Source organism: Rhinoderma darwinii, chromosome 1, assembly GCF_050947455.1.
Source record: "Rhinoderma darwinii isolate aRhiDar2 chromosome 1, aRhiDar2.hap1, whole genome shotgun sequence".
Lineage (NCBI taxonomy): Eukaryota > Metazoa > Chordata > Amphibia > Anura > Rhinodermatidae > Rhinoderma > Rhinoderma darwinii.
Window position 1 is genome coordinate 324,698,219 of NC_134687.1, and position 144,179 is coordinate 324,842,397.

At 42.8% G+C, this 144,179-nt stretch overlaps 1 protein-coding gene across 2 annotated transcripts; it reads right to left on the minus strand.

The window, feature by feature from the left end:
• Nucleotides 1-15,785: 15,785 nt before the first annotated feature.
• Nucleotides 15,786-92,904, minus strand: LOC142650788 (stimulated by retinoic acid gene 6 protein-like). Of its 2 annotated transcripts, XM_075825639.1 has the most exons (18): nt 92,723-92,904; nt 74,316-74,391; nt 72,577-72,677; nt 71,109-71,239; nt 64,389-64,509; nt 63,615-63,660; nt 52,814-52,942; nt 52,565-52,632; nt 48,565-48,673; nt 37,976-38,126; nt 37,279-37,354; nt 35,340-35,421; nt 30,854-30,902; nt 30,663-30,780; nt 29,581-29,700; nt 24,579-24,742; nt 22,224-22,370; nt 15,786-19,277 (listed from the first exon to the last, which is right to left on the minus strand). In XM_075825639.1, the coding sequence occupies exons 1-18, from the start codon at nt 92,731-92,733 to the stop codon at nt 19,051-19,053; spliced, it is 1,926 nt and encodes a 641-aa protein (XP_075681754.1). In that variant the 5' UTR covers nt 92,734-92,904; the 3' UTR covers nt 15,786-19,050. The 2 variants fall into 2 exon arrangements, with proteins under 2 accessions (XP_075681754.1, XP_075681755.1); XM_075825640.1 differs by lacking the exon at nt 29,581-29,700.
• Between the last annotated feature and the right edge of the window lie 51,275 nt (nt 92,905-144,179).

Sequence of the window (144,179 nt, forward strand, 5' to 3'; positions counted from 1 at the left end):
CTTCAATGACGGCGTTTTTTTTATTCTCAATAAAATGGATAATGAGGGTTGTTTTTTTATTTCAATAAAATATTTTTTTCTATGTGCTTGTATCTTTTTAAACTTTATTATCACCGCCTTAGTAATGGCCGCTGGCTGATTGACAACCTCCATTACTAAGGCGAGGCTTAATGTTAGCCGGTGCAGAGGCTACACTAATCCACATTATTACCCCGGTACCCACCGCCACCAGGGGTACTGGGAAGAGCAGGGTACGAAACAGTACTCTTCCATCTGTAGTGACGGGCAGGCACCGGGGTGGGCACAGGCTGGTAATATTAGGCTGGGGAAGGCCAAAAACAGTGGCCCTTCCCACCCTGGTAATGCTGCCCGCTGCTGCTGTGTTGCATCTGGCTGGTTATGAAAATTGGGGGTGGACCCCACATCGTTCTTTCCAATTATTTTTTATTTAATTTTTTTTTAAATGACGTGGGGTCCCCCCCATTTTTCATAACCAGCCAGATACAATAAAGCAGCAGCAGCCTAGCATCACCAGGGTGGGAAGGGCCACTGTTTTTGGCCTTTCCCCTCCTGATAATACCAGCCTGCGGCCACCCCAGTTGCCGACCATCACTACAGATGGTCAGGTACTGGATCGTACCCGGCTCTTCCCAGCACCCCTGGGGGTGATTGGTACCGGGGTAATAATGGGGGTTAGTAAGAAGGGAAGAAATAGGATCCAGCGCTGGGTAGAATTAAAATGGATTTTCTGTTCCAAGTTTAATGGATTGGATTAAAAGGAAGTCCAGTTGTATATGGTCCTGGGTGTGTGAGAAGTGGAGGTAAGTGTCCTCGGGGCCTACGCGTTTCGGACGACTGCCGCGTCCTTAAACTTGGCTGTACAAGTTTAAGGACGCGGCAGTCGTCCGAAACGCGTAGGCCCCGAGGACACTTACCTCCACTTCTCACACACCCAGGACCATATACAACTGGACTTCCTTTTAATCCAATCCATTAAACTTGGAACAGAAAATCCATTTTAATTCTACCCAGCGCTGGATCCTATTTCTTCCCTTCTTGCTAGCCTGCCGTGTGCCGACACGAGGATCCGAGTGCTATCTACAACACACTGGAGTGTGTAAGGTGAGCTGGAGGTTTCCTCCCCAGTTTCTAATGGGGGTTAGTGTTAGCCTCTGCATCGGCTAACACTAAGCCCCGCCTTAGCAATGGACGTCGTCAATCAGCCGGCGGCCATTACTAAGGTGGTAGTAATATAGTTAAAAAAAAACCACAAAGACATAGAAAAAATATTTTATTGAAATAAAAAAAAAAAACACACAGCCCTCATTAACCATTTTATTGATAATAAAAAAAAGCCATCATCGAAGTATTCCTGGAATCCGACGTAGTCCAACGACCGAACCTGTAAGAAAGCACACAAAAAATGATTAGTAACACATGCGTTATGCTTAGATACAGGGCCCATGTGTGATACTCTCTGTGGGACCCTGTATCTAAGCCTACCACAACGTAGGCTTAGATAGAGGGTCAAGCAGACAGTAATCTTATACAGTATAAGATTACTGTGTGCTGGGGCCCTGTATCTAAACCTATAGTGTGGTAGGCTTAGATACAGGGCCCAGCAAACAGGATCACACATGGGCCCTGTATCTAAGCCTACCATGTGATTGGCTTAGATACAGGGCCCAGCAGACAGGATCACGCATGGACCATGTATCTAAGCCTACAGTGTGGTTGGATTAGATACGGGGCCCAGCAGACAGGATAACGCATGGGCCATGTATCTAAGCCTACCATGTGATTGGCTTAGATACAGGGCCCAGCAGACAGGATCACACATGGGCCATGTATCTAAGCCTACCATGTGATTGGCTTAGATACAGGGCCCAGCAGACAGGATCACACAATCTGTGATCCTGTCTCATGGGCCCCCTAAGCCTGATACATCGTAGGCTTAGGGGTTGTGCAGTCCCTGAACATTGATGGCCTATCCACAGGATAGGCCATCAATAGCTGATGTGTCGCCCGGGACCCGCAAATCAGCTGTTTTGAAGGGGCCGCAGCACTCGTACGAGAGCTGCTTCCCCTTCATTTCAATACTTGCTCACACTGTGAATCGCCGACACCGATTCACAGTGTCACCGGAATGACGTGACAGGAATGAAGGGGAGCAGCTCTCGTACGAGTGCTGTGGCCCCTTCAAAACAGCTGATTGGCGGGTCCCGGGAGTCGGTCCCCGCCAGTCAGGACTAAGCTTACCTTCCTCTTCGGCCGTGGCGTGAGTTCTGTCGTCTCGATGCTGTGCGCGGTGCATAGCGCTGTGACGTCATGCGCTGCACACAGCGCTTGACGTCAGGACCTCTGCTGCCATCCGGAACCAGGAAGGTAAGTCAAGTATGTTACTATAGTAACAGGGGCCCGCGGCCCGAGTTACTATAGTAACTTTTTATTGATGTGGTGCGGGGGGCCGTGGGCCCCCCTGGCTTCGGGGCCCGGTCGCAATTGCGACCGCTGCGACCCCTATAGCTACGCCAGTGACTAGGAGATAAATTTAGAGGAGTGACGTAATCTCCTGAAAAAAAGATTTGCCGTGTTGGATACTTCCTCAGGTGGAATCTTACTCTTAGTATTAGATGTTTTGGAAGTGGCCTTGTCAAGTTTGGCCTGCAACTTTTGGTCATTTTTAGTGGCGTGGTGATTTCCGTTCCCGATCGTTGATCAGCTCGCAGCTGTCTACCAGACTATGTTGTAGTAAGAAATTTGTCCATAGCAAGGACTGTTTCAAATGCAAGGGAGATGCGAAGTTAGAAATACAAAATAGGTTACATCAAGAGAGCACAGTCCCCATATACACATCCCTATCGCCTCATTTGAGAAATAGGCGTCCTCTATTTGTGAGCATCCAGTTAGGGAATATAACGGAGGAGGGCGGATTTCCGAACATCTGGGTTGCAAAAGGGAGCGTAACGATCCAAACGGCGGTTCTTACCAGAGGTAGCACTGTATCCTGTACATATAATAGTATTCTCAATATAAACAGTGAAGGGATGTCAGTCGGCACATAAAAGTATAGGGCACTCTAATGTCTAGAGGTTCCAGGTTACATGGATGTGATGCAATTCACAAATCGGCCACAAGATGGCATCTGACACTGCTGTGTCTGCAGTACGCGGTAAATTGTAACTAAGGATTTCCAGCTCACACGCAGGGAACTTTTTTTTTTTGTTTACATTTTTTTTTGCCGGAGCCTCTACTGCCTTAAACTATACAGAAAAGGTAACTTCTATTAGCGCAAACCACATCCATATGAGGTCATGCAATGAGGCAAACCGGGTAGCAGTGCAGAGTACTTATCTGTATCCAGGCAATGATTCAGTGTCCGTTACCAGTGAGGTGTCTCTCACTGTCTGCAGGCAATATCCAGCCGGGTCAGTCCTGTGGAAGTCTGTGAGCTGACGTCTGCGGGTAAGCACTGCAGATCCTCCTATTATACTCGGGAGCCGTGCTGCAAGGGATCCCCACCACTCACCGCTCTATCTCCGGCGGACTTCTGCTTCACCTCCCCTCTAGCATGTCGGGGAAGAAGGCCCGAGGTCTCGCGGCCTAGCGCTCAAGATGGCGGGTGGCGGCTCCGCCGCCCCCCAGAGCGGTTTTGCGCCCACCTGTTGCGCTGACTTTGGCGGTCGATATGGTTCTCCTGCAGCAGAGTAAAGCTGTCACCGGGATATCGTGTCGTCTCAGGTCACGAAAACCCGGGATGCCCGGACCGGAGACTAGATTCTGCAGCTGGGTGCAGGAGCTGATTTAAAATTCGACCCTCTGTGTGTTTTTTACTTTTTACCAACTGGGCATTGCAAAGAGAAGTGTATGACGCTGACCAATTGGTGACCAATCAGCGTCATACACCGTGTTCCAAATTATTATGCACATTGGATTTTAGTGTCATAAACATTTAACCCGTTAGTGACCGGCCCATAGTCTTTTTACGTCGGTCACTAACGGGCTTTATTCCGATGCCATAGACTTTTTACGTCTCGGCATCGGAATAAGTAAACAGAGCAGGGAGCTGTCAAATCTCCCTGCTCTCAGCTGCTAGAGGCAGCTGAGGTCTGGGAGCGTCCCTGCTCTGCCGGGTGAGATCGATATTCGTATCGATCTCACCCGTTTAACCCCTCAGATGCGGTGCTAAATAGCGAGCACTGCATCTGAGTGGTTTTGGAGAGAGCTCCCTCTCATCCCACCGACAGCCAGCGATAAGATCGCCGAGTGTCTGTGTCTCCCATGGCAGTCTGGGGCCTAATAAAGGCCCCCAGGTCTTTCTGTAATGAATGCCTGCTAGATCATGCCGCAGGCATGACCTAGCAGATGCCTGTCCGTTTTAAACGGACAGGCAGTAATACACTGCAATACAAAAGTATTGCAGTGTATTATAATAGCGATCGGAGGATCACATAGTGAAGTCCCCTAATGGGACTCGTAAAAAAGTAAAAAAAAAAGTTTAATAAAGTTAATTAAGAAAAAATGTGAAAAAAAATGAAAAACCCACTTTTTCCCCTTACAAAATTCTTTACTATTAAAAAAACCAAAATAAAGTTAAAAAGTTAGACATATTTGGTATCGCCGCGTCCGTAACGACCCCTGACTATAAAGCTATAAGGTGTGCACGTGCTATACCCTTAGTAACCACTTTAAACATTAAAAACACATTAGTCTTAAATTGGCAAGTAAATTGTGGCATGCGCCACGATTTATTAAAAAACAGTAACCATAGGCAATACAGCGCAAGAGGAGCCTGACTTCAATCGCGACACGGCACTCCCTGAGCTGGGGCCCGCGTGCCCCCAGCTCGCATCTTGTAAACCAGGACAGCCGTGCCCCGTCGTCGGGCTTTCGTGACTGCCCAGGCCCAAAACATCCTGGGGACCTGCCGTATAACTAGTGTCCCCCCACGAGCGAGTTCACCCCGCCGTATAGCTAGTGGTAACTTCGCTGTGGTCCACCACCGAAACCGCTCTTAGCAGGAGTGCAGTGCCACGATCAGCCCCGGCTTTACATCACATAGCATAACATAGCATAGCATAACATAGCCTAACATAACATAACATTCCATTATTTCTAACAAGGGAGGGTAGGGTGGGTCTTTTCTTCTCGTGGTAAGTAATGCCTTGCCTCCCTCTGTTCTCTGGTCTTATAAACCCTTATCCTGCTCCCCCTCCCCTATCCTCATTACCTATGCGCTCCTCTAGCTCTTCCCACTATCACTACCCTTTCTTACACTTATCTCACAGTGAACAAAGAGTTCACCTCCCCCGCCCCCCCCAGCCATGCTGGTGCCACTGGCCATGCGGCCAGCTCCATTTTATAAACCTTGCTTCATCAAACCACCATTATCAGGGACGCCCTGGCCCACCTTATGCTTCCTCGGGCCTAGTCGTCCCTCGTCCTAAATTACATTACTTAACCCGCACGGTGTACGCCGTAAAAAATTGAAGGAAAAACTACGGAAAAATTGCTGTTTTCTGTGAATCCTGACTTTAAAAAAATGTGATTAAAAAGTGATCAAAAAGTTGCATCTACTCCAAAATGGTACCAATAAAAACTACAAGTCTTCCCGCAAAAAAAAGCCCTCATACAATTGCATCGGCGAAAAAATAAAAACGTTACAGCTCTTCAAATATGGAGACCCAAAAACAAATAATTTTGAAAAGTAGTAAAACATACAAAATCTATACAAATTTGGTATCGTTGCAATCGTAACAACCCGCTGAATAAACTTATTGTGTTATTTATACCACACGGTAAACGGCGTAGATTTAGGAAGCAAAAAAGAGAGGTGGAATTTAAAAAAAAATTCTATCCCCCCCCCCAAAAAAGTTAATAAAAGTTAATCAATAAATAATATGTTCCTCAAAATGGTGCTATAAAAAAATACAACTTGTCCCGCAAAAAGCAAGACCTTATACAGCTATGTCGACGCATAAGTTATAGCTATAGAATGCGACGATGGAAAAACGTTAAAAAATAGCCTGGTCATTAAGGTCTAAAATAGGCTGGTCATTAAGGGGTTAATTATTAGTTTTTCAATTAAACTCATGGATGGTATTGTGTCTTAGGGCTCTTTGGAACCGTAATTGACGGACGTGTTTCGGCCGCAAGTCCCGGACCGAACACAGTGCAGGAAGCTGGGCTCCTAGCATCATACTTATGTACGACGCTAGGAGTCCCTGCCTCGCTGCCGGACAACTGTCCCGTACTGTAATCATGTTTTCAGTACGGGACAGTTGTCCAGCAGCGAGGCAGGGACTCTTAGTGTCGTACATAAGTATGATGCTAGGAGCCCGGCTCCCTGCACTGTGTTCGGTCCGGGACTTGCGGCCGAAATACGTCCGTCAATTACGGACGTAATGACCTTGTGTGAATCCAGCCAAAGGGTGTCTCTGCTGCCGAAAAGGGTGAAATAGTGCAATACCTTGGACAAGGTATGAAAACATTGGATATTTCAAGAAAACGTAAGCCTGATCATCGTACTGTGAAAAGATTTGTGGCTGATTCAGAGCACAGACGGGTTAGTTCAGATAAAGGCATAATGAGGAAGGTTTCTGCCAGACAAATTAATAGGATTAGGAGAACAGCTGCTAAAATGCCATTGCAAAGCAGCAAACAGGTATTTGAAGCCGCTGGTGCCTCTGGAGTCCCGCGAACCTCAAGGTGTAGAATCCTCCAGAGGTTTGCAAGTGTGCATAAAGCTATTATTCAGCCACCCTTAAACAATGCTCACAAGCAGAAACGGTTGTAGTGGGCTCAGAAATACATGAAGACTAATTTTCAAAGCGTGTTGTTTACTGATGAGTGCCGTGCAACCCTGGATGGTCCAGATGGATGGAGTAGTGGATGGTTGGTGAATGGCCACCATGTCCCAACAAGGCTGAGACGTCTGCAAGGAGGTGGCGGAGTCCTGTTTTGGGCTGGAATCATGGGGAGAGAGCTGGTAGGCCCCTTTTAGGGTCCCTGACTGTGTGAAAATGACCTCTGCAAATTACGTAGAGATTATGACTGACCACTTTCTTCCGTGGTAGAAAAAGAAGAACCGTGCCTTCCGTAGCAAAATTATCTTCATGCATGGCAATGCACCTTCTCATGCTGCAAAGAATACCTCTGTGTCATTGGCTGCTATGGGCATAAAAGTAGAGAAACTCATGGTGTGGTCCCGATGTTCCCCTGACCTCAACCCTATTGAGAACCTTTGGAGCATCCTCAAGCAAAATATCTGAGGGTGGGAGGCACTTCACATCAAAACAGAAGCTGTGGGAGGCTATTCTGAAATCCTGCAAAGATATTCAAGCAGAAACTGTCCAAATACTCACAAATTCAATGGATGCAAGAATTGTGAAGGTGATATCAAAGAAGGGGTCCTATGTTAACATGTAACTTGGCCTGTTACGTTTTTTTTTTTATTGAAAGAGCTTTTCATTTCTGTAAATATGACCTGCTGATGCTGCAAATTCAACAAATTACCATTTTAGTTCTCTTTACAAACTTTAAAATGTTTTGATCTCTGTTGTGCATAATAATTTGAAAGCGTGCATTTTGAGTTTTTTACTGCTAAAAAAAAAATCTTATCATTAAGAGATTTGTTCAATATAATTTGCATTATACACCAACGGTTGATGGCTTGAAGATTATACTGATTTTCCTAAATAGTTGATGCAAATGACAATCGGCGAAAAATTACATTTGCATAATAATTTGGAACGCGGTGTAGGTGCAGCAGAGGATACAACATGACTCCAACTCTTGACGGCACGGGATACAGGGTACAGGCAGCAGGAATGGGTAACAATGGGAACTGGAAAACACTAGGAGACCATATGCAAAGACAAACTTTAGGTAACACAACAACGCTCAGGCAATGATCAAGAGGGCAGAGCCCCTTTTATAGTCCAGCAGCATTCTGGGCTAATTGCAGATACTCTGCAACTGTGCGTGCACTGGCTCTTTTAAGTTTCTGAACCAGGAAGTGAGTGCCGGCGTCTCTCAAGAGAGAGATGCCGCCGAGAACTCACTCGTCCATGGCCGCGGCCATCAGAGGGTAAGTCAGAACAAGGTCCGCGGCCATAGACGTTACAGTAGGCTTCGTTCATATCTGCATCAGGGCTCCGTTCAGGTTTTGCAACAGAGCTTTCTGTCAGAACGGAAACCATAGGTTTCCGTTTGTCTCCATTGTGCAAGGGTTCCGTAGTTTTGACGGAAGCAATACCGTAGTCAAGTGGAGACAGTATGCATTTACGGAGAAGTTAGTTTAAAAAAAGTGTGGATACTCCAAGATATTTTTGAGGTTTTGGGGTATGTGCACACAACCTATTTTCAGACGTAATTCAGGCGTTTACGCCTCGAATTACGCCTGAAAAGAAGGCTCCACTACGTCTGCAAACATCTGCCCATTGCTTGCAATGGGTTTTACGATGTTCTGTTCAGACGAGGTGTAATTTTACGCGTCGCTGTCAAAAGACGGCGCGTCGAAGAAGTGCAGGACACTTCTTGGGACGTTTTTGGAGCAGTTTTTCATTGATTCCAATGAAAAACAGCTCCAATTACGTCCGTAAAAGACGCAGCGAAAAACACGAGTACTTGCAAAAAACGTCTGAAATTCAGGAGCTGTTTTCGCCTGAAAACGGCTCCGTATTTTCAGACGTATTTTGCGTTCGCGTGTGAACATACCCTTAGAGTCCAGTCAGCTGAGAACAGCATTGTATGAGGATTGTCCTACATTGGACCTGATGTCTAAGCTTTGGGGAAGGATATGTCTCATATATATATATATATATATATATATATATATATATATATATTATTAAAGCTGCACTACAGTTCACCCCTCTTTTTTTATTTTTTATTTATTTATTTTTATTCTAATTTAATAGCGATAAATAAATTCACAGATTGGGTTAAGATTGATAACTACATTTTTTCACGATTGTAAAGCTGAGACCGTTTGAATCATTATCTAGTGAATATAATGTTTTATAAATATGTTCAACTACAATATGCAGCGGTAGCTATGGATGATAACGTTTTTATTCAGGTAGAGAACTGTCACAACGCAGGAGTTATTACAAATAACTAGTCAAAAAGGTCTGTCATCTGGAATATAAAAAATATGGAGAAATACGAATTGTGATGGACTGTTGCACTGTTAGAGAAAAATGGGAAAGGGAATTTGGCACATTAAATAATTTAGAATGGTATTGGATTAATAATCGTTTTAATAATTTATTGTGCAATAGAGCACACAGTATTTCATATTGAATTGGGTGCGTCTTACCCCAAAGAAGCTAAGCCGTTCTTATAAAAAAAAGAGTATAGAGACTGTCCTACATATGTGTGGGAGCCTGTAAGGAGTGATTCTACATACGTACTACAGATATCCAACTGTTTATCAATTCTGGAATCAGGTCTCACTCCAAGTGGAGAGTGACCTGAAGATAACGGTCCGAAATGCTCCCTCTATTTGGTTATTAGGGAACCAAAGCCGAATTCATGCACCCTCTTCTTTAAAAAACTTTAATATGTAAATTATTTTATTTTTTTGTGAGACTGGCAGTTGCCAGGAAATAGAGGAGTAGAGCAAGGCCATTTATGGCCAAAGTGGAAAGACTGGCAATTAGAAATATTGATATGGAGTATGGTCACTATAATAATAATAATCTTTATTTTATATAGCGCCAACATATTACGCAGCACTTTACAATTTAGAGGGAACATGAAACAAACAATATCAGACATTACATAGTGACAAAGTTATTTTACACTTCAAACCAGAGGAGTGAGGACCCCGCTTGCATGAGCTTACAATCTATGGTATTAAAAGTTTAATTTTGGCAGGTATGAGGCCCCCCCCTGTATCAGGTCTATGTCTAGTGAGGACAAGAGTCTATTGAACAGTAAAATAATATCTTGAGAGAGGGAGGAAAAAAAATTCTGTTTAAAGTCTGTTGTATAATAATGATTGGGAGCATTGTAGTAACTTCGCATTTTATACCACGTAACTTTAAGGCCCCATGCACATGCAGGTGACACTCCGCGGCCGGCCGACCCAAAAATCACGGCCATGCAAATGGCCTCCAGCCACTGCAGATTTTGATAAACGTCCTGGCACGGCTGGAGGCGATGTCTGGTGACTCTTCCATCGCTCCGGTGAAGGACCTGTTTTTCAATGGTGACTGATCCGGTGCCAATGCTTACCGTTTGTCTCAGTAGCGTAGTCGACTATGCTATTCAAAACGGCGGAACCCTTGCACAACTGAGACAAACGGAAACCATTGGCACCGGATGCGTCACCATTTCCGTTTGCTTCAGTCGGGACTCCATTCTGACGGAAAGCTCAGTTGGAACGTCAGAAAAGAGCCCTGACGGATATGCGTGAACGAGGCCTAAGCCTGGGTTCACACGACCATGTTACATCCGTAATGGAAGGAACGTATTTCAGCCGGAAGTCCCGGACCGAACACCGTGCAGGGAGCCGGGCTCCTAACATCATAGTTATGTACGATGCTAGGAGTCCCTGCCTCGCTGCAGGACAACTATCCCGTACTGTAATCATGTTTTCAGTGCGGGACAGTTGTCCTGCAGCGAGTCAGGGACTCCTAGCATCGTACATAACTATGATGCTAGGAGCCCGGCTCCCTGCACTGTGTTCGGTCCGGGACATCCGGCCGAAATACGTTCCGTCCATTACGGACGTAACATGGTCGTGTGAACCCAGCCTAATGCTGTCACAATATTTAGTCCAGTGTTTAATCCAAGGCTGTGTTTTAGGCCTCATTTACACGAGCGTGTGCGTTTTGCGCACGCAAAAAAACGCTGCGTTTTGCGTGCGCAAAAGGCAATTGACAGCTCCGTGTGTCATCCGTGTATGATGCGCGGCTGCGTGATTTTCGCGCAGCCGCCATCATAGAGATGAGGTAGTCGACGCCCGTCACTGTCCAAGGTGCTGAAAGAGCTAACTGATCGGCAGTAACTCTTTCAGCACCCTCGACAGTGAGTTCCGATCACAATATACACCAACCTGTGAATAAAAAAAGACGTTCACACTTACCATGAACTGCCTGCTTCCTCCAGTCCGGTCTCCCGTCCGTTGCCTTGGTGACGCATCCCTCTCTTGTCATCCGGCCCCACCTCCCAGGATGACGCGGCAGGCCATGAGACCGCTGCAGCCTGTGATTGGCTGCAGCCTGTGCTTGGCCTGTGATTGGCTGCAGCTGTCACTTGGCCTGAATCGTCATCCCGGGAGGTCGGACTGGAGGAAGGAGCAGGGACTTATCGGTAAGTCAGAACTTCGTTTTTTTTTTACACGTATATGTATATTGTGATCGAAAGTCACTGTCCATGGTGCTGAAACAGTTTAAGTCTTTCAGCACAGTGGGCAGTGACTGTCTCCTGACGTCGCGTACCCGAACATTTTTTGCCGGGTTCGGTTAAAACGAGTTCGGCCGAACCCGGTGAAGTTCGGTGCGCTCATCTCTAATTTGACACTCCGTTTGGATGTTTGTAACCAGAAAAGCACGTGGTGCTTTTCTGTTTACATTCATCCTTTTGACAGCTCTTGCGTGATTTTCGCGCATGCAACGCAGGACCGTCAGTGTGGCATGCGTTGTTTTCACGCACCCATTGAAGTCAATGGGTGCGTGTTGCGTGAAAAACGCAAGAATATAGAACATGTCGTGAGTTTTACGCAACGCACTCACGCAGCGCAAAATTCACGCATCGTCTAAACAGCCCCATAGACTATTATAGGTGCGTACGACACGCGTGAAAAGCACGCGCGTCGCACGCGCGTATAATACGCTCGTGTAAATGAGGCCTTAGAGTGATAATATCACAATAGCATACATCTCTTTATTTATAAACTGTTATATTGTGATGATGACATAATAGTGATTTGTCTGTTTCTAGACCAGGGGTCTCAAACTTGGCCGGGTATGTGGGCCGCATATAGAAAAAATGGGAAGTTGACGGGCCGCATTACTTTCAAATTTGATACAATTCAAAATTATTATTAATCAGTTATTTGAACTACAATAATACTATTACTATAATAATAATACTACACTACTACAATACTATAATAATACCGCTAGGTTTAAAATTTTAGATATTTCTCCACGCGCTTATTTCAACAATCCAGCTTTCCAGTTTAAGTGTCGATAAATGCAGTCCGGCGGCTCAGTTAGCAGCGTTTGGCAGACACCCGTCAAGATTGGGCAGCCCCTTTTTAGATAGTGCCGCAGTGCCCTCGGTGGATGCTGCCGCAGTGCCCTCGGTGGATGCTGCCGCAGTGCCCTCGGTGGATGCTGCCGCAGTGCCCTCGGTGGATGCTGCCGCTGTGCCCTCGGTGGATGCTGCCGCTGTGCCCTCGGTGGATGCTGCCACAGTTCCCTCTGTAGATAATGCAACACACCCCTAGATAAGGCCACAGTGCCCTCCGCAGATGCTACCACAGTGATGTCAGGGTCTTGCCCAGAGCTGGAGTCCCGGAGCAGAGCCGCTTCTAGCACTCGAACTACAGTAGATTTGTGACTGCAGCTCTGGATTTGTTTGGAGTATGGGACCTGATGTTACAGTACAGTTGTGACTGCAGCACTGGATGTGACTGGAGTATAGGACATGATGTTACAGTAGAGTTGTGACTGCAGCTCTGGATGTGACTGGAGTATAGCACATTATATAATAGTAGAGTTGTGACTGGAGCTCTGGATTTGTTTGGAGTATAAGACAAGATGTTTGCATCTGCATCTACTGATCTTGCAGTAGAGTTGTGAGTGTAGCTGTGGATGTCTCTGGAGTATAGTACATGATGTTACAGTAGAGTTGTGAGTGCAGCTCTGGATGTGACTGGAGTAAATTACATAATATAATAGTAGAGTTGTGAGTGCAGCCTGGGACTCCAGCTCTGCTTCTGACATCACTGTCCATATATGGACAGAGATGTCAGGGGCAACCCCAGAGCTGGAGTCCCGGGCAGAGCGCTAGTAGGCTCTTCCTGGGACTCCAGCTGTGCTCCTGACATCACTGGGACTCCTGCTCTGGGGAAGCCCCTGACATCATTGTTGATGTATGGACAGCGATGTCAGACGCTTCCCCAGAGCAGAGCCGATACTAGCGCTCTGCCCGGGACTCCTCTCTGGGGAAGACCCTGACACACTGTCCATATATGGGCAGCGATGTCAGGGAATTCCACAGAGTCGCGGAGCAGAGCCGATACTAGCGCTCTGCCCGGTACTCCGCTCTGGGGAAGACCCTGACACACTGTCCATATATGGGCAGCGATGTCAGGGAATTCCACAGAGTCCCGGAGCAGAGCCTGTACTAGCGCTCTGCCCGGGACTCCGCTCTGGGGAATACCCTGACACACTGTCCATATATGGGCAGCGATGTCAGGGAATTCCACAGAGTCCCGGAGCAGAGGCTGTACTAGCTCTCTGCCCGGGACTCTGGCTCTGGGGAAGCCCCAGACATCGCTGTTCATATGTGTACAGCGATGTCAGGGAATTCCAGAGTCTCGGAGCAGAGCCGATACTAGCGGCTCTGTGTCCCGCGGGCCGCAGATGACAGCCCCAGGGGCCGCATGCGGCCCGCGGGCCGCGTGCTTGAAACCCCTGTTCTAGACCGTGCACTATTGTAATAATGTCACAAGTGTTGTCTTTAATCCTTGTTTGTGTTCTATTGTGATGTCACAACAGTCTGTGTCCTTTTTTTTAAAATCTTCATTTTATTCTGTTTCAATGCTGTCACAATAGACTGTCTTCATTCATAAGCAGTATTATATTGTGATAATGTCAAAATAGTGTTTGTCTTTATTTGTATCTAAAGCAGAAAATTACCACAGCACTGGACCACAAGTGGGTGCACGCCTCAATAGGACCAGATCCGCGGTCCCCGATATCAGATAGACAAAATAGATGAGGAGACAGCACTTCCAACATATGTCAGCTTGCTTGAGAAAGGTCCTGTTGGACTGAAACGTCGCACGGGTGATTAAAAAGCTGACATATGTTGGAAGTGCTGTCTCCTCGTCTATTTTGTTTATTTGTATCTAGTCCGTATACTATTGTGACAATGTCACAATAGTGTGTGTCTTCATTTATAAGGTGTGTTCTATTGTTATAAGGTCAAATAGTGTTTGTATTTGGCTATATTGTATTGTGGTGTTGTCACAATATTTTTTTTGTTTAACCTTAGGCTGTGTTCTTCTTTAATAATCGTCTGTGTCTTTATTTATAGACTATGCTTTATTATGATATAGTGTTTTATTGTACAGGGTGGGCCATTTATATGGATACACCTAAATAAAATGGGAATGGTTGGTGATATTAACTTCCTGTTTGTGGCACATTAGTATATGGGAGGGGGGAAACTTTTCAAGCTGGGTGTTGACCATGGCGGCCATTTTGAAGTCGGCCATTTTGTATCCAACTTTAGTTTTTTCAATGGGAATCCAACTAGTGATTGTCTTTGTTAGTCTGTGTTCTATTGTGGTCATGTAATGACGGGGTAGGGAGACAGACAGGTGAGCCCTAATCTACCCGCCACTCAGTCCCTGCCTACTTGCAACGGCCCGTCCTAGGCGACGGCGTACAACTGGGCGACGGTCCCTACGCTCAATAAGTGCATGACAGACAAACAGACAAGGGTACACAGAAGCTAAGGGAAATGGGGCAGTTGCCCACGGCAAAACAGTGAGCAACAAGTGTAGTGAACGAGCCGAGTCAAACCAGGAGTGCACAAGGTACAAATCACAGAGCAGGAGCGTAGTCAGTAAAGCCAGGGTCAAAATGAAGCAAGGTCTATAATCATAGCAGGAGCAGCAGAGCCAGGAAACAGGAAAGAATCACAGGCACTGGAGGAGCAGGAAATGCAGGTATAAATAGACAGAGGGCGGGAGCTAGCTCCGTCTGGCCAGGCTGTGATAGGCTCTCCCACTCCTCAGCCTCCCAGCCTGACTGGTAGAAGATCGTGTCACTCTCTCAGACTTAGGAGCAGGTGCAGACTGATTACCCACGGGCGTCGACACAGAACCTGTGTCTGGCAGATCCTTTACAGGTCATGTTCACAATATGCTGTGTTCTAATTTATAAACTATGTGCTATTATGATTATGTCACAATGGCCTGTGCCTTCTTTTATAACCTGTGTTGCATTGTCAGATATAAAAATGGCTTTCTATTCATTCCTGGGCTGTATTCTATTGTGGTGATTTAACAATTTTTGGGTTTTATTCTAGGCTGTGTTTTATAGTAATGATGTCACAATACACTATGTCTTCATTTATATGAAGTTTTACATTGTGATAATATCACAGTAGATTTTATCCTTTTCTTTAACTTATTTTCTATTCTAATGATGTGACAATAGTGTTTGTCTTTATTCCTAGCTCTATTGTAATGTTACAAAAATCTGTGCAAGCTTGGATTGGTAAGGCCAGGCTCTGACACCATTATCGCCCCCTAATACAACAGAACCCAAAGGTCCAACAGAAGACAACCTCATTTGGAGCTGACTTTGAAGCGAGTGATTTGCCATTGGAGTCTATTCTTTATACAGTAAGTTAATTCACAAAAAAAAACTAATAGACATTATTCATAATATGTTGTTGATGCAACCATGGCCAAAATATATACTGAATATAGACTAAAATTTTTGATAGGCATGTCAACCAATACACACCCAGTAAACTTATCCAAATCCAAAAGTCATATCAATATATCGGAGAGAAGTAAGAGACACTGCTTTGTATACTCAAATATCCTTCAATGGGTTTATTACCAAAATCTCATTACAATAATATATTTTAAAAGGGGAATAGGCTTGAGGTTATCCAATCACAGGCAAGAATGGCATGTTCTGGGAACTTACTGTACAAGGTCAATATGTACTTTCTTATAACAGACTCCGATAAGGAACAGAGAAACATATATTTATTCAAACAATTCCAGCATAAATGTTACTTAAAGAAACAGGTGCCTCTTCAAAATCCAAAATGGATTCTTTAAAATATAAAATGGAGACTCCATGCAAGATGAAGTCACATAACCATACTTACAGAAATGGCACGCATAAACCTCACTTTCACATATGTCCTGTGTGTGCTTGATAACAACATAGATAATGATGAAATTAAAAGTGGATGAGCACATGTTCTGTATAGCTGGACAGTGGGCTCTCTCACCATTTCTTTTGGTGGAATAAAGGAAGCTCAGTCCCACGCTGTGTCTGTGTCTTAATTCCTCGGTGCAGAGTTCTATTGATAATATGTCACAACAGTGTTTGCCTTTATTCTTAAGGTGGCAATACACTTTCAATAGCGGTCAGCCAACAGCTATTCCTGAAGAACTCCCCATACACACGAACGCTCGGTTTGGCCAAGCGTGCATGTGTTTTTACATAGTGGATTATTATCTCTACTGGGAACAAAAGGATCGGGTGTTGAAATTCAGCATGCCGATCATTTTTCCACCAGCATCATCTGTTGGGGAGAGTCAGGGCGTCCCCATACCCATGAGATAGTTGTCCCTGCCAAAATCGTCAGTTTGGCCAACATTAATCTAACGTGTATCGCGGTCTTAAGACACTGTTTTTAATGTGGTGCCACAATAGTTTGTCTTTATTTATTAGAATTATTCTGTTTTGATGATGTTACAATAAACTGTCTATTCATAATTAGTTTTACGTTCTGATGTCACAATAGCGTTTATCTTTATTCCTGGACTGTGTTCTATTTTGAAGATGTCACAATAGCTTGTGTTTTACCTTTTTATAATCTGTTTTTTTTGTTAAGGATGTCGCATTTCACTGCACCTTAATTTAAAAACCATGTTTTATTTTTTTGTGATGATGTCACAATAGATACAAAGCTTACAGTGTGAAAAAAGTGTACATGCACACAGGGGAGTAATTAGAAAAGTCTGAGCTTCATAGCAAACGTTTGAATGCCCCCCCCCCCTCCTCGATCATAAACATTTATCAGCCTTATTCTCTGGTTCAGTACGATTATGGAAAATATGTATTTTTTGATGTTTTCAACTTTTTGGGAAAAAAAATGTTTATATAACTTTTTTATTTGTCTGTCGATGGAGCCGTATGTGGGCTTGTTTTTTGTGGGCTTATTTGTTAATGGAACCATATAAATTATTGATGAACTTTTATTACTTTGATTATTCCACCAATGTTTTCTGCATTTTTTTCCAATGTCGTTCACCTTGCCATTTAAATAACATGTTAACTTTATTAAAAACAGCGTTAAAGTTGCTGCGATACCATATATCTATTTGGGTTTTTTTTAACACTTTTGCTAAATATGATTTGTTGGCAAAAAATGGGTTATTTTTTTTTACTCTGCACCTTTCTTTAATTTTTATTTTTTTTGTCCCACTAAGGGACTTCACAATGCGATTGTTTGTTTGCTTCTACAATGCTTTGGTATACTCAATATACTAAAGCATTATTGCCGGTCAGTAACAAACTGACAAGCTATCTGTCTAACCGCCTAGCGTTTGCGGCATCTAAGGGTTTAACAGCCATCATCCGTCAACTGCAATCCTGGCCATTACAGTGGGATGTTGGCTGTATACTACAGCCAGTACATGCTGCAAAAGGTGCGGGCACAGCTCCTGCCATCCACTGGATGCAACTGTACATCGGTTTGCGGGAACACACTGCTTAAATTGATTTGTGGGAAAGGGTTAAAGTGTATTAAAATATATACAATATGGAGTATTGTTTATATGGCCGGTAACTGAATGCTATGAAAACTGAAATTGTTTACTGCTTTAAGGACAAACTTACGCAGATGTTATACATCTCGGATAAAACTTTGTCATCCAAGCCCTGAAGCACATCTGTCATTTTTCAGTGGACTGGTGGGTTGTACTTCCACTGAGACAGAGTGTGACTGTCTTGTGTGCTTCGCTCAAGATGGCCTCAGGTTCTACAGGTGTGTATACTGTACTCCTTTCTCTTACTGGCTCTGCTGCCATGCCAGGCTAGGCTCTGCAGAGAATGCCCTGAGCTGGCCAGCAGCAGGATGTTTGTGCAGCCACACACAATGTCCTGTTACTGATTAGTTGGGGAAAGCCCAGACCCCTTAAACCACAGGTCCAAGAGCAGTGGTTCCGCCACTACATGCACATGGTTTTTGTATAAATAGACAGTGGGTTCTCAGAATCATTTGCTCTGATGTGCCCACTGTTGGAGGCCTGTGACGTCATTGCGATGTCACAAGTTCCCAAGGTGACAGTGTCACCCCAATCTTTATAATGGCAACCACACATATATTCTGATCTGCTATCAAATACAACCACGCACATTTTCATTGTAGCTGCACGGGGCATTGGCAGTTGGAATCTAGATATATATACTGTAAATGTCTAAGGGTCAAATGTTTTTTTTTAGCCAATAACAATAATCACCTATCCAGTGGATAGGTGATAAATGTTAGGCCAGGGTGCATCTGATTGCTGGGACCCCCACTGAATGAGAGACCTTAGTAGCATATCGGCAGTTACATGGAGCGGCGGTGAAGGTATGGAAACAGATGAGCACCCTCACCAACCTGTCGGTGCTTTGCTGCAAAGGGCTATGGTCTCCGATTTTTGCATACCTGGTGGAATTGCGCTATTTTTTGTATTTATATGTAAGTTATTATAAAAATAAAATATTTTAGTATAGTTAAAGGGAATATATCACCTATATTTTATATTAATTAAAACTATATACTGAAACGTATTATTTTTCTCTTATCTGTTTTTACTTCTGATTTCATATTTTTGTTCTATTTTCTGTGTATGATTATCGGGGCAGCTCTTTTGCCTGAGCTGCTGCCACTTGGTCACAAGAAACCTAATGACCTATTGATTTCTATGTGAGTTTTCTAGGCATTCTTTGTGACATATGCAGAGTTGTGCGGAGTTCACTGTGTGTTGAGGAGGTGAGCTGTGCCCATCGCCTATTGTTAATGACGTGATCCTGTGCAGTCCAAGACCTATGTAAATAAATATCATCTTTCCCATATATCCACGCTGTTAGTATCCAGGGGGCTTTCCTGAATATTTCTGATTACAGCCTCTAGAACAGAGGCCTGCACAAGTCGGGTCTGCATCAAAATATTTCTCTCATCCATGTCTTCCACTTCTTTTTGTTTTCTTTGTATTATAAGTCTTGGATTATGCAAAAGAGTGTAAAATAAAAGCCACCTTGTTCTTGCTTTGACTGATGTACGAGGTCCTGCAAAATTAGTTGATTTTAGATTTCTATAGAAAATGTATTACCATATTATAATATACAACTTTGTTGACAAGATTGCATCATTCCGGAAATCTTCGTATCCACCACATCAAATGTTCCTGTGCCCTAGATATCCTTTGAATGGGTTTTCCATTCCCTAAAAATTAATGGCCTATCCTCAGGATAGGCCATCAATAGCTAATCGGTCAGGGTTCGACTCCTGTGACCCACGCTGATTCTCCTGTTTTGAAGGGGGTGCAGCGCTTGTACGATCGCTGCTTCCCCCTCATCGCTCACTGTGAATCCTCGACACACATTGATCAGCCATTCACAGGTATTGTAGCCGCCTTTTCCCATTCACTTCAATGGGAGAAGAAGGTTTCAATACCTGTGAATCGCCGCAACATGTATGTCGACGATTCCCAGTGAGGAGTTAGAAGTGAAGGGGAAGTAGGGCTCGTACAAGCGCTGCACCTCCTTCAAAACAGCTGATCAGCAAGGGGTCCCAGGAGTCGGACCCAGACCGTTTAGCCATTGATGGCCTATGCTGAGGATAGGCCATAAATTTTTATGGACTGGAAAACCACTTTAAGATTAAAAAGGACATGAGATAAGGAAATTATTCTAATACTAACACAATAAAACAGCTTCTGACTTACTTAAGGTTTCGTTCACATCTGCGCTAGGGTCCCGTTTCAAAGTGCCATCTGAGCTTTCCGTCGTAACGGGACCCTGACTGACACAAGCGAAAACCAAAGGTTTCCATTTCCATCACCATTGATTTCAATATTGACGGATCCGGTGCCATTGGTTTCAGTTTGTCTCAGTTGTGCAAGGGTTCCGTCGTTTTGACGGAATCCGTAGCGTAGTCATAGTAATTCAATTATTTTTTTTGAAACCGCATCTCCCAGCATATACTTACCATTATTCAGGCCATGCTGGAAGATGTAGTTTTACGCCGTACAAACATATACGGCAGGGGTTGCACTAAATTGAGCTGTATTTGTTCTGGTGCTGTATATATGTACTGAGCTTTGTTCTGGTGCTGTATATATGTATGAGCTTGGTTCTGATGCTGTATATATGCACTGAGCTTGGTTCCGGGGCTGTATTTATGTACTGAGGTGTATTCTGGTGCTGTATATGTGCATTGAGCTTGGCTCTCGTGCCGTATATATGTATGAGCTTGGTTCTAGTGCTGTATTTATGTACTGAGCTTGGTTCTGGTGCTGTATATATGTATGAGCTTGGTTCTGGAGCTGTAATTATATAGGATATATTTATAATAACAAAATTGCAGGGCAGATGGAATTGTTTTCAATTCATTGTATATTTAATGGGGACCTGTCTGGTAGTTTTAACCCCTTGAACTGCCACCATGCAGTAATACATGACCTGACAATATTTCCAAATGTATGTTTTTTTTGAGATGCAGCAAAATCTATAAAATCCACTTTTAGACTGCGCACACCATATGCTAATTACTCATTAAAAGGTCATGGGGCGGTGGCCCTATTCTGAAGAGTCACATAGTCCTGCCTCCAAACCCACCTTTCCTTGTTTGATTGACATCCCCCTGGCTGATACAACTTTCTCGGATGCGCCGTTGCCTTGTACTACTTGGGCGGCTGTGTGGCACTATACACATGGGGGAACTGTGTGGCACTATACACATGGGGGAGCTGTGTGGTGCTATATACAAGGGGCTGTGTGGCACTACTAAGGGGGGCTGTGTGGCACTATCTACTAGGGGGGCTGTATGACACTATTTACAAGGGGAGGGCTGTAGTTCTATCTACAGGGGGCTGTGTGTGGTGCAATCTACAGGGTTCTGTGTAGGGCGCTATCTTCTAAGGGGGGCTGTGTGGCACTGTATACAAGGGCAGGGGCTTTGTGGCACTATATACAGGGGGAGCTGTATGTCGCTATATACAGGGGGGCTTTATGGAGATATCTACAGGGGGGCTGTTTGGCACGATCTACAAGGGGGAGGTGGGGGCACTATCTACAAGTGGGGTGTGGCACTGTCTACAGTGGGGCTGTATGGAACAATCCACAGGGGCCACTATCTATAAGGGGGGCTGCATGTGGCAACTGGGGGGGCCCAGTCAAGAGTTTGCTATGGGGCCCAGTCTCTCCTAGTTACACCCCTACCCTTAAGGTTCCCTTTTATGATGTTCTACTGAAATTGATATCAGGCAGTAATATATGGGAGTTTAGAGTCTGCCAAAGCAGAAGCCACTCTTGCAGAGCTGCTCTACATTCTGGCTCACAGAGGGGGCTCCTGTATGAGGGCCCCCTCTATGACATCCATATGCTCTAATAGGGCATATGGGCAGTGGTGGTTTTCATGAGACAATTCCTATAAGTCACATGTGACACAAGTGCGTTATTTTCTTCTCTCTAAAAGTGGGCATGGTTTTGCAGGATGTACTTTGCTTACATAGTAATGACTTGCATATCCAACTATAGTACAACACGTAGCAATTCTATAACAGTAAAATGCAACCAACAATCTGTGCAATGTGGCCTTACCGGAAGCCACCTGATCATCACCAGTTCTATTTCAGCCTATTAGTGCTATTAATAGATGAACTCCTTTTTCAGTGGCGCATGAGAGAATCATTGGCAGGAATGAGGAATTAGGTTTTTCAGCGGCATACAACCTGCAGTTGCTTGACTTGCTTCAACTATTAAATGTTACAACATTTGCGTTTCCCAATTCAAACAGATCAGGAGAAGAATTACAGCACAGAAATCATGAGTCTAGAATTCGCATGGGATTGTGGTTTGGATCACTGAGGATACCTGACTTCTACAATCTGACAATGAATGGCATAACCATAGAATCCTCAATTAAGATATACAGAATGCTTCAATCGTCTGACTAAGGACATAACAAATAATGGGAAGTTCAAAATAGATGTGCAGAATTGCTTTACTTACCCCCTGAATTACTAAACCCATTATATGCAGGCAACTCTTTTAATCTTTTTTCAGCTCTCACTGTCAGTAGAATGTTGCAAAAACTCACAAGCACTGGGTTAGTGTGATAGTGATCCACATATATCATTCCAATCCATGTATTGTAGCCTTGGGGAAAAAAACTGGTTTGTTAGCAATAACGTACACACTGCTGTATATCCCAATTCACCAAACTGTGGGTTTCTATTCTATGGACGTCTAGGGCACCATAAAATCGATGGGTGGGCAATTTATGGATTTAACCTTAACTATGTGTGACGTAACTGCATATGATGGCCGCAAAGGGGAAATATGGAGAGGGCTCACGGGCTCCAGCCAACACTTCAATGCAGCGGGCAGGATCCAAGATATTTCCGATCCTGTTTAACCACTTAGATGCCACAGTCAATAGCGACCGCGGCATCTAAGCCGTTAGAAAGAGGGGGAGGCTTATTAGGGCCTAATAGGTGCTGCTAAAAATGAGTATACACTGCAATATATGAGTAATGCGGTGTCTACTAGCGATAAAATGATTTCCTGTTCAAGTCCTCAAGGGAACAAAAAAACACAAAAAAAACTGTTCAACTCTTTTTATTATACAAAAAATATCTTAAATAAAGAAAAACTTTCCCCCCTAAAAGTTATGTAAAAAATACACATAATTGGTATCACCGCATCCATGTTAGTCCAAACTATCATATAATGTTATTACACCTGCATGGTAAGCACTGTAAAAAATACAGAATTGCTTTTCTCCAGTCACAAAATAACACTAATGAAAACTACAGCTCACCCTGCAAAAAGCAAGTCCTCACACTTTTCCATCAATGGAAAAATAAAGTTATGGTTCTCAGAATAAGGCGACCCAAAATATTTCCTTTTTTTAACAAAGTTTTTTCTTTGCAAAAATAGTATAACCTAAAAAGGACTATATACATTTGGTATCGCCATAATCGCATTCACCCGCAGAATAAAGTTAATGGATGTCTAGGTGCAAGGGTACGATTAGCGCTTCCCTTGAGTTAATTGGTGTAATGGTGCCTGTCACACTGATATGTAGTAGGCTGGTCAGCATGTGCAAAGGAATGGAGGAAAATAGGGACTGGGTATTAGGGCTTATTCAGACGAACGTTGCGTTTTTGTGCGCGCAAAAACCACTTGACAGCTCCGTGTGTCATCCGTGTATGATGCGCGGATGCGTGATTTTCGCGCAGCCGCCATCATAGAGATGAGTCTAGTCGACGTCAGTCACTGTCCAGGGTGCTGAAAGAGTTAACTGATCGGCAGTTAACTCTTTCAGCACCCTCGACAGTGAATGCCGATCACAATATCGAGAAACCTGTTAAAAAAAAAGAAAGTTCGTACTTACCGAGAACTTCCCTCCCGGCCGTTGCCTTGGTGACGCGCCTCTCTTGACATCTGGCCCCACCTCCCTGGATGACGCCGCAGTCCATGTGACCGCTGCAGCCTGTGCTTGGCCTGTGATTGGCTGGTGCTGTCACTTGGACTGAATTGTCATCCCGGGAGGTCAGACTGGAGGAAGAAGCCGGGAGTTATCGGTAAGTCAGAACTTCTTTTTTTTTTTACACGTTCATGTATATTGGGATCGGAAATCACTGTCCAGTGTGCTGAAACAGTTTAACTCTTTCAGCACCCTGGACAATGACTATCTCCTGACGTCGCGTACCGGAATTTTTTTTGCTGGGTTCGGCCAAAATGAGTTCGGCCGAACCCGGTGAAGTTCGGTTCGGTTGTCCGGGTTCGCTCATCTCAAAGACACTCCGTTTGGATGTTTGTAAACAGAAAAGCACGTGGTGCTTTTCTGTTTACATTCATTCTTTTGACAGCTGGTGCGCGAAACAGGCAGTTCGCACGGAAGTGCTTCCGTGCGACCTGCGTGGTTTTCACGCACCCATTGACTTCAATGGGTGCGTGATGCGCGAAATACGCGGAGATATTGAACATGTCGCGCTTTTTGAGCAGCGGACAAACGCTGCGCAAAAAGCACGGACTGTCTGTACTGCCCCATAGACTTGTATTGGTCTGTGCGTGGCGCGTGAAAACCATGCGGCCCGCACAGACCCAATACACGTTCGTGTGAATCCCCCCTTATAAATAAGAAGGCTAAGGCTTGATGGGAGGGGGGGGGGGTGTTGGGCAATTAAATTAATGAATGTCTGTCCAACAGCTTTCATGCATTTCTTCATGGACCGAGGATGGGGGAACATTCTATAACCCCTGACTTGAGCACCAAGAAAGCATGTCCCACCCCTGCTCACTTTTGTTTTGAATACAACATATTGATATAAGGTCAACTACCCACATTAAATGTCTTACCCATGTCTGCTGACTCATATCCACGTTGTAATATTGTCCTATCAATCCTTGCAATTAACCAACTTCCCAAAATCAGACTGGAAAAAAGTCGAAATAGGCAGGCTCCCAAACCGAGAATCACATTGTAGAAGAAGAAGAAGTAATTGAAATTATGAAAAGCCTTCCTAAAAAGAAAAGATAGTGAAAAGAAAGGGAAAAAGATAACGCTAGAAAATCAATGTTCTAATTATATCAGTCATTTATTTACAGTCTGTTAAAGGTTATGTTTTGTAAATCTGTACAGAGACCAGTGCTTTTTTTAAAACCTATTTGTATTTTCTGATTGTTTCTTTTTGCAGCTGGAGAGATTAACTTTATGGCAGCCACCTGGTCAATAAATGACTTATATAGTAGTATGTTAACAGTAAGCATGCAATATGACTGGTGTAGTAGTTACTGTGCAAGGAGAAGGCTGTCCTCATCGCCTATTGTCAATGATGTGCCCCTGGTTATCTTTCGCCAGCTTTAAAATAGAGGTTGTATCTTTCATTGTACTCCTACCCTCCATAGACTATGTAGACCATTTAGATAGGTCGTGCGCCATGGTAAGGATGGTTTGGACCGCACAGCACGCAACAATACAGATTTTGTTGCTGTTGACTTTGCTTCCTAAATACATAGGTAAAGCGCAAATATATGGAAACCGATAGAACAGTCTGCATGGATAGAGAGAAAGAACTAAGCTTAGTGGATAGATACAGTAGTAGACCCAAGCTTACTGAATAGATCGGATAACAGAACCAATTTTACTATATAGATATGATAATGGAGCCACTTTTACTACATAGATTCGATTACACTTTGGTCTCTTTCACATGGCAGGATTTTGGACCCTATTTTGCATTAGTATTTGTTAGTCAAAACTAGGAGTGAAACCTTTACAGAAATAGTATAATGAAAAGATATGCACTACGTTTTGGATCTTCAAAACCACATAAAAGGCCATACTTAGTGGGTGGGTGAAAACCTGTTCCCAACCACCCTCTTAGTAAGTATGGCCTTTTTTGTGGTTTTGAAGTTATCTATGTCCCATTTTTTTCTGCTACGTTTTGGATCCTCTCCTGGTTTTGGCTTTTAAATACTGATGCACAATACTGACCTAAATAACGGCGTTTGAAACCCTTATATTGTCGAGTGTAAAGAACTCTGCCATCAGTGCATAAATAATAGTTAAAGAGTGCAGAGTTAAACAATATCTTCAAAAGTCCACTTTCACATGACCGTATTTAGGTCAGTATTTTGCTTCAGTATTTGTAAGCCAAACTACACTATGACTACACAAATGAGTTGTCTTATTTCCTACATCGAAAAAAATGACATGCCAATAACATTGCAAATTGCATGCAATTTGTGTGCAAATTCTTCCTTATAAGTAATAATAGAAATCACATATAACTTGTGCAGGGCTGGCCCCAGGTTTATACCGGCCCTTGGGCGATAGAGGCGCAGTGGGCCTTCCTATGCCTCAACTTCTTTCCACCACTCGGTATATGATACAACAATAATGGCGTCAGTGACGTTTTTATTAAGGTTTATGCTTCATTTTTTTTGCGGCAAAAAAATAATAATGCCACGTGTAAACATATGGCAGGTGTATGCCACAAAGTATGTCATTTAACCCTTCTACTGCTGGAAAATGTGGGTTCTCTACTTTTTTTTTTTTTGGCCTTTCAGCATTCATAGCTTAACCAGCCATAAAGTCCTTATTTTTATATAGGCGTAGCTGTGTATGGTCTTCTTATTTGCAATGCGATTTGTCGTTTTCTTAGGCTTCGTTTTACCATATACGTAAGACCGCGTTTAATTTGAGAACTTTTGTTATGGGTTAAATGCAGAATAAAAAGCAATTGCTTTTTTTCTATTTACGACATTTCCTGATTACCATGAATAAAGTGTTGACTGTATTTTATTATCGGAATACCAAATGTTATTAACTGTTTTGAGATGCTTATTAAATAAAGTGTATTCAAGAAATATTTATAGTAATAGTTTTTCAGCTGTTATTTTTTTAGTAACTTTACTAAAAAAAGATTAACTTTTTACATTTGATATTTTTTCCACCTAAAATGTACTAACCCATATAGAGATATATATTTTTATATACCAGTACATTATGGCTGTGAAGAATACTATTAAAAAATTAAAATGATTTATTATTTTTCTTTCCTGAAATGAATAAACTTTGTAATATACGTTATTTTCCAAACCTGCATGGATCGCAGGTTTTCCGTTCCCGTCGCGTGGACCTGGAAGTTCAGAACGGCCGTTCTTCTGATAAAGTGCCGACACAGGCTCTGGGGGAATTGAGCGCCCCCCTCCTCTTTGTGTGTGTGGATGAAGGGGTTGGCTGCCTGGCTCAGCGAAGCTAGCCCCCTTCTCGGTCTCTGAATCAGCCGTTCAGGTGCTCTGAACTTTTCGTCTGACAAGCTTTTTAAGGTATTTAGGCAGAGAAAATCCTCTCATAGATAACAGTACAGTCTGGCTCATTGTTAGGCCTCAAGCACACATCCGTGGCCTTTTATACGGCCACAAAGCACAGAACCGCAAAACACAGACCGCACACATGGCTTCCGTGTGCGGTGTGTAATCTTAATGGACCAATGAATAGAATGACCGAGACTGATCAGCAAAAACGAACAGGAATAGGACCTGTTCTATAATTTGCTGAACAGTCACACAAATCCGCAAAAACAACAACAAAACGGATGTGTGCATGGCCCTAAAGAAATGAATGGGTCAGTGTGCTATCCATTTAAAAAAACAGATTGCACACTGAAGCATTTCACTGAAGTGTGTTTGAGGCCTCAAGCTGGCCATAGACATTAGATGTTTGTTGGCCGACCATCTGATGTGTAAGGCGGCATCCCGACTTCCCCCGACATCTGCCTGAATTTCAACATGCTGATCCTTTTGTCCATTTGGAGATATGCCGCCAGAGACGTCTGGCAGCGGTTTTCTCCACACGCCAAGCCGAGCGTGCGTGTGTATGGAGGAGTCGTTAGGAATAACGGTCGGCCGATCGTTTGGCCGACAGTTATCTAAAGTGTTTCTGCCTCCAATACGACAGGACCTGGCAAAAACCTGGTAAAAGAAAAAGCAGAATAATAGTTAAAGAGGCTTTGTCACCACATTATAAGTGCCCTATATTGTACATGATGTGATCGGCGCTGTAATGTAGATTACAGCAGTGTTTTTTATGACCTATATTAGCTTTATGCTAATGTGTTTCTCAATGGACAACTGGGCGTGATTTACTTTTTGATCAAGTGGGCGTTGTGGAGAGAAGTGTATGACGCTGACCAATCAGCGTCATACACTTCTCTCCATTCATTTACACTGCAGATAGCGATATAGCTATTTCGCTATGTGCAGCCACATAAACACACTATAACGTTACTGCAGTGTCCTGACAATGAATATACATTACCTCCAGCCAGGACGTGATGTGTATTCATTCTCCTGACCACTTCTCTGCAAGTCTCTGTGATTTACAGCATAGCAGGCGTAGTCTTGCGAGATTACGCTGTAAGCTGTCATTGAGATCTCGCTGTGCTTTAAATCACAGAGACGTGCAGAGAAGTGGTCAGGATTCTGAATACCCATCCCGTCCTGGCTGGAGGTAATGTATATTTATTGTCCGGACACTGCAGTAACATTATAGTGTGTTTATGTGGCTGCACATAACGATATAGCTATATCGCTATGTGCTGTGTAAAAGAATGGGGAGAAGTGTATGACGCTGATTGGTCAGCGCCATACACTCCTGTACAACGCCCATTTGGCCATATAGTAAAACACGCCTAATTGTTCATTAAGAAACTCATTAGCATAAAGCTAATATAGGTCATAACTACGTAAAAAATGATAGTTTTTCTAAATAAAAAACACTGCTGTAATCTACTTTACAGCGCCGATCACATCATGTACAATGTAGGCCACTTATAATGTGGTGACAGAGCCTCTTTAAATATAGAGAGGGATCACGAGCATTGTCCGAATGCATCAGTGTGCTGTATAGTCTCCACTTATTGTCCTGTACACAGGACGTACATTCAAAATAGAGAGCAGCAGTAAGCAATCCCCCTCCAGTGGGCCCCGGGTGCTGATGCTGGCCCTGAACACTAGCAAAACTTTTAGCGTCTCTGCATTCAAGTGAATATAACGGAGTTGTAATATCCGACAAAGCTCATGCACAATAGCAGTGTTACTGGATAAAAATCAGTTTATTGTTTTTTTTTAAACCTCATACCACGCCTTTAATTGCTTAGACCAACTACATTAAATTACAAAGGGAAAAAAAGAAAAATTGCACTTTTTTCCTACATAAAATTTCCAAAATTAAAAAATTGGTTTCATATCATTCTCACATTAATTTCGATCATCTCAGATAGCCTTTTAAAGTGTAGCTAAACGTTTGACAAACTTTTGACATGTCATAGTGACATGTCAGAAGTTTGGACTGGTGAGGGTCCGAGCACTGAGACCCCAACCAATCGCTAGAACAAAGCCGCTGAAGTTCTCGTGTGAGCGCTCAGGCACTTCGTTTTTGTTTGGCTTTTTCCAGAAAGCCGATGTATCGGAGTACGGGCTCATAGACTTTCTATTGAGTCCGTACACAGATACATTTATTTCCGGAAAAAGCCGAACAGACACGAAGCGGCTCACACGAGCGCTTCAGCTGCTTAGTTCCAGCGATTGGTTGGGGTCTCAGTGCTCGGACCCCCACCAATCCAAACTTCTGACATGTCTCTATGACGTCAAACGTCTAGCTACACTTTAAGATCTGCATTTTTCCATAACCAACGCAACTTTTGGCTATGGGCTGTGTCTGGTATTGCCCAATTCACTTGAACGAACAAGACTGGTGCTGTTTCCGGGAAATATTGGTCAACCCCCAAGTCTAATATGTGTGAAAAACAAAAAATGGGAAAACTACAAAATTAAAATAATCAACTAGTATTACCTGTTGTTTAGAGCTAAGGGTTTCTGCTTTTCCTCAGGAGATATTTTCTTCTGCAGAAAGAATTTACTGGCTAACAGGACTTGCAATACCATCAGCAAAATAACAATTGCAATTGTAAGTCTTAAAAGAATAGATGAAAAGAAAGACAAATTATAACAAAACTAAACTAAATATACCATGATACGGTATATTGATTTTCACCTTGTTCAGGATCTGCCTATTGTTATCACTGTCTGTGGGCTAAAAAAGAATTTCTAATGATTCACGGTTTGTTTATTTAGTATGCAACTCTATGTAATGTTACAAGAGTCCATGGAAGACATATCCCTTGTAGTCATCAAGCTAACTAATTTATCTATTAACCCCTTGAAGAGGTTGTGTTGTTTTACAAAAACATGGCTGCTTTCTTCCAAAAACAGCGCCATACCTGTCCACAGCTTGTGTCTGTTATTGCATCTCAGTACCATATTTTTTAATTGAGCTGAGCTGCAATACCAAACACAATCCAGGGACAGGTGTGGAGCTGTTTCTGGAAGAATGCAGCCATGATTTTCTAATCCCGGACAACACCTTAAGGACCTGTACACACGGCAGAATTTCCACCCCTCGTTCATTTCAACGGGAGGCGAATGCTTCTTTTTTCCGCTAGTTGATTTTTTTTTCAGCTAGCGGACAAAAGAAGCGATCTGCCCAATCTTCCCATTGCTGCTGTGGATGGCCACACCGTACATTTATGGAGCTTAGTGCGAATAACATAGCACCAGCGCCGTAAATGTATAATTGAAAATCTTTCAGGAAATCTGGTCTGGATAAAGTGATGGTCTTTTGGAGAGGTTTCACTGTATATACACACACATACATGTATTTCCTGGTGGGTAAGGTGGCAATGATGAATTCACATTGCACTGGCATTTTGATGTTCTCTTGCACAATGAATTAACTAATGAATGTCATTTATATCTTAATAAAAACAGTGTGAATAATATAAACTTAACAAAATATGTAAATGTAAGTATATATTATATGTTCAATCACAGTGTTTTGTGATAAAACTGAAAAATTAGTAAGTACGCCATACTTACATGGAAATTCCTAAGCCTTTCAGAAATTCTAAAGCTTGGCCATGTTTTATCGGAAACACAAAGGCATACACAAAAGCTAGGCCAAACAAGCATTGTACTATGTGCATTATCAAATAGCCTGCAACAAAAGAAGAGAATTTCAGTAAATTGAAAAACAGGTTATAAGGTTCTTTTCATAGTTATTGACATACCCCATAAAATGTATGCAACTTGCCAGCCGGAGTATCTTGCTATTGCAGCCTAGGTGTGACAGAGAAAGATATGCATATATTATGTTTATCATTAAAATATTAGCTTTTTTAGTGTATATACACCTGGAGTGATCACAGAAACATGCTGAGATTTATGGGCTCATATTGAATCTACACAAAAGGGTGCACTGGAGTCTGAAATAGTTTGGTTGCTCATAGTGTCGTAACTAGCGCTGTAGCGGTTGCTACGGGGCTAGTGGCATGAGGGGGCCCGAGCCGACCTCCAACACGGCCCCCCCATGCCCGGTGACGCCGCTAGCAGCCGTTATAACCGCTACAGCGGTAGCGACGCTACTACGGGGCCCGCACCACCCGGCACCTAACATTTATGGGCTGGGCAGCACGGGCCCCCCTCATGTCTGGTGGCATCGCTAGCACTATATACAAGAGGGAGCAGGGTGGCACTATATACAAGGGGGGCTGTGTGGCCCTATACACAAGCGGGAGCAGGGGGGCACTATATACAAGGGAGGCTGTGTGGCCCTATACACAAGGGGGAGCAGGGGGGCAATATATACAAGGGGGGCTGTGTGGCATTATATGCAAAGGAGATTGTGTGGCACTATACACAAGGGGGGAGCTGTGTGGCACTACTTAGGGTGGCTGTGTGGCACTATCTACTAGCTGGGCTGTATGGCACTATTTACAAGGGGAGCTTTGTGGAACAATACGGGGTGTACTGAGTGGCACTACTAAGCGGGGCTGTATGGCACTACTAAGGTGGGCTGTGTGGCACTATCTACTAGGGGGGATGTATGGCACTATTTACAAGGGCTGTGTGGCGCAATCTACAGGGTCTGTGTGGCACTATATATAAGAAAGGGGGCTGTGTGGCACTATATACAGGGGGAGCTGTATGGCACTATCTACCGTGGAGTTTTATGGCGATATCTACAGGGGGACTGTAAGGCACTATGTACAAGGGGGAGGTGGGTGCGCTATCTACAAGTGGGGAGTTTACACTGTCTACAGGGGGGGACTTAATAGCACTGTCTACAGTGGGCACTATAAGGGGGGCTGCGTGTGGCACCTAGGGGGGAGGCCAAGTCAAAAGTTTGCTATGGGGCCCAGTCTTTCCTAGTTACCTGGTTCCTGGTTGCTCAGCCAGAGGGGTGCCTATACATATAACAATGGCTATGATAAAAATGCTTAACTATATGTCAGATGACCACCCCTTTCCATACTCCTTATTAGGGTTCTATGAATGTCATAAAGAGGGTCCTCCACTCCAATAAATGTGGCTGGCTGACTGCTATCTCAAGTCTATGGCCGTCTTTAGTTTGCATGTGCCTTCTTATGGGGGAGATACAGAAGACATATGCAAAACAAGGTATACTGGACCAGATGTGGGGCTGGTGAAATATGCTAGTAGTTGGTATAATTTATTTGATTGTTTCTAGTCAAGGATTGTCTTATAAGGCAGGGGCGTATCTAGGGGGAGCAGGTGGGGCATGTGCTCCGGGCGCAACTAGGTGGTAGGGAAAGGGGGGGGGGCCGTGCAGAGCAGCTGAATGCTGCTGATTGACGCCCTGTATGTCGGACACCTGCAGCAGCGATCAGCTTTAAGATGAGCCAGGAGATCACACAGCGGCGTTCTGACTCTGGTCCACTCCCGTGCTGCACCCTCCCAGCATGTAGGGGGCGCCACTGGGCTCTGCATCTACTCTGTGCTCTGCACACACACGGAGTAAATAACAGTCGAGAAGCAGAGGAGGAAGCTCCGCCCACGGCCCATCCTGCAAGAAACCTGTTATCCTGTCAGCAAGGATACATGGTGAGTGTGTCTGTCTGTATATGTGTGTGTATACAGTATGTGTCTCTGTGTTTGTATGTGTGTAGTGTGTGTATACAGTAGGTGTCTCTGTGTATACAGTTTGTTTCTCTGTGTGTATAGGTGTATATGTTACAGAGTGTGTTTGTGTGTGTGTCTGTTTGTGTGTGTGTAGTGTCTATACAGTATGTTTCTCTGTGTTTGTATGGGTATATGTTTGTGTGTGTGTGTGTGTGTGTGTGTATATATATGTCTCTGCATGTGTTTGTGTGTGTTCAATATTAAAGTAGAACAGATAAAATGCATTTATCTGTGCTGCCTCTATATACCCTGTTGCCCCCTATATACCCTGATGCCCCTATATAGCCCGCTATATATCCTACTGCCCCTTATATAACATGCTGCCCTTCATATACCCTGCTGCCCCTTATACACGCTGCTGCCCCTATATACCCTGCTATTCCTTATATACCCTGCTGACCCCTATATACTCTGCTGCCCTTATATATATGCCTCTGTGAGTGTGTGTGTGTGTGTGTGTGTGTGTGTTTATATGTGTCTGTGGGTATAGTTATCATCTACTACATTATTTGTACTCAGAGTTATCACTGTGTTATCAGCGGTGTTACATAGGACTGCAGGTAACATCTACTACATTATCTGTACTCCGTTATCTGTGGTGTTACATAGGGCTGCACGTGAAATTTACAACTATAACTGTACTGGGTATATATGGGTCTGTTTGTGAATGTCTCTTTGTGCTTCTATATATGTGCCTTTTATGTATTTGCATATGTTCCCGTCTGTGTACTTATCTGCCCGTGTGTGTGTGTGTGTGTGTGTGTGTGTGTGTATATGTGTCTGTACGTCTATATATTTACCTGTATGTATTTATATATTCCAGAGGTGTGTATGTATATTTGCCTGTATGTCTAAATATCTGTCTTTATGTATGTACAGTATATATGTTCCAATATGTGCGTCTCTATATATGTGGTTAATTTTAGTTTTTTGTAGGGGGCGGCAATGGAGAGTCCCGCACAGGGTGCCATCCAACCTAAGGCGGGCCCTGGCTGTCACCGACCCTAGTCAGAAAGAATTCCACCGCTGCTTGTGCCGCATGACCTCCTCGGCTCCTCCAGTAAGTCACGACAGGCATAGCAAAGAGTGGTAGCGGTAGGCTACCACTCACCGCTCTGTTTACAGTGTGGCACTAAGTACAAAGGGGGAGTGTGGCGCTATTTACAAGGGGGGAGGGAAGAGTGTGCCGCTATTTACAAGGGGTGGAGTGTGCCGCTATCTACAAGGGGGGAAGCGGGCTGTGTGTGGCACTATCTACAAGAGAGGGGCTGTATGTCGCAGTATCTACAAGGGGCTGTGTGTGACACCTCATTGATTAGTAGTGAAAGCAAACATGGCGAGGGGGAAGGAGATGTCGGGAAATAATTTTGGGGGGCCAATCTGAATCTTTGCCCCGGGTGCAGGAGAACCTAGCTACGCCTCTGTGTAAGGGTAGAAATATGGCTTGAAAAACATAGATTTATGCACTGTATATATACTTACGTGGTTGAGAGTGCTTTTAGAATAGAAAAGCTATTCTTGGCTGAAAGATTAATTAAATCCTACACCCCACCAGCCAGAGCAGAGGGATGCTGCTTTCATTCTTGAGAACTTGGCATATATATGTATTACATGGTGACCTGCTGATTTCAAGAAGTTCCACCATAGAACATTGGTCTAATATCTGTGCGACTGTAAGGTAAGTTCGGTTCTTATAGAAAATACAGCCTGACTCTATTATTCATAACCAATTCTTACTGTTTTTCCCGCAGATAAGGTCACAAAGCATTGGCAGATTTGACAGCCAAATACTCCTGTGGCCTCCAAACACTCCATACTCAAGCTGAATTTACAAGCTAAAAAAGGGCCTTAGGTGTTAAATGCTGGCTGAAGATTAAAGCTATGACTAGTGTACGTGACCACTGCTGCCATGTTGGATATGGCGTTGGTGCAGTGTTTGCCAAATGCTTTTTTGAAACATCCAATGTTTATCTGGGATTCTTTTTTGGAACCATTGGCAATTCTCTGGCATGATGCATAGGGTTTTTGCTGGGTCTGCATGGAGGTCTTAGTATAGTCAGTTACTTAATTTTGTCTAAGGGTATGTTCACACGGCTTAGCAAAATCCGTCTGAAAATATGGAGCTGTTTTCAGGCGAAAACAGCTCCTGATTTTCAGACGTTTTTGTAGCATTTCTTGTTTTTCACGGCGTATTTTATGGACGTTATTGGAGCGGTTTTTCAATGGAGTCAATGAAACACGGCTCCAAAAACGTCCCAAGAAGTGACATGCACATCTTTTTCGAGGGCGTCTTTTTACGCGCCGTCTTTTGACAGCGACTCGTAAAATAACACCTCGTGGGAACAGAACATCGTAAAACCCATTGAATGCAATGGGCAGATGTTTGCAGGTGTAATGGAGCCGTTTTTTCAGGCGTAATTCGAGGTGTAAAACGCCCGAATTACGTCTGAAAACAGTGCATGTGAACATACCCTAAGAATAATTTTAGACACTAAATTAACTAGTTGGAAAACATTTATTTAAAGTAAACATTCAAAAATCAAAAAATATTCAGTGCTATTTAAACAAGCTTACCACACACTGAGAGGAAGAAGGGGTTTGAAATTTTATAGGAAGGAAACCTCTTTCTCCAACCCAAAGTCTCTTCATGTGTTTTCTACAGAAAAAAAACAAAAGGTTACCAACATTACCTATTCGATATATATATATATATATATATATATATATATATATATATATATATATAAAACGATCGGTGTGTGTATAGTGGCCGTACAAATTAAATAACTTACTCCCCTAGGCTACTAGACCCAGTTGTCTCAGATATGAGCTATATGTGATGAGTAATAAGAGACACCCATTGAAGTGGCTGTCTAGGATCGAGTATAATTTCTTGGCACTTGACCAAAGATAAACCTTCAATCCCAGGAAGGTCCCATTTCTGTGCTGGGTCAGCGGCTAGGTTAAGGTCATATTGCCCTTTCATGGGAGAATGATGTTCTGACGGAACCCCATTTTTATTTCTCATTCATAAAATAGTGATCTGTATACAGAACAAATAAATCAGGGGACCTTCTGACAGACCCCCTGATACCTTTTAGGCTATGTTCCCACCATGTTTTTATGCCGTATGAATACTTCAGATCTATAAATTAAGAAAAAATTGGGATGTGTAATGTGTACAGTTAATGGGTCTGTAAAATAACAAGTATACCCGTGGCAACTATTTGAGAGGTATGTTTTCTTTTTTTTATTTTATAAGAGGAAAATACAGCCAGATCTAAGCATATACCCATACATTTGGTTGTGTCTGTCACTGGGGTTATAAAACTGTCAACCGCAGAATATAAATTGCCCTGAATGCCAGTTTTCTTAGGCCCCATGCACATGAACGTGCTTTTGCGGCCGCAATTCCCCCGAAAATCCACGGGAGAATTGCGGCCCCATTCATTTTCTATGATCCCATGCATATGACCGTAGTTCTCACGGTCCGTGCATGGCCCAGGAGCCTGGACCGCAGAAAGAACGGACATGTCTTATTACGGCCGTGTTCCTTAGTCCAGGCTCATAGAAAATAATGGACGCGGTCATGTGCACGGCCTGCAATTTGTGGGAGCCTCGCGGGTGACACTCCGCGGCCGGCCGACCCGAAAATCACAGCCGTGCACATGGCTACGGTCGTGTGCATGAGGCCTTAGTCTTACTGGATTTTCAAAGATAACAAGAGCTAATGCATAGCCCACATGATATGTTAACCAGCTTTTCTCAAAACCTGTATAGTATATTTTGCTGTTTAAATGTTGAGTTTCAGATTGGTGACCACCCCTATGAGCTTCGTAATGGCCACTGTTAGTGGTAGGCATCTGGAGACTCTGATAACTCAATGGACTTTATTTTTGGGAGCTTACTATCTAATATTTCAGAAAAGGATGTGTTCCTTCATTTGTAAACTTGCCTGAAGGAGTCTGTGTGCTCTGAAAGCTTGCAAACATAATTTTTCTGGTTAACCAATAAAAGTATCATACGTATAATACTATTGTTTGTTTTTTACACAAAAGTATTTAACATTGCAAGAAAAGGATATGGAGAGGAGATTTAAAGGGGTTGAGCGGTTTCAGCATATTAATGTTATTTTTTTTGTATAATTAAAGTTATACAATTTTCCAATATACTTTCTGTATTAATTCCTCACATTTTTCAAGATCTTTGCATGTTGGAACATTCATTGTTTACTTCCAGTGGATAAAATTCTGTCCATTATCATGTGATGAACACAAAGGTGCACGGCTCGTTACAGTATTTGTATCAGAGCTCTGTCTTGTAATGATCCCAGCACCTGTGTGTCCATCACATGATCATGGGCAGAATTTGCGAAAACCATGGCAAAAAAACACAAATTGACCTTGATGATGTGTAAAAAAAACGAATCTAATAATGTTTTAGGTTTTAATATTTCACAACAGAATGTGAACATTGGTCTTATCATGGGAGTGCACATTCAGCAGCATCTTACCTGTAGCAGACCAATATGTGAAAAATATAGGATACTGTGACTGCACTTGCTAAGAAGGTAGTAAAAAACCAAGAACCTGAAAAATATTAAACAAGCAAATCAAAATAGTTTATATATATATATCTTCATATGTGCAAATGTGTTCACCCCTTTTAATCCTTACCCGCACTTTGAAATAAAAGTATATCAAAGGGGCCTGAGGTAGTTTGGGCAACTTGACCTTTCATTATGTCAATGTGATCACTCAGGCATGGTCACAATGGTCAGTATCGGAGAAAATTCACATCCTGGCAGTTAACTCCTTCTGTGCCATGATCGAACCTGATTGCAGCACTGTAAAATTTTGCCGGGGCTGGCATCATTATTGACACAACTTGGCTTTCAATCTTTGGATTTCCAAGTGTGTTATCAGAAATCTCCCACTCCCATTTCAACTGGCAATGACAGACTAGGAGATCTCAAAATCTGGAGACAAAGGGGCACAACATTCAGAGGAGTGTGGTGGCTTCTTCATTCTAGTGATCAATGGAAGTTACAGGGAACTTACTGGTATGGCATACCAGTTAACAAAACAAAATCGTTTTTTTATTCAGAATAATTTTAATAACATATGCCCAGTAGATAAACTTCGATCAAAATTTTTTATTTGAGTTATCTTGAAATTTTAGTTTGTAGAGATCACTAAATAGTTGCCTACCAAGTAATGCTTCATTGAACTCCTTTAGTGAAACAACTGTATGATTGTATATTTCCCATGATACATCTGGTGCTACCTGTTCCATCTGTTCTTCCCAACTGTGTAGCAAACTTGCGATATTGCTGTATGCACTGTATTCCAAAGAAACAAACTGTTGAAGAAAGGATAACAATATTATTAAAAAAAATTCTACATAAGAATACGGCTATGGTCGCATTTGTGTTGTGGCTTCTATCCACAATGGAAGCCACAACGCTTTGCCGGATCCATTGCATGACGGATACCACCTGCACCAGACGGACCCAATTGTCTTACAAGGGGATCTGTCGTTTTCTGGCGTGGTGTTCGTAGTTCTGATGGTAAGAAAAGTGCTACTTCAAATTTGCCAGGGCTGCCGAAAGAGGCTCTTTGTGAACCTAATACTGAAAAAATCCACTACCCAATCATATGATGTTGCAATGTTTTAACAGTCAGTAGTACTGTAAGACAATACATGCAACATTTTTTCATAAGATCAGAGGATGAATCAATGAACATTTAATAATAATAATAATATTACAAGTTCATGATTAAAAAATATAATTATGAAATTGTCAAAATAATTAATTGAACTAAATTATTTCCAGTGACAGCAAGTCCAGAAAAATGACTACTTTATCTAAAACATGCTGTTAGTAGAAAACATCAAGAAACATTTACATACGTATGTGTAACTAATAGTAGCTCTCATATGCAACATTATTTGCTGTAAAAGATGACGCCATCTTTCACAGCAGCTGATGTTGAGAAAACACTGTCTCATACGCAAGCATATGCTACTCAAGAAATATTCTTATTTTACCTAGCAGCACCAAGGCTATCCGAATTATCTGATGAAGGTCTTGCCAGACCGAAAAATGTATAAAATACTGTGGATTGCAAAATAAATAATTCGAGTTTTTCAACCATTGATTTACTGAGTTTTATAAAAACCCTTTCAGGACCAATGGTCATCGATGCCTCCATGATCAGACCTAAATTTAAAGTATTGCCTACATATTTTTTTACACAGGCATAACTTTTTAACTACTTTGGATAACACGACTCCAACAGGTTAAGGCACAGATACAGATAGCAGGGCACGGGAATAACGGGAACCGGATAACACTAAGGGACCATTTGCTAACACTAACATGGGTAAACACAACAACGCTCAGGCAATGAATGAAAGGGCAGGGTGATCATGGACTAATTACAGATTTTACTCATGTCTGTGCACTGGCCCTTTGAGGCTGGGCGCGAGCACCTTACGGGAACTAGTGCAGCGATGTGGAAGTGAGTGCCTGCGTCTCTCAGGAGGGAGATGCCACCCGGCACTCGCTTGTCCATGGCCGTGGGGGGGGGGGGCAGGTAAGCACGACTGTCCGTGGCTGTAGACTTAAGGCTGGATTCACACGAGCATGTTCGGTCCGTAAGGGATGGAACGTATTTCGGCCGCAAGTCCCGGACCGAACACACTGCAGGGAGCCGGGCTCCTAGCATCATAGTTATGTACGACGCTAGGAGTCCCTGCCTCTCCATGGAACTACTGTCCCGTACTGAAAACATGATTACAGTACGGGACAGTTGTCCCGTAGCGAGGCAGGGACTCCTAGCGTCGTACATAACTATGATGCTAGGAGCCCGGCTCCCTGCAGTGTGTTCGGTCCGGGACTTGCGGTCGAATTACGTTCCGTCCTTTACTGACCGAACATGCTCGTGTGAATCCAGCCTTACAGTATCCCCCCCCTTATGCCCCCTCTTCTTGGGACCAGCGTGAGAGAGGAACTTTTTAATGAGGGCAGAAGCATTGAGGTTCTCTTCTGGCTCCCAGGATCTCTCCTCTGGAGCAAACCCCTTCCAATACACCAAATAAAACGTTCTTCCTCCTACTTTTTTGAAGTCCAGGATCTCCTTAACCTCGAATACATCGGAAAAAATGCTGGGAGCAACTGCAGGGCTAGGCGTTTCTGTGTAGCGGTTCAGGACCACAAGCTTCAGGAGGGACGCATGAAAGGAGTTGGGGATCCTGGGGGTAGGAGGCAGCCGAAGCTGGTAAGAGACCGGGTAGATTTGCTGTAGGATCTCAAAGGGTCCGAGGAACCTGGGAGCAAACTTGTATGACGGCACCCTTTAGTCGGATATTCCTTGAGGATAGCCAGACTTTAGTACCTGGAAGATACAGAGGTGGCTCTCTTTTCTCTTAGCATCTGCTTTTCACTTCATGTGATCGACTGCCTGCAGAATAAAGGACCAGGTTTGCTGCCAGACCTGTAGAAAATCTCCAAATGCAAAGTCAGCTGCGGGTACCCGGGACGTAGTCGGAATAGGATGAGGAATTCGTGGATGTTGGCAGTAGACAATGACAAAGGTGTAGAAACAGTGTACTCACTTTTGTGGTTGTTGTACGAGAACTTGGCCCATGGAAGAAGCTGTACCCAGTCATCATTCTGCATGGAGATGAAGTGGCGAAGATAATTCTCCATGATTTGGTTAATCCTCTCGACTTGGCCATTAGACTGGGGATGATAGGCTGAAGAAAAGTCCAACTTCATGTCTAGAAGTTTACAGAGGGCTCTCCATAATTTCGAGGTGAACTGAACCCCCCGATCAGACACAATATGAAGAGGCAAGCCATGCAAACGGAACATGTGCTGAATGAAGAGATTCGCCAGTCGAGAGCAGAAGGAAGGCCAGTGAGCGGGATAAAATGAGCCATCTTCGAGAACCGGTCCACCACCACCCAGACCGTATTGCATCCTGCAGAGGAAGGAAGGTCGGTGACAAAGTCCATTGCTATATGCTGCTAGGGAGCATTGGGCAAAGGCAGAGGTTGGAGCAGACCGGCAGGCTTGGAGTGAGCAACTTTGTCTCATTCTGTACTGTGTGTGCTTCCAACAAAGTCCACAATATCTTTGGGCAGTGTGAGCCACCAGAAATGGTGGGCAATCAGATCTCGGGTTTTACTAGCACCCGCGTGCCCAGCCAGTTTGGAGCTGTGCCCTCAGCGAAGGATTCTCCTCCTGTCTGCCAACCGCACAAAAGTTCTCCCTGGAGGGCTGTCACTAACTTGCAGAGGATTCGCAGAAATAATACAGGATGGGTCAATGATACTTTGCGGAGCCTCCACGGTGTCCTCTGTTTCAAATTACCTGAACAGGGCATCAGCCCTCACATTTTTGTCCGCGGGCCGGTAGTGGAGCTCAAACTGGAACCGTTCAAAGAACCGCGACCACCTGGCTTGACGGGGGTTCAGCCGCTGGGCCAACTGGAGGTAGGCGAGATTCTTGTGGTCGGTATATATCAGGATGGGATGAGCTGCGCCCTCTAGTACATGTCTCCACTCCTCCAGACCCAATTTGGTGGCCAGCAACTCCCGATCCCCAATAGAGTAATTGCACTCTGCGGGAGAAAAAAGTCTAGAGTAATAACCACAGACCACTGCCCTCCCTTTGGAACCTCTCTGGAACAGAAGTGCATCTGCACCAACAGAGGAGGCGTCCACCTGCAACGAAAACTGTCGAGACATGTCAGGATGATGGAGGGTTGACGCTGACTTGAAGGCCCTCTTAATGCTATTGAATGCAGATTCTGCCTCTGGGGTACACCTTGGCGTTCATACCTTTCTTGGTGAGAGTAGAGATGGGAGCCATCAGTGAAAAGAAGTTTGGGATAAACTGATGGTAGATGTTGGCGAATCCCAAAGAAATGCTGTTGGGCATCAGGCCTTGAGGGCGTGGCCATTCCAGGATGGACTTTACTTTCTCAGGATCCATCTTGAGGCCGTGATCCGAGATGATGTAGCCCAGGAAGGGTAGAGAGTTCTTCTCAAACAGTCATTTCTCCAGCTTTGCATACATACGATTCTCCCTTAATCGCAGCAGAACTTGACGGACATGCCTCCGATGCATCGTCTGATCTGGAGAGAAAATCGAAAGATCATCAAGATAGACCACAACACAGACATAGAGGAGTTCTTGGAAGATATCATTGACGAATTCTTTGAAGATCGCGGGAGCGTTATACAGACCGAAGGGCATTACCAAGTATTCATAGTGCCCGTCTCGAGTCTTGAATGGCGTCTTCCATTCGTCAACCCGGCGAATCCGGATCAAGTTGTAAGCCCCACGCAGGTCTAGTTTTAGAAAAAATCTTGGCTCCTCGTATGCGGTCAAATAGTTCGGAAATTAGTGGCAACAGATATTTGTTCTTGACCGTGATGTGATTGAGACCACGGTAGTTGATGAAAGGCCGAAGAGATCCGTCTTTTTTTCTTGACACAGAGGAACCCGGCCCCGGCCGGGGAGGGGGATTTTTGTATGAAACCCCTCTCCAGATTCTCCTTGATATAGGCCGACATGGACTGAGTCTCTGGCAAGAAGAGAGGGTATACCCGTCCACGGGGAAGGGACGCATTTGGAATCCATTCAATGGGGCAGTCATAAGCACGGTGTGGTGGCAGCGTCACAGCCTCCCTCTTGCTGAAGACATCCACAAACTGAGCAAAATGAGGGGGTAATCATGCCAATGACTGATGCAGAGGAGGCTGGACAGGATGGATCTGCAACAGACAGCGATTGAGACATTTGAAGCCCCATTGGAGAACCTCTCGATTTCCAGTCCAGGACTGGGGCATGTAGTCGAAGCCAAGGCAGACCTAGCAGAACAGGATTGACTGCTTTGGGCAAAACAAGAAACGAAGTTCGTTCCGAATGAAGGGCTCCAACTTGGAGCTTCAGCGGCTTGGTCTCAGATACAATCGGATCGGGCAGAGGCAGTCCATTCACAGAGGCAGCAGCCAAACACGTCTCCAGAGGAACTGTGGGCAACTGGAGATGATCCACTAGGTCTTTTTGGATGAAGTTTTCCGCGGACCCAGAGTCCAGATAGGCAGAGACCCGGTGTGTCTTCTTGCCGAACAGAGAATCTTTTGTTTAGCCCCGTTTTACCTAGTGTCTCTCCAATCAATCCTAGGTACTGGAGTTTTTTGGCTTCTGAGGGCACAAATGCACAACATGACCTCTGAGGGCGCAATACAGACAAAGTTCCGAAGTGCGTCTGCGTCGTTTCTCCTGGGCTGACAATTGCAGCCGATCTACTTGCATAGGCTCCTCTGGTGGAACAACTGGTGAGGACGACAGGGATTGCTGGAAAGTATGCGCCAGCCTGGGAAATCTTCTCTCCCAACGAACCTCTTGGGTTCGCTCCCAGATCCTCATGTCAATCCGGGTAGCAAGCAGAATGAGGTCATCCAGGGTAGGTGGCAGATCACGAGCAGCAAGTTCATCTTTAATCTTGGATTACAAGCCTTGCCAGAATGTAGCCACCAAGGCCTCGTTATTCCAGCACAGCTCTGCCGCTAGGGTGCAGAACTGAATGGCCTACTCGCCCATGGAGATGTCTCCCTGGCGAAGCATCAGCAGAGATGCAGCTGCTGACAAAACTCGTCAAGTTTCCTCAAATACCGTGCGAAAAGTCCGTAGGAAACACTGGAAGTCACGGGTCTCTGGTCCCTGGCGTTCCCAGAGAAGATTCGCCCACGCTAGGGCCTTGCCAGTAAGGGTATGTTCACACGAGGGCGTCCGTAACGGCTGAAATTACGGGGATGTTTCAGCCTGAAAACATCCCCGTAATTTCAGCCGTACCGGCATGTGCAGGCGCTTGAACGCCGCGTCCATTACGGCCGTAATTAGCGCTGCTATTCATTGGAGTCAATGAATAACGGCTCCAATTACGGCCAAAGAAGTGACAGGTCACTTCTTTGACGCGGGCGTCTATTTACGCGCCGTCATTTGACAGCGGCGCGTAAATATACGCCTCGTGTGAACAGACAAACGTCTGCCCATTGCTTTCAATGGGCAGATGTTTGTCAGCGCTATTGAGGCGCTATTTTCAGACGTAATTCGGGGCAAAAACGCCCGAAATACGTCCGTAAATAGGCCGTGTGAACATACCCTAAAGAGCGAGATGATGAAAGTGATCCTTGCTCCATAGGTGGAGAATACTCTGGCATGTAGACTACAGTGGATCTGGCACTGGTTCAGAAATCCCCTGAAGGTACTCGCGTCTCTGTCGTAGCGAGGAGGTAGTGGCAGCGAGAATCGAGAGTCCATACAGATACTGACAGGAGGTGTAGTAGGAGGAACAGCTGGAGGAACAGGTGCTGTGATGACTGCAGCTTGCGCATCCAGTGGCTGTGCAATGGAGTTCACTGCCAGGAGGAGTTGGTCTTGTCGTGACCGAAGCTCTCGCAGGTCTGCCTGCATGGCTTGTGACATCATCATAGTCTTGGGTTGACCAGCGGGGTCCATGGCCTGACCCACGATTCGTGGGTATGTGGACCCACTTGGCCGCACCTCCGTAGCGGAGTAGCAGCTGGCCAAACAGTCCTAGTACAAAATTACCTTTTAATAGTCCAGACCGTAATGAAGGCTCGGCACAGATGAACTTGTAGACACCAAATGTGGTGTATATCAGCAGGCGTGACCGGTGGCACAACACAACTCCAACAGGTTAAAGCACAGGAACAAATATGGCACGGTAACAACGGGAACAGGAGAACACTAAGGGACCATTTGCTAAGGCTAACATGGGTAAACACAACAACGCTGAGGCAATGAATGAAAGGGCAGAGCTCTTTTTATAGTCCAGGGTGATGATGGGCTAATTACAGATTTTCCTCATGTGTGTGCACTGGCCCTTTAGGGCTGGGTGCGAGCGCGCACACTCTATGGGAACTAGTGCAGAGAAGCTGGAAGTGAGTGTCGGCATCTCTCAGGATGGAGATGCCACCTTGCACTCGTCCATGGCCGCGGCCGTCCGGGGGCAGGTAAGCACGACGGTCCGCAGCTGTGGACGTTACATATACTTTGTAATTGTTTGTGTGTGTGTGTATATGTATGTGTGTATATATATATATATATATATATATATATATACAGTGTGTGTGTGTGTGTGTGTGTATATATATATATATATATATATACATACACACACACAATTTGTCTGCAATGTTCATTGTGTAACAGTTTTTTTTTTTCACTCTTCTACTGCCGTTCGCTCAGTCTCCTTCTCTCTGGAACACCTGTGACAGGGGGAAGGAGGCCAAGAAGAGAGGACAAGCGTGAAAAGTTTTGTTTTACAAACAAACTTTTCAGAGATCATCATAATTCGTTAATCATGGTAATCACATGCTCCGAAACCGAACCAATTGGTTCGGCTATCAGTGAGCAGGTTGCTGGGGTGCCAGGGACACTGAAAGTGCCAGTGTCAGAGTGCTAGCTCAGCTCTATGCTAGCACAAACACAGGATGCACAGGGCATATGCAGCTAGTACGGGAATCTACATGTTAGCGGCGGGAAGGGGTTAATGTTATTACGGAGTGGAGTCCTACTCGAGCACCAGTTCTGTCTGGAGTGCCGTATATTCTCTATACATAACTTCAGGTCTGATAATTAGATACATTTTATATACACCGCGTTCCAAATTATTATTATGCAAATGTTATTTTTCGCCGATTTTCCTAAATAGTCGATGCAAATGAGAGTCTTCAAGCCATCAACCGTTGGAGTATAATGCGAATTTTATTGAACAAATCTAATGATAAGATTTTTTTTTTAGAAGTAAAAAACTCAAAATGCACTGTTTCAAATTATTATGCACAACAGAGATGAAAACATTTTAAAGGTTGTAAAGAGAACTAAAATGGTAATTTGTTGAATTTGCAGCATCAGGAGGTCATATTTACAGAAATGAAAAGCTCTTTCAATAAAAAAAAACGTAACGGGCCAAGTTACATGTTAAAATAGGACCCCTTCTTTGATATCACCTTCACAATTCTTGCATCCATTGAATTTGTGAGTATTTGGACAGTTTCTGCTTGAATATCTTTGCAGGATGTCAGAATAGCCTCCCAGAGCTTCTGTTTTGATGTGAACTGCCTCCCACCCTCATAGATATTTTGCTTGAGGATGCTCCAAAGGTTCTCAATAGGGTTGAGGTCAGGGGAACATGGGGGCCACACCATGAGTTTCTCTCCTTTTTTATGCTCATAGCAGAAAAATGACACAGAGGTATTCTTTGCAGCATGAGATGGTGCATTGTCATGCATGAGATAAGTTTGCTACGGAAGGCACGGTTCTTTTTGTACCACGGAAGAAAGTGGTCAGTCATAAACTCCACGTACTTTGCAGAGGTCATTTTCACACCATCAGGGACCCTAAAGGGGCCTACCAGCTCTCTCCCCATGATTCCAGCCCAAAACATGACTCCGCCACCTCCTTGCTGACTTCGCAGCCTTGTTGGGACATGGTGGCCATTCACCAACCATACACTACTCCATCCATCTGGACCATCCAGGGTTGCACGGCACTCATCAGTAAACAACGCGGTTTGAAAATTGGTCTTCATGTATTTCTGAGCCCACTACAACCGTTTCTGCTTGTGAGCATTGTTTAGGGGTGGCCGAATAATAGCTTTATGCACACTTGCAAACCTCTGGAGGATCCTACACCTTGAGGTTCGCGGGATTCCAGAGGCACCAGCGGCTTCAAATACCTGTTTGCTGCTTTGCAATGGCATCTTAGCAGCTGTTCTCCTAATCCTATTAATTTGTCTGGCAGAAACCTTCCTCATTATGCCTTTATCTGAACGAACCCGTCTGTGCTCTGAATCAGCCACAAATATTTTCACAGTACGATGATCACGCTTAGGTTTTGTTGAAATATCCAATGTTTTCATACCTAGTGCAATACCTTGGACAATTTCACGCTTTTCAGCAGCAGAGAGATCCTTTTTCTTTCCCATATTGCTTTTAACCTGTGGCCTGCTTAATAATGTGGAACGTCCTTCTTAAAGGACGGGTGTCGCGAATAAAAAAATTTTTATATCCATTTGCTTTTAGTGTTTTATTAAAAGAAATTTTATTTATTTGTGTGTTTTGTGTTTGACTTTTTTTTTTTCTAACTTTTACTTCACTATGGGGGCTACCATTTTTTTTTTCATGCACCGCTCCCACACAGTCCAAATGGAAGGTCTTCGGCCGAGCGACATCCGGCGCCATTTTCTTGTGGACCGGAAGCCGCGGCCGGACAGTAAGATGGCGGCTTCCGGACATGTGTTCAGAAGCGAGCGGAGGGAGCGGCGGCGGCAGGAGCAGGTAAGGTATGTCTGTGTATGTACGTGTTTTAGTGTGTGATTACCACTGTATGTAAGCCTACTACACTGTGTATTCGCTCAAAAAATGGCGGCACACAGTGTAGGAGGTTTGAACATGCAATCCCCTCCTTTCTCCTGGCACTAGCCAGGATAAAGGAGGGAGGATTGTTTGAGGCAGCTAGAGCGAGTGTGTCTTCTCAAATTTTGCAGCATAAAGCAATGTGATTGCTTTACCACATGCCAATTCTGCAATTTTTGGAATTGCTTCTTCTAGTGACCAGCACAGGGAAATGTTATAAATTAGAATCTAATTTATAATATTTCTTGACCTGTTGAAAAAATGAAAAAAATTAGAACAATGTGTAATCATGTATTTACTAACTGTTTAACAAAAAAAAAATTTTTTTTCCCTTTAAGTCGTTTTCCTTTGATTGGGCACACCTGGCAAACTAATTATCACAGGTGTCTGAGATTGATTACAAAGATCCAAAGAGCCCTAAGACACAATACCATACATGAGTTTCATTGAAAAACTAATAATTAAATGTTTATGACACTTAAATAAAATGTGCATAATAATTTGGAACACGGTGTATGTGTGAACGATATTAGCTGGATTTTTTTTTATAACTATTTCATTACAATTTTATAAGCTTTGTACTTGTTTAGTCATTCTTTAAAGGGGATGTCCAAAATTTTCCCCCGGGATTGTGCCTTTTTTATAAAAATAAAACTGCTACCAAAATACATTAATAAAAACTTCAGCTGTTGTCCCGTGTATGCGCCCAAATTTGACCCACAAATTCATAGAAAGCCAGTGCAGTGCTTTTTATTTAAAAAAAACGATCTCTTTTTACCACTTTATTAGCCATTTTAGATTTATGCTAATGAGTTGCTTAATGCCCAAGTGGGCGTTGTACAGGGGAGTGTATGACGCTGACCAATCAGCGTCATGCACTCCTCTCCATTCATTTAGGCAGCGCATAGGGATCCTTTTAGATCGCTATGTGCTGTCTTATACGAACACATTAACGATACTGAAGTGTTTAGACAGTGAATAGACATTCCACGGGATGTCTATTCACAATCTCTGCACTTCGTTACTGTTTCTGTGGTAGTTACAGCAGAGCAAAGCGTAATCTCGCTGTAACCTGTCATTTACAGCGTAATCTCGCGGGATTACGCTTTGCTCTGCTGTAACTACCACAGAATGAAGGGGCCCGAAGCTCTAGTGAGGCCGCTCCCTTCTCTGTTTACACAGACACAACAGTGTACATATGGGTGTGGGTCGAGAATTGGCCATCAATATTTGACTTCTTGATAACCCGTTTAAGTAGATTATAACAGATGCATGCAGCATAGTCCTGAACATAAAAGAAGCAGATAACTAATTTTAGCATTTTTCTGTGACTTACAATATACAGGCAGAACAATGACAGGACAGTAGTTCCAATCATCCGGCTGGGGAACTTAAAACACGGGTCCCATGTATATATCTCCCTTTCAAACCAGCTTTTCTGTTCTCTGAAATAAAGATGCTGTATTAGCTTCAAATAGATTTATTAGAATGTATCAGAGAGTATACAATGCATTCGGAAAGTCTTCAGACCCTTTAAGTTTTTTTTCAAATTTTATGTTAAGGCCTTGTGCTAAAATAATAAAGAAAAATCAAGCTTTTCCCCATCATTCTGCACTCAATACCCCATAATGACGTACAAGCTGCAGCGCAAAATGTTTGTGCATTTTGCATAATGCCGTGATAATGCCTTATATTATTAAACATAACAAAAAAAAAGGAAGAACATAGTGGGGCCATACAATGTGGGGGAAACTGGGTGGTAGGGGGAGAGGAAATCTTCAGTGGGATAAACATGTATGGGTTACCAATGTTTGGGACAGGTCAGAAAGTTATTAAAAGAAGCAGGAGGGCCAAAATGAAAAGTCAACAGATTATAAAAATTGTGGAAAGGGCACTCTGAAGGGCATAATCGCCTATATAGATTACCCAAGGCTGCCAGACATTATTATAAAGCTCCCTGAAATAAGACGTGACGTCTTCAATTTTCTTGAAATTCATTCTAAAAATACATTTTACAACCTGAAATGAGAGTGTAGACTTTAGATTTTAGTTTCAATGGCAATATATTGTACCAGTTTGTGCTTTTTAACCCCTTCAGGACGAAGCCGATTTTTCAAATCTGACGTCAATTTATGTGGTAATAACTTTGGAATGCTTTTACCTATCCAAGTGATTCTGAGATTGTTTTCTCGTGACATATTGTACTTTATGTCAGTGGAAAAATTTGGTCGATTAAATCCAAGATTTGGAGAAAATGTGCAAACATTATCATTTTTCTAAATTTAAATGTATCTGTTTGTAAAACAGATAGTAATACCACACAAGATAGTTACTAGTTTACATAGCCCATATGTCTACTTTATGTTTGCATCAGGTTTTGAACATGCACTCAATATTTATTGCCCAGATTCTGTAGATTTTAAAAATATCCCACATGTGGCCCTTGTGTGCTAATGGACTGAAACACAGGCCTAAGAAGCAAAAGAGCACCTAGTGGGTTTTGGAGCCTCCTTTTTTTAGAATATATTTTAGGCACAATGTCAGGTTTGAAGAGGTCTTGTGGTGCCAAAACAGTAAAGACCGCCAAAAAGTGACCCCATTTTGGAAACTACACCCCTCAGGGAATTTATCTAGGGGTTTAGTTAGCATTTTGAACCCACAGTTTATTTGCTAAATTTATTTAAATTCGCATGTGAAGATGAAAATCTACTTTTTTTTTCTTAAAAAACTTAAATGTTTTTAATTTTTCACAAGGAATAAAGGAGAAAAAACACCCCAACATATGTAAAGCAATTTCTCCCGATTATAGCAATACCCCATATATGGTAATAAACTGCTGTTTGGACCCACAGCGGGGCTCAGAAGAGAAGGAGCACCATTTGTATTTTGTATTTCTGATTTTGCTGGAATAGTTTTCAGTGCCGTGTCACGTTTGCAATGCACTGGAGGGACCAAAACAGTGGAAACCCCCCAAAAGTGACCCCATTTTGGAAACTACACCCCTCAAGGAATTTTTCTAGTGGTAAAGTTAGCATTTTGACTCCACAGTTGTTTTGCTGAATTCATTGGAATTAGTCTGAATAAACGTAAATGTTTTAAATTTTTACAAGGAATAAAGGAGAAAAAGCACCCCAACATCTGTAAAACAATTTCTCCCGATTTTACGTAAATACGTCATATGTGGTAATAAACTGCTGTTTGGACCCACAGCGGGGCTTAGAAGGGAAGGAGCGCTATTTGCTTTTGGAGCTCAAATTTAGCTGAAATAGTTTTCGGGTGCCATGTAGAACTTGCAAAGCCCCTGAGAGACCAAAACAGTGGAAACCACACAAAAGTGACCCATTTGGGAAACTACACCACTTAAGGAATCTATCTAGGGGTATAATGAGCATTTAGACCCCACAGGTCTTTTGCAGAATTTATTCTAATTAGGCCGTGGAAATGAACATCAACATTATTTCCACTAAAATGATGAATATTATCAATTTCATAAAGGAGCAAAAAGCACACCAACGTTTGTAAAGCAATTTCTCCTGAGTACGGCAATACCCCAAAGTGGTCAGAAATGTTTTTTCATTAGAAAGTAATTAACCCTTTCCGGACTGATCCCTTTTTTCTTTTTTCTTTTTCCCTCCCCGCTTTCCAAGAGCCATAACTTTTTTATTTTTCTGTCAATAGAGTGGTATGAGGGCTTTTTTTTGGACTTTAAATATTTATTAAATTTTTTTCACTAATAATAATTTACTTTTGGTTTTTACACATTTTATTAGTCCCCCTAGGGGACTTGAACTGGCAATCAGTAGATAGCTGGTACAATACACTGCAATACTAATGTACTGCAGTGAAGTGTCATTTTTACAGGCTCCTGTAACCGCGCGATCGCTGTTCCTGTCCGTTAGTCCTGGGCGTCAAATGTAATATACAGCTGACACCCGCAGCATATGAGCGTGCGTGAGCTCGCTCCATATATAACCCCCCGCACAACGACATGCTATTAAGTCTTGGTCTGCAAAGGGGTTAATGCGCAGCGGATGGTGCAGAGTGAAAATTAAAATTTTTCCACTGATCTGCCATTTTAGTGCACTATATGTTATGCCCAGTTTGTGCCACTGAAGACAAATACCTCATAAAACATTAACCGAGTTCTCCCGGATATGGCGATGCCATATCTGTGGACGTAAACTGCTGTTTGGGCACGCTGTAGGGTTCAGAAGGGAGGGAGCGCCATTTGGCTTTTGGAGTGCAGATTTAGCTTGGTACTAGTTCTGTTTGAAATGCCAGCAAAACGCCAGTTTATAATGTGGAGGCATATGTAAACTGTGCGGAGAACATCAGGGCATAATAAGAGGTTATAATAATGGGGTAAATAAATAATAATCCGCAGCTATGTGGCCAGTGTCGCTTTTGGAACACTACAGATTTTGCATCCCCATATTCTGAGAGCCAGAACGTCTTTATTTTTTCTCCACCGGAGCCGTGTGAGGGCTTATTTGTTGCAGGACAATCTGAATTTTCATTGGTACCATTTTGGGGTACATGCAATTTTTTTGATCACTTTTTATTCCATTTTTTGGCAAGCAAGGTGACCAAAAACTATCAATTCTGACAATGTTTTTTATCATTGTTTTTTTACGGCGTTCACCCTAGGCTATAAATGACCATTTTACGTTATTCTGCAGGTCGGTGCGATTACGGCGATACCATATGTATATAGTTTTTTTTTAATGTTTTGCAGCGCTTGCGCAATAAAATTACTTATTTATAAAATTATTTTTTTGTGTCACCATATTCTGAGAGCCATAAGCTTTTTATTTTTCAGTCAAAAAAGCTGTGTAATGGCTTGTTTTTTTCGTGACGGGTTGTAGTTTTTATTGGTACTATTTTGGCATACATGCAACTTTTTGATCACTTTTCATTGTATATTTTGAGAGGGGTAGTGACCAAAAAATAGTGATTCTAGCATTGTTTTTTTGTGGTGTTCATCGTGCGGGAAAAATAATATTATAATTTTATAGTTTGGGTTGTTACGAACGCGGTAAAATCAGAGCACTCCCTAAAACAGCAAGGGGAAACATTGCGATAAAATATATGTAGTTCTGGAATTAAATAAAGATATGTAAAATAAATACACTGCTAGAGTTGGATGGGTTATACTTGTATAGCATGAGGGTCAAATCAAGTAACTTTTTATGACTTTCTCAGTTTGAAAAATATAATCATCAATGTATAAATGATTTATTTATTAATTTATATATTTAGTATCCTGTTTTTAAATAACAATAATTATAATAAAAAATGTATACCTTATGCAGTACATGTTAATAAATGAAACTTACTGTACATGTTTTCGAAGGAGTCTCTTGACATGCTCAGCTTGATGTATTGGTAGGAAACATTTTTCTTCCTAATAACACATATTCAAATATGAAGCTTTGTATACTCTAAGACAAAAATGTATCTGGCACATTAATCAAATAATATTATTGGCTACATCATTATCGAGAGGAAATAAACTTTTATTATTAGTTAATCTCTGAAATGGAAGAATTGGGGGAATTTGCTACTGAGAGTCAGTTAATGCTTACATTTCGAATGTCAGCTCCCATGTAAATTCTGATGTATTTTATAAATATATGAACAAAACGCCCCATCAGGAAGACTAAACACAACAGCGATGGCCATTCAAAAATAACGCTTTCAAAATAACCGATGGTCTGTAAAAAAAACAAAAACAAAGAAGATATAAATGAAAGATCAATCATAGTAATTATATCATACATAGTATATAGCAGCCATAAAACTCATAGATATTGACCATACCTACACAAACATGTGTATAATTAAGGCCGGATTCACACAAGCGTGTCCGTTTTTTGCGCGCGCAAAAGGTCCGTGTGGCATCAGCATATGGTGCGCGGCTGCGTGATTTTCGCGCAGCTGGCATCATGATGACACTCTGTTTTTATGTTTGCAAACAGAAAAGCACGTGGTGCTTTTCTGTTTTCATTCATAGTTTTGACTACTGTAGCGCGCATCACGCGCGGCACCCGGAAGTGCTTCCGTGTGGCGTGCGTGAGTTTCACGCACCCATTGACTTCAATGGGTGGGTGATGCGTTAGAAACGCACAAATATAGGACATGTCGTGAGTTTTATGCAGCGGACATACGCTGCTTGAAAATGACGGACTGTCTGAACGGCCCCATTGACTAACACAGGTCCGTGCGACGCGCGTGAAAAATCACGCGAGTAGCACGGACGTATTATACGTTCGTCTGAATAAGCCCTAATACATATGTTCTAAGCAGAAACAAATTGGAGAATGATTAGGCAAATTAGCGATTTATATAATTAACAAGCTAGGGTTAGGAAAAGAAGACTTAAAGCTATATCAATAAAAGCTAGGCAAAGCCTGGTATGATGACCGCATCTATGCAATGATAAAATGGAATGAACTACAATGGGAATTATGGGCTCATTTTATAACCACAAAACACATCCATATCCAAAGTATTCTTATAATAATCTTATGTAATATTTTATTAATGGTTCTACTACTTCTGCTGTCTTGTAGTTGATGTTCTTAAACTGAATTGCGTTACTGATTTTATCTAATGTTATCTTGTTAGGGATCATTAGCCTGTATATTGCTTGCAAAAACATTATTACTTTATATCAGTATATTCCACAAAGAACTCGAATGTAACAAAATGGAGCCTGCATCAGGAACACGCCTATGGAGACACCGCCCCTGGAATGCAAGAGGAGCGTACAGATGAACTCACAGCTGAATAGAGCTAATAGGGCTTAAGTACGTCCCACATCTCTAGGGAGGAGATTTGTAACTCTTTGTTCAATAAAATTTAATCTTACTTCCTGCTTCACTGAGGGAGGATGTCTACCAACATGTCTGCCTGGTGTTTCTCTTCCATGCATGCTCTCAGTTTCCAATTTACAGAGGTGGCTATTCGGTCTAAAATAACAGGGAAAAGGAAGTTACTCTGACAATTGGCGCCCAACTTGGGGCTACACTCGAGGGGATCTCGGAATTCGGACAACCGACAATCACAGGGTGAAACAGACGACCCAGGACTGCCCACTGAAGGAGCCTGATCACCACCACAATAACACGGTAAGTCAGTTGATTTTATAAATCTTTGACTTATCTGTGTTAGTGGACGGTCTTGTGGGAATCTGTATAACCCTTGTCGGTTGGCTGGATTAGCTCAGGCGACAGGAGCGACATTCCCGCTGTGTGGTCACGAACCCATAAGAAATTAGTTGCGCCCGACTAACCATCCTCTGGGTAATTAGGGACTAGATAGAAAATATAACCTGTCTTATACAGGGGCACGCGTGCACAATAAATGTGTGATAATACTTTGTGGGTAGTATTATAACCTGTCTTATATGCGGGCACGATACGATGTGGGACAGGTGCACGCGGGGTGTGTATAAAGCACTGATAAATCGTGTGATAAGTTGTGAGTAAAACGAAGAAATTGATGGAAGTGTGCGCAATGCATAGGGGGGGGGCGGCTCTTCTATTCTAGATTCCGTCCCAGGGGTGCAGGACGCAGTGCACTGGTGAAAAGTCACGTCATCATAATATAGAGATAGTGGCCGACAGATTGGACACTGTTACAGATTATGTGTTTGATGTTTTGAACGTAGATAATTCCTATACAATAGTGTGATGAATGATTGCAGATCTTGAGTGGTTGTACAGATGTGTGACTCTTGGAGGTTCATTGTATGGGAGAATTTTTGCCGGCATTGAAATTTTTAAGCTTGTGAAGAACAGAAGCTGTGAGGAGTGAGTGTGTGACCCCCTCCTGTAGAATTTGATTTAACGTGTGTGATAGAGTGTGACGGGGAGGGGGGCTGTGTGATGTAACAGCTGTGTGATGTGTGCAGTGTGAAGTCTGAAAAGCAGACTGGTATAAGCTTGTATATAGAGCGTGGACTGAGGAGACAAGGGCTTACAATATTGCACTGATTTTAGATGTATATTGTATGCTCTTATTTTTAACAGCAGTAAAGTCTAAAATATTCTTAGTGTTTTGTGTATGGGGTTAAAATCAGTTTTTTTTTTCTGTGTAAAGGAAAGTTTCTTATCTTTGCGCATGTGCTGTTGTCCATAACTACACCAAGCGAGAAAAATATTACAGACCGCTGGATATGTCTGCAAAACGATAAAAGTTACGCTGCATATTTATGTGTCATGATGTGATAAGATTTAATGTTGGAATGTTTTGATGTTAATTCAAATAAATTAAAATACAGATATTGTGAGACACTGGGTCTTGAAAATGTATGTACCACCACTGTTCCCTATTTTTATATACAGTTTATTGGTTTGCAGTAATTAATATTACCATATATATTATTTTCTGTTTTATTGAATAACTAATTACAATTTTTTTGTTTTTACACATGAGGCACGTGCTATAGTGCGGCCTAAATGTTATTTTGGAAAATGTGAGATGTTTTACAGGTTAATGATTGCAAGTCATTTTAAAGATAAAATGTATTTTTGTCAGGAGAAAGTCATTTTTGTTCCAGGCTGTTGTGTATTACAGGGGGCCAAACTAGTGCCCCCCAGATAGAGTGCCCAGCCTTATTAAGTTGAGATGTAGTTTTGAACCCTGCTACATTATTTTCGCAGAGTCCAAAAAGGGGGGAGTAGTGAGGGACTAATCAGGTACAATTTTGGTTTATTTTGAATTAATGAATTTGGTTCCAGGAGATCTACAAAATTTATATGACAGTAACCTAAATGTTGAGGTTTTTTCTGTGTAGATCCTTCCAGAACAGTAATTATGGCACTGGGTATGCTATGCTGTAGTCTCCACCCAATATGAGGTATTGTGAAGAGACCATTCCCCTCCAGCAAATTTACACAAGAGGCCGAGGTCACTCACAGATGAGTCTTTACAGATTTAGTAGGGAAGGACGTGAAAATTATCTGAACATTGTTAATTTTATGTAAAGATTTTAGTAATTTTTATTTGTTTTTGTATTAATCAAGTATTTACAGAACCTGATAAAAGTGAGTTTCTCAAAGTGTTCTGGATTATCAGATGAGTGTGGAGAAGTGTATAACATTTGGTTTTATTTTAGAGGATGAAATGCCATCCCTTTGAAATGTTCTTGAAATGTTCTATCTATATGTGACATGGGTTTTAATGTAAATTTGTAATGTAGAGATACTTCATCATACACAGCATGTACAAGACAGGATACGAGGCACCAGGTAAATTATCCAGAAACAACTCTCACCTTCTTCTTCATCTCAAGGAGCGGAGCTGGAGGTGCTCGCTGAGACTTGTAACCTGGCGAAATTAAGCCGGCCGACATTTATACTAACTCTAGGTACGCTTTTGGCATCGCCCACAATTATGGGCCCATTGGTAGTAGGAACTTTATTGGATTATCGGGTAAGCCAATTGAGAGCGCAAGAGAAGACAGAACTGACAACAAGGGTATGTGCAGCCTTGTGACAGTAAATTGGCTTGTCCCTGGATTCAATAATGCCACCACTAGGTTTGTAGCAGCCTGCATGATGTGCGCACGGCATGACATAGGTAAAACAGCAAAGGTACCTGTGAAAAGTGCAGCCTGGCCAGATTACCCGTCCCAGCGACTGCAGAACATACAACTACCCGAGGTAGAAGTGTATGATGCGGTGCTCGTGTGTGTAGACCTGTTCCCAGGGTGGCCTGAAGCCCGGCCGGTATCTTCCCCACTGCAGACGTTGTGTGTAGTGACAGGGGAACAGTGCTTATCCCAAGCATTGAACTGGTGTTTGTACAATGATAAGATGTCAGCAGTTCTCCAGATGTTATTCCAAAGTTAGTTTGTTTAACCCCTTCCCCCTGCTGGCATTCTGGGCCCTAATGTCCAAGCCATTTTTTAGATTTTTCCATTGTCACATTCGAAGAGCTGTAACTTTTTTATTTTTGCGTCGGCATAGCTGTATAAGGTCTTGTTTTTTGCGGGACGACTTGCAGTTTTTATTGGTACCATTTGAGAGTAGATGCGACTTTTTGATCACTTTCTATCACATTTTTTTTAAGTCAGGATTAACAGAAAACAGCAATTTTTCCATTGTTTTTTATTTTATTTTTTACGGCGTTCACAGTGCGGGTTAAATAATGTAACAGCTTTATAGTCGGGGTCGTTACGGACGCGGCAATACCAAATATGTGTAACTTTTTTGCTTTATTGTAGTTTTTTTTAATAGTAAAGCATTTTGTAAGGGGAAAAGCTGGGTTTTTCATTTATTTTTTTTCACTTTTTTTTTTTATTAACTTTATTAAACTTTTTTTACTTTTTTACTAGTCCCACTAGGGGACTTCCCTATCCTCCGATCGCTATTATAATACACTGCAATACTTTCGTATTGCAGTGTATTACTGCCTGTCCGTTTAAAACGGACAGGCATCTGCTAGGTCATGCCTGCGGCATGATCTAGCAGGCATTCGCTGCAGGCAGACCTGGGGGTCTTTATTAGACCCCCGGCTGCCATAGAAGACACAGACACTCGGCGATTTTATCGCCGGGTGTCAGTGAGATGAGAGGGAGCTCCCTCCCTCTCTCCAAAACCATTCAGATGCGGTGCTCGCTATTGTGCACCGCATCTGAAGGGTTAAACGGGTGAGATCGATACTAATATCGATCTCACCCGGCAGAGCAGGGACGCCCCCAGCCCTCAGCTGCTTCTGGCAGTTGAGAGCAGGGAGATTTCACGGCTCCCTGCTCTGTTTACTTTATTCTACAGCAGCGACGTAGTTTGGCGGCGCTCTAGAATAAAGCCCACTAATGACCGCCGTAAAAAGACGTATCGGCGGTCATTAAGGGGTTAATAACGATATTCAAAAAGTGTTGTGGGAATATTAAATACTGAGGTTAAGTTTTATGTAAAGTTCTGGACCAGCCTTAGCATTGGACTATTGGAGGCGTCAGTATTATGTTTGTGTAAATGATAACTTCTCAGTGCAAGTAGATTCCCATTTGAAAATATTTTTGTTGTGAAAGGAAAATTTTAGAGCAGAGAATTCTGTGCAGTGTATATGTGTATATGTGTGTGTGTGTGTGTATATATATATATATATATATATATATATATATATATATATATATATGTGTATATATATATATATATATATATATATATATAAAAAGAAGAAGAATCAGTTTGTATATATCCGTTTTAGTTGCTGCCCAGTGTGAACGTTTAACATAAATCTGTCATTGTTAATGCTTTTCTTCAACTCGATTATCTGATTAAGATCAATTACTGATTATGTGATGAAAAGCTTGTTCTCCACAGGAATTGTCCAACTGGGAGCGGAAGCGTGAGAACCAGATTCTAACAGAATGTGGAAGGATAAAGGAAGGTAAAACGGTAGCACACACGGCACTCTTGATAGCTACGTGCATTGATGGTGTATGACCTCACATATGCCCCAAGACTGTAAGGATCGATGTGGTAAGATCTAATAGGTATGTCCCAGGCTTTACAGCTGTTGCTGCTAAATTCTGTTAGAGCTGTTTGATTTGCCTACAGAACAGTCCTGGCAGACCGGTGCCAACCTTATCATACCCGCCTCCCACGAAGAGAACAGACCTTGAGAGGCCTTCCCAGGTAGAACGAACCAGAGTAGGGGGAGAAAAATTGGTTTGAGACACTTGTCAGATAAACATGTGGAATCTGTGTATATTTCTGTGAATAGGAGATGTTCCAGGTAATCAGCTGAGAATAAGATCTAAATCCTGCTGGAAAGTGTGACACCAAGTGCAAATACAATGTACCCAGTAATTACACATCTTCTAGGTGCCCTGTCCAGTGGAACAGATTAGTTTTTCTTATATAAAGGTGTTTGATGTAGTTTAAGGACCTGTCATTATTATTGTATGTACTTAGAACAACGTTTATAGTGTATGCGGATGATGTTATCACCAGATTAGCATTTATTTTAACAATTGACAAGAGTTGGGGGTCCCCCAGCAAGTGCCAGTAAACAGTAACTAGAAGACTTTTAATATGATGAACTCCATCACTGAGATGCGGCATGCGCAGCCGGAGCCAGTACAACGCGTTTATCATGAACTGACGGCAGTGTCACAATTCTAAGCAGCCGTGCGGACAAGTAACTTGCCAGAGGAAGAGGACAGTTGCGGAGGGTTTGTGGTAGTCTCAATAAAACTCCACTACTCCGTCTACGTGCGATCTCACCCCAGGCTCACAGCATGAGGTGCTATGTACAGCCCGGTGACGTATACTAAAAGAGACGGTGTTTGACAGATGAGAAGGACCAAACCAAGTCCTGTTGACATCAGCAAGTATCAAAGTAAAGACCAAAGACCTGAGTGAATCCGTCAGCAGTATCAAGTGTTTTAATAAGTAAGTGACAAGGGGGGGGGGGGTAATAATAAATCCCCCTCTGGACACCACTGTGCAGTCTGACTCCACAGAAGAGCAGAAGACCGGAGAAGAAGAGGACGATGATGTACAGGACTTGCAATGAACTGATGGGACCCAAAACCTGAGGGTGATAGCATTATATTCTTAATTGAGGCCCTATTGTTTATATTGTCTGAGGTTTATAATTATAATGTGTGTAAATATGCCACGGTGCTGCAAATTTACAATCTGAGGAGTTTTATATGAAGGTGTGAGGTAAAGGTCATTGGTTGTTGTCACTCATATGTAAGAAGTACATTGCAGCAATGACAGCCCGGAGGTTATGTTATCTGGGTGGCTTTAGCTTTCGGGAAGATGCTGCCCATAACCTGTTATATCTGCAGGGGTAAAAGTCCCATTAGGACAGTAAGTGTCAGTGCGACAATTATGACCAATACAAGTGCCGTGGAGGAGAAGTTTGGATTATTGCCAATATTAGTAGGTTTAACAGTAAAGAAGGCGAGGGGCTTAGAAGCCAGATTCAAGGGTCCATACTAAGTCCTCCTGATCTCGCCCACTGCAGTCAAGCCGGAAGGAGGGCCGATATGGATCCACGCCTCGCACTGCAAGAGGGTCTCTTCCAAAGAATGACTATCACCATATACATCCTTATCCTTTTTCGTGTTATTGCACAGAGTGCTGAGGGGGGACATGTAGCAATCTCCCAGGCTGATGGGGTGACCACTTTTTGGTATAATTCTTCTAATACACATGTAGCTACATACCAGTTTGAATTTGAGTCTCTTATCCCAATTATTACCGTTAATAAAATGTGGACTGGATTAATTATATATATATTACAACCAGCAGCGGTTTGTAAATTATACCAAGACAACCATCCTGTATCCTGAGGAGAATAGGGAAAGTTAGGACCACTCCAAAACCTTGGAAGTCCAGGTACAAAGGGGAGTTACTCATAAGGAGTAGCTCGTCTCAAGCTGGTGAAGAAATCCAAAACCCCTCCCCGCCTGGTTCGAGTGGTCAGTAGTAGGTTGCTAGGCAAGACTCAGGGATAGAGTAATAATATTTTTAGGGGGGACTGTCCGGGATCATTAGCCTGTATATTGCTTGCAAAAACATTATTACTTTATATCAGTATATTCCACAAAGAACTCGAATGTAACAAAATGGAGCCTGCATCAGGAACATGCCTATGGAGACACCGCCCCTGGAATGCAAGAGGAGTGTACAGATGAACTCACAGCTTTTCTTGTTTATTTTTTATCCCGTTCAGGTTTCACGCTAAATAACCCATTCGATTAATTCTTCAGGTTATTACGGTCGTGTAAATACCCAATATGTGTAGGTTTTTTGTTTTTATTTAGTGTAGGGGCAATAAAATGTATTTTATGCAAAATAAAGACTCTTTTTGGGACTTTTTTAAATTAATTTTTTTTTTTCTTAATTTTTTTTTTAATCCCATCAAGGGATAACTTTATTTGTAACTTTTTTTATTTTACTTGTAATGTATTAGCATACTCCTGTATGCTAATACATTACACTGTGTCACTATGACACAGGCTACTGATTGGGCAGCACATAGTGTGCACGAACAGCAGGCAAATGGAACAGACAGCCTTGGGGTCCTCTTTAGGTCCCCGGGGCTGACTGCAGAGGGATTCCCCATTGTTTAATCGCAATACCGAGATTCCGGTGATGCAATTAAAGAGGGGAATTCCCTTTGATCATACCGCGGTCACGGACCGCGGTAATCAAGGGGTTAAACAGCTTGGGTCGGAATGTTTTCCGACCCCAGCTGTGTTCAGGAGGCTGCTCTAAGATCAGGAGCTGTAAGTTACAGCTCCTGCTTAGAGGATGAGCGCTCACACGAGTGCTCATCAGCCTCTCCTACAGCGACGACAAAAGATGTCGTTGTAGGCTCGGGACCTGCACCGCCTGACGTCAAAAGACAGTGGGCGGTCAGGAAGGAGTTAAGCACGTCCCACATCTCTAGGGAGGAGATTTGTAACTCTTTGTTCAATAAAATTTAATCTTACTTCCTGCTTCACTGAGGGAGGATATCTACCAACATGTCTGCCTGGTATATCTCTTCCATGCATGCGCTCAGTTTCCAATTTACAGAGGTGGCTATTCGGTGTGAAATAACAGGGAAAAGGAAGTTACCCTGACAATCTCAGTAAGTTGATTGGGTTTTTGCACTTCTCTGAACTGTCATTTATGGCTTCAGATTTGAACTAGAAGTCTATGGATATTTAGGGTGCCATGAAAAAAACATTTGGACCCTGTCTCTATGTTCTCTGGAGAATTTAGATAAAATAGATAGTAAGGGTAGGATAAAAGTGGGAATGGGTTAAGGGCCCTATTACACGGGCCAATGATCGGAAAAACGATCATTCATATGAATGCTCGTTCCCGATCATTGCCCTGTGTAATAAGGGCAATGATCAGCCAAAGGAAGAGCACACGCTCATTAATCGGCTGATCAAATCTTTTATGCAGAATTAAAAATCATCGTTGCCGGCAACACATCTCCGTGTGTAATCAGGGAGATGGGATGCCGACATTATGAAAATGTATAGGGACGAGCGATCGCAGTAACGAACTCTCGTCCCTATACATATCCAATCATTGCTCGTGTGTTAGAAGCAAATGAGTGCTGATCCACGAGCTGTCCTTGTTGGGCTGGGTTCACACTACCTATTTTAAGGCGTAAACGAGGTGTTTTACGCCTCGAATTACGCCTGAAAACACGGCTCCAATACGTCGGCAAACATCTGCCTATTCATTTGAATGGGTTTTCCGATGTACTGTGCCGACGACATGTAATTTTACGCGTCGCTGTCAAAAGCCGGCGCGTAAAATGACAGCCTCGGCAAAGAAGTGCAGGACACTTCTTGGGACGTAATTGGAGCCGTTTTTCATTGATTCCAATGAAGAACCGCTCCAAATTACGTCCGTAATTGACGCCTCGCAAAACGCGAGTACGAGCAATTACTTCTGAAATGCAGGAGCTGTTTTCTCCTGAAAACCGCTCCGTAATTTCAGCCGTAATTGTTGATATTGTGTGCACATACCCTAACAGTACCCTAAGGGAGTAAGGGTAGGATGGAGGATCTGCCATATTACGTACTCAAATAATGAAACAAGTTGAATTACAGTAATAATTAGATTCAAGCGATTTAATACTGCTAGGCTTGATTACCACCAGCCCTACTAAATCTAAAGCCACAGTAAGACGTTCATAATACAGCTTTGTACTGGAGCCATATATTTAGTGCCAAAATTAGAATTTCAGGACAATGCAGGACACCTTTTCCAAACATAACCTTTGTGAAAGCTTTCCCTGCTTTGTTCTGATAAGGTCCAATCCCATTCTTGGCATTCAAAATCTTCATGTAGGTTAAACCTCACTATATACCTTATTATGAAAGTGAAGTAGTCACTGAATAATTTCTGACCTGCCAGAATTAATACACAACAACTCAACCACATATTCACAAAATATCCCTAAAAAAACATGCAAAGACTATAGACCCCTCTAGACTGGGCAAAATGGGATTAGCAGGGCCTCTGCTTAGGAAACATTTATGGCTCACTTTTGTAAAAAAACAAAAAACAAAAAAACAATAATATATGGACCATTCCCAAGCCATTTGGCATTCTATTCTTTGGATAGAAGAGTTAGAAATTGAATTAATTGTACCACTAAGGTCCCATTATATCTGGCTGTCTGGTATTTACGTGCCAAATACCTTTTGGCACAGCTTATCACAAAGGAAAACAAAGGCTAGACAGGATAATAAACAATCTGTCCCGTACATATTAGATTGTCTGCATATTCCAGAACTAAAAACACTTTACATTTACATCTGTATGGAGGTGATTAGCCTTCACTTCTTTAATAAATTCTGAATGCGGATGGATCTGAATAGCAGATATTGCTATTTGTAATACTTACATTTCCATGCGGGCACGATGTAATATCAAGCATTGTTACTATAAACCTAAAAAGATATATAAAGTCAGTACTGAAATCAATAAGCATAGTTCATATCAATTCTATAGAGAACATTTACGCAGAGATGTACTAAGAAATAGAAAAAAAAATTCTAGCACAGAGTAAAATAAGAAAACCATATTCCATAAATGCCATGCAGACTGCCACGCTATTTTTTTCATTCTTTTTTTTTTTTCTTTTTCCCCTATTGCTGTTTGTAGCACCAACAGATTCCACAGATTCCGATCACTCAAATTAGTATATTGTGCCATATTATGCCTTTAGGCTACGTCCACACATACAGAAGACCCGGATAGTGGTGAACTTAGGAACACCACCACCAGCGCACAAAGTAAACCACTAGAGAAAACCAATTTTTACCTTCAAGCCACAAAAATACCATACAGCAATACAAAAACAAACAATAAAATCTGCATCAAATGCAAATACACTATTCCGTAATGTGTACAAAAGTGTAAATATTTTGCTAGGAATTTACAAGCTAGAAAATGTGAATTAAAATTTTCTCCCCCAAAAAACAAAACCTTTTTGGTCTCGGCCTCAGGCTTTATGCTCACTGGTACTTTATAGTGCTGTACAACCTCTATGCCACTAGGGGGATCTCTGCAGCGTAGGGCATTGCTTCTGGGTGGGAATATCTCTGTAATATGGCACTGTACTGCGCACCATACTGCAACACCCACACGGTAAATGGTAACCTGCAGTGATACTCACCAAGTCAACGTGTATAGAAAACCTGTCACAGATCCTATTATTTTATTATCTGTGGTGAGACAGGCAAATATAGGATAAAATGACAGGCCAACTTCAATTGCTCCAACTAATAGTCCAAGTGCTACAAATAAAATAGAAAAAAGAATTGACATCGAAGAGAGTAAAAGTCAATAATATTGTAGTACAATACAGTGTCCCATAATCTTCACGCTCCATTCTACTACAACTAAGATACATTTATGTTACTTTATTTTATGGTTTCATAATATGGATAATATATCCGATGCAAGTGATAAAATATAATTGTAAAAACACAAAGCTTAGTGTTTTCATACATTATAGGACGATTGCTTGGAGAATCTTGTTTTGTTAGAAGGGCACCTCACAGATATCTTTATCGCAGTATCACACAGACACGTTGAGTCCTCCAGAGTGAGACAGGTAGCTTCGCTCTGCTCTGACTAATAGATGACCATCTTGACCCCCAAACAGAATTATCTATAAAGGTATTCTAAAATGAGGTTTCTAAACCTGAAACCTGACTAGCGCTTTAGATAGGTTGTCCAGGATTCGTAAAACAAGGCTGCTTTCTTCCAAAAACAGTGCCACAGCTGTAAATGGGTTGTGCATGATATTATAGCTCAGCCCCATTGGAGTGAATGGGTCTGAATTACAATACCACACATAACCTGTTGACAAGTGTAGCGCTGTTTTTAGAAGTTTTTTTTTTTTATCCTGGACAACCCCTTTAATGGAAAGGTGTCATGAATTATTGTTTTTTTATTAATTTGTGTTTTTATTTAATAACATTTTATATGTACTTTATTTTTTCACATAAAATGTTTTTATTTCTTAACACTTTTTTAATTCACTGGGGGCTGTCATGTTTTATTTCATCTGTGTATGTGTCTCTTAACGACACATACACAGATGGAATATGACCGCTACAGGGCATAGGACACAACGAACGGGACCTGTTCCTTACATCCTGTGCTTCTGCCGTCTCGCTCTGTACTGCACATTCGCAGTTCAGTGCGACCCTGCATAGAAGCTGGTTTGTAGGGGGAAAGCCAGCGCCATTTTGGAGAAGACCGGTTACAGGTAAGGTGTGTTTGTGTGTGCGCGCGCGGGAGTTTGTTTGTTTGTGTGGGTCTGTGTGTGGCGTGGTTGCATGTTTGGGGGGTTTGTGTGTGTGTGGGGTGGGGCAAGGAATGAAGAAGCAGCGGCACATTACTAACTTTTTATTTTTTTTTGTTTTGCAGGTTTCACTGGACTGTTTGGACGATGTCGTAGATTCGTTGGACTACTTCGATCATCTACTTTTGTTTTCTTCTTTTAAATAAAATGGTGAAAGAGGGTTGTGTGGGGGAGTTTTTATTTCAATAAAAAATTATTTTCTTACGTCTCGTTTTTTTAAAAATACTTTATTACCACCTTAGTAATAGCAGTTGTCTGTTTGATGACGTCCATGACTAAGTCGCGGCTTCGTGTTAGCCAGTAAAAAAGCTAGCACGAACAACCCATTATTACGCCGGTACCCACCGCCACCACGGGTATCGGGAAGAGCGGGGTACGCTTCAGTACCCGACCATCTGTAGTGGTGGTCGGGCACTGGGGCGGCCGCAGGCTGGTACTATTAGGCTGGGAAAGCCCAAAAACAGTGGCCCTTCCCACCCTGGTAATGCTAGGCTGCTGTTGTTTTATTGTATCTGGCTGGTTATGGAAATGAGGGGACCCCACGTCGGTTTTGTTTAAAAAAATAAAATAAAAATTGACAAAAATGACATGGGGTTCCCCCCATTTTTCATAACCAGCCATATACAATAAAGCAGCAGCAGCCTAGCAGTACCAGGGTGGGAAGGGCAACTGGTTTTTGGCCCTTCCCAGCCTAATAATACCAGCCTGCGGCCGCCCCAGTGCGTGACCGTCACTACAGATGGTCGGGTACTGGATCATACCCGGCTCTTCCCGATACCCCTGGTGGCGGTGGGTACTGGAGGGGTAGTAATGGGGGGTTAGTGCTAGCCTTTTTACTGGCTAACACTAAGTCCCGCCTTAGTAATGGTTGTCGTCAAACAGACAACTGCCATTACTAAAGTGGTAAAGTATTAAAAAACAGAGATATAACTCCCTGTTTACACAGAGCTTGCTGGAGCTGATTTTGATGCGGAAATCTCGTCGGAATAAGTGCCACAAAACCCCCGAAATCTCCCCGCATTTATTTCAATGGGAGGCCGAGGCGTTTTTTCTCCCGGGTGGCTTTTAACCGCTCACAGGGGAAAAAAAGCAGCGTTTCCTTTCTTGCGACTTCCGCCTCTGACCTGCCATTGAAATCTTTTCGGAGGTGTTTTTCGTGGCGTTTTTTCCCATGGTTCTTGCATTAGCTTCAATGGCCGCAGACGAAAACTGGTGCGAAAACAGCGGAAAAAAGTGCAGGCAGTTTAAAATCGGCTTCAAAACTCCAGAAGGAATTCTGAGGCACATTTTTTTTTCTGCCTGCAAAAAACTCTGTGTGAACAGGGTCTACGGGTGTATTCACACAGTGCAGTTTTGCCGTGTCTTTCCCACACGGCCGAAAATTACATAGAATAGCGCATGAGTTTTTATCACAATTTTTCAATGCGGTCTTCAGCTGCGTGGTGAAAATGCGGCAAAACCGCACTGTTTGAATTGACCCTAAAAATATATATTTTTATTCAAATAAAAACTCCCCCGCACAACTCTCGTTCATCGCACAAAAATTCCCTCACACTATCATCGAAGTAGTCCAACGTTTCTACGACATAGTCCAAACGGTCAAACCTGCAAAATAAAAAAATTAAATTAGTAAAATAAAAATGTTCACACGCTGCTCAAAAAAACAAACTATGAGTAGACATGTAAAATACACCAGCGTTTCTTGTGAAGCACCTTTTAAAATACAGGCTTTTTTTTCCGTGTTTTTCACGTGTTTTTTTTATGCGTTTTTCGTAATTATGAGTCCCATAGACTATGGGATCATTTGGCGTGCTTTACGTGCCAAAGAATTGACAAGACGCTTCTTTTTTTTCCACAATGCGATTTTAAAAACGCTTGCATAGAAAATTGTGTTGTATGTACTAAAGGAGCACTTTCCCATTGATGTAAATAGGAAGCTTAATCAAGCGTTTGATGCATTTTTCGGCACGTAAAATCAGTGAAAAACCGAGTCAAATACACGCCGTGTGATCCTGTCAACTGAAAAGTCATTCACCACAGGGTGTCCCTCTTGACTTTCATCATTCTTAGCCTTTTGGTGTGTCCTGTAGCTTCTGCCAAAAACACTCCCAATATGGGAGCTGGACACTGCTTAACAATTTGAACACACCTTTTCCTGGTCTGTAGCCAAAAATAGTGAGGGGGTGAGCCTCCCACCCACATTTATAGTAGCTGTAGGTCAGGCTGCTTCGCCTGATTCACCTTGCTGTAATTCTGGGAAGTGCTCCCTCTGGTGGCCAACATAGGAAAACATGTCAAATTATTATTAAATTTGTAATACTTTCTACGTTGTGGAAAAAAAAAAAGTAAAGATGTAATAAAAATAAGTAACTTACTTTTAAAAAAAAAATTTTTAATTGGTGACACATTCCCTATTAAGTATAGTAGCAAACATCAGAGAGTGGACTCAAGAAATGAAGTGACATTAATAATCTATGGTTCATTATATCTTTAGATAACTTTACACATGTGCTATAAAAGTTATATGCCACATACTCCATGAACATCACAAGAAGAAGATTCAAATAGTCCACAAGTATTTGAACCACTATAAAGTCTAGAGAATGGAGTAGACATCACATTGTTCTACATATCCTATCTAGACTCCCAATTTCCAATAAGCAACTGTGTACCCAAACCCATTTTATTCTGCCACATCAGGGCATTATCAGAGATTTTATCAATGTTCACACAAGTAGCATGAAGAGTGGTGGAATCACTTGTGTCTGACTGTTAGGGTATGTTCACACACTTAACCAAAAACGTCTGAAAATACGGAGCTGTTTTCAAGGGAAAACAGCTCCTGATTTTCAGACGTTTTTTAAGCCATCACGGTGTTTTTATGGCCGTTTTTGGATCTGTTTTTCTATAGAGTCTATGAAAAACGGCTCCAAAAACGGCTGAAGAAGTGACATGCACTTATTTTTCGGAAAAACCGGCCCGTCAGAACAGAACACCGTTTTTTCCATTGAAATCAATGGGCGGATGTTTGGAGGCGTTCTGCTTCCTATTTTTGGGAAGTTTACGGCCCGAAAAACGTCTGAAAACACTCCGTGTGAACATACACAAATTCCTCCGTTCCTCTTGCTGCCTGTGTGAACATTGCTGCTCTGTGCCCGGGCACCCAATACTCACTAGATTCTGCAGCTTTATTTTCTGACTATGACATTATATATTTAAAAAGAACCTATCACTTCTTATATAAACTCAGGACGTAAAAGGGAATTAAAACCTAAGGCTGGGTTCACACGACCATGTTACGTCCGTAATGGATGGAACGTATCTCGCCGGGCCCCTCGCATCATAGTTATATACGATGCTAGGAGTCCCTGCCTAGCTGCAGGACAACTGTCCCGTATTGTAATAATGTTTTCAGTACGGGACAGTAGTTCCATGGAGAGGCAGGGACTCCTAGCGTCGTACATAACTATGATGCTAGGAGCCCGGCTCCCTGCACTGTGTTCGGTCCGGGACTTGCGGCCGAAATACGTTCCGTCCATTATGGACGTAACATGGTCGTGTGAACCCAGCTTAAGACTTAAGGGCTTGTTTTTTTGCAGAACGACTTGTAGATTTGTATGTTTTTTTTTCGTGGGAGACGAAGCGACAAAACAACAGAAATTCTGTCATTTATTTTACGGCGTTCACTGTGCGGGTTATCTAATGTTATATTTTAATAGTTCGGACTTTTATGAACGAGGCCATACCAATTATGTGTACTATTTTGCTTTTTACGTTATTTTAGGGGGGAAATAGTTTTTTTTTTTGTAACTTCTAATATGTTTTTTTAGTACATAAAAAAAACTAAGGTACTTGAACCAGCGATCGTTGAGTCGTTTGCACTATATACTGCAATACTAATGTAATAGTAGGCTCCTACTATTACTGCCCCTGGCAGGGCTTAAGAGGTGTAGAAAGATGGCAGACCTGGGGGCTACTGGGAGATGTGCTGCCGATTAGCGATCAATTTATTGGTCGCATCAACGAGATGATGAGCCGATAAATGAGCTCGTTCATCAGCTGATCGGTGCCCTGTTTACACATGGCAAGGATCGGGAATGAACGCTTGTTTGCTTTATAAATGGCCCATGTAAAAGGGCCTTTAGGGGCTTATCAGCTGTCTCGCACCAGTAAACACACAGATTCTGTCAGCCTCCTGTGTTTATCAAATAATTACCTTGCATGAAGTTTTATCTGTTGTCCACATCACATCAAAAAGCTCCAGTGATGACATTTTTTCCTGTACATAAAGTCTCCCCCTGCCCTGCACCCTAGCGTCGGCTCAGTCATTAAAGGGTAACTAAACTTTTAAAAAAACTTGAGACATGTCAGAAGTTTTGATCGGTGGGGGTCTGACCACTGAGACCCCCACCGATCTCTAAAACAAAGCAGCTGAAGCGCTCGGGTGAGCGCTGAGCCACTTAGGTTCTTTTCTCAGAAAGCCGAGCAATTGGTGTATGGACAATTGGTGTACAGGCTTAATAGAAAGTTTTTTGAAAGTTTAGTTACCCTTTAAAGGCTATGTACGTTCTCTTTTTTTAAATAAAAATCTTTATCAAAAAAGTGTTTGGTGCAACTTTCTGATTATTATTTATTAAAAATTATTTTTACTTTTTGAGATACAGCTGCTTTGAATCCTCTATACAGAGCAGCTGTATCTAGCTCTGAAACCTGTATCTGTCAGGTCAGCAGCACTGAGGGGTTCGGGGTCAGCGGGTCCTGACACGCAGGATCGAGCTCTAACCGATCACATCTAAGTTCATAACTTAAATGTGATCGATAACAGGTGGATCCTGTGTCAGTAATTATAAATTATCAAGTTGCACCAAACACACTGATACATTGTTTTATTAAAAAAAAAAAAAAAGTTTTCAAAGGTGTACATAGCCTTTAAAAAGACAGAGCATTTAGCGCTGTAATAAAGGTGTGAATGTTTCTTTTTCTCAAATAGATGTATTTGACAAATGACTTATATTATGGTCTTTTATCACTTCATGAGGCTTCTTAACAAGTGATAGGTTCTCTTTAACAATTTGTCCACATGTTGTGGAATTGCTGCTTTTTTTCCGTCCGTAATTGCGGATGGAAAAAACGCAGCAGAATACAGTAGCAGCATAGTGGATGAGATTTAACAAATTTCATCCACGTGCTGCGTAAAAATTCAGACCAGAAATTGACCTTTTTCGGACCGCAGCATATCAATTCCTGCTGCGAAAAGTGGACTGAATTGCTGCTTTTTTCAGAGGAGATATCACCATCTACCAGCATTGAGAAAAACGCAGCAAAATCCGCACCATTTTCTGCAGTAAAAGGCGCAGGAAATGGTGCGTTTTATACGCAGCGGAATGTCTTCTACTTTCAATGGAATTACTGCTGAAATCAAGTTGAGTGAGGACAAGCCCTAACTGTATAAATTGACAAGTGAACAATGTTAGGTTGTTTCCAAACTAAAAAAAAAGATTGGAAGAAAATATTCATATGTACCTCTTGCCCATGGTGGAACTCCAAGTGGCAAATATTCTTCAGAAAAAAGTGACATAACCTTATTAGCTATTGCTCCAAATGCAAAGCCAAATGTCCATCTATTATTAAATGTTCCTATAAGATCTAAAGGGCTGCCAATAGAAAATCAAAAGGTTAGATTTAATATATGTCATAACTGTGTTACTATTATGTACAAGTAAAAGATGGAAGGTAAGGAATGGTTGTTATCGTCAATCTGACATCGGCATGCATGGGAAGTGGTGCTTCTATTAAAGGGGCACCAGGAACAGACTAAAATGGGTCTGCGCCTTGAGCGATAATGGTTATGGGCCCCTTACCTCACGCCATAGTCATGAAACACTTGGGCTTAAGGGGGAGGTCACACTGAGTTTTTTGGCAAGTTTCTTTGCTCGGAAACCGCGGCAAAAAATGCGCCAAAAAAACGTCCGAAAATGCCTCCAATTGAATTCAATGGGAGGCGGAGGTATTTTTTTCCCGCGAGCAGAAAAAACTGGAAAAAGAAGACATGCCCTATCTTCGGGCGTTTACGCCTCTGACCTCCCATTGACATCAATGGGAGGCAGAGAAAGCGTATTTCGCTCAATGGCCGCGGGCGAAAAAAGCAGTGAAAATCGGCATGCAGGCAGATGAAAATCTGCTTCAAAGTTCCAAACGGAATTTTGAGGCAAATTTTCCGCCTGCAAAAAACTCTGTGTGAACCCCAGCCTAATATAGTGAGATATTGAAATATTTATCAAGAGGGTGCATAGAAATATTTTCGTTTATGTGTCACAGAATGCTTGAAAAAGAGATGTAAATTGTCTGAAATTCTTGCCCCTTTGCCACACAAGAAGACACCAATATTATAAATGACATATGGTAGGTGGGGGACCTTGTTACAGAATTTCTTAAGTCTCTTTTAAGGCCCTTTTACATCGGCCGATAAGCGAGCGCCGATGAACGAGACATCGTTTTTAGAACTATACGACCAGCAGATGATTTAGCGTTTGCTCGTTCATCTGCTGATCATTTCCCTGTTTACACAGGGCAATTATCAGCAACGAGCGTTATATGAACGCTCATCTGCCCAATAATCGTCCTGTGTAAAACCCCCCTTAATTTAAGTCTCAACCTTTTAAGATTTTCTTTGTACCGTCTCCTCCTCAACATCTTAATAGTATATGGAAGTAAAGCTAACAAGCCTATGTCCACAGCAAAGGCCAGAATAGGATACAAGGGGTTGTATTGTATTCAAGCTTGCTTGGGTTATCTTCTGATTTCTCACTATATAACACATTGGTTTAATTATATAAATGTATATTATTTATTTAAAAAAATTAAAAAAAACTTGCTAAAACTATGTGTATGTCTAAAATAGGCTGTTGGTAATAAGGGATTTTTTTCCTCTAGAGGTTAGGACTTTACCTTAAGTTTTATATATAAAAAAAAAATGCATGAAGACACTTACATGACAAATCCAAATCGTCTATCAAGAAGTTGTATCTTATCATCAAATTTTGACCTATTGATGCGTCTCTCAAGAAACGAAAGAGCTAAAATTATGATAACCTTAAAAAAAAAAAAACTTATGATAAACTTTCAGGTGTAAGAGATTTACAAACTTGATGTAAGTATGAGGGTATGTTCACACGAAGTCATTACGTCCGTAATTGACGGACGTATTTCGTCCGCAAGTCCCAGACGAACACAGTGCAGGGAGCCGGGCTCCTAGCATCATAGTTATGTACGATGCTAGGAGTCCCTGCCTCTCTGCCGGACAACTGTCTCGTACTGAAAACATGATTACAGTACGGGACAGTTGTCCAGCAGCGAGGCAGGGACTCCTAGTGTCGTACATAACTATGATGCTAGGAGCCCGGCTCCTTGCACTGTGTTCGGTCCGGGACTTGTGGCCGAAATACGTCCGTCAATTACGGACGTAATGACCTCGTGCGAACATACCCCGAAAGGGTTTTTCCATTACAGAAAGTCACTGTGTATGTCGATTACTTTCTGAACAGTAGGGGTCCGACTACTGAAAATATTATGATCATGAGAATAAAGGGGTCGCAGCAAGGGTTTTGCAATGCAGCCCCTTGATAAATTTTCCCTGCACATTAATCCTTCTGGACATCCACTGTGCAAGGAACTGCAACACAGATGCATACAACTTTATGGGGCTTTGCTGCAGTTCCCTGCTCAACCAGTCACAAAATGTGGGAAAAACATAGAAGGGACCACATCGCTAAACCACGTGGTTCTTTTATTCTCAGAATCTTTTGGGGTCCTGGCAGTTGGACCCCCACCGATCAGAAAACGGTGGCATATCCTAGCAATATGCCATCACTCTCTGTGAAGGGATACCATCTTTAATGCCAACTATTGTCTGGCCAATTTATTAAAGACAATCAAGGGCATACCCAGAAATCATAGTGCCTCATAGTAAAAGGTAGTATGGGGCACCATGACTGGCACTTTGTACATTGGCTAGGATAATGTTATATCTAGTGTTAAAATTGTACACCACCCAAAACAAACAGAAAAAAATTGTAGTTACCCTTAGGCCCTGTTCACATCAGCGTTGCCCTTCTGTTGAGGGGGTTCCGTTGGAGGTTTCCGTTGGGTTAACCCCTCAACGGAAAGGCAAACTGAAACCTTAGCTTCCGTATCCCTCACAAGTGATCTCAATGGTGACAGAAACGTTGCTAATGGTTTCCGTTTGTCACCGTTGTGACAGGGTTCCATTGTTCTTGACAGAATCAATACCGCAGTCGACTGCGAGTTTGAGATCAATGGTGAGGGAAACGAAAGCTAAGGTTTCAGTTTGCCTTTCCGTTGAGGAGTCAACCCAACGGAAACCTTCGACGGAACCCCTCAACGGAAGGGCAACACTGATGTGAACACAGACAAAATTGGAGCATCTAAGGGCTGAGATAAACATGGCGGTTGTTGGTTGTACCAGCTACATTATTGCAGGTCCATTATTGCATCCCATCCTGCAGTAAAAATAGGCATCGATCCGTTCCCTTAAAGTGGCTTAGCAGAATGTTATAATGTATCTTAAATAATCCATTCTATCATCATCTCAATAATTGTGAGTCGGCACAAATTATGAATTTTGTTTTTCATGAACCTGAAGTACATGTACAAATAAAATTATACTTAAGTATTTCACTATTCATTCACTTTCTATAACATAATACTCACCGAAGGAATAAGTGAATAATGTAGAAACAAATCCGTATTTATTAGACTATCACAGGTGCCATTGTCATTGATTGTTCTGTGAAAGGAAATGTTATACAAGAGATGAACTTCATTATCTGCAGAAGAATTGATGAAAGATTGCGATTATTAACCCCTTCAGGACTGAGCCTGTTTTGGCCTTGTGGATGATTTTTTCAAATCTGACGTGTTACTTTATGTGGTAATAACTTCGGAATACTTTTACCTATCCAAGCGATTCTGAGATTTTCTCGTGACATATTGTACTTTATGTTAGTGATAAATTTAATATTTATTTGTGAAAAACATTAAACAAATGTAAATGTTTCTGCTTGGAAAACAGATAGTAATACCACACAAAATAGTTACTATTTCACATATCCTATATGTCTACTTTATGTTTGCATCATTTTTTGAACATCCTTTTATTTTTCTACGACATTACAAGGCTTAGAACTTTAGCACCAATTTCTCATATTTTCAAGAAAATTTCAAAAGCCTATTTTTTCAGGGACCAGTTCATTTCTGAAGTGGCTTTGAGGGCCTTATATATTAGAAAGTCCCCATAAATCACCCTGTTTTGAAAACTGCCCCCCTCAGAGTATTCAAAAGAGCATTCAGAAAGTGTTTTAACCCTTTAGGTGTTTCAGAGGAATTAAATCAAACGAGGTGAAATGTACAAATTAAATTTTTCTTGCCAAAATTCATATGTTATAATTTTATTTCTGTAACACAGAAGGTTTTTCCCAAGAAATGCAATGCAATATTTATTGCCCAGATTCTGCACTTTTTAGAAATATCCCACATGTGGCCCTAGTGCGCTAACAGACTGAAGCACATGCCTCAGAAGCAAAGGATCACCTAGTGGATTTTGGGGCCTCCTTTTTTTAGAATATATTTTAGGCACCATGTCAGGTTTGAAGAGTTCTTGTGCTGCCGAAACAGTAAAAACCCCGCAAACGTGATCCCATTTTGGAAACTGCACCCCTGAAGGAATCTTTCTAGGGGTATAGTTTTGACCCCACAGTTTGTTTGCTAAATTTATTTGAATTAGTGTGTAAAGATGAAAATCTACTTTTTTTTCTGAAAAAAGTAGAAATTTTAAATTTGTACAAGGAATAAAGGAGAAACAGCACCACTACATTTGTAAAGCAATTTCTCCCGATTACGGCAATACCCCATATGTGGTAATACACTGCTGTTTGGACCCACAGCAGGGCTCAAAAGTGAAGGAGTGTCATTTGGATTTTGGAGCGCGGATTTTGCTGGAATAGTTTTCAGTGCCATGTCGCGTTTGCAATGCACTAGAGGGACCAAAACAGTGGAAACCCCCCAAAAGTGACCCCATTTTGGATACTACGCCCCTCAAGGAATTTTTTCTAGGGGTGTGATCACTTTTTTAACCCCATAGTTTTTTTTGCAGAATCTTGTGGATATCTGGCGTGAAAAAGAACATTCTAAATTTTTTCACAAATGCTTCATTTATAGGACAGATTTTTCAGACACTGATCATGCAAGTGAAGAAAAGCACCTCAACATTTATTGGCCCATTTCTTCTGAGTTTGTTGTTTACCCTAGCACCAGATGATTTAGGAGCGGTAACTGCAGGCTCTGGTGTGTTTTAGGGCCTAATCCACTGTTACACCAATGTTAAAACGCTGATCCCAATATTTATCTTTCAAGTATACCCAGTTAGAGAGGGTTCACAATTGAACCAATAATTGGAGTATTTGTTTAATACGTTTATTATGCACACGGTGGGGCTTTTTCACAGTGGTGATTGTACCCCTGTTTTTAGAGAGTTATGAAATAAAATTGATACATTTTACTCATTCATCACTTCAGTGAATTATAATTTTCCTATCTTGTGGGAGCACAAGTGAATATATCGTAGAATACAGTGAATTATTTACGAATTATTACAGCTGATTATATATTGTTATCTGGGTATGGCAACCTTTGCACTCTCTGATTTGAGCACAGAAGGATGGATGAGTGAGGCTAAAAGCGTCTTTTCAGAGTGTGAACTGGTGTATACGACTCAGGGTGCGTCCCTTAAATCCACTTTCAAAAATCTCACTAGATTGCATAAGGATTATACAAGGAGCTGGTGGGAAATTCAGAGTCTGGAAAACTATCTCAAGAATAAAATAGTACCTAGAGGCTTGAGAGTCCCTATTGCTCCAGCCTCTAGATTAAAAACACCAAACATAAGAGAGAGGTGGGAGCAGGAGATTACAGGGAGCTCACTGAGGCTAATGCAAATTTTGGTAGAAGAGGAAAAAATCCAGTTTGAGCATATCAATGTTGAATTGAAAAAAGAGATTGAAACAGTTAAGACTTTGGTAGATACCCCAGGATTTGATAAAAAAGATAAAACCTTGCAACAATCTCTAGAGAGGTTTACTAATCATCTAAAAGAGCGTAAGCACTTCCAGTTCCAAAGAGATCTACAGGAGTTTAGGGAGAAAAAAGCTTACGATTTTGTTAATCAACAACAACAACAACAACAGCAGCAGCAGCAAAGTAGGGGTTTAAGAGAATCTGACCCTTCCACATCTGAGAGTGAAACTACAGACTCTGAAAGAGTGGGTCCATTTTCTGGGACGAGTGGCGGTAGACAAAAATATAGGGGGGGTGCCAGAGGCAGGAATAGAGGCCGGGCAAGTGCTTCTTCCAACAGTGGCAGTAATAATTTTTTATCCAACAATCCCCCCATTTCCCGCTACATGCTGAGGGGACAAAAGGATTTATAAAGGGAAGAGGAACAGATAAGTTACAAATTATTAATTTATCAGAGTCCATCTGAGATTATGCTACTGGAGAAGGGGCTATCATTTTGTCCCTACAGTGAAATTTGATTCATTTACCTGGGTGAAGGATTTAAATTTGTTTGCTCGTAAATTGAAATGGATAAAGTTTTTTAAGCATCACAATAGAAAGAAATGTCTGGAAATGGGTTTAGAAGAATCTGATTTGGAAGGCCTAGAAGCTTTGGAAGGGCTGCTTGAGGAATCAGATAGAGCTCCAGGACTAGGTCCTTTTACCAATTTAAAAACCAAAAGTAGGAAATTACCGCCACTGGGAGACTTTACAAATGTGGATCTGTTTGTTGACTTGGTGGGAGATGAGATCAAGGCCTTGGGTCAGGATGGGAGTAGAATAGACAACAATCTGTCTTGGTCTGAACGTGTAGCCTTTACCACTTTAGAAAAAAGACAAAATATCGTTCTTAAAGCATCCGATAAGGGTGGAAATATTGTGGTGATGAGTAGAGAAGACTATAAGAAGATGTGTGAGGACATCTTGCTCAATCCTGACTGTTACACCATTCTAAAGGAGAATCCTGCAGCACAATTTAAAAAGGAGCTTTTAGGTATTTTGCGTGATGCAAAGAGTAGTTCCCTGATTAGTGCTAATGAATTAAATTTTTTGTATCCACAATTTCCCATCATGGCATGTTTTTATAGCCTGCCCAAAATCCATAAAGGGTACCCTCCCCTACGTGGCAGACCTATTGTATCAGGTATTAATAATCTAACCCAGAATGTGAGCACATATATAGATGAAGTGTTGCGTCCCTTTGTGCTAGGCCTTACATCATATGTGCGTGACACTATGGATGTTTTAAAACAAATTGATGGCATTACGCTTGAACCTAACACATTGTTGGCTAGCCTTGATGTGGAGGCATTGTATTCCTCCATTCCACATGATCTTGGCTGTGAGGCAGTGGAATATTTTTTAAGATCTCGAGGTACTCAATACTTGGCTCATAACCAGCTTGTATTGCAATTGTTACATTTTGTGTTAGAAAGGAACATCTTTATCTTTGAGGATCGCATTTTTCATCAGCAACGTGGCACAGCAATGGGGAGTCCTACTGCTCCCACATATGCGAATTTATATCTTGGTTGGTGGGAAGAGACAGTAGTGTTTGGGGAACAATTTGCAAAGTGGACTTCATCAATAGGCATATGGATTAGATATATTGATGACGTGTTGCTGCTTTGGAATTCCACAGTTGAGGAATTCAATGCCTTTGTGGCAGCCCTCAATGTAAACGACTTAGGGCTGAGGTTTACATGTGAAATCAGTGATCAGGAATTATCTTTTCTAGATCTCAAGATTATGAAAACTGAGGATTGTACAATTCGCACTAAGGTACATCGCAAGGAGACACCCACTAACAATTTTTTACAATGGGATAGTTGTCACCCTTATCCCCTCAAACGAGGTATCCCCAGAGGCCAATTTATGAGAGTACGCCGGAATTGTAGCTCTATGGATGATTTTGAGCTACAGTCACAAGATCTCACAAATAGATTTAAAGAGAGAGGCTTCCCCAAGGGGGTAATTAAAAAAGCCTATGAGGGAGCGAGGGATTCAGACAGGCAGACTCTGTTAGTCCCTAGACAACGGAAGGTAGAAAGAGTTACGAGACTTATTGGTACCTTTGACTCCAAACAATCTGAGATTATGAAAATATTAAAAAGATACTGGCGTATTCTTAGTGCAGATGTGGATTTGTCGGATCAAATTACACAATGGCCTTCTGTTACGTTCCGCAGAGGCAAGAACATCAGAGATAGGGTAATGCACAGCTGTTTTGACCCTATAACACAAAAAGGAACCTGGTTGAATAGGCAGATACCAGGCACACACAGATGTGGCAGTTGTAAAGCTTGTGACTTTATCCAAAATGGGAAAAAATTTAAGTGTTACCACCAAAGTCGAGTATAACATCCGAGACTTTGTTAACTGTAAAACAGCAGGGGTGGTTTATCTGATAACATGTCCATGCCCACTGAATTATGTGGCGAAAACGGTGCGGCAGTTTCGGCGCCGGATTAGAGAACATGTTGGAGATGTTAAGAATGAAAGGGATACTCCCATTTCCAAACATGTACATGCAAAACATCAGGGCAGAGCAGAATGTTTAAAATTCCAGGCGATTGAACTAGTGCGTCCTCCAAAACGGGGAGGGGACTGGGACAATCTCATTCTGCGCAAAGAGGCCCAGTGGATTTATAGACTGGCTTGTGTACAGCCTGAAGGTCTAAATGAGCAAACAAACTACACCTGTTTTATTTAAATTCTACAACTGGGGAATTTATGTGTGGCTGGATATCATACAATTATTTGTAATATATCAATTGTCTGACAGGTGTAGTTGTACCTGTCCAAGTGAATGACTGAGATCCTGTAGTGTGGTAAATGTGAATATCGCTTATTTATCCATGCAAATGTGTATTTACAGAGAAGGTGTTTCATCTTCGGCAGCTGAGTTGCGGTTTTGAGCTGATCCGCAATCTTTACCCTAATGTTGTTATCATACTCGTTCCCTGTTGACTATGGGTTCATGTGCAGTGAAAAGTTGCGCTTTCGGCCTCCCATTGCGCCTGCGCGTTTGGTTGACGTTGTCGATGTGTCTTCCGGATATGTCAGCTGATGGCCGGGAGTCACATGGGCAGGCGTCACGAATGAGGTGGGCCATGGTGATTGGCTGTTTTGAAGTGCACTGCCAAAGCCCGAGGGGAGGAGTATTAGTTATATAAACTATGGGTCCCGAGAGAAGCGTGCCACTGACATCTATGCGCGCACGCTTCCGTGTTGTACAGCAGAATATCTGCTCATGTTTGAATATCGCTGGCATCATAGCCAGAATGACCAAGTTACAGAACCCTGATGATATGTTTAGAAACGCGTAGGGTCAGGTTAGTGAGGGATTTTAGCGTAGGTTACAGCGGCATTGTTGTTTACCCTAGCACCAGATGATTTAGGAGCAGTAACTGCAGGCTCTGGTGTGTTTTAGGGTCTAATCCACTGTTACACCAATGTTAAAACGCTGATCCCAATATTTATCTTTCAAGTATACCCAGTTAGAGAGGGTTCACAATTGAACCAATAATTGGAGTATTTGTTTAATACGTTTTTAATGCACACGGTGGGGCTTTTTCACAGTGGTGATTGTACCCCTGTTTTTAGAGAGTTATGAAATAAAATTGATACATTTTACTCATTCAGCACTTCAGTGAATTATAATTTTCCTATCTTGTGGGAGCACAAGTGAATATATCGTAGAATACTGTGAATTATGGCCCATTTCTTCTGAGTTTAGAAATACCCTCAAATTGGCTCTAATCTACTGTTGCTGGACATATGGCAGGGCCAGAAAGTATTGGAACACCACAAGGATTTTGAGGCCTTATTTTACTTGGATGATTTTTGGGCACATGTCATGTTTGCAAAGGCCTAAAAAATGTACAGCTGTGTGTGTATATAAAAACTTCTCTATATTTATATTACATAATACACATTCAACATGGTTTTCAATTGTATCTCATATTGGTATAAATATATTTATTCTTTACTTATTTATATATTGATACTGATATATATATATATATATATATTTTTTCAATATGTATTTATTAACATTTACAGCTGTGTGTGTGTGTGTGTGTGTATATATATATATATATATATATATATATATATATATATAAGATTCTTTTACATTTATATTACACGATACACATTTAGTATGGTCTTTAATTTTATCACATATCGGTTTAAATATATTCACTTTTTACTTATCTATATACTGATATTTTCTTTAAGTTATAACCAATGATTTATGTTGCATCAACTCTATATGCATCAGTCTGCTGTATACATTATCTACTTATTGCGGTATCTCCGTATTTCATATACTTAATTTTTCTATCACTGCTTGCACTCTTAGCATTGCCCTGATTTACTCGATCTCCCTGTGTCGCTCTCTCATTGGTGGGTGGTGACCGGCCCCCGTTTTCGTCGCCCGTGGTGTGTCAGTGTGCTGGATCCACGTGACCGGGTCTCTCTGACGCGGTCACGTGCTTTCGGTTCCGGCCCATCGCGGCTGATGCTTTCGGGGGCGCGGCCACTTCACCGTCCAGGATACAGCGACCTGTAAGTATACAGGGAGGGCACTAGTCATTATATCCAGTCATTATATCCAGTACTCACATCAGGTGAAGCATGCTTGTGCTATAGGTTCGGCCCCATTTAAATAGGCTCTGACTTCGGTCTAACACCACCCCCAGACGAAGGCATTTGCGCCAAAACGCGCGTTGGGGTGGATCTCAGCTGTGGCTCTTCCCGTTCTTCACCATGGTTATGTTATATCCCCACGATATGCTTTATTAACTCTTTCATCATGTCTCTTTCATCCCTCCAATGTATATTGAATCATTTGCACGCACACTATACGTATGTAGTTCATTATTATGCACACTATACGTATGTAGTTTATTATGATTGTGCACTTATAAAATATTGCATATTGTTGTGATCTACTAGACATCACTCTCCATGAAGTGCATATATGCTTCTTTAGTATTTTGTGTATACTTTGTGTGTCCATATTGCCCATAGACAATACGTTTACATGTGGTATTTATCCCATGATTACATTATTCTGATGGGCCATATTTGTATTTGGTTAAATCGTTCATTCACTTTGTTGACTATTTGCATATACTTCATATAGCTATTACAAATTTATGTCATAGTTATTGATGGTCATGTTATTAGCTAAACATATTACTCTCATTGTAGGGCCAATATACATTTAATTAGCTATCTGTGCATAGTTGGGAAATACCTAGTTGAGTTTCCGTTTCTAACTGTTGGTCCATAGATTTTTTATCATTATTGTACTGTATCTTTTATGTCAAAGTATTTTTCTATTTTTCACTACTTTTCTGCTTCTCAGCATCCACTTTTTTTCGGCTTAAAAGATATTACAAATCCTAGGTATTCATCTAGGGGTATAATGAGTATTTTTAGTTTTGTTATGGGGGATCTTCAATTTTTAAATGGTGAAATGGTTATGGTAAATCAAAGCGACGGTAATTGTAAATGGAAGGGACTATAACTATAAGTGAAAGGGACGGATGAAAATAAAATGTAAAACTCCAGACAGGTGTGGTATATCCGGAAGCACTCCTTCATACACAGTCCAGGGTGGGTGGGACAGGTGTTACACTGGTATGTCGGGTCTTTTCTTATGCCTCTTCTGGCACAGACACGACACTTTTTCTGGGGGCGCCTTTTTTTTTCCTGTGGGCGGCACTTCACCAGGAAAGTGCTGTCCTGGAACTATCTTGGGGACATCCGTACTTGCAGAGGTAGAACTTTCTCCTACCTCTGCCACATTCCCAAAGAGAAGGGATTTGATCACCTTCTCCTGGTACTCCAGGTATGTCCCCTCCTGACCAGTGCTCCTGTAAATTACAAACGAGTTGTACATTGCCATTTGGATAAAGTACACCGCAAGTTTTTATACCAAATTTTGGATTTCCGCATGGCATTGTACGGCTTGAGCATCTGGTCAGAAAGGTCCACTCCCCCCATGAACTTATTATAGCCCTGGATGCAGACAGGCCGTGACGTGGTGGTGGGTGTTGCACCACACACAGGGACAAGAGAGCAGGTGGCATCATGGATTGATGTCAGCATTAGGACATCCCTCTTGTCCCTGAACTTCAAAAATAGGACCCCTTCGCTAAGGAGGGCCCTGCTTTCCCCACGCTGCAGTGGTTGGCCGAGAAGGGTTTTTGGGAGATGTCTCTGGTTTTTGTGGACCGTCCCACACGCCACAGTTTTTTTGCTCCGCCAGGCATTTGAACAGGGGTACACTTGTATACAAGTTGTCTATATACAAGTGGTACCCCTGATTAAACAGTGGGTGCAGGATGTCCCAGACAATCTTCCCAGTTGTGGTCAGGACGGGTGGACAGTTTGGTGGCTGAATTTGACTGTCCCTTCCCTCATATTTTAAACGTGTCTCTGTAGCCCGACTCCGACTAACACAACTTGTCAATTTTTATGCCATACCTGGCACGTTTGTTGGGCAAATACTGCCTGAACTTTACCCTTCCCTTGAAATACACCAGGGGCTCGTCAATGGCAATTTCTCTGCCAGGGGTATAAGATGATGAAAATTTTTGGGCCAAATGGGAAATAAGGGGTCTAATTTTGTAGAGTCTATCAAAATTGGGGTCATCCGGGGGGGGGGGGCACTGGGAATTGTCATTGAGATGTAAAACTTTCTGTATTGCCTCAAAACGAGCCCTGGGCATTGTGGTGCGGTATAATGGGCAGTGGTACAGAATATCTGTGGACCAATAAGCGCTCACTGATGGCTTCTTCGTTAGGCCCATATTCAGTACCAATCCCCAGTACTGCAGCATTTCTGCATTTTTGTCAGTGGGATGCCACCTGTACGGCCTGGCATAAAAACTTTCGTGGTTGACCACAATAAATTGTTGAGCACATAGATTAGTTTGCTAAACAATATTTTCCACAAGGCTGTCCGAAATAAAGAGCTGGAAAAACTCAATCTCGGACAGCCCTGCTGTCTGGACTTGGACCCATGCAGCAGCAGTAAAGTCTGGTACGTGGGGGGTGTAGGAGGTTGGGGGCAACCAATTGGGTTCAGGTGCAGGTGTAACCTGAACACTAACCCTCCTGCGACTGCGAGGAGGTTCCTCGGTGTCGCTTGAGGAGGACAGAGCAAAAGCGGACCCAGCATTACTCGCAGTATCGGTGTCCGATGCGAGCATCTCATACGCCTCCTCTGCAGTAAAGGTTTCGCGGGCCATTTTTTTTGAATGTATATGTATACAAAAAAATTATTTTTTTGTCTTTTTTTTTTTACATAAAACACTAAATACTAATGTACACTAATATTTTTTTTATTTTATAACACTAAAACTGACTAACACTGACTAAACTACACTGACAAAAAAACAATGACTAACTGACAATCACACACTGACTGACACTAACTAACAGACGGTCTGACGTTGACTAACAGACGGTCTGAAACTAAGTGACGCTGACACTGACTGACACTAAATAAATTGACGCAGACTAAATTGACGCTGACTAAACTACACTGACAAAAAGACGATGACTAACTGACACTGACTGATTGACAAACGGACGGTCTGAAGCTGACCTAACACTAACGTACACTAATATTTTTTATTTTTTTATTTTATGACACTAAAACTAACACTGACTAAACTACACTGACAAAAAGACGATGACTGACGCTGACTGATTGACAAACGGACGGTCTGACGCTAACAGACGGTCTGAAACTAAGTGACGCTGAGACTGAATAAATTGACGCTAACTAACACTGACTAAATGGACACTGACTAAGACTGACTAAATGGACGCTGACTAACACTGACTAAATGGACGCTGACTAACACTGACTAAACTTTTTTTTTAGAGTTTTATGAATTGAAAAAAAAAAAGCGCAAAAAAAAAGCTTCATTATAGACTGGGAGAGGAAAGGGGGGCGCTGATCACAAACACTATGATCAAGGGGTTAATGGGGATATTATGGGGTTTTCGGAATTTAACAGTTCTCTTCACACGACACGACGCTACAAGCTCTGAACTCCTCGACTTCCTGACTCCAACAGAGGAGATCAGAGCCTGTGACGTATTTCCTACTAAGAAGTGAGCTCCGATTGGTAAGTCTTCACAGACTAACCAATCAGAGCGATCTACAACAAGGGACAGCTTCAATTGGTCCCTTGTTCTCTGCCCGGACATCAGGGCAGACTGCCTGAGAAGTTAAACGCCGCTGCGGTGTAGCGCCGCGTGGCAGTTAACTTTTAAAGTACAGACGTAACTGCACGCCCAGGTGCGCAAAGTTACTGCTCATCTGGGCGTGCATGTACGCCAAGGTGCGGGAAGGGGTTAATAACGGAGTTACTGATACAGTGACTTTTATTGTTAAATTATACTGATCCTGCTATCATTTGAACTGGAAAATTTGTAAGAGGTTTATCAATAGTGTCATAATATAATATGCACAAATTTTGAAAATTGTGCAAATTGTTTCAAATGATGGTGCATGTGGAATCAAGGACGTAAATAACAGAGAGGAGGCCCAGTCCTGGTTGTTCCCATCCGCTTTGCCATTAGGTAGTGAGAACCTTTTATAGGACTCCCCTCTCCAGTGAAACTACATTGCCAGTGTAACGTCCGCGATCGCTGACTGCAGACTTCTATCTTCCTGCAGACGTCGTCCTCCCCAGAGATGCCAGCACATGCGGCTGTCCTGTCCTGCAGTGACCACTAGGGTGCGCGCTCAAGCTCATTCCCGGCCTCAATGAGTCAGAGTACACACATCTTTTAGATTGGAGCTGATTGCTCCCAGATCACCCTGGACTATAAGAAGGGCCCTGGCCCTTCCTGCATTGCCTGAGCGTTGTTTGTACCTACCCGTGTCTGTCTCTGCAAATGGTCCCTTGAGTGTTTTCCAGTTCCAGTGTTCCCGTTCCTGCTACCTGTACCCTGTATCCCGTGCTATCTTGTTCCAGTGCCATGTAGAGTTGGAGTCGTGTTGTGCTGTATATTACGCCTGTCTTGTTACACCATGCCTGGTGTCTGCCTGCTGCCAAGGTCCCATCCGAGCCTATCCTGCTACTGTCTGAAGTTACCACATGTACACCTATACGAACTATAGACTTTGACTTGTATTCTGCTGGCCAGCTGCCATACCATCAAGGTGGTACGGCCCAGTGGGCCACAATACACACAGATCGTGACAGCCAGCAAACAGGGGGCAGGGAATTGGCGAAGGGTCATTAACTCCTTTCCGACATTTGACGTATCTATACACCAAAGTCGGGTAGGGGAAGTATGGAGCGGGCTCACGGAGTGAACCCACTTCATACGATGAGGGTGTCGGCTGTTTGTTACAGCCGACACTTCGGAGTAACGAGCGACATCGTGCTTGAGCGCGATCCCGCTCGTTTAACTCGTTAAATGCTGCGGTCAATACCGACCGCAGCATTTAAATCATTAGAGAGAGGGGGGCGACCCCCTCTAAAAGCTCATCGTGCCCCCCGCAACGAAATCGCGCGGGGGGAGATGGTTGCTATGGCTGCCTGGGAGCCTAATGAAGGCCTTCGGCAGGGCTTAATAGTTGCCTGCCAGAATCACGATATACTGCAATACATTAGTATTGCAGTATATCGTGCAAGCGATCTAACTATCGCTGGTTGAAGTCCCCTAGGGGGACTTTTTCAAAAATAAAAATTAGTTAAAAAAACTCCCCTTTTCCCATTTCCCCCAGAGCATAGTAAAAAAATAAAATAAATAAACATAATTTGTATCGCCGCGTCCGTAAAAGTCTGAACTATTACAATATATAATTATTTAACCCGTACGGTGAACGCCGTAAAAAAAAAAAAAATTGTAAACGCCAGAATCTCTATTTTTTGGTTACCTCATCTCCCACAAGAAATGAAATAAAGTGATCAAACCGTTGCATGTACACCAATATGGTACTATTAAAAACTACAGCTTATCCCGCAAAAAAAAAGCCCTCATACCACTTAATCAACGGGAAAATAAAAAATTATTGCTCTCGGAATTTGGCGAAACACAAAATAAATTTTCTTTTTTACACTTGTAAAAGTAGTAAAATATAGAAAAACTATATATATTTGGTATCGCCGTAATCGTATTGACCCAAAGAATAAAGTTATCATGTTGTTTTAATTGCACAGTGAATTCCGTAAAAACGACACGCAAAAAACCATGGAGGAATCGCTGTTTCTTTCCTTTTCTACCCCACAAATATTTTTTTTTCCTGTTTCCTAGTACATTATATGGCAAAATACATGGTGCTACAAAAAACTACAACTCGTCCCGCAAAAATCAAGCCCTCATAGTACTATATCGACGGAAAAATAAAGACGTTATGGCTTTTGGAACGTGGGGAGGAAAAAACGAAAATCAAAATCTGAAAACGGGCTGCAGCGGGAATGGGTTAAAAGGGTGTGAAGGGGAAAACAAAAACAGGCTTTTCTTTCTTGGGTAGCGCAACCCTGTACCAAAATGGTGTCCTATTAGAATTATTTACCTATTATTTGCTATGAGGCCCCCTTTCTTCTATGTATGATTAAATATATGGTTTGGACTGTATTTTAACATGCAATATTTTATTATCTCAATACATAATAAAAATCTCAATTTCATCCGATGACCGTATTCCACTATGATGAAAAAATTCCCAGAACCGGTGATACACCAACATCTGCACAACATAAAGCTGTTATCAATGGCAAAATGGTTCCACAACAGATTGTTAGAAAAAAAAGTTCGTAGAAATCACATTTCTATCCTGCAATAGCAAATTATGCCACTGTCCATAATTATGTCGTCCACATAGTTTCCTTTATTCTTATATGCATGACGTGTGGCATAAAATATTTGCCACAAATTACTAGGCTTGTTAGACACACTTTTCTTCCTTAACGGGGTTGCCCAGGATTAGATAAACATGGCTGCTTTCTTCCATTAACAGCACCACACCTGTCCATTCACTGCAATGGAGCTGAGCTGCAATACCAGGCACAACCCATGGACAGGTGTGGTGCTGTTTAAGGAAAAAATTAGCAATTTTTCTAATGCTGAAAAAACCCTTTAAGTCCCCTCATGGCTGGTATACAATATTTTGCACGTAAAAAAAGCACATATCTTTAACCCCATCCTGACCTGCTCTGTAAATTAATGGTGTTGGCAATCATCCTGCGGAAACAGCTGGATCGGAGGAAAAAAAATCACAGAGCATCTACATTTTTATTATAGACACTGGTCAAAAGTTCTCTATTTTACCCAGCTTGAATATTTGGATTGTTGGAAATATTGATCCTAATTGATTAGAACTACAGTACAATCATTAATGATGCCAGTCACATGGTCATGTATAGTGCAGTCTTTTGGCCACACCCATACTATTAGATCAGGCTGCTTGTAATATCAGCAGATCAATGGAAGCTGGTATTTAAACATGCCCTTGTATTAATTGATCTTTAATCTCATTATTAGTCACTTCAAGCTAAGATGGCAAAATCATGTTCATCCATGCCTGATCTCTGTGCTTGCAGAGTTACGCGGGCTATAGAGTGAGAAGTCCAGGGGCGTAACTAGGAAAGACTGGGCCCCATAGCAAACTTTTGACTGGGGCCCCCCCTCCCCCGGGTGTCACACAACCCCCCCCTTTGCAGATAGTGCCTTTTTTTACAAACCCCCCCTTTTGATAACGCCATACAGCCCCCTTTGTAGATATCTACAGAGGGGGCTGTATGGCGCTATCTACAGAGGGGGCTGTATGGCGTTATCTACGGGGGGGCTGTATGGCGTTATCTACCGGGGGACCGTATGGCGTTCCCTACAGGGGGGGACTGTATGGCGTTCCCTACAGGGGGGGACTGTATGGCTTTCCCTACAGGGGGGGCTGTATAGCGTTCCCTACAGGGGGGGGGCTGTACGGCGCTCCCTACGCGGGGGGGGGGGCTGTATGGCGCTATCTACAGGGTGGGCCTGTATGGCGCGATCTACAGGGGGGGCTGTATGGCGCTATCTACAGGGGGGCTGTATGGCGCTATCTACAGGGGGGCTGTATGGCGTTATCTACAGGGGGACTGTATGGCGCTATCTACAGTGGGGGCTGTATGGCGCTATCTACAGGGGGGGATGTATGGCGCTATCTACAGAGGGGGCTGTATGGCGCTATCTACAGTGGGGGCTGTATGGCGTTCTCTAGAGGGGGGACTGTATGGCGTTATCTACGGGGGGGGGCTGTATGGCGTTCCCTACAGAGGGGGCTGTCTGGCGTTATCTACAGGGGGGACTGTATGGCGTTACCTACAGGGGGGACGACTCTGTATGGCGTTCCCTACAGGGGGGACGCTGTATGGCGTTCCCTACAGGGGGGGGCGCTGTATGGCGTTCCCTACAGGGGGGGACGCTGTATGGCGTTCCCTACAGTGGGGGGCTGTATGGCGTTCCCTACAGGGGGGGAGCTGTATGGCTGTAGGGAACGCCATACAGCCCCTCCCCTGTAGGGAACGCCATACAGCCCCTCCCCTGTAGGGAACGCCATACAGCGTCCCCCCTGTAGGGAACGCCATACAGCGTTCCCCCCCCCTGTAGGGAATGCCATACAGCGTTCCCCCCCCTGTAGGGAACGCCATACAGCCCCCCCTGTAGGGAACGCCATACAGCGTCCCCCTCCCAAAAAAATGCGACCTACAGTGTGTCCTAATAAAAGACATGTATCCCCTATCCACAGGATAGGGGATACATGTGTGATCACTGGCAGCGATAGGGAGAACGGGGGACTGAAAGTCCCCCTGAAGTTCTCCATGACTAACCTCTGACTTCCGGCGTCTGCGCAGCTCACTAAAAATGAAAGGAGCGCTGGTCACGCATGCGCACAAGCGGGAACCGCGCTCCATTCATTTCTCCAGAGCTGCCGACACAGACCCCGGAAGTCCGAGATTTGTGATGGAGAACTTCAGGGGACTTTCAGTCCCCCGTTCTCCTTATCGCTGTCAGCGATCACACATATATCCCCTATCCTGTACGTGTCTTTTGTTTAATGGCAGAGCGGGGAGATACCTCCATGCTCTGCCATACTGTTCAGTGGCGTCGCGCTGTAGCAGCCATAGCGGCTGCTAGCAGAGCCTCCGGCCATGGTGGGGGCCCGTGCCGGCGGGCGACACGGGCCCCCTCATGCCGCGGGCCCCGTAGCAGCCGCTACTGCTGCTACGGCGGTAGTTACGCCACTGGAGAAGTCTCATCAAAACTTATGGTCATTATTGCAATTTGATAATCCAAACTCAATTTTCAGCCCTATGGCTGCACCTTGATGAAATACTGCATGTAAGTAAGGCTTCATTCACATCTGCATCAGGCTTCCATTCATGGGCTCGGTCAGACATTTCCATCAGGGGAACCCATGAACGGAAACCATAGCTTATGTTGGCATTGCTATTGATTTCAATGGTAATGCTTCCGTTGCTAATGGTTTCCATTTGTCTCCGTTCTGTAAGGTTTCCGGTGTTTTGGTGGAAACATTAGCATAGTCGACTGCTCTCTTGTTTCCGCCAAAACAATGGAAACATTACAGAACGGAGACAAATTGAAACCAACTGCAACGGAAGCATTACCATTGAAATCAATAGTAATGCCAACATAAGCTATGGTTTCCGGTCATGGGTTCCCCTGATGGAAAGGTCTGACGGAGACCATGAATGGAAGCCTGACGCAGATGTGAACGAAGCCTAACCGTGTTTTTCATGTTGCGTGCTACACCTATATATGTAAAAGTGATAAAAAGTTTAGCTTCTAGTGGCAGGGATAAGGCCTAGAAAAATGTTCTCTGCATCCTGATAGTTGGGGAAAAAGTCAATCAAAGATATTTTCCATCCTTTTGAAATATCACTACGGGTGTAGTCACACGGCCAAAAACGGCACAGAAAAAAATGCATGCTTTCTTAACACGATTTGCAGTTAGACACCATGGCAAATCGCAATAAAAATGCATGCATTTCAGATGTTCCCTAGCAGAAATATTCCCAATTCTTTAAAAATCAGCCTTTGAGTTAAGAATTTCCATACAAATCCACAATAATCATTACATGAAACTTTGGGTTGGTAACACCAGGAAAAGTTTTCTAGCTTATCAGAACATACATGGGTTATCTTTTACTAACAATGACTTTGATTAAAAAAAATACTCTAACAATGACTTTGAAGAAAAGGTGCTTTCTTTGTTACGCTGGCCAAATATGTAATGATAATTGTCAACAATCCAACAGGAAAAGATAATTATTAAAGGGAACTTGACAGCAGTTTTGCATTTTGCAGTTGCATGACTGAGAAACTGACGTTTCAACCCCCACGGTGTGGCAGCCGTATGTGCCAATCTCTGCTCTGAGTGACGACTCTAGCGGACAATCAGTAGACTGCTAGAGCAGTCACTCAGAGCAGAGGGGCGGAGCTTGCAGTGTGCAGTGCAGGAGCACTTACACATCGGGTCCCGCCTCAGTGGCAACTGAGATTGGCGCATCGGGTAAATTAAACATAATTTTCTCGCAACTTACAAGACAAAAGGTATATTTATAATGCCCTCTACCTCCCCTTTATCATTTACAGTTTTCAGGCCAGCATTATGTGTTTGTAAAGCTGGCTATACATTAGGGATTCCAGAAGGACGTTTTCTGAATAATTTGTCGTTTATGGCTGGCCTGCGATGTTTATCATTTTGGACGACAACTCTTGAGTTAAAACATCACCCTTGTTTGTGTCACGAAAAGCGACGACGGTCAGCAAAAAATGCAAAAATCTCTAGTATATGGCCAGCTTAATTAGTAGCCCGTTTACAGACCATGATATTTCAAACCACAGATGGACAGTTATTTCCATCAGTACAATGCTCGCAGTCGGTGGGGAGGAAAACCCCTGAGCGAGAAGCATTACCGTTGCTTAACGATTGCTCTAGTAAGAGCCATGCACTCGGCAGCAATACCTATTGTAAATGCTCCGGTAACGATTATTTTTATAGTGTTTTTATCGTTGATATACTTCTACAGTTTTATTGTTAAATTTCCCTCATTCACACTGGCCAATTGACATTATGATGGCTCCAACATGAGCAAATTGTGAGGATAATTGGTTAGTGTACACGAGCCTTATCAACATTAGACAGATTTTGGTAGATCCTGACAATTGAATTGGGTTTCACCAACAATTTAAAGTGCATTGATGCCTCCCGAGTGTCCCCCACCTGCAGTTGAGGAAAATAATCTTGCAAGTTAAATTTCAACATGCCCTAGCCTATAATGCAATGCTGCCTCTCTACTATCATAGAGATTAATCCGCTATCAGATGAGAAAATACATGTACAGAAATGCATATGAATTATATCTGCAACAGTGGAAACAATACATATCTCTCAGTGTATGTCCCAGCAGGTCATGTCCGCAACCAGCAGGTCAAGTCAGAGGAAACTTGTCCTTTTTATGGTCAGGTTGTAATGGCTATTACTCACCTTGCCGGGCTATGACGCTGCTCTGCTTGCTCTCCCTGGCACTTTGTTCAGGCTAGCAGGCAACTGGCTTATTCGAATTACATCTTCAGGAGAGGGTTTAATACCCAGCATTTTCTAACACTTATTGCCTAAGTGCTTTATACAATGCGCCTGTCTTTAGACCAAATATTCTGTTATTATTATTTCTGGCTCTGACCTTGCTTCATTCATGATGTCATTTCTGTGCATTTTCTCTTAGTTTTTGTCATCTTGGCTGCTGACTTCTGATCCTTGGCTACATTTTTGACCTTGTCTTTTGCCGGCTCCCTGTTATACTGCTATATTCTTTCCTCCAGCTCTGAACACTGGCTACATGTGTTTATTAATTCTGTGCAGCTACCCAAGGTTGTAGACTACTAGATAGTATAGGAATTTTATATATTAAATATACAATAATAATAAAATGAAAAGAAAATATAATAACCCTTACCTTGTATGCATGATGATGGTATTTCGAAGCAAGTTGTTATTGATGACAGTCAGGAGGCCACAGATCAATTTTTATGTCTATAGATCTTGTACAAAGTAATCTTCATGCCAAAAGATTTATCAAGCTGCACATGTTGAGTAACTATCTTTTTGACGTCCGGTGACTCAATGGAGAAAGGTATCCGTGTCTCTAAAAGTTAATAACACCAAGGGCTGAATTTTTCCTCGCTGCTCTTGGTGACATCGTAATAATTAAGTAAACATACTGTCAAATATTTACTAAGCCGTATCAGTACTTTAGTAGGTTCTTCCTGATACTGTGTGTATGTGTAATGCTTTAGTCATTGTGAAACTTAAAGGAACATGTCTCTTTACTATCAATAGCATACCATATCAATATTATATAAAATGTTAACTTAAATTCCAAAAATCAGCAGCAAACGTAAATCTTTAGGGCTCGTCCACACAGAATACAGTAGCAGCAGAGTGGATGAGATTTAACAAATCTCATCCACACTCTGCGTAAAAATTCATAGAAGACATTGGCATGCGGTGCGTATTTTTTGGACCGCAGCATGTCAATTCCTGCTGCGGAAAGTGGCCAGAATTGCTGTGTTTTGTTTCCATCTCCTAACCTTGAGAAAAACGCACCAAAATACGCACCATTTTCTGCCGTAAAAACCGCAGGAGATGGTGCGTTTTTGGAGCAGCGGAATGTCTGCATTTTTCAACAGAATTGCTGCAGAAATTTGTTAGAAATTCTATGCTGCAATTTCCTAATTATATCTTCCCTTCCTGGCTGATGGACATTTAAAGGGGTTGTCTTACCATAAAGATCTCTGTCCATACGTCCTTCTTAGAAAAAATGTCATAAAGGTAGGTTTCCCAAACCAGTGAGTCCATGCATTACATGAACGACTAATACTTTTAATGACCCGCATGTAATGTTACATTTCTCCAGCAGTGCCCCAGGTCCAGCTTTCCCTGGCGATAACAGCTGATTGCTAGGCCCAACTTCCTTTTAAAAAGGCGTTGACTTTGTGGGATTCCTTTATCAGTGGCGTAGCTATAGGGGTCGTAGCGGTCGAAATTGCGACTGGGCCCTGAAGCCAGGGGGCCCTCAGCACCCCGCACCACGTCTATTAAAATTTACTACAGTAACTGGGGCCTATGTAATAAACTACACGGGTCCCTGTTACTATAGTAACAGTATACTTACACTTCTTGTTCCCGAGCACAGTGGAGGTCGTGACGTCTTTCTGCGTCGTCACGTCATGTCATCACGTCACGTCACAACTTCGTGATGCTGAATGGCGTCAGGATCTCCACTGCGCCCGGAGCCAAAGTGGAGGGTAAGTATAAGATTACTGTCTGCTGTGGCCCTGTATCTAAACCTACAATGTGGAAGGCTTAGATACAGGGCCCAGCAGACAGGATCACACATAGGCCACGTATCTAAGCCTACCATGTGGTAGGCTTAGATACAGGGCCCAGCAGACAGGGTCATGCATGGGCCATGTATCTAAGCCTACCATGTAGTAGGCTTAAATACATTGTCCAGCAGATAGTATCACATATGGTGTGATACTGTCTGCTGGGCCCTGTATCCAGGCCCGTATTTGCCACTAGACACTACTGCTCTGCCCGGGGACTCCAGCACTGCTCCCGACGACACTGTCCATACATGGACAGTGATGTCGGGAGCTCCACAAGGTATACGTTTAACGTATACCTGTGATGGCTGCCATACAGTTGCATCCGTCACCCAGGCCTAATTCACATCTGTTTTCAGTAAAACCACGGATGTAACCCATTAAAGTCAATGGGTTCCGTCTGGCACCGGTTGTCTCCTGAACTTCCGCCATTTTCGTTGTTGTGCTCCTCTGACGGAGCAGAACAACGGAATGCTGAATGCAGATGTGAACAAGGCCTTATTTGGTTACTAGCGGTCATTCACCTACTTTTGAAATTTGGTGAATGACCGCCAATAAATCCTAGCATAGGGACTCCTTTTGTATCTGAAGGAGTTCCCGCACTAGGTCTTATTATTGGCGCACACGCCTGAGATGAGCCAAATTCTGGCACATCTCGTGTTGATCCTGCGCCCCTTACAAGCATCAATAAACTAAGTATTGACATCTCTATTCAATCATTGGTTAGTTTACATCATGTGGTGCCTGGTTACCTCAGTTCATTGTCCTACTTTTAAAAGTAGGCCAATGATCCGGGGATGACCTGGAACCTCGTGATGTAAACTAACCAATGACAGCTTAGAGCTGTCACTGCTTTGTTAACTGTAACGGACCAAGGAAAGGTAAGTATGATAATTGGACAGGCACTGGGGCGGCCGCAGGCTGGTATTATTAGGCCGGGATAGTCCAAATTACATGGCCCTTCCAACCGTGGTAATGCTAGCCTCCTGCTACTATGTCCTATCTGGCTGGTAATGAAAAATGGGGGTTATGAAAAAAAAAATAATAATTGGAAAAAACATTGTGGGCCCCCCTTATTTTTTATAACCAGCCAGATACAACATAGCAGCAGAAGCCTAGCATTACCAGGGTGGGAATGGCCACGGTTAATCCTATCCATAGCTATAGGGTTCGTAGTGCTATAAATATACTTTCTCCTATATATACAGATTTTTTTTTATGTGTGTGTGTGTGTGTGTGTGTGTGTGTGTGTGTACATGTGTATATATATATATATATATATATATAAATATATATATACACACACAAATCTGGGGGGACATAAAACATCAGGGGCAATATCCCCAATTGAGAAGACCTTAGCGACACCCCTGACTGCTAGTGCTGCATCATTGGGTCACTTAGGAGACCGATCGATGCAGCTGAAAGCAGGCCGTCGACCATGAGAAGAAGTTGGGGGAGGGGGGCAAGAAGGACTTTTGCATCGTTGCCCATGAGCCTTTAGCTATACCCCTGTCCTTTTATAGTTACATATCAATATAGGAACATGGTACTATATAACTAGGCAGATTTGCCATTTAGGATTCTTAAAAATTGGTATTTTACAGAGTATTTTAGGTAGCAATGCACTTCAGTGTGATAATTACACATTATAAAATAATTCATAAATTGCATTTTGTCTTTTGTTCATTGTATAACAATTCAATATTTTTTTTCTGAAGAAAACTTACTAAACATTAGATCATCCATTTAAAATCAAATCAGATTAACGAAGGATTTACAGGTATATAATATTGTTTATGAAATTGCTCCACATATGTTTGTGCAGTATACATAATGTGAGAATGTTTCACAATGTTTGCAAATACATGTGACTAGTAAACCTGTGATAGAAAAAAACTGTTCTCATAACCCAACTGGGAAGAGCTGATGTGAATGTGACTTTCAAAATGTCTACATTACATCACAGAAAATGTTATGTGAATGATCACATTAGCCGACGGCTAACAAATGTCTGCCAAAAAAAGGTAATATCAAATTAACTTGGCTGAAACTTAATCAGCCAATCACAGCTGAATGTTTGCCCCAGTTGCCCGGAAAACCCCCTGTGACCAGGGCCTGGCTCTTGGGGTCCCCCAGTGGGCCCCTCTGGCTTAGGAGGCCCTTACATACAATTAGACTTCATTGTATCTGCGTCCTTAGGGCGTGGATACAATTGACAGTGCTGGCGAGGCAAGGGAACCATCAGTTTCCTGCGCCACCATTCAGCGCTTTTCTTGTAATGCAGGTGGCGCAAAGTCATCATTAGCTGGAGCAGGCCTGGTCAGAAGAGACCAGGCCTGCATCGCTAGAGGACGGTGTGAGGAGGGGGACAGGTGAGTTTGATTGTTGTACCGTGGGACACTATCTACAGGGGTCAATGTGTGGCACTATCTACATCTTTGGATGTATCTACAGGGGCAGTGTGGCACTATCTAAAGACACTCACACGATCTCTAATGCCTCCAGCATCATTAATGTTTGCATACTGTACTTAGGCACTCCATCTAGTGGCTGACTTTCCCTGTCAGTATTTTGTTCCTCTGCTGCTCCCATCCCTCCACTAAAGGAAGTGAGGCATTCTGGGATGAAGAACCCACATTTACAGACACTGCTGTGGAGGAAAGACACCATCATGTATTCTCCCATGTGGCTGCATTGCTGGTAAGCTTAACTCCTTCAGGATTTTTTCAAATCTGGTGTTACTTTGTGGTAATAACTTGGGAATGCTGTTACCTATCCAAGCGATTCTGAGATTGTTTTCTCGTGACATATTGTACTTTTATGTTAGTGGAAAAATTTGGTCGATAAATTCAATATTTATTAGTGAAAAACACAAATTTAGAGAACATTTGCAAAAATTTGCATTTTTCTAAAATTTTAATGCATCCGCTTGTAAACCAGATAGTAATACCACACAAAATAGTCACTAGTTAACATTTCCCATATGTCTACTTTTATGTTTGTATTGTTTTTTGAACATCCTTATATTTTTCCAGGACGTTACAAGGTTTAGAACTTTAGCAGCAATTTCTCAAGTTTTCAAGAAAATTTCAAAAGGCTATTTTTACAGGTACCAGTTTAGTTCTGAGGTGGTTTTGAGGACCTTCTATATTAGAAACCCCCAATAAATAACCCCATTTTAAAAAATGCACCCCTCAAAGTATTCAAAACCGCATTCAGGAAGTTTCTTAACCCTTTAGGCGTTTCACAGGAAATAAAGCCAAGTAGAGGGTAAATTTACAAATTACATCTTTTTTGCCAAAATTTATTTGTAATACATTTTTTTTCTGTAACACAGAAGGTATTAGGGTATGTTCACACGGCAGCGTCCGTAACGGCTGAAATTACGAGGCTGTTTTCAGGAGAAAACAGCACCGTAATTTCAGCCGTAATGGAATGTTGAGGCGCTTTTTGCTGCGTCCATTACGGACGTTAAATGGAGCTGGTTTTCCATGAAGTCCATAGAAAACTGCTCCATTTACGTCTGAAGAAGTGACAGGCACCTCTTTGACACGTGCGTATTTTTTACGCCCTGCCTTTAGTCAGCGGGGCGTAAAAAAAAATGACCGTGTGCACAGAACATCGTAAGGCCCATTCTAATGAATGGGCAGATGTTTGCCAACGCTATCGAGCCGCATTTTCGGACATAAATCGAGGCGTAAAACGCCCGAATTACGTCCGTAAATAAGCCGTGTGAACATACCCTTACCAGAGAAATGTAACTCAATATTTATTGCCCAGATTCTTCCGTTTTTAGAAATATCTCGCATGTGGCCCTAGTGTCTTAATGGACTGAACACAGGCCTCAGAAGCAGAAAAGCACCTAGTGGATTTTGGGGCCTCCTTTTTTTTAATTATATTTTAAGCACCATATCAGGTTTGAAGAGGTCATGGGGTGCCAAAACAGTGGAAACCCCCAAAAGTGACCCCATTTTGGAAACTACACCCCTCAAGGAATTTTTCCAGGGGTATAGTTAGCATTTTGACCCCACAGGTATTTTGCTATATTTATTGGAGTTAGTCTGTGAAAATGAAAATCTACTTTTTTTCTGAAAAAACATAGAAAGTTTTAATATTTACAAGGAATAAAGATGATAATGCACCCCAACATTTGTAAAGTACCTTCTCCCGCTTACGGAAATACCCCATATGTGGTAATAAACGGCTGTTTGGACCCACAGCAGGGCTTCAGAAGGGAAGGCGCGCCATTTGGATTTTGGAGTGCAGATTTTGCTGGATTGGTTTTCAGTGCCATGACGCGTTTGCAATGGACTGGAGGGACCAAAACAGTGGAAACCCCCAATAGTTACCCCATTTTGGAAACTACACCCCTCAATGAATTTTTCTAGGGGTATAGTGAGCATTTTGACCACACAGGTTTTTTGCAGAATTTAGTGGAATTACGCCGTGAAAATTACTATCAATATTTTTTGTCCACTAAAAATGTTGCATTTTTTTCATTTTCACAAGGGATAAAGGAGAAAAAGCACCCTAACATTTATAAAGAAATCTCTCCCGAGTACGGAAATACCCCACATGTGGTCATAAATGTTTTTTTTTTTATTAGAAATTAATTAAGCTTTTCAGAACTGAACCTTTTCGTTTTTCACTCCCCGCCCTCCAAACGCCACGGGAAGAGTTGTAGTTTCTACTGACACCATTTAAAGTAACCTATAATGTACTGGGAAACTGAAAATAAAATTCTTTGCGGGGTGAAATGGAAAAAACTGCCATTCCTCCATTCTTTTTTGGGTTTCGTTTTTACCGTGCTGTAAAAAGAACACCTTAAATTTATTTTGTGTCTCAATTCGATTACGATTATACCAAATTTATATAATTTTTTTAAATATTTTACTACTTTTACAAAGAAAAAACTATTTGTAAAAAAAAAACAACAACTTTTGTTTCAACACATTCTAAGAACGGTGTGAGGGCTTATATTTGGATGGACGAGCTGTAGTTTTTATTGGTACCATTTTTTGGTACATACAACTTAAGGTGACCAAAAAACATTTGGTGATTTTGGAGATTGAAATTCTTTTATTTCTTACGGAGTTCATCATGCGCTATAAATTACAGTTTTGCTTCATTCTGCAAGTCAGTACGATTAAGGCGATACCATATGTATATAGTTTTTTTTTATGTTTTGCAGCGTTTGCATAATAAAATCACTTTTTTATAAAATTTATTTTTTGTGTCACCATATTCGGACACAGCTTTTTTGACTGAAAAATAAAAAAGTTATGGCTAAGGCCTCATGCACATGAACGTAAAAACGCCCGTAATTACGGGCTATAAATAAGGGCCCATAGACTTCTATTGGCCACGGGTACCTCCCCGTATGCTTACGGGAAGGTGCCCGTGCTGTTGAAAAATATAGAGCATGTCCTATTTCAGGCCGTAATAACGACATGGGCAGGCCCATAGAAGTCTATGGGGCTCCCGTAATTACGGGTGGCTACGTGTGTGCACCCGTAATTACGGGAGCGTTGCTAGGCGATGTCAGGAGATAGTCATTGTCCAGGGTGCTGAAAGAGCTAAACGATCGGCAGTAACTCTTTCAGCACCCGGGACAGTGACTACCGATCACAATATAGATCAACTTGTAAAAAAAAAAGACATTCATACTTACCCAGAACTCCCTGCTTCCTCCAGTCCGGCCTCCTTGGATGACGTTACAGCCCATGTGACCGCTGCACCCAATCACAGGCTGCAGCGGTCACATGGACTTCCGTGTCATCCAGGGAGGTCGGGCTGGATGTTGAAAGAGGGACGTGTCGCCAAGACAACGCCCGGGTAAGGATGAATTTCTTTTACTTTTACTGCGGAAAGGGCTGTCCCTTCTCTCTATCCTGCACTGATAGAGAGAAGGGGCTGCCGATTTAGTGCAGTGCAATTTTGCAGCGAAAACATGCCCGTAAATACTGGTGGAATACTGGTGATACCAGACCCGTATTTACGGGCACGGGTCCGTAAATACTGGTGCAATACGGGTCGAATACTTGTGACCAAGGACCTGTATTTACGGGAGGAAAAAAATACGTTTGTGTGCATGAGGCCTAAGGGTATGTGCACACGAGGGCATTAGGTCCGTAATTGACGGACGTATTTCGGCCGAAAGTACCGGACCGAACACAGTGCAGGGAGCCGGGCTCCTAGCATCATAGTTATGTACAATGCTAGGAGTCCCTGCCTCGCTGCGGGACAACTGTCCCGTACTGTAATCATGTTTTCAGTACGGGACAGTTGTCCGGCAGCGAGGCAGGGACTCCTAGCATCGTACATAAGTATGATGCTAGGAGCCCGGCTCCCTGCACTGTGTTCGGTCCGGTACTTGCGGCCGAAATACGTCCGTCAATTACGGACGTAATGCCCTCGTGTGCACATACCCTACGGGCTTGTTTTTTGCGGGACGGGTTGTAGTTTTTATTGATACTATTTTGGGGTATAAGCAACTTTTTGATCACTTTTTATTCTATATTTTGAGAGGGGTGGTGACCAAAAAATAGTGATTCTGCCATTTTTTCATTTTTTTTTTTTTTTTGCTGTGTTCACTTTGCGGGAAAAATAACATTATATTGTTATAGATTTGCGCGTTACAAACGTGGTGATACCATATATGTGTACTTTTTTTTTAACCTTTTAATTTTTTTCCCTATAATAAAAGACTAAGAAAAAACCAAACTTTTATTTTACACATTTATAAAACATTTTTATTAACTTTTTACTTTTTACACTTTCTTTTTTTATCTGCAGCACTGATCGCTGCTAGAATACATTACACTACCTAGTAGTGCAATGTATTCCAACTGTCAGTGTGACGTCAGTCTCTAGCTGGTCCTCATAGGCTTCCATACATGGTGGACCCGGAGGCTGTTGCCTGGCCTCCGGATGCCGTGACAACCATCGGCAGCCCCCACAATCTCATGGAGGCTGCTGATGCGCTACAAACCCCCTAAATGCGGTGATCGCAATCGATCGCAGCATTTAAGGGTTTAATTGCCTGATCGGCAACACCGACAGTGTGCATCGGGAACGACACAGTGACTTCCTGTCACTCTGACTGGAAGCCTATGACGAAGCTGGTCCTGATAGGCCTCCATACATCGCAGACACAGAGGCCATTGTTTGGCCTCCGGTAGCCATGCGAGCCTTGGCAAACCTCGCAATTTCATTGTGGGGTCTGCCAATGTGCTAGAAACCCCTAAAATGCGGCGTTTGCTATTGATTGCCGCATTTAAGGGGTTAATTTCCCCGAAATCAGCGGCAATGAGCCGCTGATCGGCGACAGTGGCGTGTCAGCTGTCGGGGACAGGAATCAGGCAGTAACTGTATGTCCAGAAGGACGTACAGTTGCATTGTGGTGCGCCTAGGGGTTAAGGACTCACCCTACTCCTCTTCACAGACTCCGCTACCACAAGCTAAACAGAATGATGTTTTCAGCATTAGCCAGCTGCATTTTCTCTGTATTCCACAGACTGACTTCCCACATGTTAACCCCTTCCCGACATGCATGTGTATATATACGGCGCTGTCGGGAAGTGGTGCCCGCAAACCGCAGTACAATTACGTCGTGGACATGTGTCAGATACTGAGCCTGCACCATCACCGCTGGGTGTCAGCCGATCCGGCCGATTAACCCCCTAGATGCCACGCTTACTAGCGGCCGCAGCATCTGAGGGGATTTTAGCGATCGCTGGGGTGCCCATGGTTGGTATGGAAACCGTAAGCCTAACAATGTCCTCCAGGTCTGCCAAGTATGGAAGCCTTTGAGGACCCCTAGTGGGACAAAAAAAAAAAGTTTAAAAAAGTTAATAAAAATGCTGTAAAAAAATAAAAGTTGCCTTTTTTCCCATAAGTCTATTATTATTGGTAAAAAAAATAAAAAAAATCTATATATATATATAATTGATTTTGTCGTATCCGTAACGATCCAAACTATAAACTAACTATCATGTAATTTATCCCGCGTGGTGAACGCCATAAAAAAATTATGTAAAAAAACTCCAGAATCGCTGTTTTTGGTCACATCTCCTCCCATAAAATGGAATAAAAAGTGAACAAAAAGTTAAATTTATCCCAATATAGTACCAATAAAAATGACAGTCCATCCCACAAAAATAAATCTCTGACACAGTTTTGTTATGGGTCTTGGAATATGGCCACACAAAAAACAAATGATTATTTAAAAAAGTGATTTTATTGTGCAAAATCTGCAATACATGAAATAAAAACTATATAAATTTGGAATAGCCTTAATCATATAGAATATAGTTAATGTGAAATTTATGGTGCACGGTGAATGCCGAAAAAAAATAACAATAAAAAAAATTACAGAATTGCTTGTTTTTGGTAATTTCCACTTCCAAAAAATGAAATAAAAAGTGATCAAAATGTCGAATGTGTCCCAAAATAGTACCAATAAAATCTACAGCTTGTCTCGCAAAAACTAAGCCCTCATACAGCTCCATCAACCGAAAAATAAAAACTTTATGGCATTAGTAATGCGCGGAGGAAAAAAGATCCCGATGTGCAGGCCAGAGGGGAACATTCCTTAAGTTTCAAGAAGTGGTTATCAAAGCCTTAGTATTTAGGAATCAGGAAGGGAAGGGACATAGCACCTCTGCTGGAAGCGAGGACACCTGTATTATATATACTAGGACAACACTTTCCTAGCAAAATTTTCTAAACTACAAAGGAGGAAAAGTTCCACAAAGGTGCAGTGTTACAAAAGGGAGATAAGAAAGGATACCATCGATCAGTGCGAAACTGGCCTGTGCATAAAAGATTGCTTCAAGTCATACCACACATCTATGGATAATTGTATTATTTACCCCATTATTATACCCTCTTATTATCCGTGGTGTACTCCGCACAGATTACATATGCCCCCACATTATAAACTAAAATACCAGTGAAACTCTCCAAAAAATACCACCAAGCAAAATCCACGCTCCAAATGGCGCTCCTTTCCTTCTAAGTCCTACAGCGTGCCCAAACAGCAGTTTACGTCCACATGCATGGCATTGCCATACCCGGGAGAACCCGCTTAACAATTTATGGTGTAAGATTCTCCAGTGGTACAAGCTGGGCACAACATATTGTGTGGTGAAATAGCATATCAGTGGAAAAATTGAAATTTTCACTTTGCATCATCCACTGCGTATTCATGTCTGAAAAAAAGCCTCTGGGGTCCAAATGCTCACTACACCCCTTGATACATGCCTTTAAGGGTGCAGATTCTAAAATTGGGTCACTTTTTTTGGGTACATCAGGGGATTTGCAAATGCGACATGGCGTCCGCAAACAAAATTCCATTCCAACAAATTCTAAGCTCCAAAAGTCAAATACCACTCCTTCCCTTCTGAACCCTCCAGACAGCAGTTTATAATCGTATATGGGATATTACCATACTCGGGAGACATTGCTTTACAAATATTGGGTTGCTGTTTCTTCTTTATTCCTTGTGAAAATTGAAAATGCTGATCTAAAACTATATCTTATTGGAAAAAATTTAATTTTTCGTTATAACGGCTTAATTCTAAGTATATCAGCAAAAAACCTTTGGGGTCAAAATTCTCACTATACCCCTAGATGAATTCCTCAAGGGGTGTAGTTTTCCAAATGGAGTCACTTTGGGGTGTTTCCACTGTACTATTACTACAGGGACTCTGCAATTGCGACATAGCGTCCAGAAACCAATCGAGCAAAATCTACATTCCAAAAGCCAAATGGCGCTCCTTCCCTTCTGAGCCCTACCATGTGTCCTAACAGCAGTTTATGACCACATGTGGGGCATTGCGGTTTCTCTGAAGAAATGTTAAATGTTGGGGTGCTTTTTCTCCTTTATTCTTTGTGAAATTGAAACATTTTGAGCCAAACTACATCTTATTGGAAAAAAAAATATTTTAAATCTTTGCTGCCCAGTACTAATCAATTCAGAAAAAAAAAATTGTGGGGTCAAAATGCTCACTATACCCCTAGATGAATTCCTCAAGGGGTGTAGTTTCCTAAATGTAGTCACTTCTTAGGGATTTTCACTGTACTGGTACCTCAGGAGCTCTGCAAATGTGACATGGCACCCAGAAACCAATCCAGCAAAATCTGCGCTTCAAAGCCAAATGGCACTACTTCCCTTCTGAACCCTGCAGTGTGCCAAAATAATTTTTTATGACCACATATGGGGTATTTCCGTACTTGGGAGAAGTTGATGTACAAATGTTGGAGTGCTTTTTCTCATTTATTCCTTGTGGAAATGAAAAACATTTGCGTTAAATCTACATCTTATTGGAAAAAAAAATATTTTTCATTTTCATGGCCCAATTCTAATAAAATCTATGAAACACCTGTAGGGTCAAAATGCACCTTTATATTAATTTCCTGGGGGTGTTGTTTTCAAAATAGGAAAACCCCCAAAAATACACTATATTTTGGCACTACAAGACCTCTTCAAACCTGACATGGAGCTTAAAATATATTCTGATAAAAAGAAGGCCCCAAAATCCACAAGGTGCTCCTTCATTTCTGAGGCCTGTGTTGCAGTCCCTTAGCACACTAGAGCCACATATGGGATATTTAAAAAAACTTCAGAATCAGGGTAATAAATATTGAGTTGAGTTTCTCTCTTAACACTTGCTGTGTTACAGAAAAAAAAGGATCAAAACTGAATATCTGCAAAAAAATAAAATATTGAAATTTCACCTTTACTTTGCTTTCATTCCGGTGATACGCCTAAAGGGTTAACATTCTAAATGCTGTTTTGAATACTGTGAGGGGTGTCGTTTTTAAAATGGTTTGATTTATGGGGGTTCCTAATATATCGGCCCTTCAAAGGCACTTCAAAACTGAACTGGTTCCTAAAAAAATTGGCTTTTGAAATTTTCTTGAAAATGTGAGAAATTACTGATAAAATTATAAGCCTTGTAACATCCTACAAAAATAAAAGGATGTTTAAAAAACGATGCCAACATAAAGTAGACATATGTGAAATTTTAACTAGTAACCATTATGTGTGAAATTACTACTTGTCCTACAAGCAGATACATTAAATTTTAGAAAAATGCTGATTTTTCGACATTTTCTCTAAATATTGGTGTGTTTCACAAATAAACACTGAACGCATTGACCAAATTTTACCACTAACATAAAGTACAATATGTCACGAGAAAACAATATCAGAATTGCTTGGATAAGTAAAAGCACTACAAACTTATAACCACATTAAGTGACACATGTCAGATTGGAAAAATGAGGCTCTGTCAGGAAGGTCAAAACTGACTGCGTCGGGAATGGATACTGTATGTTTGCAAATATGTTATCTGTCTGCCGTTTTATGACATGCTGTTATTTTGCCTGTGTTGATTCATGTTCTTTTGCTTCATTGCTTTCTAGTTTCATCGCAATCAAATCGCAATAAATTCTATAGACTTCACCACACAGGTCTTGTTTATTGGAGATTAGGTCGGTTTACCTGCATGTAAAACTACACATATGCCACACTAACGTGTAGCGAGGACAGAACACTATCTATAGGGGCACAGTGGCAATATCTATAGGGGCACTGTTTCACTAACTACATTGGAACTGTGGCACTTTCTACAGAGGGCATTGTGTGGCATTCTACATGGGCACTGTGGCATTATCTACAGGGGCTGTTTGCGGTACTATCTACATGTGCACTGAGGCACCCTCTACATAGTCTTTGTGGCATTATTTACAGGGGCAATTAGTGGAACTTTTTACATGGGCACTGTGGCATTATCTACAGGGGCCCTGTGGTATTATCTACAGGGTCACTGTAGCATTATCTACAGGGGCACTGTGGCATTATCTATAGGAGGAATGTGGTATTATCTACAGTGACACTGTGGCCTTATCCACAGCAGCACTGTAGCACCATCTACAGGGGGCAGTGTGTGGTACTCGCTACACGGGCATTGTGTGGCATTATCTACAGTGGGCAATGTATGGCACTATCTACATGGGCTATGTGGCATTATCAACAAGGGCACTGTGGCACGATTTACATGAGCACTGTGGCACTATCTACAGCGGCGGTGTGTGGTACTATTTACATGGGCACTGTGACCTTCTGTACAGAGAGCACTGTAGCATTGTAGGGTTACTGTGGCACTACCTACAGCAGGCAGTGTGTGGCACTTTACATGGGCATTCTGGCATTATCTACAGGGGCACTGTGGCATCTACAGTGGCAGTGTGTGTCACTATATACATGGGCATTGTGGCATTATTGCAGGGAGCAATATGTGGCACTATGTACATGGGCACTGCCGCACTTTCTACATGGTCACTGTGGCATTATCTACAGTGGGCAGTGTGTGGTACTATCTACATGAGCACTGTGACCTTATCTAACGAGGGCACTGTGGCACTTTGTACATGGGCACTGTGACATTATCTACAGGGTTACTGTGGCACTACCTACAGAGGGCAGTGTGTGGCACTCTACATGGGCATTCTGGCATTATCTACAGGGGGCACTGTGGCATTATCTACAGGGGCAGTGTTTGGAACTATCTACATGGGCACTGAGGCATTATCTACAGGGGAACTGTGGCATTATATACATGGACACAGTCACATTATCTACAAGTGGCAGTATTGGGCACCATCTACATGGGCAATGTGTGGCACTATCTACAGGGAGCACTGTGGCATTATCTATAGGGGCACTGTAGCACTATCTTCATGGGCACTGTTACACTAACTACAGGGGCAGTGTGTCACTATATATATGGGCATTGTGGCATTACCCACAAGGGCACTGTTGCATTATCTGGAGGGAGCAGTGTGTGGCACTATCTACATAGGCACTATGGCATTACCTATAGGGCACTGTGGCACTACAGGGAGCACTGTGGCTTTATCTACAGAGGGCACTGTGGTACTATCTACAGGGGCAGTGTGTCATTATCTACAGGGGCAGTGTGTCACTGTCTACAGGGGCAGTGTGTCACTATCTACAAGGGCACTGTGTGATTATCTCAAGGGGGCAGTGTGGGGCACTATCTACATAGGCACTGTGGCATTATAGGGGCAGTTTGGGGCACTATCTACAGAGGGTGATGTGTGGCACTAGCTACATAGGCACTGTGGCATTATCTATAGGGGAACAATTTATAGGTGGCAGTGTGTGGCAGTGTGCGGCATGCTACATGAACACTGTGGCATTATATACAAGGGTACTGTGGCATTATCTGCAGGGGGCAATATATGGCACTATATACATGGGCACTGCTGCACTTTCTAAATGATCACTGTGGCATTATCTACAGGAGCAGTGTGTGGCATTATCCACAGGGGCAGTATGTGACATTTTCCACAGGGTCACTGGGGCACTATCTACAGGGAGCACTGTGGCATTTTCTCCATGGGCACTGTGGCATTCTCTACAGGGGCACTGTGAGATTATCTATAGGGGCACTGTGGCATTATCTACAGGGGGCACTGTGGCATTATCTACAGGGGCAGTGTTTGGAACTATCTACATGGGCACTGAGGCATTATCTACAGGGGAACTGTGGCATTATATACATGGACACCGTCACATTATCTACATGTGGCAGTATTGGGCACCATCTACATGGGCAATGTGTGGCACTATCTACAGTGGGCAGTGTGTGGTACTATCTACATGAGCACTGTGACCTTATCTAACGAGGGCACTGTGGCACTTTGTACATGGGCACTGTGACATTATCTACAGGGTTACTGTGGCACTACCTACAGAGGGCAGTGTGTGGCACTCTACATGGGCATTCTGGCATTATCTACAAGGGGCACTGTGGCATTATCCACAGGGGCAGTGTTTGGAGCTATCTACATGGGCACTGAGGCATTATCTACAGGGGAACTGTGGCATTATATACATGGACACCGTCACATTATCTACATGTGGCAGTATTGGGCACCATCTACATGGGCAATGTGTGGCACTATCTACAGGGAGCACTGTGGCATTATCTATAGGGGCACTGTAGCACTATCTTCATGGGCACTGTTACACTATCTACAAGGGCAGTGTGTCACTATATATATGGGCATTGTGGCATTACCCACAAGGGCACTGTTGCATTATCTGGAGGGAGCAGTGTGTGGCACTATCTACATAGGCACTATGGCATTACCTATAGGGCACTGTGGCACTACAGGGAGCACTGTGGCTTTATCTACAGAGGACACTGTGGTACTATCTACAGGGGCAGTGTGTCACTATCTACAGGGGCAGTGTGTCACTGTCTACAGGGGCAGTGTGTCACTATCTACAAGGGCACTGTGTGATTATCTCAAGGGGGCAGTGTGGGGCACTATCTACATAGGCACTGTGGCATTATAGGGGCAGTTTGGGGCACTATCTACAGAGGGTGATGTGTGGCACTAGCTACATAGGCACTGTGGCATTATCTATAGGGGAACAATTTATAGGTGGCAGTGTGTGGCAGTGTGTGGCATGCTACATGAACACTGTGGCATTATATACAAGGGTACTGTGGCATTATCTGCAGGGGGCAATATATGGCACTATGTACATGGGCACTGCTGCACTTTCTAAATGATCACTGTGGCATTATCTACAGGAGCAGTGTGTGGCATTATCCACAGGGGCAGTATGTGACATTTTCCACAGGGTCACTGGGGCACTATCTACAGGGAGCACTGTGGCATTTTCTCCATGGGCACTGTGGCATTCTCTACAGGGGCACTGTGAAATTATCTATAGGGGCACTGTGGCATTATCTACAGGGACACTGGCACTATCTACATGGGCACTGTGGCGCTATCTAAAGGGGGCATTGTGTGGCACTATCTACATGGGCAATGTGGCAGTATCTACAGGGTCACTATCTACAGGGGGTGGTGTGTGGCATCTTCATGGGTACTTTCTACATGGGCACTGTGGGATTATCTATAGGGGCACTATTTACAGTTGGCTGTGTGTGGCACGCTACATGGCTTGTTCTCCATCCCTTGTAAGAGAGGGTGGTTTGACTCTTAGGTTCATTTTTTTGCTAAGGCTCCAGTGCCTATGGAGAAGAGAGAATTCTGCACAGATCAACACTACCCTTGGGAAATGGGGATGGGACCAGCTTTACCTGCCTTTTCTTTCCAGAGGTCATATAGATGACACTATGGTATGCATGCCCTTGGTACAAAACCATAAGAAATCATGGCACCATATAAAATTAATTATATAAAATGGCACAGCATTTATTGATTCTTAAATTCTACGTTTAAAGGGTTATTCACAACTTATGCTTCAATCCCCAACAGTTCCCTATCTTAAATATATTAATCTTTGTAAATACCTTTCATTTTCTGTAGTGCAGCGTTTTTTAGATATCCAATGGAGTCCACCCCATGTCTTGCAATTTATTTAGATGGTCGTTGCTATGGATCCGACCGTTTACCAGCTGCTGCTGCACCTGCGCAGTTCCCCCACTGCCAGTCTCCGTAAAGAAGGCCGGAGTGACGGGAGCACACTGTGGTTGCACATGCGCACAAAGTTCTGGCCCAACCATCTCTGTTAGTTGCTTATCTTTTCAATGGGGCGGCTCCCAGGCATGTGCAGTAGGCCTGGAGCTGTTCTCCTTTGCACTCGGCACATGGCTTCGGAGCAGTAATCACTTCAGACATACAGCGCTTGGGGACAGAGATGAGGAAGACAGAGACTAAAACAGTAAGGATTCATTGGGGGGATGTACTGTAAGGTTAACAAATTGAACTGGGGAAAACAGGCAAACACTTGGGGGTAGGGGGGGTTGCCACGACTAATTGCTGCTTGTACACGTTGTTTGGAATCCTCATGCTGCTATTCAAATTTTTACATAGCAGCATTGGGAGCGCGCACTTTCAGGGAAGCAGCGCTGTGAGATAATCACAGTGCCACTTGCTGGTGAAAAGAAAGAAGGGGAGGCGACACGTCCACATTTGTTCAGATGCTGGGATAAGACACCGGAAGAAAAGGGCAGGGATCCATATGAAATGTTGGTAGGGAAATTACTGCATGGGATGCAAAATACCTATTTTTTAATAGCTAAAGGATTTAGCACTAAAAAATAATAATAATGTGGAAGTTGGAAATAACCCTTTAAGCAAATATTAAACTTTGAATAAGTTTACTAACTACTCACTGCTTTGGTGTTTTTCTTCATGACTGGGAATTTTTTTCATGATTGTACATATAACTCATAAATGATGGCTGGAAGAATTGTGTTGACATTTTGTTGAATGTATTGTGTCCTTATAGCTCCATCAGCAACTGCTTATGGGAAAGCATTTCACATTCATGTAGCCCCTAGTTATGATAGATGATTTGTCGCTACAAATTATGTGATTTAATTCTAAATAGACCAAGTGACATCGCACAGAAACCAGTCTATAGAAATGTAGTCTATCCTCGCAGCACTTTTGTTCATTACGGTGTATATATATTTATACACTATATGGATAAAAGTAACGGAACACCTACACGTTACACTTACAGGAAGTTTGACATCCCTTTCTAAATCCAAAGGCATTAATATAGACTTGCTACTAAAACAGCTTCCACTACTCTGGGAAGACTTTTTACAAGATTTTGGAGTGTGTCTGTGGGAATATTTTCTCATTCATCTAGAAGAGCATTTGTGAGGTCAGACATTGATGTTGGACGAGGGGGTTTGGCTCGCAATCTCCATGGCCGGAGGCTCCGCTAGCAGCCGCTATGGCTACTACAGCGCGACGCCACTGAACACTACGGCAGAGCAGGGAGGTATCTCCCCGCTCTGCCATTAAACAAAAGACATGTATCCCCTATCGACAGGATAGGGGATACATGTGTGATCAATGGCATTGATAAGGAGAACGGGGGACTGAAAGTCCGCTGAAGTTCTCCATCACAAACCTCGGACTTCCGGGGTCTGTGTCGGCAGCTCCGTAGAAATTAATGGAGCGCAGGTCGCGCTTGTGCACATGCGTGACCAGCGCTCCTTTCATTTTTATTGAGCTGCGCAGACCCCGGAAGTCAGAGGTTAGTCTTTCGGTCCCCTGTTCTCCCTATTAATGCCAGCGATCACACATGTATCCCCTATCCTGTGGATAGGGGATACATGTCTTTTGTAGGACACACTGTAGTTCGGATTCTTTTGGGGGGTTGGGGCTGCATGGCGTTACCTACAGGGGGCTGTATAGCGTTACCTACAGGGGGAGCTGTATAGCGTTACCTACAGGGGGCTGTATAGCGTTACCTACAGGGGGGGCTGTATAGCATTACCTACATGGGGGGCTGTATAGCGTTACCTACAGGGGGGCTATATAGCGTTATCTACAGGGGGGCTGTATGGCGTTAGCGCCATACAGCCCCCTCTGTAGATAACGCCATACAGCCCCCTCTGTAGATAACGCCATACAGCCCCCACTGTAGAGAACGCCATACAGCCCCCACTGTAGAGAACGCCGTACAGCCCCCACTCTAGAGAACGCCGTACAGCCCCCACTGTAGAGAACGGCGTACAGCCCCCACTGTAGAGAACGCCGTACAGCCCCCACTGTAGAGAACGCCGTACAGCCCCCACTGTAGAGAACGCCGTACAGCCCCCACTGTAGAGAACGCCGTACAGCCCCCACTGTAGAGAACGCCGTACAGCCCCCACTGTAGAGAACGCCGTACAGCCCCCACTGTAGAGAACGCCGTACAGCCCCCACTGTGGAGAACGCCGTACAGACCCCACTGTAGGGAACGCCATACAGCCCCCACTGTAGGGAACGCCATACAGCCCCCACTGTAGGGAACGCCATACAGCCCCCACTGTAGGGAACGCCATACAGCCCCCACTGTAGAGAACGCCATACAGCCCCCACTGTAGGGAACGGCATACAGCCCCCACTGTAGGGAACGCCATACAGCCCCCACTGTAGGGAACGCCATACAGCCCCCACTGTAGGGAACGCCATACAGCCCCCACTGTAGGGAACGCCATACAGCCCCCACTGTAGAGAACGCCATACAGGCCCCACTGTAGAGAACGCCATACAGCCCCACTGTAGAGAACGCCATACAGCCCCCACTGTAGAGAACGCCATACAGCCCCCACTGTAGAGAACGCCATACAGCCCCCCTAGTAGTGCCATACAATCCCCCCTTAGTAGTGCCACACAGCTTTTTGTATATAGGGCCATGCAGCTCCCCCTTGTGTATAGTGCCACACAGCCGCCCTCTATAGTGCCACACAGCCCCCCTTGTCTATAGTGCCACACAACCCCCTAGTATATAGTGGCACCCTGCTCCCCCTTTGTATATAGTGGCACCCTGCTTTCCCCCTTGTATATAGTGGCACCCTGCTCTCCCTTGTATATAGTGGCACCCTGCTCCCCCCTTGTATATTGTGCCACCCTGCCCCCCTTGTATATAGTGCTACCCTGCTCCCCCCTTGTATATAGTGCCACATAGCCGTCCCCCCCAAAAATATATATTGTGCTTACCTTGCCCCGTTCCCGTGACAGTCGGAGCGCTGCACAGGCTTCGGTCGGAACACATGTGCAGACCAGCATGATGCAGTGACGTCATCACGCCGGCCTACGCAGGGAGTCTTCCCAGTGCCTTATAGGCTGCAGGCCTAAAGTGGCCTACAGCCTCAGGGCTGATTCTAGCTTTTCTGCTGCCTGAGGCGGAAATTTACATGACGCCCCCCAGATTTTAATTGACATCCCCCTGGCTGTTCTACACCACTACCAGCCTCCTCAAACTCTTGCGGATGCGCCATTGCCTTGTACTCCCCTGGAACACACGGTTCAGCGATGAAGCCGGGCAGAGTACACCTCGCTGCACGGTGCGTGCCCAAGTAGTACAAGGCAATGGAGCATCCGAGAAAGTTGTAGCAGCCAGGGGGATGTCAATCAAACATGGAAAGGTGGGTTTGGAGGCAGGACTATGTGACTCTTCAGGATAAACATACAGGAGGAAAAGATCAGCACTGAGCATTGAGTAATGGCTCTTGAGAGCTAGAAACGCGTGAGAGGGGACTGACTCTTTATGTAATTTGTCCACTTCAAGCTGTTCAACATTTTCGCTGGCTATTTAACCAAATAAAGAAGATTTATTTTTCAAAATTCCACAAGGAGTGCTGATCTTTTCCCCCTGAATGTTGTTCCTATAGCGTGGAGATCGCTGTCTTCTTCGTGCACCTGAGAGGGTGAGCTGACTTTTTTTATTTATTTTTAACTCTTCAGGATAGCCAAAAAATGGGACATAGAATATAATTAAAAACACAGAAAGGCCATACTCGCAAAATAGGCAGGTAAAAACCCATTCCAAACAGGACGCGACCAGGTCGGAGAATGCTGCTGAAGGAAAGTGCTCAGGTGTGTTAAATAATGATAGTCACTCCCACTAACCTAGTAATTCGATTTTGGAACGAAAAGTTCCAGTTAGGGGCTCGCAAGTGTGGGGATCCGTGACGAGGATTGCGAGCTAGCGTTCTTTTGGCCAAAACGACAACCAATACCCCATGTTTTTTCATGGTTACTTACACTGTATATACTTTTCATTTCAGGACGCGGCCAAGTCTTATGGTGCTGGGAGAGCATGGTGTGCAGGTGTTTGGCATTGCACGCAAGGCAGCCTGCTCTATCTTATAGTATGGGCATTCTAAATAGGCTGCTATTCGGCGATATATGCTGTGCCTCACTATCCAAACACTATCCCTCCATGTTTTACACACTGCACTCACGTTTTCGTATCACTCACAGCCCTGACCCCTATACACCAAACCTAGTAATGTCCCCTATATTTCATATGTATATTATACACAGTATATTTTTCCATTACACATTTACTTCCATACCCCACGCACCACTCCCCTCAAGGTTAGTGGGAGTAGCTATCATTATTTAACACACCTGAGCACTTTCCTTCAGCAGCATTCTCCGACCTGGTCGCGTCCTGTTTGGAACGGGTTTTTCTTTCTGTGTTTTTAATTATATTCAGGATGGCGGCACCACCCCATGGCCCTTTAATGAGTAATTACCATATAGTGTGCACCATTTTAAAAGTTGATGTTATAGATTTTGCTGCATCTGAAAAAAACATACATTTGGAAATTATGTCAGGTGAGGTATTACCGCATGGTAGCGGTTCAAAGGGTTAAAAGACAGGTTCTCATTAAATATACAATGAATTGAAAACAATTCCATCTGCCCTGTAGTTTTGATATTAGAAATAGATCCTATATAATTACACCAACCTCAGTACATATATCCAATACCAGAACCAATCTCGGTACATAAATACAGCCATAGAACCAAACTCCGTGCATAAATACAGCACCAGAGCCAAGCTCAGTACATAAATACAGCACCAGAACAAAGCTCAGTACATAAATTCAGGCCCAGAACCAAGCTCAGTACATAAATTCAGGCCCAGAACCAAGCTCAGTACATATATACAGGCCCAGAACCAAGCTCAATACATATATACACCACCAGAACAAATACACCTCAATTTAGTGCAACCCCTACTGTATAGGTTTCTACAGCGTAAAACGACAGCTCCCAGCATGGCCCGAACAATGGTAAGGATATACCGGGAGTTGCTGTTTCACAAAAAAAAATAATCATATAATCAAACCACCCATCATCGCGCTGCAGATCATACAGCAACTACATTACTGATTAGAGGCAGAATAAACATTTACATTAAGTGACTCACCGGTGACGTCTCAGATTCTAGTTCTTTTTCTCCTATCTTCTCGATCCGGTCCAGACCTCTATGATGACTTCTCCCGGCCACAACCTATTTCTGCAGTTTCCTGCTCAGATGTCTAAAGCTTCTCCCTTTTAAAACATTTCTGCACCTATAAACGAAGATAAAATTCTCAACAGCCTTAAATATAATAGTGCCATACATGGCACCTCTAATTATAATAGTGCCATACACTGTGTCCCACACACACATACCATGCCCCCTGTAGATAGTGCCCACATAGCCTCCCTGTAGATAGTGACCCCCGTAGAACCTCTGTAGATAGTGCCCTACATGGAAGCCCCTGTAGATAGTGCCCCATATACAGCCCCCTGTAGATGGTGCCCACATATGGACTCCAGATCTGTAAGGCAATAGTGCTAACCACTGAGCCACCGTGCTGCCCTACATATAGCTCCCCTATAGATAGGTCTCCACATATAGCTCCCCCTTTATATAGTGTCCCACATATAGCCCACCCCTGTAGACAGTGCCCTACATATAGCTCCCCTGTAGATAGTGCCCCACAGGTAACCCACCCCTGTATATAATATCCCACATATAGCCCACCCCTGTAGATAGTGCCCTACAAATAGGTCCCCTATAGATAGTGCTCCACATATAGCCCACCCCTGTATATAGTGTTCCACATATAGCCCACCCCCGTAGATAGTGCCCTACATATAGCTCCCCCTGTATATATTACTCCACATCCACACATATAGACCACCCATGTAGATAGAGCCACCCCTATAGATAATGCCACTCAGTTTTTTTAGAAAAACCCCAAAAACTTTACATACTCATAAGAACCCGTTCCCGCGCCATCCGGTGGCAATGCAGACCTGCTCTTCTGAGCAGGTCTGCTGGGGCTGAATGACACAAACGTCATCGCGCCACTAGCGTAGTTGAAATACGCTGATTGGTGGGGCAAGTCATTTTGCCATGCCAATCAGCGTCCTTGTAAGGCACTGAATGGTCGGGCATTATAGGATATATTTATATTAACAATATTACAGGGCAGGTGGAATTGTTTTAAATTCATTGTATATTATACCCCTTAATGACCAGCCTATTTTAGACATTAATGACCAATCAATTTTTTACGTTTTTCCATCGTCTCATTCAAAGAGCTATAACTTTTTTATTTTTGCGTATATTTTAGCTGTATAAGGTCTTTGTTTTTTTGCAGGACAAGTTGTAATTTTTAATAGCACCATTTTGGGGTGCATAGAATTTATTGATTAACTTTTATTAACTTTTTTTTGGGGGGGGGATAGAAAAAAAATTGCAATTTCGCCACACTTTATTTGCGTTCTAAATTTACGCCGTTCACCGTGTGATATAAATAACACAATAACTTTATTCAGCGACTTGTAGTTTTTATTGGTACCATTTTGGAGTAGATGCGACTTTTTAATCACTTTTTATCACATTTTTTTTAAGGCAGGAATGAAAGAAAATGTTTGCATTGTTTATTTTATTTTTTACGCCGTTCACTGTGCAGGTTAAATGATGCAATAACTTTATAGTTGGGGGTCATTACGGGCGTGGCGATACCAAATATGTGTAACTTTTTTACTTTTATTTTGTTTTTTAATAATAAAGCAGTGTGTAAGGGGAAAAAGTGGGTATTTTTTATTTTTTCACTTTTTTAAAAAAAATTTTTAGTAGTCCCACTAGGGGACTTCACTATGCAATCGCCCGATCACATTAATAATACACTGGAATACTTCTGTATTGCAGTGTATTATGCCTGTTCGTGCAAAACGGACAGGCATCTGCTAGGCCATGCCTCTGGCATGACCTAGTAGGCATACACTACAGGCAGACCTGAGGGCCTTCTTTAGGCCCCCAGCAGCCATCGCAGACACAGACACTCGGCGATCTTATCACCGGCTGCCGGTGGGATGAGACGGAGCTCCCTCCCTCTCTCCAAAACAACTCAGATGCGGCACTCGCTATTGAGGGATTAAACGGGTGAGATCGATACTGATATCGATCTCACCTGTTAGAGCAGGGATCCCCCCAGCCCTCAGCTACCTCTGGCAGCTGAGAGCAGGGAGATTTAACTGCTCCCTGCTCTGTTTATTTATTCCGATGCAGCGCTGTAAAAAGGCTACTGCATCGGAATAAAACCCGTTAGTGGCCGCCGTAAAAACACTAGGGGGCGGTCACTAACGGGTTAATGGGAACCTGTCAGGTAGTTTTAACCCCTTGAACCGCCACCATGCGGTAATACATTACCTGACAAGATTTCCAAATAGTACCCTGTATGTTTTGTTTTTTTCAGATGCAGCAAAATCTATAAAATCAACTTTTAAAACGGCGCACACTATATACTAAATATTCATTAAAGGGTCATGGGGCGGTGCCGCTATCCTGAAGAGTCACATAGTCCTGCTTCCAAACCCACCTTTCCATGTTTGATAGACATCCCCCTGGCTGTTATACATTACTACCGGTTTCCTCCAATTTTCTCGGATGCGCCATTGCCTTGTACTACATGGGCATGCACCATGCAGCGTGTAATGTCCGTGGCTGCGGGCTGTCAGCTCCAACCTCCCCCTGACAGCCGCAGCCACGAGTCGGCAAGCGCTGGCCCCAGCCTCCTTCTCAGGAGACGCCAGTGCTCGTGTCCACTCACCTCTGCCGGATCCCATAGGGTGCGCGTGCACACTCGTGCCCGCTCTTAAAGGGGCAGCGCGCACACCGGACCTCATGGATGAACTTTGACCTGTGAGTACACTGGACTATAAGAGGGGTCCAGCCCCCTAGTTCTATGCCTGAGCGTTGTTGTGTTCCTTAGTTTGTTTTTGTGATGGCCTCCTAGTGTGTTTCCTGTTCCAGTCCCTGTCCCTGTACCTATACCTGTTTCCAGTTCCTGTTCCTAGCAATCCATACCTTCCTGGTCTAGCACTGAGCTGTGCCAAAGTCGTGCCGTGCTGCATCCCCGTCTGACCTGCTTCACCTCGCCTGACGTCCGCCTGCTACCTAGTCCCAGCCGAGCCTGCCCTGCTGCTGTCTGAGCTGCCACAGGTACCTATAGAACTATAGACATTCACCTGCTCCCGGTTGGCCAGCTGCCTTACCGCCAAGGCGGTACGGCCCAGTGGGTCCACAGACCCTTCGTGACACAGCGAGGTGTATTCTGCCCAGCTTTACTGCTGTACTGTGCATGCCAGTACAAGGCAACGGCGTATCTGCAAGAGTTGGAGGAGGGTGCTAGTGATGTAGAACAGCCAAGAGGATGTCAATCAAAATCTGGAGGGGCTCCATTAAAAGCTGCAGAAAAGCTTGAATCGGCCCTGATAACCACATTTAGCTAGACATTCCACCTATAACTGAATAGAGGTTGTTATTTTAAAAATCTAAGGACCAGTTAGCTGAACACGAAAAACAAGTAGAGAGGACTATGCAAACTGCCGCCATACATGTAATGTATCTCTTCTTCCGGCAGCATCACATCCTTAGTACACGTACTGAAAGTGTAGTCATGTCCTACCATGTTATGGACATCACAATTACTGTGGATCTGGAGGGCTGAACTAAAAATATGTATGATTTAAAGGACATGTGCAACCATTTTGTTCCCAAATACGAGACACTCATTTTTGTCGACACTCCATAACCTATAACTTTTTTATTTTCATGTCGAGACAGGTGTATGAGGTAATATAATAATATATACAGGCACCATTAGGACATACTAAAGTATCAGTATGCCTTAACAGTCAATAATGGGAGACAGTGCTTGGGACGTTTGATAGGTTCCTGACTGTCTCCTTTGTGATGCCAGGTTCAGGAGCAATGCTTCTGGGACCTGCGATAGCCATTACAAGAGGTGCCCCTTGTACAATGTGGTGGTCGCAGCAGTGACCGGGTTAACCTGTCTATCATATATCTATTATATAACCGAGAAGGACGTGGTGTCCAAAGCTCACACAAAGCTCCGCCCACATAGAGGTACGCCCACAGCCCAACCGCCAGTTAGCTCCGCCCACAGCCAGAAGTCTGAGGAAGGAGATGTGAGTGATTAGTGGCTTAGCTATAATGCCCCCCCTCCCATACACAGTATAGTGCCCCCATATGTACGGACCTAATAGAAAAATAATAACATACATACTTACCTATCCCCGTTCCCCCGCCGGGATGGAGGATACTTCTCCTCCTCCGGTCTGTGCGATCTGAGTGACTTGGTGTAGACAGGCGCGATGACGTCACTACATCGCACCTGCCTTCGCCAAGCTGCTCACAGCACACTGAGCACAGTGTGGAGGAGGCAAAGGATCCCCCACCCATCGTGGGAATGGGGAGAGGTAAGTATGTATGTTATTATTTTTCTATTTCGTCCATACATATGGGGGCATTATACTGTATATGGGAGGGAGGGGTGCATTATACTGTGTATGGGAGGGAGGGTGGGCATTATACTGTGGGGGCAGCTATGGGGAGCATTATGCTGTGTGGGGACAGCTATGGGGGGCATTATGCTGTGTGGGGACAGCTATGGGGGGCATTATACTGTGTGAGGACAGCTATGAGGGGCATTATACTGTGTGGGGACAGCTATGGGGGCATTATACTGTGTGGGGTAAGCTATGGGGGGCATTATACTGTGTGGAGGGAACTTTGGGGGCATTATGCTGTGTGGAGGCAGCTATGGGGGCATTATACTGTGGGGGAAGCTATGGGGGCATTATACTGTGTGGGGGAAGCTATGGGAGGCATTATACTGCGTGTGGCATCTATGAGGGGCATTATACTGCGTGGGGCAGCTATGAGGGGCATTATACTGTGGGGGCAGCTATGAAAGGCATTATACTGTGGGGGCAGCTATGAGGGGCATTATACTGTGGGAGGAGCTGATATGGGGGGCATTATACTGTGTGAGAGCAGCTATGAGGGGCATTATACTGTGTGGGGGCATCTATGGGGGGCATTATACGGTGTGTGGGCAGCTATGGGGAGCATTATACTGTGTGGGGGCAGCTATGGGGAGCATTATACGGTGTGGGGGCAGCTATGGGGAGCATGTATATATATATATATATATTAACCCTTTCAGGACCGAGCTCATTTTGGCCTTCAGGACCTGCCCCATTTTTTCAAATCTGACGTGTCACTTTATGTGGTAATAACTCTGGAATGCTTTTGCCTATCCAAGCGATTCTGAGTTTGTTTTCTCTTGACATACTTTATGCTAGTGGAAAAATTTGGTCAATAAATTCATTGCTTATTTTTGGAAAACACCAAAATTTAGAGAAAATTTGCAAAAATTATGATTTTTCTAATTTTAAATGTATCTGCTTGTAAAATAGATAGTAATACCACACAAAATAGTTACTATTTCACATATTCCATATGTCTACTTTATATTTGCATCGTTTTTTGAACATTATTTTATTTTTATAGGACGTTACAAGGCTTAGAACTTTATCAGCAATTTCTCACATTTTCAAGAAAATTTCAAAAGGCTATTTTTACAGGGACCAGTTCAGTTCTGAAGTGGCTTTGAGGGCCTTATGTACTAGATAGACCCCATAATTCACCCCATATTAAAAACTGCACCCCTCAAAGTATTCAAAACAGCATTCAGAAAGTTTCTTAACCCTTTAGGCTAGATTCACACGACCATGTTACGTCCGTAATGGGCGGAACGTATTTCGGTCGGAAGTCCCGGACCGAACACAGTGCAGGCAGCCGGGTTCCTAGCATCATAGTTATGTACGATGCTGAGTCCCTGCCTCACTGCAGGACAACTGTCCCGTACTGTAATCATGTTTTCAGTAAGGGACAGTTGTGAGGCAGGGACTCCTAGCATCGTACATAACTATGATGCTAGGAGCCCGGCTCCCTGCACTGTGTTCGGTCCGGGACTTCCGGCTGAAATACGTTACGTCCATTACGGACGTAACATGGTCGTGTGAATCCAGCCTTAGGCGCTTCACATAAATGAAAGCAAAGTAGAGGGGAAGTTGACAAATTTTATTTTTTTTGCTGAAATTCATTTGTAATACATTTTTTTCTGTAACACAGAAGGTTTTAACCAGAGAAATGCAATTCAATATTTATTACCCGGATTCTGCAGTTTTTAGAAATATCCCACATGTGGCTCTAGTGTGATAATGGACTGAAACACCGGCCTCAGAAGCAAACGAGCACCCAGTGGATTTTGGGGCCTCCTTTTTTTAGAATATATTTTAGGCACCATGTCAGGTTTGAAGAGGTCTTGTAGTGCCAAAACAGTGGAAATCCCCCAAAAGTGACACGGTTTTGGAAACTACACACCTCAAGGAATTTAACTAGGGGTACAGTTAGCGTCTTGAACCCATGGGTCTTTTGCTATATTTATTGGAGTTTGTCTGTGAAAGTGAAAATCTACTTTTTTTTCTGAAAAAATAAAAATAATATTTGCAAGGAATAAAGAATAAAAAGCACCCCAAAACATGTAGAGCACGGTTTTACTAAGGACAGAAGTTGTCAAACTAACCTGATCTGTTTTTATGAAGAGGTGAGCAGAAGCCTAGACAGAGGAGCCGCTGTGGATATAGTGTTTTTGGACTTTGACACTGTCCCTCATAGACGTCTAATGGGTAAATTAAGGACTATAGGTTTAGAAAATATATAGTTTGTAATTGGATTGAGAATTGGCTCAAGGACCGTATCCAGAGAGTTGTGGTCAATGATTCCTACTCTGAATGGTGTCCGGTTATAAGTGGTGTACCCCAGGGTTCAGTTCTGGGACCACTATTATTCAACTTATTTATTAATGATATAGAGGATGGGATTAATAGCACTATTTCTATTTTTGCAGATGACACCAAGCTATGTAATATAGTTCAGACTATGGAAGATGTTCGTGAATTGCAAGCGGATTTAAACAAACTGAGTGTTTGGGCATCCAGTTGGCAAATGAGGTTTAATGTAGATAAATGTAAAGTTATGCATCTGGGTACCAACAACCTGCATGCATCATATGTTCTAGGGGGAGCTACACTGGGGGATTTACTTGTTGAGAAGGATCTGGGTGTACTTGTAAATCATAAACTAAATAACCGCATGCAATGTCAATCAGCTGCTTCTAAGGCCAGCAGGATATTGTCGTGTATTAAAAGAGGCATGGACTCGCAGGACAGGGATATAATATTACCACTTTACAAAGCATTAGTGAGGCCTCATCTAGAATATGCAGTTCAGTTCTGGGCTCCAGTTCATAGAAAGGATGCCCTGGAGTTGGAAAAAATACAAAGAAGAGCAACAAAGCTAATAAGGGGCATGGAGAATCTAAGTTATGAGGAAAGATTAAAAGAATTAAACCTATTTAGCCTTGAAAAAAGACTACTAAGGGGGGACATGATTAACTTATATAAATATATTAATGGCACATGCAAAAAATATGGTGAAATCCTGTTCCATGTAAAACCCCCTCAAAAAACAAGGGGGCACTCCCTCCGTCTGGAGAAAAAAAGGTTCAACCTGCAGAGGCGACAAGGCTTCTTTACCGTGAGAACTGTGAATCTATGGAATAGCCTACCACAGGAGCTGGTCACAGCAGGGACAATAGATGGCTTTAAAAAAGGCTTAGATAATTTCCTAGAACAAAAAAGTATTAGCTCCTATGTGTAGAAACTTTTACCTTCCCTTTTCCCATCCCTTGGTTGAACTTGATGGACATGTCTTTTTTTCAGCCATACTAACTATGTAACTATGTAACCTAATAACGATTGCAATTCTCTTAAAGTAACCGTCTTGAGGTAAACGAAACTCCATTAAAACCGTATCGATAGAGATCCCAAGAAATTCAATACAAGTACGAGGCAAAACCATATTTTCTTTTGCTAATGGGATTCCAAAAAAGTCAGGCAAATCACAAAACGATTGAAGAACAGAAAAACAATCAGAAGAACCAGTACTGCCAATAAAAAGAAAGTTGTCTAAATAGTGCAAAATACCACCTATAGAAACCTACTTTGACACGAACCATTCAATAAAACTAGAAAACGTCTCAAAATAAAGACATGACAACGTAAAACCCATAGGGAGACATTTGTCAAAATAAAAGCTACCATCAAATTGAAATCCCAACGAATTAAAACCTATAGGGGAAACTGGTAAAATTCTAAATGTAGATTAAATATCAGCTTTAGCTAATAATGCCGACTGACCAAAACGTCTTAATAAACCCAAAGCAGGGTCAAAAGAAGCGTATTCAACTAAGCTAAAGACTTGTCGATGTCCGCATTCAATGACAATTTATTCGGATACGATAAATTATGTATTAAGCGATAAATGTTGGGTTCTTTTTTAGGAACAATCCCTAAAGGGGACAGCCTAAAATTCAAAAAAAGGAGGAGAACTAAAAGGGCAAGCAATCCTACCTTCAACAACTTCTTTAACAATCTTACAACCAACATATGTAAATCAACTGACTTCAGATTGTTAATCCAATTGCAACCAACACCTGTGAACTGTGGCACATAAAACCCACTACTAAAGCCCGATTTAATGAGCTCCGCTTTCACTTTGTCTGGGTATTTTTCTAACCAGGGAAGCATTCTTGACAGCTTCACTGGCGTCAACGCTTTTTGATAAGAACTCTTTCGCATTGGGTTGTTGTACATTAGATTGGTTGGCTTTCTTAAAGTGTAGCTAAACGTTTGACAAACGTTTGACAAACTTCTGGCATGTCATAGTGACATGTCAGAAGTTTGGATTGGTGGGGGTCTGAGCACGGAGACCCCCACCAATCGCTAGAACGAAGCAGCTGAAGAGTTTGTGTGAGCACTCAGCCGCTTCGTGTCTGTTCGGCTTTTTCCAGAAAGCCAATGTATCGGAGTACGGGCTCATAGACTTTCTATTGTTCTATTGGGTCCGTACACGATACATTTATTTCCGGAAAAAGCCAAACTGCTTTGTTCTAGTGATTGGTGGGGGTCTCCGTGCTCGGACCCCCACCAATACAAACTTCTGACATGTCACTATGACATGTCAGAAGTTTGTCGAACGTTTAGCTACACTTTAAAGCATCTAACCATAGCATGGGTCCCACCACAGAATGAACATTCGTATCTACAGTTATTAAATCATTAAAGGCGAAACAGACACCTTTACGAAAAGTATTAGTATTCGTTGAAGTAGAAGAAGACTGTTGCTTAAAATTAGAAGAAGACCTCTCTGGCAATATAAGGTTCAGCCACAGGCCAACATCTTTAACACCCCATTTAACACCGGGGTGAACTGCTAACTTTTGCCTGAAATAATTCATCATAAGTAAACCATGACATACCCCCAAAGTTCCTGTAAGCTTCCAGGACTATGTCCATATGTTGAAAAAGACCGGCGCAATTCATGAGTGATTTCTCATTTAAAACAGTTGCAAATATACAAAAACCTTGCAGCCAATTATTAAAGGATTTGGGAATGGTCTTCTTCTTATCCTCCTCCTATTCCTCAGATTTCTTATCATGTTTAATAATAAACTCTTTAGCTGATGGCAGTAATGACAGAATCTCTACATATTCATTACGCCATATTTTTTCTTTAATACTTTGTGATAAGTGGTAACCTAAAGGTGATAATTCACAAGTTAATGCTTCCTTAATACAAACTTGTGAAACCCCAACACCCTTCTCCAAATCTGGGGTACTTGCAGAAGGGGCAATTACAGGCCTGACTAATATTATTATTGGCAAACCAGGCTTCTCCAATAGTACTAGTATTAGGGGATTTTTTCAATGAATCAGACATGGCTGACAGAAAATATTCCGCACAGCCATGTCTATTTGTGGAACATTACTAGCATTGCCGGTAACCAGCGACTCACACTGGTTACCGCTTATCTCACCATCCTCAGGGGCTTCATTGCGGCGCTGTGACAGCCTTGTTGCGGTCCTCTGGATGACGACTTCCTCTGTGCCAACGACCGCATCATACGCTGGTGCGTCCTCTTCAGCCACTCTTCGCCGCCACTTGTCTCTGCTCTGGCAATAAGTTGTCTCAAAAGATCCTCCATAATGACCACTGTTCAAAGCTTCTTCTTCCAAAAGACCCAGCGGACGTTCTAGCACTGGAATAAATAGAGACTGTAGATTCCCGCCAAAACACCGTTGGCCAATCAGCTGGATCCGCGACATCCTTCCAGATGTTTCCAACGCGTTCCAGAACCTGCTCGTGACGAACACAGCTGACCTTCAAGTGAACTCAAAAAGGTAAGTACCAACTCCCCCCATATAGAGGGGGGGGGGGAGAACATTTATGATTAAATAGGAAAATCTAAACCCACAGTCGACATGATCCCATGTGTCCCTGTTGCTAAGGGCACCCTAGCCTTCCATTTCTTTTGCTAGCAAAACCGTGTAACGGGTTTTCCATACTAGCATGTTATTAGGGACTAAACATCTTTTGACGTGTTGTTAAGATCCCAGCCGTAAAACCCCCTACTACTCACAGTTTATATTTTATCCAGTTAATATGCCCTAAAACGAAATAAGTAGAAACCCCTTCTAACATCTTAATATATTGTTATAAGGATCAGAGCTCCACTTTTCTAATAAAGAGATCTGAAGCAGTTTTGTTTAATATACAATACTTACATATAAGATTTTAGCTAGAAATGAATAAGTATATATGTTGTGTTTGGGTGTAGATTTCTGTCAAGCCATATCATGCATTAATTGCATGTGACCACATGATGGCAGTAGAAAATTGCCGTTAAATGAAATACGTAACCTAGATATTTTATTTTCAAGAGAAAATAATGTACAAAGCATTAACACTGAATTGTCAGAATTTTTTCTCTTGCCTTCAGACAGAGAGATAATATGATTTCCCCAAAGGAGATGACAAAATGTAAATGCCCCAGGTATAAATTGAAGTAGCATATGTATTTTTCCAAGCTCTATTTTCGATTTATTTATTTTTTTAGCTCTTCTTTGCCCTTTTGAAAACACAGCCGGAAATTGTATACATTTTTAAAATGCATATATATATAAAAGAATATTTATTTATTTTTTTTATTTATTTTTTATTACTGCTGTTATGTTTTCATGTTTGATAGCAATTTTGACCAATATTAAAAAACTTTAATCAGTTCATAATTGTAAGGGCATTATAATCCTAACTAGTCACAATCCTGGTATAATTGAGTACTAACACAATAAACTAGCACTGTTCTGTTCTCTGAACTCCTTTTAATATACCAAAATGATAGGATGATGCAAGCAGGGGCAAACACAGACCGCAGAGGGCCCATCGTGCAAGTACACTATATGGTCCCCAGTAGCTCATCATAGGGCACGCCTTTTGCCTCTCCAATAATCTACCGGTAATTGTGAGCCCATATCATTAGTTCAGTCCATTATATGCAACCTAACAGACAGTAGTTTTTATGGTAGCAGTGGGCCCCCATACCTACCGGGCCCCTGTGGAGCTGCACAGGTTGCAAATATGCAATGTCTGCTCCTGGATGCAAGATTTAAAATACTTTTTTCTTTAACTGGGATTCAACAACTTTAGACATGGTCTGGAACACAACCAACGTTTCATGGAAGGGGTCTTGCATAACGAAATCTCTACATTGAAAAAGGGGTTCAATAAAGGGGTTCCCATCCTATACATTTATAGCCCTGGTTAAGAACAGTAAAAGTCCAGTGCCTGATATATTTGAATTGATGAACAGATAGAGAAAATCTGGGGGATACTATAAAATGTGGCAAAAACTGAGACCATTTGGGGCAAATGCAAGAATTTTTTAAAGGGGAGCTTCCAAGTGTATCAGTACGACAGTATTGTCAAAATCCCCTTTTTTTTTTTTTCTACACATTTTATTAGTTCCCCTTGGGCAATTGAACCAGCGATTATTAGATTGCTGGTACAATACACTGCAATACATGGATGAGTTAAGGAAACAGCGTAACTAGTTAAAAAAGTTTATTTGAGTTAGGTGACTGAATATACTGACTAGGCAGATCCAGAAAATCTCTCATCTGCCCTTGGGATTTAGTTAAAGATGAGGTCTTTTGATGTCATGTATTTTAGACAGCTTATCAGAGCAGATCTGACATGAGGCTGATGCAGGAAATCACTCTTTGTGCAAGTTGTTCAAGTAGCAAATTGCAGAACACCACTATTCCGAGTAGTCATGGAGGGAAGTCTTGATATGTGAGAGGATGATAGCTCTGTATTAGAGTAAAAATATCTAACATAATATAGTACTTGCTTTTAATATATTAAAGGAAAACAGTCAAAATTAAAAATTGTCTATCTCTAAATGGACACATTAAAGGCTCTGTACTCCCTGCAATCACTGTTCCAGTGTAAAGTATGGGGGATAAATCCCCAAGTTTATAGGGGACGTGATGTTACTTTACATGCTATTGTATTTCGGTTCCTCGTTGGCATTGTAAACATATTGGACTGTGTCTTTAACAATGTTTTATTATTTGATGTTGCCTTATGTTTTTCCATGGGGGAAAAGTATCCAGAGGACACTTAATGCATAAAATAACGGTGTGCCCACCAAACGCTGAGTGTTGGATGGACGTTGGCGTGATCTGGCTTTGTACTGAGAGCTGCTGAGGAGAGTTATGTGCTGTGGAGAAAGCTGCTGGAGATGGCGGTGCTGATCACTGGACCTGTGGCAGAGGTCCGGAAGAGCGAGCTGCGGGTTGTAGGTAGGAGTCTCCCCACATAGTCTCCGTTCGTGTGAACAGTGGTGGGTGTGGGCAGGAGCCGGCCCACGAAAGGAAGGAACAACAAGCCATTTTGGGGCCTATTGGGCCTTGTTGCCGGATCAGCCTCTGCATCAGGGGCGCCCGTGGCACTGTCTGCAACAACAACTAAAGCAAGCCAGTTGCAATAAAGTCAGCCTGAGCCATGCCTAATTTTATGCCGTCCATATTGGGAAGAACTCAGAATACGTGTGGCTGTGTCCACCATTGGTGCCTTCCTGAAAATAAAGTTTGCAACTATCTCCTTTTTCCATCTATCACCCGACCCAACCTGCGGATGCTGTACACCATCTAGACCTTAGTGTTTGTTCACATCAGCGTTGGTCTTTCATTCGACTTTCACTGAATCTGTAATATCAGAGGGACAGACGAACAGAAAGACAAACGGAAAGTACTGTTTCAATGGTACTTTTTTGTTTTAGTTTGATTCAGTTTGCCTCCATTCCGATAGGTTTCAATTTTTCACTGAAAAAATAGCGCAGCACACTACACTATTTTTTCTGTGAAGAAAACTAAAACATAGCGGAACGGACGCAAACTGAAACAAAAAAAATGCCATTAAAATCAATGGTATAGCAAGCGGGGTAGAGGATCACACCATCATGGTATGTGGGCGGGGCATGTCAAGCGGTCCTGAATACCATGGATGACAGTTATGTGGGTGCAATAAAAAAGGAAGGTGCCACAGTACTGGATAATTAAAATACGATAAGATGGGTGCAAGCCTCAACAGGACTTGGTCCAAAGTTCCTTAGTAGATTCCAAAGAAAAAGGAAAGGCAGCACATCCAAAATAAAGGGAATTTATTCTCCCACAAATGCAACGTTTCAGCCCAAGGGGCCTTTCTTTTGGGACCAAGTGGTCAGCATAAAGCAGTCTCGGATCATCGTTTAGATGTGATAAGGCAAGAGCGTTATGTAGCTTTCCCAAAGCTCAAAGAATATTTGAATGTGTTATTCCTTCTGGAGGGATGCCTCCACCCAGTCCATTTTCATCAGAAAGGCCAACTTTTCTAAGAGGTTTGAAGAGGGTGTCTGATCGTTCAGCCAGATATGTAGAATTGTCTTGGATCAATCATGTGAAATTATTTTCTGACTTCTGAGGTACAAGGTACAATTGTACATATCTAGGTCCATATAACCAAATATAGCCCAGCAGTAGCGTAGCTATAGGGGTCATAGTTGCGACCAGGCCCCTAAGCCTGGGGGCCCCGCAGGCCCCCTTACCACACAGTGCAGTGCAGCCACTCTTTGTATGCTGTGGTTGCATCGATGGGTCTCCGAGACCCAGTGACGTGACGTCCGGGGGTGACAGGAGGAGGAATTGGGATGGACGTGGGCGAGATCTCTTAACTCCAGTCCAAAAGGGGTGGGGTATCAGTGATGTACTCGGGAAGGGGGGTGCAGGGGGGCTGAGTGCTGCCGCTGGGGCAGAGTTTTTGAAAGTGCCGTCTGGGAGGGTGGGTGGGCTCACTGCTATGGGACGCTTGCTGGGCAGGATGTGGGTGGGGCTTGTGACTGCATGTCACCTGGTAGGCCACAGCAAAGGGAGGCGGGCCAAGCTAGAGGAGGAAGAACTGCTTGCTCCACCTCCTCTTCCTTCCGTGGCAGAGAGTGTCTGCTTGTTGTAGTTCTGACCCGCACGGCCCGCAGTTTGGTAAGGAGCTAGGAACAAGACCGTCTGTAAATCAATACCTAATGTACTAGTTTCCTCTTAATGACTGCCCTCATCCTGGCAGTGGGATGTGTTGGAACCCCCACTGATCACTAGAATAGGGGTCCTACCCCTATTCTAGTGATCCTTGTTCCTCGTCACTGCGGTCATAGTTTGAATAGAGTGCTGCCCACAGTGGTCAAACATGCATCCTGCAACTACACTTTATATCTATGGGGCCAACGGAGACAGCAGAGTGCTGTACTTGGCTAATGACTGTGAATGGAGCAGCAGGGCGCATGCTCGACCACTACGGGCATTACTTTATTTAAACTCTGACCGCAGTGACGAGGAACAAGGGGCTGAGACCCCATTCTAGGATCAGTGGGGTCAAGTCAACACTTTGTAGGAATGGATGCCTGTGATATTCTGTTTCCTCCTAGTGGGCTACTACGCATGCGCCACCAGACTACGGTCTATTGGCCATTACACACCGAACTTGCTATTCGTCCCACCGCCTGTCCATCACTGATGTGGAGGCTCGACCTTCCAATTCAACTTCTATTGGCCATCTGCCTTATTGAAGTGACAGTTGCAACTAATGCCCTATGTATTTAGCCCTGAGAGATCCGCGGCGCGCCGTCATTAGCCCCGATACCCCTGAAGACGCTGCATCTGCAGTGAAACATGTCGGGGGGGGGCTTTCTTGAAATTTTAATAATTGTTAACTGCTGACCTCTGATACTGAACCTTGGTCTGAGTGCGGCGTGCTGCAGCCGCTGGCACTCTGTAGCTCCTTGCTGGTACACATTGCACTACGCTGGTCAATGTTAGCAGTGGACATGAACTTTTAATTTCTATGTAGTGTGTCTCTTGCTTTAATAGCCTAATAACAAATTTTGTTATTTTACTTTGCTTATAGTTGATAAAAAGGGCCTTTTTGCCAGCAGGCATCCATTCCTACTGATCGTTAATTTGTCCGCCAACTATTTGGGTCTTACTCTCCATTGTTGTTGAAGTTAACACTTTGAACACTTAAGGCCCTTTTACATGGGCCAAAGATCGGGCAAATGAGCGTTCATATGAAGGCTCGTTTCCGATCATTACCCTGTATAAACAGGGCAGCAATCAGCCGATGAACGAGCAAACCATTGTTTATCGTATGATCGTATAGTTTATGCAGCAATATATATTATCATTGTTGGCAGCACATCTCCCTGTGAGATGTGCTGCCAACATGAAAGAAATGTATGGGGACGAGCGATCGTAGTAATGAGCGTTCGTCCCCATACATTACTGATCATAGCTCCTTATGAAAAGAGCAAACGAGCGCCGATCAACAAGCTGTCTCGATCGGCGCTCATTGTTACGGCCAAGATTGCCCGGTTGTAAAGGACCCTTAGTTATCTTCTTCAAACCATTCATGAACAATGTTTGCGGTGTGGCAGGGGCATTATCCTGCTGAAATAGAGCACTGCCATTATGGGATACCACTGCCATGAAGGGGGGTCTGCAGCAATGTTTAGGTAGGTGGTACGTGTCACATCCACATGAATGTCAGTACACATGGTTTTTAGCAGATCATTGTCCAGATCATCATACTGCCCCCGTCGGCTTGTCTTCTTCCCATAATGCATCCTGGTGCCGTCTCCTCTCCAATCGACGCAAATGCACCGGGCCGCCCACATGATGTAAAACGGGCCATCGCCTATGAAGAGAAGTTGGGGGGACCAAGAAGAACTTTTGCACTGGGGCCCATGAGCCTTTAGCTACAACCCTGTAGCCCATGTAGGATTAAAGGGAGAAAAATCGGTTAAGTGGGTAGAGGCAAAGTCATTGATGTTTTTCCAAATTGCTGTTTTCTGATTCTGCTTCTCTCTAGTCTCTGGTCTTGACATCTGCACATGTATTAACTTTATGAACTCTGCCAACATTTCTTGTGATCTGATAACCTGCTGCAGCTGTGTATGACTCTATCGATTTATCAATAATTCGATTAAAGGTTATTAAATTGCTCTGTTTTTTGGAATTCTTGTGCATAGTTGAAGATGATAAGCATGCTGGATTGATTCATTTTTATCCTGCTAAAAGCCTTTTTCTCTATACTTGTATCATCGTTTACTTTTATGGAGATATATATATATATATATATATATTTATACTGGAACACATCAAAGCTATTACTAATGACCATCCGTACATTACTGAGGATTTTCACCGATATTTGTTCAATTTATAACAGTTCTACTTCTTGAATGAAGTTTAATTTCAGAAGATTCCACTTCTGCAATGAGCTTGATACAGCTCTTAGTCTTACCATAAAACATAATTTTAGAATTCTGTCAATTAGTCAAATTAATGAAGTGTGAAATTATAAATAAATCTGAAGGGCCAAAAGCATCAGAGAAATGAGTGAAAGCAATATTCCACAGTGATGTAGAAGTCATTTATTTATTTTCATCAAGTTTGAGAAATGTGCCATTCTGTTTAATAGCTAATTACTCATGTCGAGGAACTTTATCAGTATGCAAAACAGAAATGTAATATTTAATCTTTCCTGTGCTGTCTGCAAAATCTACAATGTTATTTAAATGATTAACAGAGCTTGAAGCTTTACAATGCTTTACTGACTTACATTCAGCTTATTGTTTGATTCAGGAGATTCTGGGGCTGTGCACTGGTTTCTAGGAGAGGAGATCATTTTATCATGAGGTTGACAACTGTATTGTTATGAGATTTTTTTTTAAGCTTTGCTTAGTTGGGACCATAAGCATCCCATAATTCTAGGTGGTGGCTAATACTAGGTTTTGCATATGTAAAAAAGATTCCCAAATTAGAAAACCCATTTTCAAATTCCCTATTAGGGTATGTTCACACGGCCTATTTACGGACGTAATTCGGGCGTTTTGGCCCCGAATTACGTCTGAAAATAGCGCCTCAATAGCGCTGACAAACATCTGCCCATTGAAAGCAATGGGCAGACGTTTGTCTGTTCACACGAGGCGTATATTTACGCGCCGCTGTCAAATGACGGCGCGTAACTAGACGCCCGCGTCAAAGAAGTGACCTGTCACTTCTTTGGCCGTAATTGGAGCCGCTATTCATTGACTCCAATGAATAGCAGCGCTAATTACGGCCGTAATTGACGCGGCGTTCAAGCGCCTGCACATGCCGGTACGGCTGAAATTACGGGGATGTTTTCAGGCTGAAACATCCCCGTAATTTCAGCCGTTACGGACCCCCGCCGTGTGAACATACCCTTAGTGTATTCTGAGATAGAGCGGTTGTACAGAATTCAAAACACATAGCTGCTTTCTTTCAGAAACAGCGCTGCACCTGTCAATAGGTTGGGTCTAATATTGCAGCTCAGCTCTATTGAAGTCAATGGGGCTAAGTTGCAATACCACACACAATCTGTGGCGCAACTTTTACAAGTAAGCAGCCATGTTTTTCTAATCCTGTAAAACCCCTTTAATAGAGAGGAGTCCCTCGTTCGAAATCCTTATCAACTAGCCAAATTATAATGTAGCTACAAGGAGCATTTCTAGTCTCTGGAGGACCTAGCATGTCCATGCATTGCATGGATGGACCATTGTATTTTTTGGCAACTGTGTAATGCTGTATTTCTCCTGCGGTTGCGCTGTAGGGGAATTGTTCTCGTGACACACTCGTGATTACACTTGTCCTCGGGAAGCCCCAGGAGTGAGACATCCTGTGATTATCTTATCAGGAAACCCTTCTAGAACAAAAGAGTTTTCAAAAAGCGGCAATGTTCTGTCTTCAGAAGATGATTCTAGGACCCTAGATTATCATGTATGATTGACCTATCAATTTTAGATTCTTCATGGAAGATCAATATGATCTTGGTTGCTGTCTACACGTACAAATGTATATTCATTATGAAAAGATAATAACCAAAACAGTAATTCTGTTTATGTTCCATTGAAAAGGGACCCAAAATACAAAAAGTTCATTAAGTTAACTACAGTGAATTGTGGAGCACATTTATCAATGTGTTACAGTAAATCCAGGGTAAGATGGTCCTGGAAGCTAGATATTGATAGACAAATGATCACACAACTGATATCTCCATTAACGTATGTTAGACTCGGCAAAACCAGTGTGTTATTTTAATATAAGAAGGTCCACCAACCATCGGTAAATTCACTGACAATCTGTAATAATAGGGGATTATTATTACAGAGTGCATTTAATATGAACCTGGAGGATCTTGTGCAGGTTAATGTGATGTCATTTTCATCATTTTACAGTTCACAGTACATGCTGCTAATGTGTTCATATCAGTATCTGGCCTATAGACGTATATCCCTTAGAATCTATAACATTTCTTATTGGCTTCCAGTTTGTCTTCAAAAATGTTAGTTGTTTGTGGTTTTTGGATATGTTGACCAGAAAAAAACAAAACAAGAAGCTTGGCAACCCTGTAGATGGGTAACACTTGGCAACACTTATTTCCATGGGAAACAAAAACCATACCTCCCATCTTTTGAATTCGGAAAAGAGGGACATTTTAAGCCACGCCCCCTAACCACGCCCAATATCCCGCATCGACACATCATATCACGGTCAGATCCTACTGCAAATAACAAGCGCATTCTCACTGCGGATCTCTAGACTGTCTGGATATCACAGATTTTATGGATCCGGTTATGTCGTCTTTATGTTACTTTTCCTAACTTGGGCATAACATTTGCTCATCACGGCAGCAGCAGCTGCAGGACAAACCAAAAGGCTGAGAACAATGAAAGTCAAGTGGGAGACCCTGTGGTTAATGACTTTTCAATTGACAGGTAGCAGAGTTACATAATGGGGATTTTTTTTTTCCAGTTGTGTAACTCTGCTTCCGGTTAATGGAAAAATCATCCACCAGAGGCCCCCTGTAGATTGCTATACACACAGCCCCCTTGTACATAGCGCCAGACACAGCCCCCCTGTAGATCGCTCCACACACAGTCCCCCTGTAGATTGCTCCACACACAGGCCACCTGTACATAGCGCCAGACACATCCCCCCTGTACATAGCGCCAGACAAAGCCCCCCTGTAGATTGCTCCGCACACAGCCCCCCTGTAGATTGCTCCACACACAGCCCCCCTGTACATAGAGCCAGACACAGCCCCTCTGTACATAGCGCCAGACACAGCCCCCCTGTAGATAGCTCCACACACAGCTCCCCTGTACATAGCGACACACACAGCCCTCTGTAGATAGCTCCACACACAGCCCCTCTGTAGATAGCGCCACACACAGCCCCCTGTAGATAGCTCCACACACAGCCCCCCTGTAGATAGCGCCAGACATAGCCCCCCTGTAGATAGCGCCAGACACATCCCCCCTGTAGATAGCGCCAGACACAGCCCCCCTGCAGATAGCTCCCTGTAGGTAGCGCAACACAACCCCCTTATAAGAGATAGCCGACCCTACTGCTGCCACTCTTCCCTCTGCTTTCACTCACCGTCAGCCCCCCTGTAGATAGCTCCACACACAGCTCCCCTGTACATAGCGCCACACACAGCCCCCCTGTAGATAGCGCCACACACAGCCCCTCTGTAGATAGCGCCACACACAGCCCCCTGTAGATAGCTCCACACACAGCCCCCTGTAGATAGCGCCAGACACAGCCCCCCTGTAGATAGCGCCAGACACAGCCCCCCTGTAGATAGCGCCAGATACAGCCCCCCCTGCAGATAGCTCCCTGTAGCGCAACACAACCCCCTTATAAGAGATAGCCGGCCCTACTGCTGCCACTCTTCGCTCTGCTTTCACTCACCGTCAGAAGAAGGCAGGAGTCTTGTGGCGGCGTTCTCACTGGTGTCGATGTCGGCCCGGGAGTGGACCAGTCCAGTCCAGTCACCTGACCTGTCACCTGACTGGTGAGGTCAGGTGACAGGTCAGGTGACTGGACTGGTCCACTCCCGTGCCGGCATCGATCCCAGTGAGAACACCGCCGCAAGACTCCTGCCTTCTTTTGATCGCTGCTGCAGACGTCTGGCATGCAGGGCACCTGTCAGCAGCGATCAGCCATTTTGACACAGCTGCAGCGCCCAGCGGGACATTCTGCAGACCGCCCGGGACGGCGGGACAGCGGTAAGAAACCGGGACTGTTGGGAGGTATGCAAAAACATAGAGACATTAAAATCCAATAACAATGGTCAGCTTAAGCAACTCTCCAGGTAACCTACTAAAGGCCCTTTTACATAGCCGATGATCGAGCAAATGAGCAATGATACAAACGCTTGTTTCCGATCAATGGCCCATGTAATTATGGCAGTGATGAGCCACCAAATGAGCAAACACTTGTTCATCGGCTGATCTGAACTTTTATGCTGCCTTAAAAATGGTCGATTGTTAGCAGCACATCTCCTTGTGTAAACAATGGATATGCTGCTGGCAATATGGAAACTGTACGGTCGTATTAATGATTTTTCGTCTCCATACTTGTGATCAGTTGCTCCATGTAAATGGTACAAACGATCACCGATCGACAAGCTGAAATTGTTGAGCGGTGCACTTTATGGGCCAGGAAATCTGGCTGTGTAAAAAGTCCTTTACTGACTTCTCTCAGTATATAATTGACAGGTATCTGATAGTTGTCTTACTGTATGTGAAGAAGTCTTTTAAGATGACCCAAGTCTCAAAGAGTAAAATCTAAGCAGAAATGTTGATCATTGTAGTGGAGCTGTATGAGGACTTGTCTAGCCCTGAGCTATTTCAGACGTGCCCCCTCCATAGGATTTCTTTTTTTCACCTCTTACATCATATATTGCATCCCTTATACTTTTTTGTTTTGTTTCTTTTTTTGATAACTAAGAGTATACGTTGCACCAGGGTTGCCAACCTCCACTTCAGAATTTTCTGGACAACTGAGCTAAAAATTACGGACAGACCAAAAATTTTACGGACACATTACAAAAGCAAGAGTAAGGTCCCATGGAGAGGACCTTAGAATTCGTCCGTAATTACGGACCCATTCATTTCTATGGCCTTAGAAACCTTCCGTAAAAAATAGGACATGTCCTATTTTTTTATTTTACGGACCGTGCTCCCATGCTTTATAATGGGTGCACAGTCCGCAAATGCGGATGACTGTCCGCAACCGTCCGCGGCTGGCCGTACCCGTAATAACAGATTGTGATTACACGCACGGTCATGTGCATGGGGCCTACTGGATAATAAAGAGCATAACTAACACCTTTTATGAGTGATAACACGAGTGGAATAGTAAATAGAAGAGTACGGGCATAACTGCAGTTGAATTAAAAAACTATTAAAGTAAAGCTTCTTTCACACTAGCGTTACAATACATTTACCTCCTCCGTCAGAGGAAGAGAGGATCGATACATTAAACGGAAAGCAACGGTGCTATTAGAATTAACATCAAATTTAATGGTAATTCTTTTGTATCCGTTGCTTTCCGTTTGTCTCCATTCGCTAGGTTTCCGTTTTCTTTAATGGAAACGAAAGTGCAGTCTGCAGAACTTTTATTTCCATTCAAAAGAACGGAAACCTAGCGAACGGAGACAAACGGAAAGCAAGTGATACAAAAGAATTACCATTAAATTCAATGGTAATTCTAATGGAACCGTTGCTTTCCATTTAATATATCGATCCTCTCTTCCTCTGACGGAAGAGAGGGAAACATATATTAACGCTAGTGTGATCTTAGCCGAATACAATTAAGATATTAATAATATTAAAAAAAAATCTCTACCCTGGCTTTAAACCAGAGACCTTTCAAATGTAAGGCAAATAAGCTAACTACTACACTATAGAAACTATGATACTCAACGCTTGCCAAGCAGTAGTAGTTGAGGGTCAATTCAATAATGGTGGGCACTGTCTTAGTCTCTCCTGCCAACACTGTCTGTTTTCTGCGTGGGGGTGGTAACTGGTCAGAGACTCAGCCAGACTGGCTGCTGCATGCAGTATGCACTGGGAGTGACTGTGAGACTCACCAGTCACAGCCCCACTTGTAGCTTTCCCACGCTAATTAAGCGTGGGAAAGCTACAAGCGGGGCTGTGATGGGTGAGTCCAAATACACCCCCCTACCTGGTCTCAGGACATGAGGTCAGGACCAAGTGACTTACACGTCACCGGTCACCGGTCACGGCACCAACCCAATGATGGTCATAGTCTCCTCCTCCGCAGCCACGCTCCTCCTAATTGCCGGCTGCGCTTCCCTTCTTATTAGCACTGCGTCTGCGGGTATAAATTTTGGCGCAGGCGCAGCACAAATCATCGGAGGGAACAGACGAAATCCTGGACGGTGTTTATTTCTGGTGGACGCTACTGGGTTTTTGCGGACTGTCCGTAGATTTATGGACGGTTGGCAACTCTGCGTTGCACCCATGTTTTCTTTAAAGCTTAGTAAGGGTTGTTACTTGCTATGAACCTCTTTTTATTGGGGGGGGTTTAGAGGGAAGATTTTTTTTTTTTATAGAACACAGGGCCTATTATGTATATTCCTCTGAGGTCCCTACTCCATAAGGCAGCAATGCTAACCAATGTGCACTATGATAGTATAATTACTTGCTTCCAAGTTGGCCTCCTGTACTTGACCACATGAAGTAAAATCTTTAGTCATATGCAGTTTGTGACATCACCTGCTCAAGTAAGGCTATTGTAACCTTACAGCACGATGTCACAATGACCGTTGCCCTATATTAACCCCTACCCGCACAGGGACGCAACTGTACGTCCTGGCGAGTGGTTACTTCCCGCACCAGGATGTACAGTTACTGAGACGTTCCCGGTGAGCACCAGGAACCGGGAGATCAGCTGTCCTCGACAGCTGACACTCCCCTGTTGCTAGTCAGCGGTGAAACCCCGGTGATTTAGGCAATTAACCCCTTAAATGCGGCAATCGGTAGCAGATCGGCACCCCCACAACGCTATGTGACATTGACAGGAAGCCTATCAGGACCTGCCGGAGCGGGTGAGGCGGGTTCTCATAGGCTTCTGTAAATGACGGACCCGAAGGCGATTGTCGGGTTGCCATGCTAACCATCGGCACATGGTTGGCATGGCAACCGGAGGCCTCGCAATGGCCTTAGGGTCTGCCATGTACGGAAGTCTATGAGGACCCGCCTCCAGCAGGACCCGCCTTCGTAGGTAGTGTAATGTACTTCAGCAGAGATCAGTGCTGCAGTCTTCAAGTCCCCAGTGGGACAAAAAAAAGTTAAAAAAACAAAAACTGCCTTTTTTCCTATAACAAGTATTTTATTATAGGAAAAAAAATTAAAATGATAAAAAAGCACACATATTTGGTATCACCGCGTTAATATTTACACAAACTATAAAACTATAATGTTATTTTTCCCGCGTGGTGAATACCGCAAAACAAATAAATAAAAAACAATGCCGGAATCGCTATTTTTTTGGTCACCACCCCCCAAAAATATAGAATAAAGAGTGATCAAAAGTCGCATGTACCCCAAAATAGTACCAATAAAAACTACAATCCGTCCCGCCAAAAAATATGGTGACATAAAAAAGAACTTATTTAAAAAAAAAGTAATTTTATTGTGCAAACGCTACAAAACATACCTATATACATATGGTATCGCCATAATCATATCGACCCGCAGAATAAAGTAAAATTGTCATTTATAGCCGATGGTGAACACTGTAAAAAAAAAACAAAAAAAACCATTGTCAGAATTACTGGTTCTTGGTCACCTTGCTTGCCAAACAATTGAATAAAAAGTGAGCGAAAAATCGCATGTACCCCAAAATGGTACCAATGAAAACTACAGATTGTGCCCAACAAATAAGCCCTCACACAGCTCTGTTGGAGAAAAAGTAAAAAAGTTCTGGCCCTCCGAATATGGCGATGCAAAATGTGCAGAGTGTTCAAAAAGCGGATAAGATCGGGCGCCATTTATCAGTGCGGCACCGGGCACATATCTGCGGATTATTATTTATTTACCCCATTATTATACCCTCTTATTATACCCCTGATATACTCTGCACAGATTACATATGCCCCAACATTATTAACTGAAATACCAGCAAAACCCCAAACAGAACAACTGCCAAGCAAAATCTGCGCTCCAAAAGCCAAATGGTGCTCCCTCCGTTCTGAACCCTACAGCGTGCCCAAACAGCAGTTTACGTCCACATATACTGTATGGCGTCGCCATACCCGGGAGAACCTGCTTAACATTTTATGAGGTATTTGTCTTCAGTGGCACAAACTGGGCACAACATTTTTCACTTTGCACCATCTGCTGCAGATTAACCCCTTTGTGCACCATGATGTAATAGCACGTCGTGGTCTGGGGGGTGATATATGGAGCGGGCTCACACGCTGAGCCCACTCCATATGTTGCGGGTGTCAGCTGTGTACTGCAGCTGACACCCGGGACTAACAGACAGGAACAGAAATCGCGCTGTTACAGAAGCCCGTAAAAATCACAATATACTGCAATACATTAGTATTGAAATGTATTGTACCAGTGACCTATCAATCTCTTCTAACGATATTGGTTCAAATCCCCTAGGGGGAATAATTATAATAAACTAATAAAATGTGTAAAATAAAAGTTAAATAATGTAGTGGGGAAAAAAATATTAAAAGTAAAAAAAAAAAACCTTTTCCCATTTTTCCTCTAAAGTAATGTAAAAAATAAAAAAAAGAAACAAAATTCGTATTACACTATTACAATATACCATTATTTAACTCGCACGGTGAACGCTGTAAGAAATTTGAAAAGCCAAAATCTCTGTTTTTTGTCACCTTAGCTCTTAAAAAAATAAATAATAAAAAGTGATTAAAAAGCTGTATGTACCAAAATGGTACCAATAAAAACTACAGCTCGTCTCACAAAAAATAAGCCCTCACACGGCTCAATCGACCAAAAAATAAAAAAGTTATGCCTCTCAGAATGTGGTGAAACAAAACAATTTTGTTTTTTAACAAATAGTTTTTTCTTTGTAAAATATAAAAAAATATATATAAATTTGGTATCACCATAATCGTATTGAGCCGCGAAATAAAGTTAAGTTGTCGCTTTTAAGGCATGGGGAAATTCGTAAAAACTTAACCCAAATAACAATGAGGAATCGCAGTTTTTTCCAATTTCAGCCTGCAAATATTTTTTTTTCAGTTTCCCAGTACATTATATGGTACTTAAAATGGTGCCAATAGAAACTACATCTCCTCCCGCAAAAAATAAGCCCTCACACCACTCTATTGACGGAAAAGTAAAAAAGTTATGGCTCTTGGAAGGGGTGTGGGGGGGGGACTAAAGTGAAAAAGCAAAAAATGTCTCAGTCCTGAAAGGGTTAAGTAATTTCAAAATGCTCACTACACCCCTTAAAATGCCTCAAGGGGTGTAGTTTCCAAAATAAGCGTCACTACTTGGGGCCTGCAATTTTGGGCTATTGTTGTCAAAATCACCAAAATAGGCTTCAAATGTGCATGTTGCTCTTCACTTTTGAGTCCTGTCATATGTCCAGGCAAATGATAAATGCCTTGAGGGGCTTAGTTTCCAAAATGGGGTCACTTCTTGGGGGCTTCCACTGTACTTTGCTACATGAGGGGTTTTGCAAATGCGACATGTCACCCAAAAACCAATCCAGCAAAATCTGCATAACAAATAGCGCTCCAGCTTTTCTGAGCCCTGCCGTGTGTCCAACAGCAGTTTATGACCTCATGTAGGGTATTGCGTATTCGGGAGAACTTGCTTTCCAAATGTTGGGTGGCTTTTTCTCCTTTATCCCTTGTAAAATTGAAAAACGTCAACATTTTAGTGGAAAAAATTTTGATATTAATTTCCACGGCCTTAGGCTACATTCACACGAGCATATCAGATTCACACGCGTAGAAAGCGCGCGTGAATCTGGTCCATGTGGTTTGTGTTATACATCAGTGTGCTTTGCGAGTGGCATGCGTTATTCACGCACTCGCAAAACACATCTTTTTTTTATTTTCAATCGAATTGATGCGCAAATAACGCACCGTACGCAGATGTGTAGCTGTGTGGGGTGCGTGGTTTTCACGCACCCATTCACTTCAATTGGCACGTAGCTGCGTGAAAACGCTCCAATATAGGACATGCAGTGAGTTTCACGCAGCGGACTCTCGCTAAATTTCAGCTCCAAAAACCATATGACGCTCCTTCCCTTCTAAGCACTGCCATGTGTGCAAACAGCAGTTTATGACCACATATGAGGTATTTCCATAATCAGGAGAAATTGCTTTTCAAATGTTAAGGTGCATTTTTTTCCTTTTTGCCTTGTAAAAATTAATAATTTCTATGTTTTATTGGAAAAAACTTAGATTTTCATTTTCACTGTCTAATTCCACTAAATTCAGCAATAAACCTGTGATGTTAAAATGCTCACTATACCCCTCTATAAATTCCTTGAGGGGTGTAGTTTCGAAATGGTTTCTTTTTGGGGGTGTTTCCACTGTTTCTGCCCCACAAGACCTCTTCAAACCAGACATGGTGCCTAAAATATATTCTAATAAAAAGGAGGCCACAAAATCCACTAGGTGCTCCTTTGCTTCTGAGGCCTGTGTTTTAGTCCATTAGCACACTAGGGCCACATGTGGGAAATTTCTAAAAGCTGCAGAATGTGGGCAATAAATATTCAGTTGCGTTTCTCTCGTAAAACCTTCTGTGGTATAGAAAAAAATGGATTAAAATGGATTTTCTAAAAAAACATTTCAAGTATTGTAAATTTCACCTCCACTTTGATTTAATTCCTGTGAAACACCTAAAGTTTTAAGAAACTATCTAAATGCTGTTTTAAATACTTTGAGGGGTGCGATTTTTAAAATTGGGTGACTTATAGAGGGTTTCTAATATATAAGGCCCTCAAAGCCACTTCCGAATTTAACTGGTCCCTAAAAAAATAGGTTTTGGAAATTTTCTTGAAAATGTGAGAGATTTCTGCTAAAGTTCTAAGCCTTGTAACGTCCTAGAAAATAGAAGGACGTTCAAAAAACGATGCAAACATAAAGTAGACCTATGGGAAATTGGAACTAGTAACTATTGTGTGGTATTACGATCTGTTTTACAAGCAGATATATTTAAATTTAGAAAAATAGTAATATTTTCATATTTTCTCTACGTTTTGGAGTTTTTCACAAATATATACTGAATTTATCGACCAAATTTTTCCACTGACATAAAGTACAATGTCATGAAAAAACAATCTATCTTGGATAGGTAGAAACATTGCAAAATTATTACCACATAAAGTAACACGTCAGATTTGAAAAAGGCCAAAACAGGCTGTGTCCTGAAGGGGTTAACTGGGGTTCACAAGGCATCTACTCAGATCAGCAAAGGAAGGCAATGAGAGTGCAGGATGCAGGTTAAAGGAAAATACAGATTTGGTTATTTTATTTTTTAATTGATTAATAAGAATAGGGGTTCAGATAACAAGATCCAAGGCTTTATGTAACATTGACCTTGATATACATGTGATAATTTGACTTGGAAAGGTGTGATATGGGAATTTATTGTAAGTTATCCATACATATGAATGTGAAAAGAGAAGGTATTTATGTTAAAAAATTAATTGCCAGTTGTGACCCGGATAAGTTTGGAGTGGAAGTAAAAAAAATCATCCTAAACCGTATATACTCAGAAAAGCTCTTTACATTTTGCAAATATTTAATGTGTAATTGTCATTTATGGTCTTAGCAGCCACTCTTTGCACACAGGCCTAAAGCCTCATGCACACGACCGTGTGTGCTGTCCGATCCATGTTCTATCTTTCCTCGGATCGGAGACTCGGACCATTTTTCACGGCTAAAGTGAATGGGTCCGTGAAAGCTTCGGGTGCCACTCGGATGCCGTCAAAAATGGCCCGAGTGGCACAACGGTCGTGTGCATGAGGTGTTAGGCCGGGTTTCCACAGGTCGGATACGCATTCAACCTGGAACCCGCAGCACGGAATTTCTGCTGTGGAAAAAAGCGCTGGGGAGAAGAAAAAAAACCATCATACTTACCGCCTCCCTCTTCTCTGCGCATAGCCCGGCCTCCTGGGATGATGTTGCAGGCCATGTAACGCTGCACCATGTGATTGGCTGCAGCGGTCACATGGGATGAAACATCATACCAGGAGGCAGGACTGCAGGAAGAGACTTCTGGGTAAGTATGATATTTTTTTCCTGAGTTGCGATTTTTCCGGCGGAAAAGTCTCAACACTTGGCTTTCTGTTGCAGGTTTTACATCCCAATTGAATTCAATGGCGAAAACCCGCAACAGAAAATTAACAAAAACGCAGTATAAATTGACATGCAACAGATTTAAATTCCGTACTGCAGGTCAATTTATTAATGTTTTTTACGCTGCATTTTTTTCCGCAGCGTGTGCATGAGATATTCAAAATCTCATCCACTTTGCTGCTACTGTAAATGCTGCGGAATTTCCGCAAAGAATTCCGTTGCGAAAATTCTGCAGCGTGTACGCTACGTGGGAACACGGCCTTAGTGTTAGCTCAGTTCACACAAAGTTTTTTGGCACTGATTTTGGTGTGGAAACCGTGTTGGAATCGGCGCCAAAAAACGTCTCAAATCGCCCCCATTCATTTCAATGGGACACAGAGGTATTTTTTGTGGAAAAGAAAAAGCGGTATGCTCTTTCTTTGAGCGTTTTCAACCTCTGACCTCCCATTGAAATCAAGACAGAATCAAGGCAGAAAAAACCTGCAGCGCTGGTTTCTGAGCGTTTTTTGCGGCTTTGTTTGCCCATGATCCTTGCATTAGATGCAAAGGCCGTGGGAAAAAAAGCATTAAAACAATGACATTTTGAGGCAGATTTTTTCTGCCTGCAAAAAACTCTGAGTGCATGTGCAGTGCATGTGCAGACGTGGCATATGGAT

Coding starts and splice junctions, on each gene's coding strand:
- LOC142650788 (XM_075825639.1), bottom strand. Junction 38,127..48,564: donor CATTGTTCTGCCTGTATATT/GTAAGTCACAGA, acceptor TTTCTTCAACAG/TTTGTTTCTTTGGAATACAG. Junction 35,422..37,278: donor CACATATTGGTCTGCTACAG/GTAAGATGCTGC, acceptor TTTTTTCTGTAG/AAAACACATGAAGAGACTTT.